The sequence below is a fragment of the Colletes gigas genome, unplaced genomic scaffold, assembly GCF_013123115.1.
Source record: "Colletes gigas isolate AHSC1104 unplaced genomic scaffold, ASM1312311v1 Colletes_gigas_Sc00002, whole genome shotgun sequence".
Classification (NCBI taxonomy): domain Eukaryota; kingdom Metazoa; phylum Arthropoda; class Insecta; order Hymenoptera; family Colletidae; genus Colletes; species Colletes gigas.
The window spans coordinates 9,262,580-9,385,381 of NW_025106631.1; the positions used below are offsets into that span (position 1 = coordinate 9,262,580).

At 43.4% G+C, this 122,802-nt stretch overlaps 12 protein-coding genes across 19 annotated transcripts in view; 6 read left to right on the forward strand and 6 right to left on the reverse strand.

Annotated features, from left to right (window-relative positions):
- The window catches only part of LOC122402184 (toll-like receptor Tollo), an 8,541-nt gene extending 1,696 nt beyond the window's left edge, over positions 1 to 6,845 (reverse strand). Inside the window, exon 1 of the mRNA XM_043404782.1 lies at positions 1 to 6,845. This exon is cut by the window's left edge and continues 1,696 nt beyond it. Within this exon, the coding sequence (XP_043260717.1) occupies positions 2,543 to 6,466 (3,924 nt within the window). The 5' untranslated portion in view covers positions 6,467 to 6,845 and the 3' untranslated portion in view covers positions 1 to 2,542.
- Positions 6,846 to 40,711: 33,866 nt separating this feature from the next.
- LOC122402351 (hillarin) lies at positions 40,712 to 64,359 on the reverse strand. 2 transcript variants are annotated; one of them, XM_043405074.1, is made up of 12 exons: positions 63,775 to 64,359; positions 58,736 to 59,185; positions 53,591 to 53,822; positions 47,611 to 47,727; positions 47,332 to 47,504; positions 46,742 to 46,985; positions 45,956 to 46,182; positions 45,617 to 45,838; positions 44,986 to 45,135; positions 44,664 to 44,853; positions 43,362 to 43,619; positions 40,712 to 43,143 (listed from the first exon to the last, which is right to left on the reverse strand). In XM_043405074.1, exons 2-12 carry the CDS (start codon positions 59,077 to 59,079, stop codon positions 42,832 to 42,834), a joined length of 2,469 nt encoding a protein of 822 aa, XP_043261009.1. In that variant the 5' UTR covers positions 59,080 to 59,185; positions 63,775 to 64,359; the 3' UTR covers positions 40,712 to 42,831. The 2 variants fall into 2 exon arrangements, with proteins under 2 accessions (XP_043261009.1, XP_043261002.1); XM_043405067.1 differs by having other exon boundaries at positions 53,591 to 53,855.
- A 1,920-nt stretch (positions 64,360 to 66,279) lies between these two features.
- On the forward strand, positions 66,280 to 88,653 carry LOC122402144 (E3 ubiquitin-protein ligase lubel). Of its 3 annotated transcripts, none has more exons than XM_043404726.1 (21): positions 66,281 to 66,481; positions 69,813 to 69,902; positions 70,080 to 70,478; positions 71,679 to 71,879; positions 72,165 to 72,392; positions 72,555 to 73,027; positions 73,101 to 74,305; positions 74,983 to 75,239; positions 75,711 to 75,806; positions 76,075 to 76,215; positions 76,686 to 77,042; positions 77,119 to 77,302; positions 77,831 to 80,229; positions 85,304 to 85,501; positions 85,709 to 85,987; positions 86,062 to 86,151; positions 86,244 to 86,400; positions 86,651 to 86,981; positions 87,604 to 87,729; positions 87,830 to 87,998; positions 88,338 to 88,653. In XM_043404726.1, exons 1-21 carry the CDS (start codon positions 66,476 to 66,478, stop codon positions 88,365 to 88,367), a joined length of 7,416 nt encoding a protein of 2,471 aa, XP_043260661.1. In that variant the 5' UTR covers positions 66,281 to 66,475; the 3' UTR covers positions 88,368 to 88,653. The 3 variants fall into 3 exon arrangements, with proteins under 3 accessions (XP_043260668.1, XP_043260661.1, XP_043260650.1); XM_043404715.1 differs by lacking the exon at positions 66,281 to 66,481 and adding an exon at positions 69,564 to 69,730; XM_043404733.1 differs by lacking the exon at positions 87,604 to 87,729 and having other exon boundaries at positions 66,280 to 66,481; positions 69,813 to 69,920; positions 70,024 to 70,478.
- A 35-nt stretch (positions 88,654 to 88,688) lies between these two features.
- On the reverse strand, positions 88,689 to 90,461 carry LOC122402739. 2 transcript variants are annotated; one of them, XM_043405771.1, is made up of 3 exons: positions 90,324 to 90,461; positions 89,422 to 89,625; positions 88,689 to 89,293 (listed from the first exon to the last, which is right to left on the reverse strand). In XM_043405771.1, exons 2-3 carry the CDS (start codon positions 89,508 to 89,510, stop codon positions 88,693 to 88,695), a joined length of 690 nt encoding a protein of 229 aa, XP_043261706.1. In that variant the 5' UTR covers positions 89,511 to 89,625; positions 90,324 to 90,461; the 3' UTR covers positions 88,689 to 88,692. The 2 variants fall into 2 exon arrangements, with proteins under 2 accessions (XP_043261706.1, XP_043261715.1); XM_043405780.1 differs by lacking the exon at positions 90,324 to 90,461 and adding an exon at positions 89,847 to 89,980.
- Positions 90,462 to 90,818: 357 nt separating this feature from the next.
- Positions 90,819 to 93,022, forward strand: LOC122402714 (type 1 phosphatidylinositol 4,5-bisphosphate 4-phosphatase). The gene is made up of 6 exons (XM_043405734.1): positions 90,819 to 90,956; positions 91,041 to 91,222; positions 91,296 to 91,505; positions 91,570 to 91,710; positions 92,099 to 92,153; positions 92,371 to 93,022. The coding sequence occupies exons 1-6, from the start codon at positions 90,869 to 90,871 to the stop codon at positions 92,454 to 92,456; spliced, it is 762 nt and encodes a 253-aa protein (XP_043261669.1). The 5' UTR covers positions 90,819 to 90,868; the 3' UTR covers positions 92,457 to 93,022.
- A 470-nt stretch (positions 93,023 to 93,492) lies between these two features.
- LOC122402849 (chromosome transmission fidelity protein 8 homolog) lies at positions 93,493 to 94,146 on the forward strand. The gene is made up of 2 exons (XM_043405993.1): positions 93,493 to 93,655; positions 93,736 to 94,146. The coding sequence occupies exons 1-2, from the start codon at positions 93,636 to 93,638 to the stop codon at positions 94,064 to 94,066; spliced, it is 351 nt and encodes a 116-aa protein (XP_043261928.1). The 5' UTR covers positions 93,493 to 93,635; the 3' UTR covers positions 94,067 to 94,146.
- Positions 94,147 to 94,193: 47 nt separating this feature from the next.
- LOC122402862 (small nuclear ribonucleoprotein F) lies at positions 94,194 to 94,976 on the reverse strand. Its single transcript, XM_043406019.1, has 2 exons — positions 94,649 to 94,976; positions 94,194 to 94,520 (listed from the first exon to the last, which is right to left on the reverse strand). Exon 2 carries the CDS (start codon positions 94,497 to 94,499, stop codon positions 94,233 to 94,235), a length of 267 nt encoding a protein of 88 aa, XP_043261954.1. The 5' UTR covers positions 94,500 to 94,520; positions 94,649 to 94,976; the 3' UTR covers positions 94,194 to 94,232.
- Positions 94,977 to 96,081, forward strand: LOC122400743 (leukocyte receptor cluster member 1 homolog). Its single transcript, XM_043402366.1, has 3 exons — positions 94,977 to 94,999; positions 95,083 to 95,182; positions 95,275 to 96,081. The coding sequence occupies exons 1-3, from the start codon at positions 94,977 to 94,979 to the stop codon at positions 96,079 to 96,081; spliced, it is 930 nt and encodes a 309-aa protein (XP_043258301.1).
- Positions 96,025 to 101,105, forward strand: LOC122402401 (zinc finger protein 62-like). Of its 4 annotated transcripts, none has more exons than XM_043405166.1 (9): positions 96,440 to 96,546; positions 97,133 to 97,776; positions 97,849 to 97,956; positions 98,041 to 98,246; positions 98,331 to 98,506; positions 98,579 to 99,031; positions 99,110 to 99,316; positions 99,400 to 99,775; positions 100,809 to 101,105. In XM_043405166.1, exons 2-8 carry the CDS (start codon positions 97,204 to 97,206, stop codon positions 99,762 to 99,764), a joined length of 2,088 nt encoding a protein of 695 aa, XP_043261101.1. In that variant the 5' UTR covers positions 96,440 to 96,546; positions 97,133 to 97,203; the 3' UTR covers positions 99,765 to 99,775; positions 100,809 to 101,105. The 4 variants fall into 4 exon arrangements, with proteins under 4 accessions (XP_043261110.1, XP_043261101.1, XP_043261117.1 ...); XM_043405182.1 differs by lacking the exon at positions 100,809 to 101,105 and having other exon boundaries at positions 97,133 to 97,258; positions 97,355 to 97,776; positions 99,400 to 99,850; XM_043405175.1 differs by lacking the exons at positions 96,440 to 96,546; positions 100,809 to 101,105 and adding an exon at positions 96,025 to 96,089 and having other exon boundaries at positions 99,400 to 99,850.
- Positions 100,352 to 105,368, reverse strand: LOC122402211 (trimethylguanosine synthase). The gene is made up of 6 exons (XM_043404817.1): positions 105,161 to 105,368; positions 104,536 to 104,671; positions 101,748 to 104,400; positions 101,489 to 101,620; positions 101,123 to 101,421; positions 100,352 to 101,002 (listed from the first exon to the last, which is right to left on the reverse strand). Exons 1-6 carry the CDS (start codon positions 105,268 to 105,270, stop codon positions 100,892 to 100,894), a joined length of 3,441 nt encoding a protein of 1,146 aa, XP_043260752.1. The 5' UTR covers positions 105,271 to 105,368; the 3' UTR covers positions 100,352 to 100,891.
- A 4,540-nt stretch (positions 105,369 to 109,908) lies between these two features.
- Positions 109,909 to 119,251, forward strand: LOC122400758 (protein SPT2 homolog). The gene is made up of 10 exons (XM_043402390.1): positions 109,909 to 110,174; positions 110,260 to 110,406; positions 110,480 to 110,609; positions 111,628 to 111,785; positions 114,884 to 115,853; positions 116,149 to 116,364; positions 116,437 to 116,516; positions 118,383 to 118,408; positions 118,544 to 118,876; positions 118,944 to 119,251. The coding sequence occupies exons 1-10, from the start codon at positions 110,121 to 110,123 to the stop codon at positions 119,119 to 119,121; spliced, it is 2,292 nt and encodes a 763-aa protein (XP_043258325.1). The 5' UTR covers positions 109,909 to 110,120; the 3' UTR covers positions 119,122 to 119,251.
- LOC122402814 (28S ribosomal protein S24, mitochondrial) lies at positions 116,685 to 117,517 on the reverse strand. The gene is made up of 3 exons (XM_043405931.1): positions 117,348 to 117,517; positions 117,089 to 117,266; positions 116,685 to 116,986 (listed from the first exon to the last, which is right to left on the reverse strand). The coding sequence occupies exons 1-3, from the start codon at positions 117,372 to 117,374 to the stop codon at positions 116,697 to 116,699; spliced, it is 495 nt and encodes a 164-aa protein (XP_043261866.1). The 5' UTR covers positions 117,375 to 117,517; the 3' UTR covers positions 116,685 to 116,696.
- Positions 119,252 to 122,802: the final 3,551 nt, after the last annotated feature.

The following is a 122,802-nucleotide window of genomic DNA, read 5'->3' on the forward strand; positions in this document are numbered from 1 at the left end:
CTCTAATGGATGTATCCAAACCTTGAACAAAAAACGTGTACGTAAATTCTACCGAATTTTTTCCTTCTCTGAAATTACCGAGCAACTCAAAAGCAACTCTCAAACTGTTTGGCTTTGGGTCACGCTCGTTCGCAGAATCCCTTCGAGTAACAATTTCGTGGCTTCTAAGAAACCCACAAACGTCTTCGGAATATGAAGAAGCTTGGCTGAACGTATTAAGCTAGCACAAATCTCGAACGACAGAAATACAATTCCTCCGCGATGACAAGTCCCCGAAAATATACAACTTTGAAACAATGTGCCACAAAAAGTAATTGGAGGATCGAGATAAAAATAATACGGTGAAGCTTTGTCACTCGACGTCCAAACGAATACACTTTAGAAAATATCGAATCTCCTCCCGAGACTTCGAGAAATTAAAACGGGCGATCCTCCGATTATTTTAAGCTCCAATTATTTAAAACTGCGATCTTCTAATTATATCACGGTATAATTGGAACGGAAATTTTGCAGCAACCTAACGCCCCCTCTTCTTCTAAACGTAATTACACATAAATTTATTCGAAAGAAAATGTTAAACGGAGCCACAAAGTGTTTTTCCAAAAGCGGGGTAATCTAAATAATTTAAACGTCTCTATCGATACATCGATCGTCGAAGCTAACGTACAAGTATGTCTCTCTCGTATCGTTCTAAACCTACCTAAGTTTTCGTTCTTTTCTTCGGGAGTGTTGTCTCCCAGAAGGTTTGGAAACCACTGCGTTGCATCGTGAAACTCTGTCGTCCCGCGAATTCCTCGCGGCGACCTAACGTAAATAAAGCCCGAAAATAAATAAAGATGCAGGCAAGAAAGCAACAACTGGCGGCCATTACGATCGATCGAGGTTGCAGTCGCGGCGAAACTGGCGGACGAGGAGTTTCACGAAGAGGCACGGACGAGGAGTTATTTTTTAACCAAGATCGAAGCTCCCGAACGTCACGAGTCTCGCGACCGATAAAAACGCTGAGCCTGAGTCCCATGACGCGACCTGACCCATTAAATTCAGAAATCCACCCACGGACCCACGAAAAACTCGCTCGTTTCGATCGAGGACCACGCGTATTTTCGTACGCGTGATCCACCATTTTGTCGCGCTAGCGAAATTAATTCTGGTCGTCTGTGAGACGAGTTTCGAACCGTCGACGCGACAAGTGGATCTAGAATTTAGATCTCGCGTGCATCTATCGAGTCTTTCCGTAAGTTTTAGTGCTCGAGTAAATTATATTTAAAGAAAATCTGTACACATATACAAAAAAAAATGCTATTCCATGCGCCGTACAAACTTAATACGATCTATTTAACGCGTTTAAAGTTACTGGTACTTCGAGTTGTGCATGCATGAAAATTTGTTAAAGTTGAAACGTGAAACGATCGGATACGGAGAGCCAAGGGTGATTTCTGTCGGCGCGGATCGTTCAACGACGAGAACAATCCGGAATCTACGGTCCTCATTTACTGCCATTTTCTATAATTACCGCTGTATACACGCACACCATACATTCTGTACAAGATCGGTGCAAGAAGAAGCTCGCATCGTTCTCCCGGCTAGTACGTAAAAATAATGACTCGATCACGGTCCTGCGTAACGGGTCGCGTTCCACAAAAACGTCTTAAATAAACCTGGTCTCTTCGATCGATTAACTTTACACGCAGCGAGCGAAGAAAACGGTCGAAAAGCGAGGCGATACCGTAAATCCTCGAATTACGAGATGGCCAACGTATTCTGCATTTCGCCACTTCGATGGCTCTTTTCATAAATAAATTTCATACGGTTTCTGTTGATCGTTAAACGTCTGCTTTAAAAACGTAAAAATAATAATACTTTGGCGTGCAATATTTAATTTTACATCCGTGATACGCGACATATATTAAAAACAAAAGTTTAATACGCGAATTGCTTCTATGAAAAGAGAAATATATTGGACAAAATTTAATAAACGCGTGAATTCAATAGAAATTTAATTTCTGTAATATACGTCTCTAGAATCTAACGTAACATAAATAATTCTAAATTTGAGCACGTACATTCTCAAATACGAAAGTAAATTGGTGCTCGCTTAAGTTTGAACGAAATTATTCAAAACGAAAATGGAAAGAGACTCGAAACTCCGCGAATACAGAAATTTAGAGCGCGTTCGTCAGAAACATTTACCAGAGTTTCTACGTTTCAGGTTCGATCGTGGCCATTCGAGTCCGAAACACCCGATCCCCGTTCGCAGAATTCGACTTCCCCGGAAACCCTACGAACGACCGAACCGCGTGACTCGAGGACTTACTGTGCTCTCCTTACAATCGCTCTCGACATCGCCCCTCCGGGTTACGAGGCTCGTAGAAAATCCGTGGCCGAGCGATTCTAGTGGAAGAGCAAACAGAGTGACGCGCGAGCCGGATGAAACTGTACAAATACCTAGAGCACGCGTCTCCGTCGCGTCCCAATGCGGATTCGCCTATTTATCGGCCGGCCGGCGTCTCCGTGAGAGTTCTGGCGGCGTAACGCGTCTGTACTAGACGAAGTAAGTACGAGGATTGGCCGGATGCGTGAGCGCCTCGCCCGGAGGCGCGTTTGGCACCGGCGGTTCCGGTATGGTGCTGTAAAGATGGCTGCCCCTGGACGAGAGGCTAGCTGGACGCGCGGATCCGGCGTGCAGCGCGCTGTAGCCGCTGTGCTGGTGCTGATGTTGATGTTCCGCGCCGCTGTCCTCGTCCTCGGTCCTGCTGGACGCCGAGCTGACATAGGTGGACTGCGTGGGCGTGGGCGTGGGCGCGTGCACCGGAGCGACCAAAACGCCATTAGGCTTGGTCCAGACGTCTCCGGCGGACGGGGCCGCGGTGTACCGAGCCGGGGTGCGATTTCGGTCGTTCACCTTCTTGCTGTCACGCCGTTTGCCGACGGAGTCGGGCATGGCGAACCGCAGCTTCTCCCAGAACCTCTTCTCGCCCCAGACCACCACGGTGCAGGTCTGCAGGAGCAGCTGGAGCTCCGGGTCGCGGGCCGGTGCCTCGGTGGCCAGCAACAGCACCACGCGTCGCTTCCTCGAGCTGGGTCGAATGTTCTCCAGCGCGGTCCTCAACGCGGCGCGGAATTCGGGGTGCTGCCACTCGTTCGCCAGGAACACGGGCGAGAAGATGATGACGATGCGTCTCGCGGCTGCGACGGCGGGCGGCACCGCCTCCTGGGGCCTGGCGGGCGGCAGATCTCGCCAGTGGAGACACAACGCCAGCCCGGACTGCTCGAGCTCGGCGGCCAAGTACCTGGATACGAAGTCCTCGTCCCTCTCGCTGTAGACGATGTAGCCGTCGTAGAGACGGTCCCTCTCCTCGTCCGGCGGTGTGGTCATCTTACCCAGTCGCAGACCGTAGCGTGCATGAGCCCAGAGACGTACATCCTGACGAAACGCGAATGCCAACGCGACGAACAGACAGATCGCGATCACCGCCACCAACGCGCCCGCCAGAAGCGGCACGAAGTTCGAACCCAGCAACGGTATCTCCTGGATGCCGCGGTGCACGGCCTCCTTGGACGGGTCGCCGCAACGTTTCATGGCCTGCGCCAGCGTCTCGACGCCGTCGCGGCAGTACATCTTCTCCGGGTCGCCTCGATGCTCGGCGAGCCATCCGCGTAGTTTCGCGGCGTTGCCGCACTCGCAGCTCCACGCATTACCCTCGAGGGCGACTTTCGCGCGATCCCCGACGCTTGGCAGAGCCTCCCATGGCCGGAAGTCGACGATACGGTTGCTGTCCAGCCGCAGCACCTCCAGGCTCTTCATCTTCCGGAATGTGGTGTTCCCGACGGTCGCGATCGCGTTGTGATCCAGGTAGAGCTCCGACATCCGTTCCAGCTGATCGAACTCGAAGCCGCGCAGCTCGCGCAGAGCGTTGTCCTCGAGATGGAGGACGCGCAAAGCAGCCACGCCGTTGAACGTGCAATTGTGGATGGCCGCTATGCCGCTGTTGTTCAGAAACAACACCTTCAGCTGACGTTTCCCGATGAACACGTGGCTGCCCAGATCGCCCAGCTCGTTCCCGTCCAGGTAGATCTCGGTGGCGTCCATGGGTATTCGCTCCGGGACGTGTTTGTAGCCGGCGTTCGAGCAGTCCACCACGTTGCTCGACCAGCCGTGGTCGTGGTAGCACGAGCAGTTGTCCGGGCAGGTCATCTCGCAGTCGCAGGCGTCGAAGTCGCAGCAATGGCAGAGCGCGTAGCAATGAGCGTCGTAGCGGCAGAGAAAGTCCTTGGGCTTGAGGGAGAGCAGAGGTCTGCGCGGCGTCGCCCTTGCGTGCACCATCTCGCACATCACCGAGTCCAGGTCCATCACGCGCGGACGATTCCTCATACGGTTCTCCTCGTTGATTTTCGGCAGCCATTCCATGCTGCAGTTGCAGAGTATGGGATTGTTCCCTATGTAGAACTGCGGCAGCTCCGCGTCCTCTGGCACCGGTTGCAGATTCAACGCCGCCTCCTCGAGATTCCTTATCTCGTTCCCGTACAACACCACTTTCTCGAGGTTCCTCTTCTGCAGGAACGTGTCCACCGCGACCTTGCGTATTTTGTTGTTGTTCAGGTAGAGGGTTTCCACGCTGTCAGGCACGTTCGCCTCGGCGATCCTCGTGATTTGGTTGTAGCTCGCGTCCAGCATCTTTATACGCAGCGTGTTCCGCACCATGTAATAATTCCCGAGCTCGCTTATCTGATTCGCGTGTATGTCCAGCCACTCTATGCTGGTCGGCAGATGACTGTAGTCGAACCACAGCAGCTTGTTGTCGGACACGTTCAGCCAGAGCAGGGTCGAGAGGCTGGTGAACGCGCCGCGGATCTCGGTCAGTTGATTCCCGTCCAATCTAATCGCGCGCAGCACCGGGTTGCTAGCGAACGCGCTCTGCTCCACGTGACGGATATAATTGTTCGCCAGGTTCAGCACCTGGAGCTCCGGCAGCGAGGAGAACGCGTCCCGCGACACGTTCTCCAGCTTGTTGTCCACCAGTCGTAGCCCGTAGAGTTCGGTCAACCCGGCGAACGAGTCGTTGTCGATCCTCGACACGTGGTTGTTGCCAAGGTCGAGCGTCTTCAGCGAGCGCAGCACGCGTACCGCGTACGGTATCTCCGTCAGGTAATTCCCGCTCAGCGACAGATCCTGGAGGCCGGTGAGATTGTCAAACACGCGATGATTCAGCGTACGCAGTTTGTTGGTGTCGAGAAACAGCTGACCCAGGGTGGTCAGGCCGACCGTGTGAGCGGGATCGAACCTGGCGATTCTGTTGTGCGACAAGGTCAACGAGTGCAGGTTCGTCAGGGAGCCGAAGCAACCGTCCACCAACGTTTCGATGTCGTTGTGCTCGAGCTTCAGTATCTGCAGGCTGTACAGGCCCTTGAACACGTGGGCGTCGATCTTCGTCAAGCCGTTGAACGACAGGTCGAGAATGACGAGCCGCACCAGCCGTGAGAACGTGTCCCGGTTCACCCAGCGATTCGTCAGCTCGTTGCTGCTCAGGTCCAATTCCTGCAGTTCGTCCAGATTGTCCAAGAGACCGGGCGCCAGCACCGCCAGCGAGTTGTTGCTGAGTATCAGTTCCCTGAGCTCCCTGGTTTTGGAGAACAGTTCCGGCGGCAACGCGACCAATCTGTTGCTGGACACGTTGAGCGCGCGCAGAGCGGTCAAGCCTGACAGAGCGTGATCGCCCACGGCGGCGATCGCGTTGTCCTGGAGCTTCAGAGACGTCAGGCTGTGAAGGTTGCTCAGCGTGCGGTCGGGCAACTCGCTGAGGTCGTTGTTGCTGAGGTCCAGCACCTCGAGGCTCGGTGTGCACGACTCGACCCAGTCGGAGAATCCCAGGGACACGATGTCCTGTAACTTGTTGCGCGTCAGATTTAGACTGGAGAGGCTCTGGACCGGGCAGAGCAGCTCCGACGGCAGGGTCCATAGATTGTTGTCGGCCAGATCGAGATGCTGAAGGCTCGTCAAGCCGCGAAGGGCGTCCCTGTGCAGCTCGAGATTCATCGCCGACCAGTCGCTGTTGTGCGTCCTGACCGATAAACTGCGTAAATTGTGCGCGGACGCGAACACGCCGCCGGGCAGATAGCGAATCTTGCAGTAATCCACGCGCAGCTTCTCCAGCCGCGGCAACGGCGAGAAGAATCCGTGCGGCTCGTCTATCTGGCTCTCGAAGAACATCGTGTCGCTGCACTCCAAGGCCAGAGAACCGATCGAGTCCACTTGAATGGCCGAGAGATTGCCAATTAGGCCGGGCACGTTGGCGATAGTCCTGACCCTACAGGCGAGTGCTTTTTCCCCGTCCTCTCCGTCCTTCTTCCACTCGCAGCCGCTCGGTGCCTCGAGGCTGGTGATGCTGCGACCGTGTGTCGGTCCTACGCTCAGCACCAGCCACAAAACGATCCCCATCGCCGCGACAGCGCAACGAGCTGGCTCCATTCTGCGTATCGTCGACGGGAGTCACGCGTTTCCGGTCACGGGGGCAAACAAACTTCGCGCGATCGAGTCCTACCGTCACGCACTCATAGTCACCAGCACTTGCGTTCAACCGTACGACAGCCGAGCCGGTCGTTCCGCACGCTGTTCGAACAACGAGAACGTACAACCGCGATCTCCTCTGCCGTCGGCCAGGCTTTCTCACACCGACACTGAACCGAACCGATCAACGTAAACACCGATCGGCGGGCGATCACCGCGCGACTACACTCCACATGAATCGAGTACGCGGCTAGACCAAGGATGTCCCGTCGTCAGGCCCTCGTGAGAAACTACGTGCGCGGGTAACGACCGAACCGAGAGCAAACCAAGCGCGACGACATTCCACCAGGAAGGTCGGAGAGCAACTGACTCGAACGCCGAATCCCTATTCTATCGACGGTCACGCACCCTGCATGACTGCCGGCGTGCAGCTTCCCCCACCTCTTCCCCCCACCATCGAGTTTACTTCCATCACCCGCAGGATGTCCCCCACCCCGACTACGGAGTAGTCTCCCGTTTGAACGTGCACACACCACCGACGCTCCGGTGGGCTCTCTTGTAAGCGAGCGCGCACACAATCAACCGCCGAGAGAAACGGAGAGAGTCGTGCGAGAGAAACAACGTTCCACGCCACAGGCGGCTTGCTGCCTCGGCGAAGATGCAACAAACCAGCTGACTGACAACACTACTTACTAGGTAAACACCAAACTGGTTCCTAGGCGACGGCCGCGCATTTATCAAGCTGCTGCCTCTCCCCATCCTGGAGGGGTTCCCTCCCCCTACTTCCCGCGGACGCTTCTTACCTTCCAGCCGCGCTCTTCACGGGGTTGTTGCTGCTTAACAGCCGACGAACGCCGGCCCGTCGCGTTCTTTTACCCAACGTTTTTACGAACGGACGAACCCCGTGATTTGTTGTCTTTGAACCGCTGCACGAGACCCGATTTGCTCGCGACACTTCCGGCGGGAGGAGTAAGCCTACGTCTGGGAGGGGGTCTTTAGAATTCTTCCCACCGACACGATGTATCGTGTTTACAATCCTTGGAACACGATGGGCGACGATTCGGAGCAAGATGGAGGGGGATCCGAATTTGACGCAAGTTTCAATGCTTCGACGAGGGGAGGAGAGACTACAATTGCATTTGCTATGTTTGAAAGATGTCTAAAGAACGTTTGCACTCTTATACAATATATATTTTAACGTTTCTAGTATTAGAATATCATGAATAATTAAATAATTCGACAATTCGAAGAAGCACAGAGTTCAGCATTAATTTTATTAAATGTTTAAGAATTAGAAAAGCGGTAAGTTCGTTTGGATGGAAGACTGATATTTATATTTTGTTAAACATTGCTGTTAAAAATTATTTAAGCAATAACGATCGTGTTACTTCGAGTAGTCACCTAAGATCTAAGCGTGGTTCCGTGAGGGTAGACAATTGGCGCCATCTATGCTGCAGTCTTCGAACTATGCGCTATCTTTCGAAAAGAATCTTGCGCGCGACGAAAGGGAAAGTTTTGTATTACTCGATATACAAATAATAACGTTCCTATCGAATGTTCATTTTAATTTCTTAACAAACACATTCGTTATTTGCCAATCGCAAGACAAAAGCTACTTAATACTACTCTTATCCCCTGATAAAACAATAAATTCAGACACGATGCAAATGTCAAGTGGCAGTCGACGTCTTAACATCGAGATTAACTCTTGATTTGTCTCGCAATTAATTGTCTGCCAATTTGTGGCTACCGATCGCGATACGATCGATCGGATACAACGCGAGAATCGACTTTGTTGAACTCGTATCGCGGCGACGGTTGCTCATCCGTCGCTCGGGGACACGTAAGATGATGAATCACCCGAAGTGTACCGGAAGAGCATGCGAGATTACAAATTCGAAATAGCGACGCTCGCGCGCAATGACGAATGGAGACGTTCGTGGATTCGAGCGCGGATTCTACGCTTCATTACGTATTTACGAGTTGTCAAGGTGATATCACATCTCCGTGTTAAAGATTAACCACCTCGCGTGCCAATTGGAATACTCGATCAGCCCGGCTAAACATTCGTCTAATTAATCGCGAGGCGTGTGAATCTTGTATTCCTTAATCAAGGGCCGCGGACAGCCCTCGGGGGAAAAATGTTCGAATCGAATCGAGAACCTATTGACTTTAACAGATTGGAACGATTGCAAGGATCTTTGGACAGTCTCGTATATATATTTTCGTATCGTCGAAAGAGGAATCGAATTACCAGTATTAATTTAGCGCACCGCGCGTGCTTCGATCGACGCTAAGTAAGTGTGAAATATGGTAACGAAACTCGCGTGCTGAACCGAACTATCCCCTTAACAGGTTGATTTTGTTAACGTCTCGCGAGCACACGGAACAACCAGTTACAGGTGGTCCAGCGGAGTTTACGGTTTCGTTAGATTTACAGCCCGCAGAAGAGGCGGATACGTTTCGTGTGGCACACTTTGCTGTTCGAACGGCCACGGTTTCCGGCTCACGTCGACGACGACCTATTCTCCGATCGCTCGACAATGAGCGTTATTAAACGAGAGAAAATCGGGCTTAAAGACCGGTCGCCGGTTCCTTATAACAGCCAGAATATATTAACGCGTAAATCATTGCCCGTTATGGCGTCGGGAGTCGAGGTGCAGTGCTTGGAAGCCCCGGGAACTTCATTACCAACGACCGGCCGGACTTAAGAAAGACCAAGGAACGATCCGAGGCGAGTTTACAGCGATATTAAAAATTTTTTGAGCAATATACCCACGTTGAATAATATTTCCCGCCGAAGACTCTTCAATTTCCGCGCGACAAAAATTTATTCCTCGCATCGCCGACGATTTAACAGCAGGCTGCGACGCGAGACTTTGCGCGCACGCGGCTTACGGCGACGCAATATCACGTAGATGTTCCGTAACGACGTAACAAGCCGGATCCTCGGGAGCCTACGATGTTTTACGGGGGCGAAATTTATTCAAAGTTAAAGAACAGCCGCGCCGGAAGTTCGTACAATAATGCTTGATATATCCTCTTTAATATCCCGGGTTCTCGCGTCGACCTACAACAGCGGGAAATTCTCCACGGTAAAGTCTAATCCTTTATTCCCCCCGCGCGCTGGTCCTTCGCGTGCAAGAACGGGACACGTTACCGTGAAAATCCTCTTTGCCCGTGGAAAGTTCGCGCCCCGCGGATCCTCTCGACGCGGAACCGTCTTACGTGGGATGTCGTTTGCCGCGCGATCGAATTCCGGTCCCCCGGAAGTCGTCCATCGTCCGTTCACGTCTCGTAAGGATTTCCGTCTCGACCGCGGGATCGATCGATCGGACGGATGGGAAGCAGCGAGCAGACGACCAAACGGACGTTGTCTGCACTTTCACTCGGGAGGTCGCCGGGGGTTAACGACGAAAACTGTATCGTGTCATGGCGGGCGGGGGGAGGAACATTAGCATATAACCCGAACCGATGGTATCCGATGGAAAGTACCGTCTCGTCACGCTTTCGGTTGCTCCGCGGAGAACCGTTCCCTCCCGTTTCAGCGGATAGAAAATATGTCCGGGCCCGCGGGGTAATCGAGGGGGGGAGACGCGTCTCGTGTGAACGTAAAACGGAGCAGACGGGCGACGTTTCGTGTTCTTTGCTCCGTAACGGGTCGCTCCTTTCCTCCAATTAACGACTTTCCTAGCATCAAGACGTTTACGCTGTACCTGGCCCATCCTGGATGCCTCTCGAACGACTTTCCTGGGCAATAAATATTTTTTCGGAGCACTACACGCGTCGTTGACTTCGTACAGTGGCGGCCATTTGCGTACGTAAATGACTAAAGATCGTTCGTTGGCGTTTTAAGATATAGTTTCGATTATTTTCTTTCGTTCTATCATTCCGTCAAGTTTCGAGCCCCGTCCGTTTCCAGGAACGTTGAACTACAAAGCGCAACGGAGGATCCTCGTGCATCAAGGCATCCACTCCCAGCGTCGGTAACACTATAAACATCAAACGTTGATTGTAGTTCTGCAACGCTTAGAGTAGTTCGCGAACATCGTTTCCACCCCCGGAGGCGACAGCACCTCCGCGGGCTTATTAGATTCGGAACAACCATCTTTCTCATCTTTCACCGAACCACGGAAGACCCTCGCTCTTCGCGACTCGGAGTGCATTCGTCGCGTACATTCGCGTCTCCGGGGGTCTCTGCAAGCATCAAACAACAATATCTCCACCCCCAGAGCCCCGAGACAACGATCCTTCGCGGCGGATCCCCGCGTCAAAGTCTCCCCCCGACTCCCAAATCGTATCTGGCCCCGGGTATCCGTTTCTCAGAGGGCATCGGGTGATCGAATTCCCTATCGCGCCTTCCTCTCGAGCGTTCGCCGCGTACCAACGACCCGTTCGCGACACGTGGCGAGTGGCAGACGTGTGCAGCCGCGCGGATACCTGAAACTGCACCGGCAGATGCACCGTCGCGAAGACGAGGAAGGGCCCCGGTTGCACGGTTACGCGGAAGGTGACGTTTCTCGTGCACGCAGCACCGTAGGACGGGTTCGCAGGCGGAGCATTCGTGCTGGAAAGACCGCCTGCAGACCGCCCCTGTGCGTTTCGTTTCATCGCCGTCAATGTTGCGTGCAACGGGGTACACGACCGAGCGAAACCGGGGCTCCCGGATGGCGCTCACCTCGTACACGCTCGGTTGCAAGAGGTGTACCCGCGACTACGGAATCGCGAGCGTGAAGAAGGTTGTGCGCGAGGGAGCGGAACAATGGCTGCGTTTCCTGTATTCGAACTGAGGCTAGGTTTAATACGAAAACCCCCACCGAGAGGTCCGACTATCGTAAAATGGGTTAACAAGATGCTCCAAACGATCGAGAATACAGAATTCTGACGAATCTAGATATTCGAGATAGCTGAGAAATTGCACTTCACCGATCGGTAAAGTATTGAATCGCAAGATAGTTGCTAGCAATCCATCGAGAGATGCAACTATCGTGAAATGGGTTAACGCGTTCCCATTTGGAGTCACGAGATACTCCAAACGATCGAGAATACAGAATTCTGACGAATCTGGATATCTGAGATAGCTGAGAAATTGCAGAATAGCGGTAGCCTTACCGATCAGTAAAGTGTTAAATCGCAGGATAGTTGCTGGTAACCTGAGACTAGGGTCCCAAGTAATTGATGGGACTTTGAGTCGAGGGGAACAAACACTCTGATCGGAAGAATCGACGCGGTGGATTCTGGTCGAGAGGGTCTACCGGGCGTAGAACAATCGACATTCCAGATTCGTCGAGAAAGTCAGTATCGACAACGAGTCTGGCCCCTAGACGCTTGAATATTTTAGGGGATCCGGCCGGGTTAGCACCTTCGCGGTGCCCCCTTAAATTGGCCACGGTGGTTCCCACGCTGGGCCCGGCGACGTTGTTCCATCAACGATTTCGCTAACGAGCCTGTACCTATGCGCCGCTATTGGAGGATCTCGCCACTCCTTGAGACCCATCGATGGAATGGGACAAATATTTAGCTGCATACCGAACGACGACAGGGGTCGATCGTTGGGCCGCTACTTACGAGTAGCCGGGAACGCGTCGTGTTATGAATTCACTTCGGGTAAGTGTCCGTTGTCCGTTTCTGTTCTCGAGACTCGTCGGATTCCTTGGCTCCTTATGGATCGCGACGAGTCCGGGACTAGTCCGACCGAGTTCGCTGTAATTTCGTAAATACCTGCGACGACCGGAGACCCGACGACCAGGGCCGCTCGTCCTCGAGGGGAAGTCGATAAATAAAGGGAAACTTGTAATTTCTGGCACGGTTAAGTGGCACAGGGTCGGCTCCTTGTTCGACCATAACCTACATACACACACAAGCGATTCACGCTCCAACGTCGCTACTGGTTTTCATCCGATACCTACTGGCTAACGAGTTCAACCCTTCGCGGTTCGAAACATTAGCATTTTATCCGAAAATCAATGAAATTTAGATAACTAACTTTCAGATATATTCGTCAGGAGTAACTGTATATGTATATACAGATCACGTTTTTGAAAGATTATAATAATAAATACCAAACTACCAATATTTTCAATTGCAGACGACGAACAAGTGTTTACCGGCCGAAGAAAGGGAGAAAGAAAAGGCGAAAAATTGTCGTCGAGGATGGCACGAAAAACGTCCGTCCGAGCAGATACGTCGCTATCGTTGGCGAAACGGTTCGGAGGAGATAGGAATCAGTAATATTACATCCCCGTTGACATCGTAAGATTGCGAGATGCCGCGCGGAGTGTCGGATTAATGGCATCTCGACGGGGTGCGACAACGTCTGGGCTCCCAGGGCTATCGGGGCGCAAATGCTCCATTTTGATTCGCGGCCACCGATCCGACGCTCTCACCCCTCGAGAATGCTCCAATGTAGATCCTCGCGCGTGTACGTACAAATCTGGCGGGGCAGAGATTCGAGGCACTTCATTGTGCCAGGGGGGGAACTGTCCCCCATGAATCCTCGGCCATGAAAACGCCTCCCCCTTGACAAGTCCCACCGATTTTCTCGCTCGCGTGTTCGTAAAATGGCCGATTGCTTGGCAAACGTGGACAATTTTCAGTCCTTTCCCTATAAACCGACCGGTACAACGAATCGCGGAAAAAAAGTTTGAATAAACCCGAATTTGCCTGAATTTAAACAATTTTCTGATAGAAGATTGCAGCAGGTTAATTGGGAAATGTTTTTCGATTCCGCGATATATCGGTTTCGCCATGCACTTTACTCGACGCAGTTGCTCGAACATCTGTACAGTTGAAAATAATGAAACGTACGGGCGGCGTGTTTATCGTAAAAACAATGCAGCCGGCTAACAAGCAACCCGGAAACGTATTGCCGATGGCGATAACAATTGAACGATATCGGGCGAAATTCATTAAACGGCCCCGATAATCTACTCACCGTCGGAGGATCGCGTAACGAACGATAAAACGTTGTGGAAACGGTTACATCGATAATGCGACGTAATATTTTCTAGCGGTTTATCTGCGCCCCTCTTCTAATAACACGAATTCGTCGTCATACGGGCACGTTGCGCGCGTTTCCGACGATCAAGCCTCCCGATAACGTCTCTAATTACTTCATCGTCGTTGAAATTGTTTCCGATCTTCCGTGGGAAAAAATCCATCGACCGGAGGACGGGGAAATAAAACGAGAACGGGCGTTTAAGTCGCGTCCACAACGTCCCGTCCACGCGATATTCCATTACCGAGAGCTCCGGCGCCCGTAATTAATTCGTCGCGTCTGAAAAGAGGAGTCCGAGACGACCGTGTTCAACCACCGGACTTCTTGCGCGGCCTCTGAAAAGACGTTAAGAGAATTTTATCTTCTCCGACGCTCGGAATCGCTTATCTTGCTCGTCCGTGTACAACGCCGCTCAAAAGCCTGGATCTCCTCCAGATAATTGCAATAATAAATTAGAACTTCGTACGGGGGTGAAACAACGGTCTACCAATAAATAAAATTTGAACGGTCCAAGTTAAGCTGCTTCGATTTATATCTCTTGTACTAAATAAATTTACAACTTTTTCCAAATTCTAATCGATAGCTTTGGGCCGGCTGGAAGGAGGCGTGTAAGGCTAGTCTCGAGCACCTCGACTATTTACAATGATCGATCGTAGACGGAGGGTCGCGATAAGGATCGAAAATTGTGTCGCTGGTGAATTCCGTGGCCCACTCGCGTTTTCGTTATTCGCATAAATCCGATCCATCACGGGATACGCGTCAGCGTGGCAAGAAAAAGGGGGGGGGGTAGGGGGCTGGTCGAAAGCTCCGGGCGTACGCGTACAGGCGGTTTTAAAGTGTCCCGAAGTGTTTCGGCCGAGGGAGCCGCGGGACGCCGATGCGCCGCTGCGAGGTACACGACATCCCGCGGTTCTTTAAGGCGAAACTCACTGACAACAGCGACAGGGAACGTGTCAAAGTAGTTATAGAACAAGCCCCGTTGCTCTCTTCCCGCGTGGCAACCCTGACAGGAAGGCTTCGGGGCCCACCCTGCCCGTCCCCTTTCGAGTCGAGCTACTTACTACCTGAACCGGCCGCCATTTTATTTCCGCGGATGCGTGTCAACCGGATCCGAGAGAACGATCCGCGCGTCGATTTCTCGGCCGTGCCCGTATTTAACCGTGCTCCTTCGCCCCCTTATCGTTCCTCGTGACTTGTAAATCGCTGCTTTTTCTCTTTAACCTTTGGCACACACAACTTTTCGAGGAACTGCGCTCGCGTGCACCACGCCTCGACGGTCGAAGTTCACGTGGATCGACGGCCCTCGATCTCACGTAGACTTCAGGTGCAACCGGTGCGTATTTCGACCATTTGAACCTAACAAACGCACCGGTTTCTTGGTTCAACAGGTTTGCAGACAGTACAAATTTTAACCCATTTATCCCTTAGCCATTGCATTAAAATGTACCATAATTTGAAAAAATAAAAACTAAATAAACAATTTACTGTGTTTCAAATATTTCTTTTTCTATCTCGACAAACAATTCCCATTCCCCTTTCCAGAGAATTTGATGACATTGCGATTCCCGAAGAAAACCTTACAAAATACTTTTCGAGAGTTTACCTGAGTTTTTGAGGGAAAAGGTCGCGTGGGTTTCGTCTCAGGTACAAACTGTCCGGTCATCGTGTTCGCCAAGAATCGCGTGACATTGAGGTTCTTAACGAGTCCGATTATGAGATTGATTTAATTCACGATTGAATATTGAATGCGATAGAACGCATCGTTCGAAATCAACGAGTCCATCGATTTATCCGTGGCAGCCAACAATAATGATAATGATGAAGATGACTATGGCAGTTGGGAAGATTAACGACCGCGGCCCGACGCTCGATTCGGTTCGATTTGTCTTCGTGCCAGCCTCGGGTAAACTATCCTTTAATCGCTTCGCCACTTTCGATCGGGATAATGAATTTACCACGGCAATCGAGAAATTTTGGGAAATAACGCCCTCTGATTCCAGCCTGATCGATGGATCGGCCCCCATGAAGACGTTACTAAGAAGTTGGACCGTCACGTAAATCGATTATTTATTACGGGACTTTGGAAGATTAACTCTTGCTTTCGAATCATGCTATTCGCTAAAACCCTTTATTTCTTAAGAAGCAATGTCTGAGAACAAAATATCGCTTATAAAAGTTAGTAAAATTGTTCGAAACCTACGCATGCGCGATCATTAAATCATTAAATTTCTTCTATCAAATTTCCCGGTGCCGGCAATATTTCACCGGCTACGAGGATTCGACGGTGAATAATTCGAAATCCATAAAACTTGACATCGACTTGTACTCGTCGCCGGCTAGAAACACAGGGCCCTTAAAAAATGGCTGTCGTCCGAGGATCGGCTGTAAACCGCGCTCATATTGTCCGCGCAAGATGATATCGATCATTTCGGCTAGCGGCCAGTTTCCATTGTAAGTATCAATCAGTCACTGCGCGGACGTTTATTGTAACATTAAGACGCGACGGTCGTTAAAAAAAAACGAAACAAGAAAGAAAAAGCGACTGTAATTTATTTTACAAGTGCCGTGTCCTCTATTGCGGCCATTAAATTTGATGGGACAGAGTACCGGAATGCCGACCATGCTAGATCCCAGTCAAAGATCTCCGGGTGGACCGACCAGTATTCGTACGCGTACTCGTGAAAAAAATCACTCGAACAGAAACACGCATGACGAAACCAAAAATGGATACAGTGGAGGCTAGTTTCTCCTAGCCACCGTTAACCGAAGTTCGTTATTCGGGGCGTTTATTTGTCCAGCGTCAAAAAAAAAATACGTAAGAACGATATCTGAGAACCTCTGATAATAAATTGTTTTTGAGTAGCGTGAGTCACGTACGAAGCAAAATGTATTAACTCTAATGAAACGAAATAAAAGAGACACTCGAGGTTTATGACTCAAGCGTTGAATAGTTAATGTCTCGAGAAGAACGGAGCCGTCGAGGCAGCGCTGTTTTCGGATGATCGCGATTATTTATTGATGTCGCGGAACGGAAGACAGGATAAACATTTGTCGTTTTTAATGGGTCGTGTGCCCGAGGGGGTTCGAAAGCGTGGCTCGGACAAATTTTAGTCACGCGGCTCCATAGGGTGGATAAATGACACTAATGCAACAACAAAGAAGGCACAAGAGTGCATATGGCGGTTTCGGTGTTTATTCACGGGCGGTGATAGCGCGCGGTACGCGCGGAGACAAAGAGAGAATAAAGAAGAGAAGAAAAATAAAAAAAGGAGACGAGAAAGAAGCGGTGGAGGAGATTGACGAAACGATCCACCGCTGAGTGGTGCCGTTAATAATATCCAAGCGCACTACAATGGCCACCATGTGGCAGGTTGTTTCGCGGTAGACTGAATGAGGCTGATTAAATTGAAGGGTCGAGGAGAAAAGGGAACCGGGCTGGGGTGTGCTTCGTCCTGAAGGGTTGTTACTCGTTTAACATTTGTGTGCGCTGCTTGAGACCAGGCACCGTGCCACGGCCATTACGAACAATTATCCAACGATGTCGCGAGATTAAAATCTCCTCTGCAAACTCCCGATGAAACCGCCACCGTTCTGCAACGATCCTATCTTTTTAGGCGAACGTGGAATTCGCTGGAAACGCGTCACGCTTCATTTACTTTTCATTCGCTGGAAGAGACTCGCGGGAGTGAAAAATACTTGTCGGAGAAATAATATCTATGGCAGCGAGTTTAAAATATTGTTAACACGCGGACACTGACGACCCCATGACATAATGCGAAACAACTACCCTAAACGAAGTACTCCGCGGGTCAGCGGTGACCGCGACACGATAAACGCATCGCGTAGGATAGTTGTGCCACGGGTAACCATATTACGCTCTGTTTGAAAGTAACGTGCCCTCCTAATAGAGAAAATATCGGACGCTGTATCGTTACCCGCGACACGATAACTGCATTACGCGTGATATTTACGGGTGAATATTGTTACCAAACGTTCGATTTTCGAAAATTGTCTCGCTTCGAACGAGAATCGACCGCGGTTCGAATACATTCGTAAGCGGGCCGCCCACGCGTGGAAGAATTTCGAAGACAACGCCGGAGCGTTTCGGCGGTCGATGATCCAGAAACGGAGCCCCCCGGTTCTTCAATTTCGAGCGACAATGGCGGCGATCGCGAGCCATAGAAATTCAAAGCGTGGTTCCAGGTGACGAAAGCTCGCGTCGAGCATTTGTTCATCGAGCGGTTATTCATTATCGCGGCCGCTAAGTAGACCGGAGGGATCCGTGGTCGGGGGACACCTTAAAAATAAAGGATGAGCCGCGGGAATGCCCATTGTGAATATTCTTTTCACGGCTGGAATTGGCCCCGGCGTCGTCACGACTCGTTTGCCACGAATGTCGTCCGAATGTTGCCGCGTGACAAAACGCGGGGACTTTCTTAAGTCCGCGAGCGCGTTTTGTCACGCTTCATACGCGTCCCGACGAACAAAGAGCAACCGGGGAACGCACCGTTGGCTCCGCGACCAGACGACGTTTCACCAAAGAGATACTCTCACGCATCCGTCACGCTCTACGGAAAAGAAACGCGGAAAAGAAAGAGGAGCCCTCGAAGGGAGCTCCGCAGAGGAACAAAATGAAGGCTCCTTTAGGCCCCGACGAGCCAATATTTCAACCCGTTCGCGATTTCCACCCGTGGCCGTTTCTAGATCCCTTGGCGAAGCAGAGCCAATTGACTGTGATCGAGATACTTTGTCTTATAATAAACGCAAGAGTATCAAAGTGTATATACGTGAAGAAAGTTTCTCGAAATATCGAATTAGAAATAGCTCCTGACGAATATAAAACTATTCGGTGTCTATTTGATTGTTATTGAGTCTCGTACAAATGGATCTGGTGCTAAGAATAAGAATTGTAATGTCAAGCGTGGCGAGAGTTTGAAAAGGTTAAGAAACGATGGTTCGAAAATGACCGTCGAGGAATGCGGCGTTGCGAAAGACTCGTCCCGCGTACGCATCCCCTTGTATTTCGGTGTTTTCTCGACTCTTTCTGATGGTAATAAGCCCCGTAGGTGGATAGGTAATTTTAATAGAACGCGATGGTTGAATCATCGAGTCGTTTCTAAGAGCTTCTCTCTGTTTCGTCAGTGGAAATTGGACTTTGAAACGTCCTTTTGTTGCTTTAATTCTATCGTCTGGTCCTCTATACACAAAGAACTAGAAAGAATTTCTCCTATTTGATAAAATACAAAATTTAATAAATAATTTGGCCTTGAAGAGGACCTGCAGCAAGGCATACAGGTATACAGCCGGGAAAATATTACGCTACCTTATAACGTGGCGTTTAAAGAGATTTATTGTCATTTTATTCACGATGTACGACTGATTAAATCTAGCGAGATCGGATTACAGTTTACGAGAATCGTCGGGATTTAATAGCCTCGTATACATCTTCGAGTCATCAGCATATGGAAGAAACTTGCTGTGGTTTAAAACATCGGTTAGGTCATTCACGTAAGTATAAAAGTTGTAACTTCACGTTACGTGGAAACTGATACCCGGAGTCTACGCCTTTGCGAACGAAATACGTGTTAAATATTAAGCACTCGATCGATCAATATCCTGCCATTGTATATTTAATCGTGCTACGGAATATCAAATAGACCTGTTTAAATAAAAATTTATTCCCAACACAAATCTATCGAGACCTTCTCCGAAGAGTTCTGAGCTTCGAATTGATATAGATAGCGAAAAGTTGCTACCAGGTGCTCACGTTATCCCGCACCAAGGACGAAACGTTTTAAAAATGCGACTCCCATTGTCTCCGGGCAAGACACGCAACCAAAGTCGAAGGAGTCGAATCGAATATTCGACTCACGGTTGCGTCGAGGCAAGTACGCACGTCCATCGATAGGAAGCGTCTGTTAATTATAATTAACACACCGCACGCGACATGGAGGAACACCGGGCGATTGTCGAAGACCATCGAGGCGACCAATTGGCATCGACAGCCGCTACGTTCTCCAAGTGTATCGGCCACGGGGCATTAAACGCACGTCTCCCCTTTTCCGTACGATGAAACCTCTTTAGGGCAATCACGTAGCCGGTCCCCGACCATAAGCGGCTTCGCTAAACGATTCACGCTGTTTGCCGCGAGTATTAGCCGCATTAAACACGGCCTCGTCGGGTCTCATCTGCATGAACATCTGACATACGGCCGATAGAACCGATTCTCGCCCCATCTGCCGCCCCTATCGCCCTATTCCCATCCCCGTGGCCCTTACACGGCCACGAGCCGTCTGCAACGAAACCGTGTCCGAGGACGAGGACGCCGGAAGATCGCTCGCATTCCCCAATTCCGCGATGCACTCGCCCAGCATCGAATTTCTCGCGCAACCGCCCCCGAAACGGATGCTCAACGATCTTTCGACCGAGATCGTGCCACGTGTGAATTTTTTACGAAAATCGATAAGCTGAACGCGTGCGGAATTTCTCTCTGCGCAGGTGTCCGGTGTAATCGAGCTCGATTCGCGAGACGAACGATCTCTGGATCGAAAGTTCCGAGGTTTTTGGGTATCGTGGAATCACGCTGTAAACAACCTTTTGTTAGCTACAAAATTTTTTAACACTTTATCGACTGTGTAGTCTATTGATCGGTCGTCATGGAAATAAAAAATGTTGACGTTTGAAAGGGTGCAACAATTACTGTTGCCGCTCGGAATAGGAAAATCGTGGCTAGCAGTGTCGTAGGAGAGACGTTATCGCGTTTTTCCCAGCGTTCCATGGACTCTCGAGGAATTCAAAAAGGCGAGAACGACGCTAAAAAGGGTCCCATAGAAATCGCTTATCGCGGATCGTTTACGGACGTCCCCGGGCAAACCGCAAACTGTCGGCCGTAATCGCGTAGCGGTTAGAACAGATTTACGAAAGGTGCACGCGAAACCGAGCGTGTACTACCTGGTGTGTTGACGTTTCTTATGCACACAGTGCAGCTAACAACAAATATCTATTACCAGGACGGACGTCTCCTGGTCGTATCGATTCCGTCACGAGGATCCGCGTGTGTCCATTTCGTTAACACGTTTTCTATGCCCAGAGATGTCCTCGACGTTTGTTCAAATTATAGAAATATTCAATAATCGTGAATTTGAAAATGACCACCGGTGACCACCGTGGCAATGGACGCGTTAACAAGCTTGCGAAATATTCATTTCACCGGCCACAAAGTATAAAAATTCGACGATTTGTGTTATTAGCGTACTCGAAAACCGCGGGATACAAATGGGGACGATGGTGGACGAGATCCCACCGCCATTTATCTTTTTCGCGCGGTCTTCGGAAGTCGACGCGTCGCGTTCGCGACAATGGTTCCCTTCGAGATCACAAATTCGTGTCTCGAAGATTCGAAAACCCCGAAAGGATCCTCGAGCACTTCGTGTCGATCGTTCCGGTGGGGGACAAAGGTGATCCAGGATCGCGCGTATGCACCGGCCCGGCGAAGACGACGGAGGGGAGAGAAGTCTTTCAGAAAATCGTCGTCCCCGCGGCGGGCTTTGGAAAAAGTCAGCTCCGGGGCATGATGCGACGCAACAAAGGATCGAGCGATCCGATCGACGCCAATATTTTGACAATGCACCGGCCATCGACACTGGGGTGGAGAGGACGCGTCTAACCGTGGAATTCAGCCGCGGGGCGATGCGACACCGAGGTTGGCGCCCCTTTTCGAAAGCCAACGGTGTGTCGTTGCTTGAATGAAACCGCTTGGTCGAAGGGTAGGTGACTAAAGGCGGCGACGACATCCGATGTCGTTGGCGGTGGCGGCGGTCGCGGCGTTGTGGTTTTATTGTACGAAAATCCACAAAGTATCGGGCTCGATACCCGAACGCAATCTGGCAAATGTCTGCCCTGGCCAACTGCACCGTCCCTGCCACCTAAGCGACCGCTGCCTCTGCCTACCTTTTCCGCCACAATGGCTTGTTGCCGTTGTTTATGTAATCCTATTATTCCATATTGTGTCCTTTAAGAAACACTCCCAGGGATCCTCATCCCGGTCGAACCGAGTCGAGTTTCGGACAACGAAAAAATGGCATCGTTGGGGGAAACGTGAGCACACGGCCCTCCATTTTGACTCCCAGGACTTTGTCGGTGGTCCTTGCGGTCGATTCGTTTGATTCATCGAACGCATCGAAGCGGTGGATTCTTTTTAAATCGATATATAAAACGGCTAACTCACCGTCCCCCCAAGTCACCCATCTTTCAATGGAAATTCTATAATTATTATAATAGTTATTCAACATAGACCATAAAACGCGTACAAAGGGGTAAACTATTTTAAGCATTTTTATGATGAAACGAAGAAGTCATGGTTTATCTATGAGAATGGACGTCAACCTGATTGAATCAAACCTAAACAAATTATTAATATTATCGTCAGAATTATTCTGGATGCTGCAGAGAGAAGACTGACATTTTGTTTCAACCAACCAGTACTTTACCCAGTTGATGTGACCGAGTATTATATTTCTATCGAGTTTAAAAATTCAGAAGAATATTAATAATATATTTCAATCGCGTTTAAGCGAACAATTAATTCCCAACCTTATTTTGGGGTTATTTTTGAATAATTTGAAGGAGTACATATCGGGACATTAAATAATTCAGTTCTGCCGCCCAAATCTGTTCGTACAATTTCCAAGCATAAAACTTTTATTGTCGTTTGAAACAGCACAATTAACGAAGAAGGAAATTGCTAGTACTGGCAATCAATAATAGCATTAGATCCGGACAGTAAATAAAAATTAATTTCAGTCGCAGCAGATGGTCTGATCTGTCAAAATTGTTGTTTATATACGGTTACAGTGAAAAACAGATGAATAATAGATCTCGGATTAACTAAATGGAAAAGCTATACAATATATAAAAAACAAAAATTTACATATTATCTAGATTATTACCACTTATCACTCAAATTGTATCCATCGATCTATTTTGAGCAAACCTTTCAGATTCATTTCACATCTAATCACCTTAAGATTCGTCCTAAGCTTTCCACAAAAACAACGAAGTATCCTCAATAAAATATCGAGATAATTTTAAAGGAATGCAACCAAAAAGCACGCGTCTTCCCAAAGGAACCATCGTTCGATTCGAAAACATTTCAACCGTAACGGAAAGGAGAAAGACAGCCATAACCGCGCGATAACGCATAAACGTGCCGCCCGTAAATTTATCCTGGACGATCAATAGCAACACGCGTAACAACCTTCGGGGAAATTTATCTGTCACGCGAGTAATTGCGTCTCCAGAAACCGTTCCTATTAAATTACAGAATTTTGTCACGCATCGACGGTCAGGAAAGCTTGAGAAACTCTGGCCACGCGGGGTCAGGTATGTAAGGAAAATATATAAATAGGGTTCCCACAAAACGCACAAGTCCGTCAGTTGACAGGCAGCAGGGTGCGCGCCGGTTCATTGTTGCCTCATTGTTGCGGATTCCTTCTCCTTTATGCGCCCGTATCTGACTATCTCCTTCGGTTAAGGTCTTCGAATCCACCGCGGAGATAGAAAGAGAGACAGAGAGGGTAGCCCTGTTAGAAAAGAGCCCCGAGGCCCTGAGAGAGGAGGAACATCGAATTTAGTTCTCATTGTGAGCAGCTCCGGAGACTGGACACCCCCACTGCGATGGAAATGCTCTGGACGCAGATATAAATAAAGAGAGCTACGAGAGGAAGACCAGGGGAGAGAAAAAAGGGTGAAGCGAGGATCGTGTAAGAACCGTGGAAGAAAAAGGGTGTAGCCTTTCCGTCGTCGAAGCGTCCTATCTTAAAAGGAGGCAGCGTGTCCGAGACGAATCGCTCGGAGCTCGAAATCCTCCGATCCTCGGTGTCGAGTAGAGGAAATGGTTATGTCTCCTATTAGACGAACCGCGTGCACCGGGAGCACCCACTGCGTCGCGTGAAACGCCATCGACGGCCCAGCGGAAGATCCACGGCGTGTGGAAGTCGCCCTCTCGCGTCGCGGCCAAATTGGTACGTAATGAATGGAGACTTTCATCATCGCTGGTGAAAAGAAACGAAAGAAACGACGCGAGCACTTTTTTCTTCCCTGGCGATCCCGGTCGCCCGTGGAAGGTAATTCCCCACGACTCGTCCCGTGAAACGAATCTACGGACACGATGGTTGACCGCGGGAGACTCCAACAACTTGATTACACCTCGACGCGATGGAATTTTCAAATGTACTCTTTGTAACCGATGACCGGGGAAACTGCCCACGGAATAATCGTGCGCCCTTGATTGCCACTCCACGCGATCGAATTTTAAAAATGATCCGTGGATCACTCGTTTTTTGTTAGGTTTAAAAATAATTAACGTCAAAGTCTTCACCGGCTAAGAACCAGATCTAAACCCTCGATCTAACGGAGAACGTGCAGAGATAAAAATTGTAATTTTAAAAAACGTCGAGGATTTTTTTAAAATAAAATCGTTTCATTTTCGCCGCGTAGAATCGGTTGCAGGGCGATTACGGTCCGCCGGTGCACAAGTCGAAGGAAATTGTGCACGGATTAAAAATAATTGTCTCTTTTTTGTCCGATTAAGTCTGGACGCGATGGAATTTTCAAATTTACTCCCTCGCGACCTGGTATCGCGGAGAATGTGCGCGGATATCGGAGATAATCTCTCGGTTTGATTGCAACCGGACGCGATGGAATTTTAGAAAATAATTTCTACGATGCAGGGGTTCACGAACTATCCCGGCGCAAAACAAAAACGGAAAATTTCTACCCCGCGAAATAATTTCAGGAACGCCGTTCCACAAAGCGAATTTTTCACGGCGATCCCACTGACAAGCAAGGAGTTTTCGAAGCCCCGGGAGATATCCAGCATCCCGAATTTTTCTCGTTACCCGTTTCGAACGATGGTACACTCGAAAGCAATAGAAATTTGCCTCCACACCGGTTGCACACGGTCTGGAAACAGTTAGGCTGACTTAATGGCTGACTGATCAGAGGCTGTCACGCTCCTCGCGCTGTACTTTCAATCAGGACTAATGTAACAACGATCCTCTGCTTCATGGGAAGACTCGAGCACGGAGAATGCACCGTTTCGTCACACGTTTAAATCACCAGCAAAAAGAGACGAGCGTTCACTCCGAGAGGAATTAGCCATTGTACATATTTTCCACCGTGACGCGATTCTTTGATATTTGTCAAGTACTCCGAAGATGAAAAGTAGCCGACTCTGTTAATAAAAACGTGAATTTGCACATGGTAGAAAAGCAACGTTCGAAAATTAGTCGAGTAACGAATTTTAGGAAGCGTAGTCTGGTAATATGGCCTCCAATTTTACAGCGCGCGTTACATAAAATGCACAACGCCCTGTGGTGCATCAAACACGATGTTCTTCTGGTCTGGTCGGTGCATCGCAGCCCCATGATATTTTCACGAAAGGGAATTTCGAAGAAACGCGAAGAAAGAGAGAATACGGAAACGTGTTTGAGATCACGGCGATGTATCTCGCGTTTGTTTGTGAATTTAAGTAGAAAGCTGGCGTTCGAGATTTCAGACTTCGGAGGCGACGTCGGAGCATGTAGCCGGGTATTGAGTGTCGGTGTCATCCTAGAACACCCTGGGCTCTAGGCCCCGGTGCAGCTACCTGCAATGCCGCTGAAACTTTCCAACCTCTGCGACAAAGACCGCCGTTTACAACCGCGTCGCTCTTTTTAAACGCTCAGGGACACAAAAGAAAATTCTTTAAAACGGGAATTCTTGTTAATATTCGACAGAGAATGCTGGAACATTCGCGCGAGCAGTTCTCTTTCGCTTGGAAATAAAATTTCGCGCGGACAAAAGTAAAGTAAAATGAAGTTTACTATCGACCGACGTTCGTGCAAAAATAAAGTAATACCTTTCGGTTTAACGTAATATAAAATTATTAAAGCGAAAAACGTTTGGACTTCCAAGAGATTAAAATAAATTCCAGAGTTACAAAAACTGTCCGCGACGACCACAAATATATGTTAAGCCCCGAACGTTTTTCATCGTAACAATTTTACGTTACATCGATATATATGTCCAAAAGTTATTTTATATTAATCGAGGAAACTGCGATTTTTTCCAGGGACGAGACTGGATAGTATAAGAATGCTGTTGTGCTTCCGTGGCCGTTTAAAATCGTTTTCGCGAGTCCCAAAAGTCGGCCACAGGCCCCGAACGGTCCCCCGAAGCATCGATCTTGGAAATATTTACTCTCCGTTAGAAAACCTTGGGGACACTTCGTGGTCCGGGCTGTTTGTACACAACGCTTGTTGTGACGCACAATGTTTCCCTTTCCTTTCTTCTCTTCACGCATCTGTGGGCCCACCCAAGGGGCCCCGAAGCGTCTATAGGGCCCCGTACGCCGTAAACGCGGAGTCGTTTCTGTGACGGAGGGCTATGGTTACCAGAACCTTGTTACTTAAGCCGGTAGCACGAGGAAGTGAAGTGCTCGGAGAAAAAAAAGCTGGCCGTTCGAGTGAATCGTGTTGTCGGATCGTGTGGCGTGTTGCGCAATCTGCTCCTTTGAGGGAAGATTCCTTGAAATTTCCGGGTAGAAAACATTTCGGTATTTCGATTCTCGTAAACGTCCCGAGTCTAATAAATAAACTACCGATTCCGCGATTTCGATTCTCCTCGGCAATAAAATGTTGAACCTTGACCCCCGGGCAATTATCGGAAAGAAATAAATTTGCTTACAAGAGGAGCTAATTCGAAACAACTGTTTAATTTTAAGGATTCCTTATTTCTGCGAGGATAGTTATGAATGAAATATTAAACTTCAATGGTGGCCACGGTGGATATTAATCACGTGTTCACCGAGAAGCATATAATTTATTGGTAGGTGGCACGTAGTGAGACGAATGATTAACGCGCGAAATATAAACGATTATTTACAACCTTATACGATCGACAATATGTAAAACACGGAATTGACATACGTAATAACGGTAATAAATGAGGCGTATTATAGCGAAACGTTTGTTATCTCGAAGTACCTTTTCTCTTCGTAAAGTTAACCAATAGTCTTACGTGATTCCTCTAAACAAACTGGTGTATTTTACTTTGAAAACTCCCTGGAACGACCTGCGAGTTTTCCTTTGCGGAAAGTTGACCGTGGAAAGAGAAATCGCAAGATTGCTTTGTCCCCGAGAAACGTTGGTGTTTCCGGTCAAAAATTCATGAAGAATTCCCAATGAGAACGGTAACGCGCGAGGGAGAAGAAATTTTCGTTCCAGTTCGTTCCAATACCATTTAAATATTATTTTCGCGGCCGCGTTACAAGCAATTACAGAAGGGCGAGCCACGGTGAGAATTTCGCCGCGAAAAATTTATCGCAATTGTGCGCCGTAACGTACAATCCCGGGCAACAACCGCGGAAATTTTTCAATGCGCTTTACTTCGTCAGGCGAGACCCGTGACCGGAAATAAATATGAAAAGCATTTATCGCGCAGTGGCCGCGCTTAGCTTAATTGCAATATTCGTGAATCGCGCGCATCGTTATTAACGCGTTCGCTTTTTAATACCCGAATACAATATCGGGCGAATAAATCGCGTCGCGCCGGGTCCCGGCGTTAAATACGAAATACGCGGCATCGAACGCGCCATTCTCGTGTTTGACTTTCTCGTTGTTCCCTGCCCCGGCAAACAACGGCAATATTATTGGGAAACGGCCAAGAAGTCCACAAATATCGTTTCTCGGTCGCTTCTACGAATCCCTGTTGCCAGTTTCTGCAAATCTTGCGTGAATAAAATCGCGAATAAATCGACGTAGCACGCGTCTACGAATCAACAGAATTGAATTCCGCAATTTAGGCTGGAACGGACCTATTGTGCAGTCAGAAGCCAAATAAAATAAATTGTAAAATGATGATAAATAGAAATATTTCTAGGGATCCTTTTGGTCCTTGCGTTCACGTGGATCGAAGTGGAGCGGCTCGACGACCCGGAACACCCACGATTTCGTCGCGGACGCAAGAGGTGGGCGGAGAAGAAGGTGCAGAAGTCACGGAGCGAAACATAGACGAAAAAAGTAGTTAATTATCCGGACGGGTACGCCTCGGACGAGGCCGAAAGCCTGTCGGGGCATCCTCCCAAATCAATCGGACGAAAATCACTGTACCAGTGAATTGTTACGCGACGGGTGGAAAAAAAGAGGGGTGGAGGGATCGAGTTCGATAAAAACCGGTTGGTCGGCGCAAATCAAACTATTCAGTATTCCCATCGGTACCGGCGAACTGAACGGCGAAATGACTCGCCGAAGATGCCAGCCGATCACAGAAAGAGGACTCCTCCGACCGCTGACCGATGGGTGTTTTATCTCGCGTCTGATCCGACGCGTTTCAAACCTGTTTAGGACATCGAATTTTCGAAGGTCTTCCGCCGGGTCATAAATATTTCATTTTCACGGGCGAAAGGTTATCGCCGGGCTTGTTAATTCCAAAACGTCTAATTTATTCGCGGACGGTTCGTCGTATTCGTGCACGTAGCGCGCGATACAACACGCCCGGAAGGATGAGTTATCGTCTAGCAGGTCTTTAACGCCAACGCCGATTTCGGTATATTTTACTCGAGTGTTTAGCCCGCTTGCCCAACGGGATTAGGATTCTTCGTCCATTATTTAATAACGAGGCTTCGTTATGTCTTTATGCAACGCTACCAAAATCCGAACCCCGCCACGATGTACAGTTACAATATGGAGAGTCGTAATAAAATGAAATAAATTCGTGACGGACGTTTCTAAAATTCGTCCGGACAGTTTTGGTTCGTGGCGCCGTGGGACGAACGGGATTAGAATTCCGATACGTCTTTCGTAATTTTATAATCACGCTGCCGCGTTATCCCCACTAACAGGGCCGAAGATTTGATTTACGTCGAAAATTTAGTAGCCTCGAACGAAAGAAGTCATTAACATCGTCGTCGAAGTTAAGATTTTGTACCTTCTGGTCTCGTACGCGACGACGCACGAAGAAGTCGGTAGAAATGCCGACGTTCCAGTTAGTTTTCGAAAAAAAGGTAATTGTTTTTCTCCGTGGTCGGGCAGCGGAACGTAGCCGATCTCGCGTTTACCATAATATCCGGGACATCCGATTTAAATTCGCCGAAGTATGCGCATACGGAGAGGCGAAGTTCGGTTTTTAGACGCGGGCCCGTTTCGTAAAAACATTCAGACGCGAGGAATTCGGGATAAATTTTGCGGACACGTATCGGGTAATCGGGTGAACACTTCCAAACAGGAGCGGATCTACCGTGAAACTAACGAAACTTCAACTTTGGGCCCTGGACGATTTTATAATTTAATCGCCCGAAACCATGTAAGAAGCGGTAACATCGGTTCCAACTAACTTTTTCGCAATTTTATTTACCACTTAGCGTCTCCAAACTTTCATTTTAATATTCAGAGTGTTTTACGTGGTATAAAAAGATGATTTACTGTAACGCTTTCTAAAGAAAAAGTAGTCGTTTGAGTTGGAAACGCGTCTAGGTCATCTGTTGCGAATATATAATCCATCGTGGGTTTTCGAATCTTGCTGATAGAGTGACTAGCAAGGTAGAAGCAACCGTGGAAATTTTCCAATCCGGAATGAAAGCGGCTTAAATCGCAAATTGACTCGATTCTTCCATCGAACGGTTCCAGAACGCTATTAGCAACAAGGACAGTCATTCTGCAACGATTCGATTTTCGATTATGGTTGGCTTTATTTCGAGATTAGGAAAGCGTCACGATTCTCGTTTGCCAGTCATCCTCGACAACAGCGGGATCAATATGAAATACGACCGCGAGATTTAGTCAAAAGTCGAAGTAATGATGTGTTTATAACGAAGGGCGAACTAACAGCAGGAAAATATATTTTCCAAATAACGGTATTAGTCTCTCATCGAACGAACGATTCCTCGAAGTAATTAGCTCGAGGCTCCCGTAAGCATCGATCCGTCACTGTTTCAAAGTCCACCGTGGATATTTATGCGCATAACCGGTGCATTTTTGCGGTGATCCGATCTTTAACGAACGCGGAGATTCGCGATCGGACGCGTTCGCGAAAATAATTGTTGCGTGGAACTCTCGTTTTCGAAATAAGATTGTCGACGACGATTTTACTGTCTCGGGCACGGGAGTCGAAGGTTAAAAGTGCCACCCAAGTTGCGGGGTTATTTCGTTTCGATTTCTTATATTGGCGCCGCCTCTTTGCAGAAACTCCTCCTATATTCTGAGTGGTGGACCGCGGAATAAAAAGCGTCGGGAGAAGTTCGTTTCAATAAATGGTTGGTCAACCTATAATATGCCCTAAAGAGCTAAGTTCGCGAATAATTTAGCAATAACAGCCTCTGTATTACCTATAAAAAAAAAATTATATTTCACGAAAAACGTACTTAAAGGTTTACGTGACAAATTTATTGATTTAGAATCTTTAAACGCGACCATACGTTTAATTGCACGTCTCTAGGTTATGGCTGCTAACTCCTGTGCTTCGTACTCTCGCGAACGACAGTTTTCCTTTTTTTTTTTACAATAAAGGTCTCTTCCATAGCCCGCAGCATTTTAATTCGTTCTACGGTCTACAGTTACCCTCATCGATGGAATAATACGTAAGTGCGCACTTTGAGCAATATAAACTGCAATTTCGACTGGACACTGCTAAATCTCTTTCTTGGGACCGATTTTCCAGATCTCGTATTGTTATTAACAAATCTTTTGACTTCGTACCCCAGACGAGCTCGCCTATTATTTTCAACAATTTATGTATTTCATTCTCGCATTAATTCCATCGTTACCTGCCCCCAGCGAATCCGTGCTGTACTTCAGGAACGTTATTAGGGGAAGCGGGCTTATTGACTATTATATGCTCGAGGATTTTAGACGGAATATTCGAAACGGTAATTGTGGTGTATAATTGGTGACCTCGTACGGTGATATGTCCCTTACCATCGAGAAAATCAATTAGCCCCGAACGAGAAGTCGATCGGTTGGTCACCGGTGGCCGAGTGCGTCGCACGATCGAGGCGATTAATGATTTAGCTGGATCGCCGGGATGGCGGGAGTCCGACTGCCCGAGCCACGGAAACGATTGCAAATAAATCAGCAAATAGTATCCAAGTAAATATTCGAGAGAGGGGGGCCGAAATTAACCATCGTTGAATGGGTTTAGGGGAAGTCATGACGGTCGGTACGGCTGTTTGTTCTGCCTGGGAAATGACAGCTGACCCGCAATCCCAGTGCTCGGGAATCGCTTTGCAGAGAGGGACGAGAGAGGGAGGATGGAGCGAGGCCAGAGGGCGAGGAGTTCTTCCTACACGATATAATGGCACGAAGAGCCGACGGAAATGAATCTTTCCTATACGCTCCGCTAACAGAGTAATGCACTTTTGATTATCCGACGTTGCTGCTTTCTCGATCGATATTGCGCTGCGAGGATTATTCCGATAAAACGCGACTCTGTTCCTCCCGACAGAGGGTATCCGCTCTATGGACCGGTGATTTTCAAAAGGGGACGATCCGATCCCTGAAAACATTAACTCCGCTCCTACAAAGGCCATTTACAACCATTCTAACGCAAGACCAACCCTCTTTCCTCGATATTTGCCAAGTAATAATCCCGATGCAAAAACTAGACGATCCGATCGAAGGAAAATCTGGAAAGCCGTATCCCGATGGAAACGAAAAAATACTCGACACGGATAAAAATCCAATTTTCGCTGAAACAGCAAACTTTAAGGTCGTGGGTTTCTTTTTCGAACAATTTCGAAACTAGCAAAATTACGAGCCGAGCATGGGCAGAGGGTGCGAACCCCTGCGAGGAGGGCGCCCGACGCGTCGCGACGATCCTGGGGATGCAAGAAAATTTTTAACGCGGCAAAATATGGACAACTTAACGCGTTGTCCGTTTTACCAACTTTTCTAGAAAGGCTTCCGCCGCCATGCTGTTATTTTTTGCCCAACTTTTATAAAATAGCAAAGTTGTAGCCTTTGGCTAAGTAACCCGTAGCCAGTACGAGATTGTAATTTGTAACCGGTTGCAGTTGAATGCTGTTGGACGCTGAAACTTCTCTTGTAGAAAAGAGCTTCCCTTGTCCAGCTTATGGAAAATTATTTGCATAAGACGAACCGTAACCCGAGATACGGCGAAGTTATTTGGTAGACCGGAGACTAATTTTGGTACGTCGTGTAGAAGGTTTCCCGGCTACTGGGTCCGAGATCTACCGACAAGTTTCGCTGTTCTACAATTTTTGTCGAGTCCCCCCCGGTTCGAATCGTTTAGCATTCCCGTGGAATTCTTTCGAAAACGATGCACCTCCGAGGGGGGTCTTGGCTCGCCACGTTACATAAGGGCATTTCGTGATAGCTTCATCGCTCGCGTGTGCATTTTCTGCGTCTCCACAGCCCGGGAATATCGTTGCATGTACAAAATAGTCGTCTCGATGCGCACGCTATTGCGAGGAGACTCTTAATGCGGCGGCTTTGGAGAACGCGAATTTTTCGAGAAAACTCTTACGTGCCCGGATAGGCGAGACTGGTTACCGAGCCTCCACGTGCTAATCTTCGTCGAAACATTCGTTAGCAACAACCAAGCAAGAAACTTTGTATATTATTGAACGGGAATAGCCCTCGCCTATTCTACGATAGTAAAATCGCGTCTACAGTTAAGTTAGTACACTATTAATTGCAACATGTTACACACCCTGCGAGTACACTCTAAAAAACTACGAGGAATTTCTATTTTTATTGCAACGAAGACGAATAAACTGCAGCCATTATGCAACAAAATTTTTCCCTGGGATATACCGTATATAAAATAGCACGGCATAAAAATACTTGCTCGTTTCTTCGATATTGCATTCTGAAATCTTTGATCTCGACTCGTTGAATTAATATTTGAGCAGGCTTGGAGTTATTCGCGTATTCGAGAGTGCACTTTTGCCTCCTAATTCGACGAAGAAAAAGAGTACAAGGAATATTTCGGTGAATTCGATGCTGTCGTTTCGGGTAATTCGAAAGAATTGAATATGCAACGAAGCATTTGTAGTACGAGCTTAACGGAAACGTTCGGCGGGGATGGTCGATTCCGTAGCAGACGAGCTTCTTAAAAATTCTAGGACGCTCATTGGCGTGGGACGTGGCTCGGATGAGGTCCATTTGGCTCGTCGTCACGGCCGGCATTATGCAAAAAACGAATCTTATTTTCCGCCTAATAGCGAACGCCGGGGGAAAACCGCCACGCCTTCCTGGTCACTGTTATACCGATATAATGCACAGAGACGGCTGAGACTTTTTATGGCTGTGCGTGCGAAATTTATGTGCAATATGTGGCGCATCGTTCCAGCGGCAGGACGGCGACTCGAGGAGGGGGTGGAAGAAAAAGAAGGAACGAGCGCGGGAAGTCACGGAACACACGCCGCATAATGTCGACGACAAGAACCGTTCCGAAAAAAAACCACTGAAATATTACAACTGTCGAGATTTATGCAGCGGTAAATATGTTCGCGATCGTACGGTGTATTTAATTGGATCTCTCACCCTCGTGATCCGCCTCCCACCCCACCTTCTTGCAAAAACGACGCGTCGAACGTATTCGGTCGTTCAGTCGATTGTCTCGCGAGTATTCGTAATCGCGTTACGCGTCCACCGGAACGATTAATTTCCAATTCGATTCTAGAAACATTTTTTCGCGCATGGACGATGCTTTAAAACGATCATTTACAACGCTAGATTTACGTAAGATACAACGTAGATCGACTATCGATCGGTAATATATCGATCTAACGCATCGATGCTACGCGTTATATTTTCGGTAAGGAATTTTTTTTCTCGAAAATGAGCACGATTTCGAGGGTATATGTATTCACCAAAAATGATTCTTATTCACCCTCGCGGCCGAAAAAAATTTTTTCAAAACGATTTGAAATTTTTTTTTTCGTCGAAAAATTTCACACCTTTTTGAATTTTTTTTTAGAACATGGGTAGACTTTCGGGGGTATGTGTAATGACCAAAAATGATTGTAATCGACCTCTGCGACCGAAAATAATTTTTCCAGAACAATTTGAAATATTTTTTTTCCTCGAAAAATTTCACACATTTTTGAATTTTTTTCTAGAAAGTGGGTAGAATTTCGGTGGTATGTGTAATGACCAAAAATGATTGTAATCGACCTCTGCAACCGAAAATAATTTTTTCAGAATGATTTCAAATTTTTTTTTCGCCGAAAAATTTCTCCACCTACGTCCTGTCGATTTTTCTTGAAAATTCGTTTTTAATTGTTAATAAATTTGCTTGACGCTCTACGGAAATGTTGTTTAACCCTTTTGTGTAGGTATTCGATGAAAATGGCATGGGAGACGGGGTCGTAGCTTTCGTAGCGTGAGACGTACACAAATCAAATTGTCTCGCGATGCATATAAACGTCAGGCACGACCGACGGGAGTGTCCGATAGGATGGACAATTAAGGATTAAACGCAGCAAGAAACGGCGTGTTCCAAGGGCCCGTAGGCCCCATAAACAGAGCCTCCTAATCGCGTTCCACGGCGAACGCATCTGCTTTCCCACACAAAGGGCCCCGGGACCTCTTGTTTTCTATTTCCTCTTGCCGCCTTATCAGCCGCGATCGCTGAAATCCGGGAGCATCTGTTCCACTCGCGAGGAGAAGAAACGGCCGTAAGAAAGTGAAACGATTCACGGTCCAAGAGGGTTTCGAGTGGTCCGTGCAATCCGTGGCACGCACGGTTCATTTTGAGAGGTGCAATCTTGCGGTCCAATCGCGGACGCAGCCTTTTTCTAAACGTGTTTCATCAGGGAAATTCGTGGGCGAAGGAAACGGATAGCGGCTCGCCGGATGCGGTATCGTCGCCGTGATCTACCGAATCCGCCGCCACGTCGATCGGATCGATCCTCGATCGATGAACCACGAACTCGAAACGCGTTGAATCCTTTCGAAAGTAGAGAGTCTATGGATCACAGTGCGACCAACAAAGATTCGAACACAAAATATACGTGTTCTTAGTCTCGTGTGACTCGAAAACATACGCAATTATATTCTCAGACGAAATGAAACTGATTTATTTAACTACACGCGTGGTATGCACTTCGCGACGCTTCCTCGAGTTGACTTCATTTTAAGAATCCCCTTCGCGCAACCCCAAGTATGGATCTTTACAGCCTGCGTTCATTTTTAACGATGACTTAAGGGTGCCATACACGAGATGATCATTTATTAAACACAAACAACCCCTGTATAACACAGTACTTCGTTCTAATAGCTCTAATAAATCCCAGTATAATGACCAAAACGAAACAACGGTTTCGTAAATTAAAAATTCTGTAAAAAGAGGGTCGAACGAATCCTTCGTCCAAGATTCCTCACCAACCCTCCCAGATCCAATCTCGACCTAAGTAACGGTTATTACGTTCCTTCCTGTCCCAATGACGGCGCGTTAGCCCCAATTATCATCCCCGATCCACGGAGGATCTATCGGCGCGCGATCTGCCTCGTACAGGCCTCGCTTTCGCCTCGGATTTCCCGGATAAATAATGCACCGTTCGATTCCCGGTGCCGTGGAATCGTCGTCGCGACGCCGCACGATCGTACAAAGGGTCGCGTAGACATGCATCATCGTACGGCGACGGTGGTCGAGCGTGAAAACGCGCCCTTATCTTCTCGTAGGGGGAGCAAGGGTGAAACGCGGTGGCATATCGTGCCGCGCGTATTACAAATAAATGACGTTCGACGCCGGGCGTCGGCGACGGATCCACGACGGCCGCGGGGGTTGAAGTCGTTTCGCGCGTGACTCAGCGCCGCGGTCACGCCACCCTCGAAAACATCGCGCCACTTCGATGGCCGATATTTCCGACTCCACACCCCTATTTTACTCTCTCGCTATCTCCTATGTTACAAGGGTCGCGGCAAGGGGGGCTGTAAGATTGGAAATACCCTTGCGCCTCCGCCATGTATTATACAGCATATGCCTCTCGCACAAAACGTACCCCCAAACTGGCTATTTAACCCTTGGGTACGATTCGACGGATTTCAATACTTTGATTCCCGGTATGAGGTTTCCGATCTAATTTCTGCAAATTTATAAACTGCATCCGTTGGTATTTATTCTCGTCATTTACTGATACGATCCTGACTACTTTGAATCTGTTGAACTGTCGTCTGTACTCGTTTCATACTAATCGCGTCATCTATCGATAAATATAAATAATATTTATTACGCGATGTTTCGACTGTTCTTCTTGTTTCGACAGTCAATCAGTCAAGACGTATGTTTTACGCCAAGTGTATAAAGAATATTATAATAGAGCTTAGTTTTTACACAAGTGTACTGACTCAATTTCATTTTAAAGCGGGAAAATTGTAAGTTGGCTCTGCATAATCCCATCGATTGTTCGCAGGATGTATTTTTCTATTGTAAGAAAATATAATATTGATGTTACGATACTGTAGCAATTAGGAGAATCGCCTTCGCCAGGGTCTAACGACACTCGCCTTAAATGTCACGAGGCGGTCCGAGCCACGATAGATCGAGTCGTGAGCATCGTTAGACCCTGGCGCAGGCAATTCTCCCAACTAATATTAAATTTTCCGAGACATCCTGCGAACAATCGGTGTTGTACAGAACCTATAACTGTCCCGCTTCGATCTATCATTCCGCAAAGGCACATTAGAATCAAAGTGAGGCGGTTGGATGTTTCGTGGCTCTCACCCCCTTTTGGTCTTTGGGTATCTCGCGTGCAAGAACGGGGACGCGTAGGATTGGAAATACCCTCGGAGCGCACACGGTATGCATTATAGATCCTCCGGACTCGGTCTCAGATTAGAGATGGAGCCTGGTCGGGGGCGTGCGGCGCAAAAATAGTCCCGGGCTCGGAAAGGCAATAGCTTTTAGTCGAGCGTGTGTGTATTTTAAGCACGACGGGGGAGGAGGGGTAGGCGATGCGTCGCGCGTAGACGACGCGGGGCCGCTCCTCCGACGACGGCGGGTCTCTACGAATTTTAATGCGAGCTCGGGCAAGAAAAAGTTGTCGGCCAGGGGAACGCGCGCGAGCCTCTGATGCCGGCGCGACAACAATCGACGATAAATAAACGCGCCCGGAGAACGGAGCACGCAATTATTCGGAGGTGCGCCGGATGAGGCAGCGCGGACGCGTTATTCTTTACGCGGAATGCGCGCTCGGGGGCCTAAACGCGCTGTGGCGGGGCCCCGTGCTAACCAATGTGGGCACCCAAGGTCGATTTACTCGGAATATTACAACAAATGGGTCAATTTTTATCCCTGTCGTGTCTGTGTTATTATAATAGCTTCGCGCGTCGTGTCGATGGCGCCATTTTGAATATCTTCCCTGAATGCGCGCGCATCGTCTCCGCGCTAATTAGTATTTTTCTGATTCTGATAGTATTGAATCGCGCTCTATTTTATTGTGTAAACAATAGAAAAAAGCTATCCTTGCAGTACTTGTACATTAATTATTACTAACTTTTGTAATCGACAAAATTTTTTCTCGTGCAATTTTTATTCCCTTTTTCTTTTTCTTTTTTGTACCAAAGGGTTTTCCCCTGAATAAATAAATAATAATAGTGATCCCAGTTTGAGCTCGGGACGTCGGTCACCGGTGACCGCCTCCGCCAATCGTTCAGACGAGCAATGAATTTTCACGAGCCGCGTATTTCAGCAACAAGGAGCCATTGTTTGCTAAGAGTGATACGTTTCTCTTGGATCCTCGCCTCCCGTCTTCGCCGTCGGACGCAATAATATAAGGACAACAGTAAATACCCTCATCTGCAATTACAATGGGCCACTTAGCGTCCTATAAATCACAAACCGGCGCTCGCGGCAGGCGAATTACGGGAGTCATTCTTTCCGCGCGAGCTGGGATAAGAAAACTTTCCTCCCCGTCCAATCCGACTACGGCTCGTCCCGCTACGAAAGTTGCCGCAGAAAGGACAGCCGGAATTGGTGGCTATTTAATTAGGGGCTCGGAAAGACGACAAGTTTCTCCTATTCGCTTCGCCTCCTTCGAAGAAACCGTACCGTGAATTTCTTTGGACGAATAATACGCAAGACGGGTTCGATAATTGGTTCTCGATGATAACGCTCGAGTTACGACGATACTGGGTGGCTCGCCGGAAATCGAACCGAAGTGCCTCGTTTTAACCGAACGATACAAATTCGGCCTCTTAGATCGAAATCGGTAACATTTCTACGCTTCTGCTATCGTACTAAAAATAATTTTTTCACTGATCTATACTAGGCGTCAGATGGGGTAGAAGGGATACTTGTTGTATAAAAAAATATGTAACTCTAGTAATAGTCTAGAAACTAATTTGTTTTTTTTTGTTTTAACGCAATGGCTGGACTCGATTGCACGGGCCACCCTGTACGACGGGGGACCGGAGCAAAGGGAATCGGACGTTTGAAACTGAAACTTCATCGTATCCGCTCGTTTCGCGAATTAATTCGCGTCACGGACGAATTTTCTTGGCGATATCGATCGCCGTTCCGCAATCGGTGTCGTTCGTCGCACGGTCCAACGAATAAACCGTTTGACGGTTGCATCGAAGCTGCTGATAAATATGTATCGTAAATCCATAGAGAGGGTGGAAATCCTATACAGCGTATCGGGCCAGTCGGTTTTCGGTGTAGGAGGACGGTGTTTTATAAAGTATAATTTTACTGCGCCCAACGGTGCGCGACTCTATATACATTGTACGTTTTATGTGACACGAGCGTTTTAGTTTCAAAAACGGTCCTTATATCGGGAGACATCGAACGGAATCGATAACCGTCGCCCTCTCGATTAATTGCCCGTAAATGTTTGGAAATTGATTTTTTTAAAACTCTATACGCCGCGCCTACGGTGGTTGAGCGCGTTCGCGAGACCCGGAAGCCGCGTTTAATAAACGTACGACCGCGAAACTTTTCACAATTATGAGAAAACAGCGTAATGCGGCCAGCTACGAGCCGGATTCCGGTTACGAGTGCATTTTAAGTAGTTTCGTTGGCCGTGCGCTGCGTAAGATTAGAAAACGGACGGGGAAACCCGGCGCACCGTGCACAGGCTGATTCACAAATGAGCGTCGAGGCATCAAAAGTTGCACGATCTCGTCGAAAAACTTACCGAGAGAAATGATTTTATCAATTCGATTTCAGACCATCGAAAATCGCTCAACATTTATCAAACGTATCGATTGTGATCCTCGAGAAAGGAAAAACGAAAGCTGCAATGCGTCGAAAACAAATTCGTACTCGTTAAACAGATAATTTCATTTTGGCGAAAAAGCTTGAAAAAGATTTATTCGCATTCGTCCGTGTCGACATCGTGCGCATAAAATAATTATTCGCTACGCCGTTCGAAGTGAAAATGCAAATATATCCGGGACCAAATATACCGATTATTAAAAAATTCCAATAGGTCTAGTGCGATATTGGGATTGTTTTAGCGTTCACGTTAGAGACGAATATATACGAAATATTACAAGAAGGAATCGAACGAGTGTGATTAATACAAATTGGAAATACTATGTAGAATTAAGAGTGAAATCAATAAAAGGGTACAATGATTATTTAATCGAAAACGAGGAGAAGTAATTTACGTGTTATTAACGACTACATGTACGGTTATTCAAACGTAAATAAGAGTATGTTAACAGAAAATTTTAATTAAAAGTTTTCTACCGTAGCATTCTGAAATTCATTATTCCTCTCTTGTTGTTATTTTATAATAAATAAACTCAAATTTAATTGTGTATAACAATTAATTTTGTTGGGAGATACTCATTGTTAATAACAATCCGTGATTAAATGTGCACACGCTTCGGTGTGTTTTTCTTCTGTATGCCGTGCTAAAAATAATCCACAGGACAAAAGCTACCGAATTTTCAATTAAAATTTTGATCAACTTCCCAATAACTCATCCATATAATTACCCAAAATATTTCTTTTGATATATTAGTGAGAATGCCTGGAAAATCGCGATCAAACTTAAAGAATGCCTTCTGAACATAAAACAAACAAATTTCACGAAATTGGAAACAAAATGGTTGTCGAATCGAATTCGATACTATTATACTGACGCTACGTTTGTCGAAAAAATATTTCCCAATGGTTCCCTCGATAGGTTATTACGTAGTACGTAAGAAACATGCATGGATCCCCAAGGACATCGGAGGTTATGTAAAAAATGTTAGACGACGTTCGTTTATAAATATTTCCCGATAATATCTGTCCGCCGGTGGATATCATCGAATTTATGGCGCAATAAAGTTAATAAACTCCTCACCTCTTTCGCTGTAGCTTGCAATACGATGGACTTCCAACTTGGACTTTGAAAGCGCGCCAAGCAGGAGCCAGGTAACCATTTTTGCGCCTGAACGAGCCAAACTTCCAGTTCATCTTTAATTTAACACAGTTTGAAGTACTTCAGCAGATATCGACGTTTTGTTTACTGCACTTAATTAAACTGCCGGCGTCTGCTTCCGAGTGGAAAGGCTAGAACTGCAAATGGTGTCGCCATCTGCAGTTGGAAGCTGGAATCATTTTAAGCGGGAAACGCCGCGGCGTCGCGTGGCGGCTAGTACGAAAGGCATCTGCTACCTGTCGAGTAATTCTAATTAATTAATTACTCTTTTTAACCTTTGGCTACTGTAACTGTAAATCACGTGATTTAAGCAGAATTTCATTGGTTTGTTTGTTATATATACGGAATAAATAAAGAATGTGATATGATCATAAATTGTACACACCTTAGTTTTAGAGTTAGAGACGATTAAAAAGAATGGTCGAAAAGTCTGTCTCGTGCCTCTGCATTAACTTGATATTTTCTCTGACATTCTGACTGCGAAACTGTAAATATTATAACAAATAGTAACTTGTTATACTTTTATCTAATATCTGTCTATGTGGGTCACATCGTTTCGATCGTGTCGCGAGTCACGCGTCCGTTTTAAAATCACCTCCGTCGGACGAAGTACAGAGACTTTCCATAAAATTAAATTTTATTAAATTCATTTTTACAAGAACACGAGTCTTTATTGCGTACTCGTAGCATGTATAAAAATTAATTTACACGCTCGATAGAGAGAAGTTATTAAGCTCGAGTTATATATTATTCCACGGTAACGGGAATGCGAAAGAAGGAGTTCCTCGCGCAAGCGTTGTTATAACTTTCAAATAACAACAAAGGGGGAAAATATTAATATTACAAAAAATTAACAAATATATAGTTTTTATTACTAAAAACAATTTTTTCTTCGCTCTGAGCGTCATGCCGTGGAAAGTGTGGACACGCCAACGTGTTTCGTTTCGCAGGAATGGAACCTACATATTTCTCGCTCCTTCTAACACAATTGTTAAACAAGTTACTTCTTTAATTTTCGAAAACGCGAAAGCTTCCTGTAAAGGTTCCTTCCTGCAAAGCGTCGCAGCACGCCCGAACAGTTTAGCATATTCACGCTTCTCGCGTTCAAACATAACTAGAATTGTGCAACTAGTCGTGACAGAGTAACATATAGCACCTGAACTTCGGAAACCACCGTAACCGCAAAGTTTGACGATTTCAAAGGCCCTCTGAATCATACCGTACTATAAATAATCCCCGAAACCTACGCACAGTTCGAGAAATTCAATGGAAATTAAAACGCTCGTCAGCGTCTTGTAACTGTCGTTCGTGACAAGAAGAAAAAGGAATGTTTTATCGATGTACAGCACTGCCTCGCTTCTTGCGCCAGTCTGCGTTACGGTTACTTGCAACGGAATGGCCCACGCCCCTCGAATCAGCTGTGCAATTAACCCTAGAATACTATAATCTCGTCCAAACCTCTCCACATGAAATTTAACTGCCTCGATTTGTTCGCAAGAAGAGAGGCGATGCTGTACATTGTTATCAACATGCATAAGAGCATAGAAGACTTATCGTGAAGCACGTAGATCCACGGAACCGAAATATTCGTGCAGATTGCTCGGGGGCCCGTCGATGGATCCCCGTAAAATCGAAACGATTGTGTCCATAATTAATATACACAAAGCACCTCGCGTAATAAAATAATACGGTGCTCCTCGATTCGACGACCGAAAACGCGAAACGAACGGCGAAACGCGATTCCAACGAATTGAATTAAAATGACCCCGGGTGTAATTGGGATTATCGCTTTGAACTGGCAACCGGGGGGCGAGAAAGTTTTATTAATTTGGTCGGGGGAGCACCAAAGCTAGTAAACTATAATTGCCAACTTTCCCGTGGAAAAAACACGAACGACAGCGGGCACCGGAAAAAATCAGCGAGTTAAATAAGGGCCCTGATCGAATATACCTTAGACTACCGCCACAATTATGCTGCTCGTTTGCGCCCTTCCGCCGTGCAGCACGCGCGCGATTAGACATAATTTTTCCTCGATAATTAACGTCGAAATATTAGTAAGCTTACCGTTATTATTAACTACGAAGAACGTGGAGGTAGCGCGTCTTGGAATCGTCGGGTCGCTGCAGGGGATTCTTGGGAATTCTTGGGAATTCTTGGGGATTCTTGAGGATTCTTGTACGCGGTACGATACTCCCTCGTTTAAACGTCGCGTTTGTACCTCGGTAAAACGTACCTCACCAATATTTATCTGCTTGAGCAACTTACTGAGGTAATCCTCGCTGCGCGTGGAAATAGATTCAGCAATAAACACCTTTATGGTTGTCGATATACAGGGTGCCCGATGAAGTATCCAACGGGAAGTTTGGTACAATACAGACATTGTATTATTAATGTTAATGGATGTATGATATGGGTTGAATTTATTGAATATCTCATCAGACACCCATAAAATATCACCAATGGGATTTTATATCATCTTGAGGAGATAAAAGAGGGAAGAAATGTTGAAGGTATCTTTTTCCCAGTTTCGTTACCTTAATCAGAAATTGCTGAGAAACATTAAATACAGTATTCCTATTTTATATGCTGCAGCAACCCAATATTTGGCGTCTCTCGGGACTCCTCGCGCTCAAGGATCTCCTCGTACCCTCTCGGAACAGTTGCACCCTCGATCCCGTTCTCTTTGCTACCATCGCGAAACACCACCTTTCGATACCGTTTCGCTAGTTAACAGATAATTTACTGGCAAGTAAAGGCTAATCTTGCGGATTAGTTCTTTGTCGCGTCACTTTAGACCACCCTACCCCGAGTGGATGAAAAGACACACACGATGGCGGGAAAGGGAATTGAAGCACCTTTAGCGATCATCCGCGATGCGATTCGTCTTCTCGATCGGATCGATCGAGCCACCCCCCTCTCAGCGAAATAAGTTCTCTACGACCGTCGACGTATCTAGTTCCGTTTGCTGGAGTTGATCAGATACTTGCAACAGTGCGTGAGCAGGTGCTTTTCGCCGGTGATGTCGTGAGGGACGCTGGTAGGGCTGGTCGATTCCCTGGTGTAAATGTCCAGACCGTACTGGCCCTCCTCGGGAAAGCTGATCGAGAAAGTCACCACGTCGTCGTCCGCGATCAAGTGCGTGACGTATTTGGAGAGGCGTTTCTCCTCGATCCCGTTCTTGTGCAGCGTCGCCATGAAGTCGGTCAACGGTCTCGACATTCGGAATTGGATCTCCAGCTCGCGACCAGCGAACACCAATGCCTCCTGCCATCGTTAACGAGTGAGATACGCGTACACGAACACGAACACGAACACGAACACGAATACGAACACGGTGTCCCGGGATTAAACGATTTAAATGGTAAAAAAGGATATTTGTCATGACTACGTATTACGCGAACTCGGTGGAACAAATACAGTGACTTTTGCAAACGTTAAAGGGGTACTGAGGTTACTAAATTTGTTTCGCGTACTGTATTTACCTGATGCGTGATGGGAATGAGCCCGAATAGTCTCGTCGCTTTCGTGGGGCCCCATTCTCCGCTCGCGCAATCCGGTAATGGTACCATGACCGTCTGCAGTTCCTCGCAGGCGATTTTAAACTTGCACACGCTCTTGAACTTCATGGGCTCGCCCGTCAGATACTCCTTCGGGGTCACCGCGTTCGCGAATATGTCCAGGAGGAAAGCTCCCGAACACGGCGCGTGCACACGAAACGCCACTATGTTGCCGACCACGGACTGTGAACATGAATTATTTTTTCATCGTTAACCCTCTATATACCGAATCATATTTGCCAAAAGATGGGCAAAGATTAACTTCGTGTCTAGGAAAGTCTCCGCGTATCCCCTTTAATTTATCGATATTCGTTAAATTAAAATTCGTTCCATCTTAATTTGCCTACTTCGGGCACGAAGAAGCAAATGAATGGATCGTGACGTAATATGAGTGATACTGTGACTCCGGTCTGAGGAATTTCGCCCGTTGCGTCGATGAGGACCTAGTTTCTTGCGACGAACGTGTGCGAAATAGGGAAACAGGGTCAAAGGTAACGAGGGTAAATTGTACCGCTGCTGGTAGTTTCCGAATTTTTTAACGGAAGATGCTCTCGACATTTATGGCCGATTTAGAAAGCCGATTTCACCGCGATGAAAACGGGAGTGTCGTAAAAAGTAAAAATTTATTGCAATTGTAAATTTCACTGGCTTTTCCGACCCGATTTATTCACGAAATTTCTTGCTACTTTACGAAACGACAATTAAGAGAAACAGCCACCGTCGAAGATCAATATTGAAGGGCGTTATTATTATTGCAAACATTGAACGTTGACACTAGAACGGACCCGCGTCCGAACTCTTCGCGCATCCCAACCGGCCAATTAATTTCACTTCCGACCAATTAATTAGCGCGGAACACTTAAAGTCCCATTAAGGGACTCCTCCATTTAATTATACTTTTCTAATTAGTTTATACGAATGGCGCGGGAGTAATTAACTCGACGACGCACGATTATCGCGGAAAAGTTTCGTTTTCGTCGTGAAACGACGTACTTCTATGCGTGGCAAACAGGGACGGGCATAGGTATTTTTTGCCCGAGGCAACAACAATGTACCTTGTCCATATGTTTCATAAAAGAGTCAGAGTTTGATTATTATTACTCCTGAGTTGTATAGGAGCATTTTGAAGAATCATTGAAGAATTTTTTAATTTTAAAGGCGCCTATTGGTGCCCTGGGACTCGACCACTTTGCCCCTTGTCCTTTGACGGGTCTGGTTCCAAATTACCTGCATGACGAAACGCTTCAGCGACACGCCGTCGTATCCGTCGCCGTCGTTGTCGTAAAACTTGAGGTTGTAGTGAAAAATGAGGGACGACTGCATGTGCGCCGGCATAGCTATCCTGACGGTCGCAGCGCCCGTAGAATCCGTGTACATAACGGCGTTCGTGTTCGTATCCGGAAAGTAAAGGCCGTACCTGTCGAATTTACATAGATCGCGTGGTTTACAGAGAACAGAGGACGTTCCGCCCAACTTGACCGTCTCGAGCACATCGACGACAGTCGTGCAATAATTTGCAAAAGAGAAAAGGAGGATACGGTAGCCATACCTGAAGAACAACGATCGCACGAAAGGCAGCTCTTCGAAGTCTTTAAGTGAAATCGGTTGTTTGAGCAACTGCCACTCCTCTTGGAGAGGAAAGAACTCGTATATGAATTCTCGAGGGTCCGTCAAGAAGTAATGGTCGTCGTACTCGTATCTACGAACCGGAAGAGGGAAACTAAAATTATTAGGCGCGAAGATCGTTGCGTTAAATTCAGTGAAATTCAGTGCTGGGAAAATTGTTTTTCTCTCTGTAGAAGAGCATCGCGTCCACTGGACACGACTATGCTTTCAGAATTCTATTATAGAAATTTGGAAGCACGATGGTGCCGCCGATAATTCATTGGAATATAATTCCCATCTATTTTAATTTATCGGAATATAATACCAATGTATTATAATTTATTGGAATATAATTCCAATCTATTTTCATAAATTATCGGAGGCACGATTGTGGTTCTGAAGTTCTGTAATTGAATTCTGAGGGCACTGTCGTGTTCCCTTCAATTTTTAACTTATTCGATCGAAAAGCGATGATAAGTATAATGAGCTGTCGTCTCGAAGTTGAAACTCGTTAATTGATCGAAACGACGCGAAGTGTAGATCATTCAATTTGAATAGCTTCGAATGAACATCACCTGAGGCTATCGTTTTTGGCTTTTGGTTGACCTGGACGGGGAACTTCTTTGGCATTGACGAGATGTCGCGCCCCCCAATTGCACTGAACGAATCTCCACGCGCCGGCCACGTAAACCGCGTTCCAACTGTTCCGGAATCTGTTGTCCTCGAAACAGACTCCCGGCTGATAACCGGCCGACTTGCTGTAACCCTTTATCACTACGCAGTGCAGACCAGCGTAACTGGAAAAATAGAATCAGTTTTGAATACGACTCCTTGCGATTATCACTAAAATCCACCCCATTCTAGCCTAAACTTTGCCTCTGACGAGCGTGTAGCGAGGGGATAGGTTCGCGTACCTGCACAGTCGCTTGAACAGAACGTGGTAACTCTCTGTCCCGTGTTTTATCCCCCTCAACAGCCCCATGGGCGTGTCCCCGCGCAGATTTTCATCGAACTGCATGGTGTTCAGATTCTTCACGGTTATCCACCGGAATATCGTCCTCGCCTTTTCTATATCGGACCCGCATCTGCTCACCAACTGTCGCACCAGATCCGTGAACGTTTTCTGATCTTCTTGGGCTACCTGATTTATGAAAGAAAAAACATTCGATCGCCATTGCAAACGAGTTGAGTTACCAGGAAGCATGGCATGGTATCTTGAAGCAGATCTTGACTCCACCAGTTTAAAAGGATTCGCGATTTTGGAAAATGTAACGCGACTGTTTAAATTTTTGGTCAACAGCTCTCGAATCGACTACCCTATCGTATCAAGAGACCCACGATGCGTGAATATTTTATTGCCTCGCAAAGTGCGACGAAATAGGGAGGGTCGCCTAAATCCGACGAGTTGAACGTGTTTCAACCCTAACGTTTGATTCGTTTCTGTTTTTGTATCTGGTTGGGGTTTCATGGTGGCCCCGGATATATCCGTGGAACGAAAGACGGATCGTAAATCGATTACAGAGGTCTTGGAAGCGCGCGGGGGCCGGATGGGAAAGCCGTATCGCGAATATATGAAAATATCGACGCCGATTCGAGCAGGCCTTTAAAATTCCGTGGCTGTAACCGGCGTGCTCGCATCGTCGATATTACATTTACAGGAAGATCCACCGCTAAAAGGACGCCCTACGTAGGGAGCTTACCGAAATAGCTATCTGATCCATGTCAGCAAACTCCAGAGGATCATTGTAGATGTGATACTTGGCGAGGGCCGGGGGTTGAGGGGGTGGCGCGCGCGAAGGATAAGGCATAGGCGGCGCTTCCTGGGCATAACCGTCCCCCTCGTCCAGATACAGGCTCTCCTGGCGCATATACTCGCTTCTCGCCTCATTGATCAGCTCCAGCATCTCCGAGCTCTGTTTCTCCACCAACGCCGCCGTCGCTGCCCTGGAAATTTATCGGGAGTTACGGGCGACCGACAGAACCCGACAACTTCGAAACTCAAACTCGAGTTAATTCAGTGAAAAAAATTAGATCTCTATTTTGAAGTTGGTAAACGAAAAACCGATTATTTTCCCTCGTCGAGTGTCCAAGATGGTGACATAAAATGGAACAAGGAGCCAGGGAAAATTATTGGTACCTTTACCTAAATTTTCGCGATATTGTTAACGGGGAACGTGGAAACAAGGTTGAAGGGTTAATCGCGAGTCAGCTGGCGCAACTTGGCCGAGCCTTGCAACTAGCGCAATCCGGCCAGCACGGTATGGAATCAGTTTAATTAGGTAATGAGTACCGTTCGTGCTCCAGCATTTTGCGCGTGAGACTTTCCTTCTTCTTGTCCCTGCGGAGAGTCATGTTCTTCTCCAGGTCCTCCTTCTCCTGCTGAAATTGCTGGGTTCGTACTCTTCCGCCTTTTTCGCGTTCCCATCGCGCCGATAGCTGCTCCAGCTCTTTCTCCCATTCGTCCTGTTTGCCAGAGAAACGCCTGTTAATCTTCCACGCTCCCGATACACCCGATGGGTAACGTTAATTAATAAGCCAAGCCAACGTTTAACGATACGAAATCACGTACCCTGAATTCCTCCCGAATCCGTCTGTCTTCCTCTTCACGATGGTGAGCGAACTTCCGGTAGAGGTCGTCCTCCTCTTTGCGATGCTTCATCTCCAGACGCGTTTGCTCATCTCGATCCTGGCGATCGCAAGAAAAAGTCGCGTGAAAATCAAGGAACAGAGATATATAAACTTTACGATAACCCTAACAGCTTCAACAAATGTCGACGTCGCTGGACACGGTGACTTTTTGCGAGAAAAAATTCGAGAGATCGGTTCTGCGAACAATTTTCACTCGAAGACTAGGCACAATTAAACCGGAGACGTCTTCTTCGACAATCAAAAAGCTGAAACCGCGCCTAAGCGTTCGAAACGACGATGCTCGTCCAGTTTTTATCGAGTTTACTTTCACGCCGCGTTTCTGCTTTCCTCCTGTCGGTCACCCGCCGGAAACGGCGAGTTCTTCTGCGACAAATTGGCGAAACAAACAAAGGAACGATCCCATAGACGCACGAATCCGTTTTCACGAAACCACAACGGTCGAAAGTCACAAAATTTCTAATTTTTCTCCGAGAGTCAGTTCTTCGTACCCTCGTTACGGTTGTATTTTACAAAGAGATAATTTTACGCGATTCCTAACGTCGAACTTTAAAACGGAAAAGACCATATTTGGAAAGCAACGAACGACGAAAATTCGCGAACACGGCCAAGACACGTACCGGGCGTTAAAGGACTTCGGAATTGCCGTTCCATTGCGCAAGCAATTTCCTCCGCAGTCGCGTGTACAAACAGAGAAGCCCACGCTACACTTACGTCATGGCGGCGCACGTTATTGCGTGAAATAACCGCAAATAAGGACAATGTTAGAGAGCATTGACATTTCTAGGCATTCTGAACGGGTTTAGAAAGATTTCAGCGAATTAACTGCCGCTGTTTCGTTCGACTCATTTGCATCGTACGGGAAAAATGAAAAATCTGCTCTTGTCGACAAATTCTCCTCTACTCGATTTAAGTAGACCACCATTATTCAGTCGGTAAATGAGTTAAAGAACGTTTGGAAACGTAACTCAGGTTATAGAGAGTTTAAATATACAATTGTAGAACGCGTAGAAATTTGTCTAGAAATCGATGTTGTCAGTTTCGAGCGTCCTTCGCGACTGATCCAAAACAACTTCGACGAGCCGTGGCGATGGAAATTTCGGCTTCGAAGGGAAAAGAAAAAATTTCTCAGCCGGGAGATCGGTGTCGCGCGCGTTTACATTCTCGATTCTGTAATTTACGAGAGTCGTTCGTTTGTTTGTTTTGCGAATCTCGCCGCTTAAGGCTGAAACGAGTTAGTAAGAGTCCTGGTACTTTCGAGACGACGAGAAAGCGCGCGCTAATAGGATTAATTCGGTCAATCTGTTTACTCGCCCCATCGAAGAAGTAATTTCCTCTGATTTTTCTTCGCGTGACTGGTTAACCAAGATTCCACCGACTTTTGTTTGCGTTTCCCTCCAACCTGGAAACTACGTTTAATTCGCGACGCGTTCCAGCTAAACGCTCGTAATGTCAATCTTACTGAAAGTCATCCGTCGCTCGCATGCTTTCGTGCGTATCGACACAGAGTAATGACAGTAAAAGTCCACGCTGACTTTTCGATTCCAAGGAAAACGTTACGCTTCGAGGAAACGTTTCGTCCCCTCCCCCGCGCAAACGCGTATTCTACTCGCGAAGCTCGATTTTGCAACGTTCGTTAGCTTCGTAACAAAATTTTTGCATCCGTTGCGAATCGGTGCGGTTAATTAAACGGAAAATTTAATTATCATTAACCACACATTCGAGGACAATAAAAAATCTCATCGAGCGTTTCGATCCTCTCGCTCTAAGTTTGTTTTAAACCGTGCTCGTAAAGCTGCCACGATTATTTACGCGCGTTCGGGGTTGGATTGAAAAAATTCGACGAAAAATTGAATTTTCGAAGCCCCACGGGCAAGAATGAATTATAAATGTCGATTCCAGTTTAATTAAAGTGTCCCATTATTTCGCGCCGGTTCTAAAGTTACACGGTTTAGTAAATAATCATGAAAGTTTAATTAAAGTCTGAGTTTGACGGACGATAAATACTTTGCGCACAGTCGATGCCAGGTCCCGGTAACATTGCGCGACAAAATAATTCGTTTCATTTATGCTGGAGCGCGAGCTTCTAATTACGAGACACGGAAAACTTTCGGTCGAAAAATAGTCAGCGGTTCTTTTATGTTATTTTATCAAACGCTTCTCGTTTAAATATTTCGAAGCAAGGGATACACAGTCCCATATCGTAATCTATGATAGAATTCTTGTTACTATTTATACTTTACGCAACGAATGATAGGTTCGAACATAATATAGTCTGTTCGAATATTATAGACTCTAGAAAAGAGACAAGAGAAACCGCCCTGATGCGCAACAGAGTCAAGCACCCTTTATGCGGGGAATATTGAGACTATTTAACCCTTGGTGCGGAGGGTAGATTCCCCTGTACCGTGTTGGCAGAGGCACAATAAAGCCCCCTGAAACGCGGAGCAACAGTGTCCTGCAGTGTGGTAAAATGAATTAGCGTCCCGGTGTATCGGTCGTTCGACAAGGCGCGTGAGACGCGAGCCCGCAAAATCGTTGTTCGCGGGATACGCACACGACCATCCGCGTTTTCCTTCTCCGTTGTTTCGCGTGTGCGCGGCCAAACGATCCTCTAATTAGCCATCAAGCGTAGAGTACCGCAAGCGGAAGCGATTCTGCGCGCGGGCTTTCCTTCGCGTGCTCCCGCGAACGAGGGAAAGAGGGCGGACGTACGCGTTCTTCCGTGGTAACAGTTCGAGTAATGTTCACGAGGACGTTCGCCGTATTGTTCACCGAATGGTCCCCCCTCCCCTCCCACCCTCTGCTTGGAAACGAGCAAGAAAGTCGACGCGCCGCGCGAAAACGCGAAAATAGGAGATCGGGCACGATCTTCTTTGTCCGTAATGATCCTTACGACCGTTCACGCTTCGCCGCGGCCGCCATTGGGGTTCTTGCGATCGGTCGAAGGAATCGTTCGCTCGAAACGACCGGGGATCGACGGCCAAAGGAATTCGCCGTCCACGGTTCTACGAATCACGGAGATCGACGACTCCCCTACTCTGGGGCAGAGATTCTTAGCTTCGCTGACTATTGGAAAATTGTTTTCTGAATTATAGATTTGTAGAATTCTCGCATCCTCGTTAAAATCTATCGACGGAACTAAGTTTTATTATATCAGTAACGATATGAATATGTTCTTGCTCGAAAATATTAACGCCTGGTAGGGAAAGTAATAATTTCTCGCGGTCGTGAGTGCATACGGTTCCTGCAGAAACTGTATTGCTCTCACGACCATAAAGAATTATTACTTTCCTTGTCACGCCGGATCCGAATATTGTTTTATTTTGATCCAAGCCGCTAAGGATCGCTGATCTACCGGAGGAGAGAGCAGACGACGCCTCCGCGAGCGTCCTGATAATTTGGGGAACGCGTGGGCGGCGTCCAACGAATCCTGACTGCATCATCGTTACGAAAAGTGCCTATTTGTTTGATCGTGCGAGGTAACGGTGCTGTCGAACGCGGGCATCGTCGGTTTTAATGAAACGGAGACGAGCATTCCGCGTACGGGGATGCTGCAGGAATCCTCCGTGGCTTAAATTGGGAGCTTTAAACGTTAATTGCGACGATGCATTGTACAGGGCGAATCGAGGAAGTAGAAAGCCTTTAATTATCTTCGTTATTATTACATAAATTCGTACGGAAATACTCGACACGAAAGTTGATTCGTTTAATGAGGGTGAAGATTGCTTTTCTACGAGTAATTAAGATCGTTATTATGTTTTTCATGCGGAGCACAAGGCTGGAGATGTAGTCGAAGGAAACTTGCAAATCTAATGTAAATTGCGTGCACGTTTTGTCATAATAGTCTAGATAAAAATTTAGCTTTTCAAACGATGATAGTTGCCTATAATTCTGCTCTGTTGTTAAGTAAAGTAGAGCAAGAGCATCGAATGCTGCTTGAAAAATATTGGAGTGTGTTGCTAGCAAAAAAAATTCGACAAAAACGTGCGGTTAACCAAGAAAGCGAATATTGGAAAGTGTGGAAAACGCGTAAAGAGTGCACTGAATCCACGGAAAAATATTTGTTCGCTGCGAGGTGCGGAAGCTAACACACTTCGACCGACAAGAAACCTCTGTTAAGCATTAAATTACGGCGTTTCGATCTCGTAATAAGAAAACCGCAGGAATCCCAGCCGCGACCCAATGAATTATACCGGTTGAACCTCGCGAATCTATCGGTGCGTGAGATTTTCCACGGATCGTTCTCTTTTTTCTTCTTGTACGCGCGGAGGAAAACCTCTATTCGATGTCCACGATGCTTTCCACGATGTATCAAGGTACTATTTAATTTAAGGGGCCTTTCTACCTTGTGGGATTAAAAAAATCGATATTTTTTTTTTTGCATTTTCCTTTAGTATGTAGTCTCGAAAATATGTCTACCAAATATTAAATTGAAATTCGGAAAACTAACGAAGTTATAGCCTGTTGAAATGTACCGCGCGCAGGTATAACAACTGGACATGAAACTTTAAAGCTGTTTTTCTCGAAACTACATTTTTCGGCACTGCGTGCGTGATAACTAAAAAACTATTCAGGATATCAACAACAAATTTATACAGTATCTTCAGAACTGGTCTCCCTATAGCATGAACTAGGATAATTGCGATATATGCAATACTTTTTCTTTTATTAACAAAAAAGCAACCAAATATATGAAAATATTCAGTATTTTTTCGTAAAATAGCTGCCATTTTGCCATTTTTTGTTTTTTTGAAAAGATCCTAGTTCATGCTATAACCACACTCATCTATATTAAGAATATCGTTGGTTTTAGGATTTCGAATAACTTGTTCGCAAGATATCACGTACGCAGTCGGGTGCCGTTCGTAAAAACTGTTGTTTGATGATCAACAAAAACAGCGTAATCAATAGATATTATGCGTTGCAAAAATTCGTAAATATAGCTAAATATATAATAAATGTATCTACAAAATCCGGAATTAATCGCTCTTTAATAACCCGCAAAAAAAAATCACAAAGAAACACGTATTTTTCATGCCTACAAGGTAGAATGGCCCCTTAAGGGACCAAAAGCTCAGATTCCGCGTGCAATCGACAAAGCGCGTTTCGATGATCAAACGGTGGAACGTTTGCCTTATAAATAACAAGTCCAACGGCGAGGCATATTGCTGGATGTGCACGCGAAAGCGGATTGAGAGAAAACGCACGCACCGATAGTGGAGCGACTAGCGGCTCGGCCTTCTTCTACGCCTGGCCCGATGGGAAAAGCGGCAATCTCATTTTCATGTAGAGTCCGTCTTCGCCGCGGTACACATTCCTCGCTTGTCGACCGATTCGCGCATGAAAGTCACGGCCCGACACGGAATGCCGCCGCGGACCGCATTCCGTCCTTCGAAAATTCGGGGACCGACCATTTTCCCATTAAAATGCACCCGCGACGCGCGTTACTCGCTCCGGGGCTAATCGGACCCGCTCGCCTCCGTTTCCACGCGTCGCTGAACACGATCGAAATACCAGATTTTAGCGTGATCAGTACCGGATTAACCTCCACGAGAGCCCAACTCGACAACCCTTCTTCGACCCTCGTTGCGTGAATTTAAAAATTTTTTATTCGCAACTCTCGTGTTAGCTCACCAAGACGTACCCAATTTTATATTATGAGAGCTTAATGGTAATCCCCTTGTTTTCGATAATAAAAAAAATGAGAAAGAGTCTAATTTTTCTTGAGTAGATTTTGATTTTTCCCGGTGGGCTTAATGGTTTGAGAAGTTTTTGGTCGACTGCATGGGCAATTAACCCGTAGCGGAGTAATTGCTGGATCGCCGCATGGAATAGGTAACCCGCTCCTAATATGGCGGCGACCGTGACGAATGATTTCACCGACTATGCCAATGACTCACCAGATAATAATCGATGGGCTTCTCGCGTGCCTTGCTGTAGCCCTTCTGAAGTTCCGTCTGCTTAAGGGCATGGGCGATGTGAAGCGCGCTCGCGTCGAATCTCCCGTACTGGTAGCTCCCGTCCCCGGCATAATTGTGGTTGTACGGCGAGGACGCCCCTCCGCCGGCATTCCCATGGAAATCACGATTGGACGAATTCGTAGCCGGCGGTGAACCGTGTCCGTTTAGGTGCCTGGCATAATTAGGCGAGTCTACATTATCGTAACTGCAACAAAATTATGCAACGGGTCTTCAGGGGCCCAGGGATCGTCTCCGAATATTCCCGCGAGTACGCCGCCGCGAGAGAGATGGAAAATAGGGCACCGATCGCCCACCATTCGAGAACACTGAAACCACTATGCTCCCGAACGCGAACTGATTCGTGAAAATATAATAACATCGATCTATAACGCTTCGCGACTCGGGGTTAAAATTGATTTTCACAACGGTACTTAATTTATCTCAAAACTTTGTAATAAAAATTGGAATCTTTTCTCGAACGAATACGATACATTTATGTCTCGAGATTATTCAACTCGTGAAACGCGGCTGCAAGAAAACGATTCTGTCGCGTTCAGAAAACAGGAAAAACAAATTGGAAGGGCGCAAACCCTCCTGGCGACTTGATTTTTCTCGAGAGACCATGGCAAATCGATTATCTTTTTCGCGACAATGGGAGAAGTCTGAGCCGCCGTTTCACCGTTCTCGAAATTATTTAAGAGGCACTGATTAAAGAAACAAACTCGAGAAGGAAAGCTGGGGTTCCGTCGGTGCCCTAAGTGGTCGATACGAATTTTCGTTTAACGCAACGGATCCATTCCGGAATTAATCGAAATCAAATAGGCTTTGCTGCCTTTTCGTTTATTTTCCTGTACGTGTAGTAAAATCTCAGCGATACGGCCTCGTTAATCCGCACTTTCTCTCGATTCCGAACGACCTCTCTCTTCAATTAATCTGGATTAACGATGTTTCGCGGAATATAATCGCGTTACTGCGATTAAATTCGCCCTGGGGTTCGATAAAATTTTGTTTACCCAGACTTGTCATGTTATTAAATTTAAATATTTCCCGCGGCACGGTTCCGATTTTCTCTCGGTTAGATTTTCGTTCGACCCGTTCCCCAATTACGGCGAAGGAATTAATTTTCACTCCACTCCCGAGCGTGCACGTAACTTTAGTTTTTAAACCGGCCTGATTATAATATTTTTAATAATACATAATGTAAACTAATGGATTCAGATTAAATATGTATAGTGTATAATATACGTTAAACATGCGATGTATAATAAATTACTCGTTGCTTTCTTTCTTCCGGTAGAAAGAGAGTTTGTTAATTAATATTTAATTAAATTTATTCGTAGGATCGATTCTACGCGAACTAATAATTTGAAACTACGGAATAAAGTCTTTCGGTATAAAAGGTCCAGAAATAGTTGAATTCGAGAAGTCTGACTTGTCTGTCCATCACAGGCTGTTTCTACTTATCCCAATGACCAAGCGCACTCTATTCCAGATAAAAGTTCTCGATATACCTAAATTGTGGGTGTTTAATTCTAACGATCAAATTCGAGAGAATAACAGGAATTTCCTTACATTTATTTTCGCCTGAAAGGTATCAACCACTTTGCTCAAACTCGCTCTTACGATCGGCAGATGTCCGAATGTAGAGCAGCGACGAACGTCTTGTGGTTTCAGCTGGCACGACTATGTTTACGTGTGCTTACAATGTGCCAATAATTTACATAGTTAAATACACAAGGGCGGACGAAATGACCTAATAAAGTGATGTATGGTTTCTTTTATTCGTCGACGACTCTGGGATGAGATACAAGCCCGACTAAATTTCTTCGAAATCCTCGAGATAAACCCCTGGAATTTACAAACACGATATCGTAGATGTTCCTGTCAGAAATTCGGATTCAGGAGAAAATGGACCACTCCCCCAGTTCATCGTCCAAGGGTTAGATTCCTACGACGCGAAGTTCCCCGGATTTCTACCCGGTCGATCGTGGAAAAAAAAGGAGGCGCTGTTTGTTCGAATCCCTTGTAAACGCACGCGTGTGTCGCGGGTTGGTTGGACGGAATCGGGTCAGCCATTGACATTCCGGCTGAAGAGCAAGTGCGGTTCTCGCGCGCACAATCGCGGTCCTGACTTTGTTCGAGACATCATCGGATTAAGGCCAACGCGGCGATGCGTTATGTAACGAAGATGAACGAGGCGGCTCGCAAAGAGAGGAGGAACGACACGTATATAGAACTCGAACGCGGGGACACGAAGCGTGTTTGTAGGAAATAATTGTCGCGCGTTCGTCCGTGAGAAAAATTCAGCACGGCGACGAACGTGCAGAAAAGTGTCCGAGTTACGTGAGGGACTTGTCAACTTGCCGCGAAACCAGAATGATTTTTTTTTCTATCGACGTTTCTGGGAGGAGGGGGGTGGGGGGGGGGCGAAAAAAGCGCGAGAGTGTTAATTCAAAGACCCTCGAGGAGATTAGCAGCCGACCTTACGTTCCTCTTTCTCGAATAATAAATAGCTCGATCAAGCGTGCACACCTTTCAGAGTTAATTAAATGTTATGTTCCATGTAGTCCGTCCAGGAGGTCAACCGTGTTTTACAATGCAAGGCCTTTGTCTCATTACGGCTCTTGTAATCCAATTAATCCCATTGCTGTATCTGCGAGCTGCTACGATTATTTTATAGACTTATTTTCTGGGTCATTATCATCGTTCATATTTAACCCGACGACAGACCACTGAACGATATAATCAAATAAGTTCTATTTTGTACCAGAAGTATGGCACGCAAATAATCTAATTAGAAGAACTGTCTCGAATGTTCTCACGCTAGGAATAATTGAAAATTTATGTTCACCGGCGTTTACCTTTCATTCGATATCTCATTATTAGTGTTTTACATGTATCGCGTAATTGTTTTCGGAAACGGAATGTAATTGGAGATATCGAGGGTTGAGCGTGTAATGGAAGATAATTGCTTCCAAGATTAAGTAACGCGTCGAACGGAATCGTTAACGGGATCGTTGCAGATAAAAGACTGTGACTTTTATACCGACGTTTGATGTCCATTTAACACCGAAGGGAAAGTGGTGAAACCGAACGTGAAGCGAAGTCGATCGACTTTCCGGGGTATCATTCGAATCCCATTAAAACACAGGAAACGTAAAGCAGTTCGCGTTAATTCTCTCCCCGGGCATTGTAGTTCGCGTTTAACGGCCTCACGTATTCCGGCGAGTCCATTAAAAAAGCAAATAGGTACTATGACGAACGACGATAGAATCTTAACGACACCTGAACACCTTGTCGCGACGATCGCCGTCGTCTGGCATCGATTATCAAAATCGAGAAGAAAAGAAATCGCGCGTTGAAAGTATCCATAATGGAGTAGTCGCTACTCCGGAAATGAAGCACAGTGTAGAGCATGAATAACGATCGGATATTCCGCCGCGATAATGACGCGAGGTACACCTCCCACGACGTACAAAATTAGCTACGACCTAACGAGGCGGACGCCGTTAAAAAGCACGAATCCACGTGGAGGTTTTCAACGATAACAACATTTATTTACTTCCCTTGGAGTCAATAACGAGTAAACAAAAAAAGAAAAAATGTGAAAAAAAGTTCTAGATCAAGTTCTCGATCGCTTTCAAGCTATCATTAAGCCGGCGTGAAACGTTCTCGCGGCGTAACTCAACCCGTAACCTTTGCAATGGCGATACCGGTTGCATGCGAACGGCCACGTCCTTGGAATCGTCAAACGGATTCGAGACGGTCAATTACGCGCTCGTCACGTCCCCGAAAAGTTACACGTATCCACGATGTCCCGTGAAACGCGACAGTTTTCCCAAATCGGCGGCTCCTTCTAGAGCACTTCCGGCGCCCCGCGAATAATACGAGGGTCGGAGAAGCTCTGTAAAAGGAAAACATAGAATGGGACAGGGTAGTTCTCTGTCTCAATTTTTATCTTAATAAGATGGCTAAATTATTAGTTAGATATTTTTGTAAGAATTCTATTATCTTTTGAAAGGGTGTCTCGCTGCCTTCCTCGAGCGACAGAGACCCTGATATTGTTTCGGTTTCTTAAACGGGACAGGCAACGTAAAGTTGACCGTGAGAAAATACCGGTTCGTTCAGAAAAACTCCCACATGCAAATTAAGCAGCGTATACTTTCTATCGGAATATAACGAGCGACCAAATAAAATATCACCTGGATCGCGTTCCGAATTTTGTATCAATTATTCGAGGGAGAGAAAAAATAGTAGCGTTCTTTCCGACCTTTTCTCGTAAAAAGGAATTCGAGGCCATGCGAACGACCAGGCTCGTTTCAATTTCAGTCAGTCGTCACGCGTGTTACGTGCAACTAATTTACGTTTTACGGTTACTGTTATTTAATCAAGTCTGTTGCGCTCGAGGCAGGGTCGTTCGATGCATCGTCGATGATTTTGCTCTGTTCTCGATACCGCGACACAGCGACACCGAAGGATCATCGCGAAAGAGGATTTGGAATTAATCTTTTGGAAGAAAAATGTCGAGAGAATCGGCTTGGATAACAGGAAACAATTGAAAATTGAATTTGCAGGAATCCTTTCGTCGGTTCTGCGATTGCCTCTGACAAGGATGGGAAAACTCTGCTCGAATCACGAGGATGTTAAAACGTACTCGAGTGCTCGTGAGAAATCGGGGAACACGAAGAATGAGTTCGATAGAATAAACAGGTTTCTGAGAAACGAGCCTTTCGCTTCTAGCCTCGGTCGAACTTGACATTTACACTAAACTGGCCAATGCTTCCGAACGTTTTGCTATCCGGTCGTGTCGCAACGAAACAATAACACATAAAACCGAGAAAAACCGAGCCAGATCGATCAGTTTCCATTTAATCTAATTCTCATCGAACAGAATTAACACGGTCTACCTTTCACGGATCTCTTGTATCGAAGGCGTAGCCTTATTTACACAGATCGCCGCTCTATAGTGCGTACACCGAGGCGGTCTCACACATTTTCCCGAATACCGGACAGTAAAAAAGAAATTATTCTAATTTCGTATGAACTATCCAACTTCGTTAAAGGATGAGATCAAAGGTCCCTTACCAAGGTGGATAAACTCCGCGCGGTGACGCACCACCGGCTCTGATCTGCTCGTTGACGTAACCGCTCCTCGGCACGTTCAGGGCGCTCCTGATGCCCACGCTGGACCCATCCAAGGTGCCCGGGCCCGGTTTGGGCACGTGGCTGCTGCAGTAGACCTCTTTGTCGTTGATCGTGTGCTGGTTGTTGTAGTAGGTCTTCAGGGTCAGCTTCGTCCCGCAGATCGCGCACTTGAAACACCCTGCGTGGAAGAACGTGAAGTCCTTCAGCGGACCCACCCTGTCCACCTGGTACACCGTTTGGGCGCACCTCAGGCACGTGCTCTCGTAGAAGTTCGGCCGATACATGATCGATATACGGCCGATAACAGAAATCCTGCCGCGATCCTTCCTCTGGGCTTTCCTCTGTCCTCAGTCCGCGCTGCACCTCGCTCTGCTGGCCACCGCGTGCAACCTTGGCAGATAAACAGCACCCTGTTAGGCGAAATGGGTTCCAATGTGGGTCAGGAATGCTCCAAGGGTGCAACAATGCTACAGATATCCATTTTTTACGAAGTTTACGTAAAAATATTTTGAGAAGTTGGGGTCTGAGGTACATTTCGAGCAACGGGGTTGGGAAAATCATCATTTGGATCAAATGATGCAATGAACAATGATTATTTTATACAGCTTCTTTGTCTTTCGAGTTTCAAATGGCTGTTTGGTGGCTGTTAATTCTAATTTCCAGGCTGGCCGCTGGCGGGGAAGACCCGACAGACCAGCTCGTAAATTTTGAGCGCGGCCAGTGCGGTGGCGCGATTGAGATAGAACGTGGATTGTTACTAGTTGAGGATGCGTGTGCGTGTGCGGTGAAGCGCGCGGGGAATGCGTTAGAAAGTGACCCGACCACGGGAGGGCGATGGTACACCGTGTATAGCGGCGACGGTGATCTTCGATCGTACGATCGATCGATGGGTCGCGTAACGATTATTTTCGGAACGATCGAATCGTCCCCGATACTCGACGACAAGCAAGAACGACGGATTCGAACATCGAAGGCGGAAAAAGCGTTTCGTAAGTTCAGCGATTCGCGAGTCCGGCAAAACGCGTGCTTTTAATTGAGGGGGTAATTACCGTAATGCGAAAAAACGCGCGCGCGAATCAGACCGAGGCCGTTTCCTAACTCTCAATAATTACGCAGGATGTCTGGAACAGAGAAGGATATACAGAAAAAGAAACGTACAGTGGCTCCGTACGATAGGATCTTCGCTGGCGAGATCGAACGATAGCTAAACGCATCGGCGTTATTAAAAAACGTAACGCGCCGCCGACACTTTCCTGCCGGCTTTTGCAACGACTCGTTGCCAATACTTTTCATAGTGGGCGACCACGAACGGTAATTGCAACAGATTTCACGACCACCGGTACACATTGCCCGCGACCAACGTCATCGAGATTTTCACGCGTGCGAATAAACAGCACGTCCCCGTTAACGCTTCTGCGTACAACCTTTACGCGTGCACGCAACCTCCGGGTACCCGGATAAGCAAGACAAGTGTTTTTTCGGCCGTTTCGAGACCGCAATAATCGGCACGAAAGGATTAGACGCGAACGAGTCGAACGATAAATTACGATTAACGACCATGGTGATGATGGCCCTGGTAGGAGTCCCGATTTATAGAGTTTGCAGGAAGCAAAGGAGGAAAGTACAATGAAAACGATGGTATCTGCGTATATATTTCATGGCTGGTAGACAAGGAACATAAAAACCATGAAAAAAGTTCATATATACAGGGTGTTCGGCCACCCCTGGGAAAAATTTTAATGGGAGATTCTAGAGACCAAAATAAGACGAGAATCAAGAATATAAATTTCTTGACTGAGGCTTCGTTAAAAAGTTATTAAAAAATTAAATTAAATATTTCAAATCATTCTGAAAAAATTATTTTAGATTGCGGGGGTCAATTACAATCGTTTTTGGTGGATAGACATACCCTCGAAATCCTGCGCATTTTCGAGAAAAAAAATCAGTACGAGCGGAACTTTGAACGTTAATAACGTCTTAAGGAAGCCTCAGTCAAGAAATTGATATTCTTGATTTTGGTCTTATTTTGGCCTCTAGAATCTCCCATTAAAATTTTTCCCAAGGATGACCGAACACCCTGTATATGCTTCGTACATTGTGTACAACTTATTCCACCGAATTTATCGGAATATTTCTGATCATCGTACGAGTCTTGTGTATCCTCTCGAAGCATCTTCGCGGAGAACCGAAGTCGAGCGTCACGCGAAAACTTTCTAAATGATCCGTGACTCATTTTTCAGAAATTATTACTTTAGTTTCACCGTTCGTATAATCGAGCGTAGTGTTACACAGACCGATCGAGGTTTCCCTTTTCTTTCCGCGACTGCCTCGGCCACGAATTCTCTGTTGCACGGCGAACGATACCACAATGGCGGTTACGTCATACCGTTAGCGACCGTGCACAACAATACCGTAATAAACACGGGATAGTCCCTATCACGCATCAACGAATCGTGTTTTTTTCCAGTCACCGGACACGCGTTGATTCGTTTTTTTTTTCTCGCTCCCCCGCGATCGACGGCGCATCCAGGACAAAATCCGCGCCGCGGAAACGCGCACGGATGGCCTTTCTTCCGGAGAACGAGCACGTGCCGCCATATCGAGAGAAAGCACTTTATTCGCGACACGTTCGCCGCCTGGCAAAGTACAGAAGTTCTTATCTTGATAAAAATTGGAGCCTAAGCCGTACGAGCGCTCGTGGCTCAAAAATCAAGCAGAGCTCCTTTTCTCGTCCCCCGGTAAACAGCGACAATCGCTATTAAAGAAACGGCAATTAAAATAAGAAAGTCACGATACAATGAAAAGTGTGTCGAACAAGAAACTCGAAAGAAGAAACCTCGCTATGGGAAGCCGTTGCATTACCCATACATAATATGGTTTCTTACTCTTGGAACGGCCTGGACGATCTTCCGATTTACTACGTTTCTATCGTGAAATTTTTAACGCAACTGTGGACTGTGAGAAAATAATGTGAAATTCTCCACAAGAGAATGGACGTTGTTTCTATAGTAAATACAATTAATTTTCGTGTATTGAGACCATTTAGCTAATTTTGGTCGGAGGAGAGCCTCCAGAAACAACATCAAGGGACCCCGATACACACACGGAAGCTGTTGGTTGCGGAACTGCGGCCTTTATACGGGCGATAGTGCTGATTCGCGTCGTATTCGTCGGGACTAACGAAGAAACGGGCCCGATCGATCCGAGTCTCACGCTCGACATACCGGTAGTCGTAAACCCTTATGGATACTCGTAAATTCCGTCGATACCGGGCGTACCCTAATTTCGTCCTGCCTCTTTCCCTCTTTTTTTTTTTTTACGAACCGCATTTTTCGTAATTACCCGGCTCTCGTCGCGCGCAAAAAAATCGACGATCCAGCGCGCGTTTCGATCGCGACGGCGTTACGCAACGTCGAACGAGGAAATTGTAACGATCCCCGTAAAACGCGACACTTCCAATTACGGCCGGACGTCGCGTCGGTTTTCATTCATTGGTCGCGCGTATGCGGCCCACCTTGGCCAATGGGCACGGTCGTCTAGCTATTACTACGACGCAATAGTATCCTGATATTTTGCGCGATTCCCGTTCCCCTAACAGAATAAGATCGATCGGACAAAATTCGAGAACGGTCGATCGCACGACTTTCTGCGCCTCGACCTTCGTTTTGGCTACAACAAAGGCGAAAAATGCAAGACGATGCGGATGAAATCACTCGCCGAGATGTTAAGAATCAACCAACTACGCTTGGAGAACCGTATTCACCGACCATGTTTGAATGAATCATTCTATTAATGAATAACACAAACAGTTTTCTGCTCTACAGTTTATTGACAATCAGAGCATAAACATGCTTTATGAGAATCGCAATGAAATCAATGGAGAATGCAGTGCCCCGCTACCAGTATTCCTGGGTTAAAAAACAAAAACAGAATATAGTTTGGAGAAGCTAATTTTAAGTATGACGTATGAGGTATCGGGACAAGCGATCAGCTGATTGATTAGTTTACATACAAAGAACGACTCGACTGTCGAGAGTCGATAACCCGAGTTGTGACTGCGTGGAATCGCAATTATGACAATAAGCAGGTGTAGGTGCGTAGGCAAAATAGGAAACAAGTGTTTCGGGGAGACCCAAGTTGATCTCTTCGGGGTAAACGTTTTGAAAATTTGAGGATGATTCGCTGTAATGTGTGTCGATCGAAAACTGAAATCAAAATGGGAGGATAGAAAGAGCGATTACGATCGGACGAGAACCGCGCGAAAAATCGCGACGTCGCGCATGCGAAAATTATTTATCGCATTCCTCGCGCCGTTTATCACCCGATAATGCTCGCTGGAATACCGGTGTCCTCATTCTGGCCCACCTTCTCCTAGGTATTTACAGCTCGACGCACACATACAGGCGCACTCGCGAGCGCTCGCGTACAGGCGACGCACGCACGGCCACGTAACGCCGCGTATCGCTTTGAAGTAACGAGAAACTTCATCGAGGTAAATCGAGGGGAGTAGGGCTGTTCGGATTCGACGGAACAGGTTAACGGCATCATTGTTCCGGAGGAACAAGGCGCGACAGTGTGTCTCGTTACTCAACGCGCGAAAGTACCGGTGAATAGCAGACATTCCATCGGATCGGCGAGCTCCGGGAGACTCTGGTACACGTTGCCACGAGCACCGCGATCGAGGAGAGATTCGAGTTTGTTCTCGTTGGTACCGGGCACGGGAGGGAACCAGTTCCCCGAGGCGTATCAGATTTGTCAAACACGTGTACCGTGTCCCCCGGGAACGTGAAATAAATCTTCCGCCCGTGAACGTCCGACAGAAATATTCAGATCCGAAGTCGGTTCGACCGGACCCGGGACAATTGGAGCAGCACGCGGGTATTAAAAAAAAAAAGTCGAGTACGTTCTAGCAAGGCCAGACCTCCCTCCCTGGGGCCCGATGGAACGTCACCGACATTGTATCCAGTGCATATACTCACCTCCTCATACTCCTGCGTTCGGCGTGGTCCACGGGAATCCTCGATGCTCGTCGCCGCGCAGTCCGAGCATCTCTCGTACCAGCCGGAATGCCTCGCCGGACTTACTTTCTATCCACTGGGGCCCGGGTGCCTCCGCCTACGGGGAACCACGACACTCCGTAAAATCGCGCACGATGTCACTGGACGGGCTTCCCTCTTCCGGTTGCGGCCGCGGCGAGCATTGAAATCACCAGACACGGCCGACGAGCGCCGCGCGGCCTCTTGACGCGCGCGCCAAACAGAAAAGGACGGACGAACGTTGGAATTCCGGGAACAGATCCACCTGCCAGGTATCACCGACGTGTCGACTCCACGGAACAGTCCCCCGGTGTCTTCGACGATCGCGTTCCGACGCCTCGACGGCAATTGCTCTTTTACCGTGTGATCGGCGGCGTAGACGGCGCGCGGACCGCGACTCTCGACCTTCGTCGCGACGCGTACGAACGTTTTCTGGCACGGTTTTCGTGTGTGCCAGCCGCCTGGAATGAGGTCTCGCCACCAACCGAGGCGGCCACGCGAGATTTCGAACCTGAATATCGCCACCTGCTTCCTCCGACGTTCCAGGAAGGTCTGAGGTGAGAGGGACGGCCATTTTGAGGGACCGTGCTGGCTCTCAGGTGGCGCTATGGTTGGAGAACCGAGGCTACCACGGTGTGGGTATCACTCTCTTACGTGCGCTCACCTGACGAGGTTCTGTCTCTTTGTCACCTGTGCCGAGACGGTCGCGCGCGTTTCGCCAGCCGTTAGAATCGCGTTAGATCCTTTTTTTTCTATGGATGAACGACGTTTCTGGTCGGTTCTCGCAGCTCTTGGGATCGTTTTAGGTCCCGACGGTCGCTGCAGATCGCTGGAACGCGGTCCCGATTCGCTACTTTCGTTCCAGCGATCGATACGCGATGCGGAAAAAAGAAAGCGGCGAAGCGGCTCTGTTTACCGAGATCGATGGCCACTGTTTTAGGATATCCTCCGCCATATCGTCTGTGAGACGCGTGCATCCTTCCACACATTGTATCTTTGGAATGTAATTGTCAATAATATGCAACTGTTATCGTTTACGGTCCTTTTATTGCCTACCTTTTTATAGCCAACTTTCACCAGCGAGAGAATTCGCAGGTATACTACATCTTAAAAACACGTAGGAGTGTTTCATCGTTTAGGAAAGTAATTTCTCAATAATCAAAGTCTAGAACCATACAAATATCAGAGACCATTACTATTTGAATGAATGAATCAGAAGTATAGAAGAAAACTCCTTCATCAAGTACACACCTGGTTACCAGAACGATTATGATTGCTTTTCTATGAAAAGTCTATGATGAATCGAGAATGACCTTCCTAAATATTTCCAGCAACCTTGTCGCGCTTCGGTGCAACGAATTTGTCAGCGATCGAGGAGAGAGCGCGATTTACTGGTCGGAAAGTCGTGTAAAAATTCCAGTTAATGAATGTTACGCCCATAAAGACGAAGCATCGACGTTCCATCAACCTGCTTATGGTTGTTTTCACTCGGCATACCGAGATATCAGTCTTCGATATCTCGAATGAGATCATTCGCTACGGGCGGAGCGCCGTAGGTGTGCGGACGTTTTTTCGTTCGAATGAAAAGCAGGTTGCTCGCTAACGGCGGATTCGATAAATTATTTAAACGAATTGTTGTTCGTGATATACGAGATATTCAAACGACCCGAGCACTCGTACGGAATGGAGAAAAATTCGACGAAATATCCGAGTTCTATTATACGGCTGCCAGTTTATTAAATCGCTCGACACCGTGATATTTGCTCCGCATCGGGCGAACGAAAAAAATTTGTGACGGAATGGTAAGGAGTCAAAGTTTTCGCGTGAGTCGGCATTTGAAGCCCACGCGTGCGCGAATGTTTCTGCGCACGTGGGAAGTAAGTTGTAAGCGATGATGCAATGTGGATATAATACGGATGCAAATATATGTCGGTAACGGCTCGCATATAATTACACCTTACTGTATTTAGTTTTACGACTATACAACTTCCACTCTGAATGGTTCACCTTTCCAGCGCCATACTTTCCTCTTTTCTTGTCCAATAAAGGAATCGCTACGCGCGAATTTTTCTTTCCTTCAAAATGGCGACGTAGAAGATTAATTTGATGAAAACTAGAGACGATAGGAAAAACATCTATCTGACTTTCTCATGTAAAATTTAATATTCTGAAATACGCACAATTAACGTAATGAAAAAGAAAAAGAGTACTAGGGGTAAGATCGTCATCCACGATTCAATTTTGCTAAAACACAATACGAGGGCGGTTAAAAACGATTGAAGAAATGGGGAAAAGGGTGTGTGAAATTTTGATTGTTGCGTTCGTTAATCATCGTCGGAGTAAAAGAGGACGAAGATGCCAATATATCGCGGCGTTCAAATGACGCGATTCTCGAGTGATTCCTCGAGGTGTGCCAGGCTCTAAGCAGCGTTAGCACGCGGCGTCGCGATATATTTACGCGAACGGGGAGACTTCGGTAAAACGGTGGCAGCGGTCCAGCAGCCACGCTACGGAAATAGATTTCGGCTGCGGCAATGCAACAGCTCCCCTGAAGACGAGCGCCGCCGAGGCAGTCGGAAGCAACCAGTACCGTGACGACCAGTTCCCGAGGAAAACCGGAGAAATCGCCTCCGCGAGGTCCCACATGAATGTGAGTGCCGATCTTCCTTTCACGAGTGCGTTATCCCGGTGGATCGCAAACGCTCCGACCGCGGGGCACCACAGTGCGTCTTTTGTTCTCCGCGGCGGGTTTCAATCATGGTGCATCGGCCTGGAAGTGTTCGGGCGCGCGTCTTCCTCTCGATCCCGTTCACCGTGAAATCCCTCTCATTCAACCACGGACAAAACGTTATTCGAATAATGGACGACGAATAAAACCACCCGTTCGTTCGTTCGACGGGGCCACTTTTTCCCCCGTCCACCGTGAAATATAACTTTAGTCCAAGTTATTCGATTAAACGAACCGACGATATCCTTGTTTTTTTTTCCTTTCGGTATTTAAAACCCAAATGGTAGTGTGAAGTTTGTTCGTTACGGAGAATGCTCGCTTCGAGGCCGAATTTTGTTGCTATTAATAAGTGTGTTTAAACATGTTGGAAATATATTCGAATAATTAATCCAATGTTGTAACGATCGTAAAATTGTGAATCGCCGAAGACGACCCCAAGTTTAAAATGCTGTGAATTTTTCGTTATTTCTAGGCGAACGAACAAAAATGTATCAATCCGTTACTTTAATAAGCTTTTGTCCGTCTCCGTCTCTTTCTCGAGACGGAGAATCGAACTCCCTTTTTCAACCTAATCGAGACGCCAATTAAGAGCGTCGACGAGATTTCACCGAGTTTTACTTTCGCGAGAGGAGACAAAAGATGCCTCGTTGCGGATTCGCGTCGCGGAAGCAGCCGGGGGAATCCCACACGAAGTTCCGCGTTTTGTCCCCGTGCGCCGCAAACCGGAAACGGGGAGATCGGTTCGTTTGCGGAGAGGACACGCGATGCTGCACCGCGAGGCGCCACGTGACGTTATCTGGAATCTTCTTCAGGAGGAAATTGTGAAGGGAATAGCTGCACATAGACGGATAGTTTAGTTGTATCAACAGTTTTCAACCCTAATTATTATAAATCGTACACGATCGGACCTTACGTCCCCCTTGATTCATCATTCGCGACACGTGTCAGTGAAACGATCGTTTGTTTTGAATAATTTATTTCAAAAGTGTACGGGGATCGCTCACCGGAATGTAAATTCGATCGAATCCTGGTATCGTTCTATAACGAGAAAAGCGAGGATGATGTGCGCGATATTACACCGCGGGGCAAAATATTATTGCGTAGTTGGAAAAATGTTTTGAGAAGAAACTCTAGCGGCGGAGGCTAGAACTTTGGAATGGCTCCAACTTTAGCAGACTTTTGCAATTTCATCGAGAAATAGTGTCCCGCGAAACACGCGAGCCTCCATCGAGACGGATTTTCGTTTAAAATTAACGCTTCGCGGCGATTAACGCGATTGTTTTTTTGATCGTACAATTTTCGTCACCGAAGTGAATCATTCAAGTATAAATTATTACGATGGACAGCCAATCATAGGTATTTTTACCTTCGATGGGAGGTTTCTCCAGTCGAAACTGGATTGATACGTGTCCGTAACGATCGGGTGCGCGCGTCTAAATTTATAATTCTTGGAAATCGAATGCTTTGTTGCTCTCGTGGTGGACAGAATAGCAGCATAGAACAAAAGAGTCCGAACCGTCGGGAAGAACAGAAGGGGTAAACGTTCTAAAGATACGTATGGCTCTAATTCGAGGATCTAATTCACGCGTGTGGAACTCGCGCGGCAACGCCGACTGGAATCGCGGATAGAAAATTATCCGTCCATCCTAAGGCGTTCCCCTTCGACGCGCGATCAACGATACGCTCGTCACTATCCAGAACGAAGGAGGCCACTCTTTTGTTCGTAAATAAATTCAATTTTCCCGGTCTACAAATTTAAGAAGAGAAGATTTCTTCTTTTGACGCAACAATATCAATGCTCTCAATAAAATCATACAATACTAGATGCATGAATCTTTTTTAAAAAGTTTAATCGGGACGCTTCTTATCGTAGTAAATTAATTTCCAAATTCCTCGAGCTTCCAACATTACAACGTATTTAACATTCCTACGAAATGACCGGAAAATCATGGCTGATGGGGTGAATTAGGTGAATTCCTATCATATAAATGGCCCGGTTGTACGAATCCACTTGTCCCCTGACAGGTTCATGGAAACGGAGCTCTACAGCGCGTCCATCCCTCGAGAAAAGTGGCGCGAACGCGATCGAATTGATTTGAATTTCATCGTTTTGTCACGGTGAAATCGCGCGGAAATTTTTGCCACGCTCGAACGTCGGGAATATTCTCCGTGGAACGTTAACGTAATCCCGATGGAAAGGTTGAATGAATGGTCGGGCATAACCTCACGGTATTTACGGAATCCCCGCATTCGTGTCAACGCGAAGGAAATACAGCGTCGCGTGTCGTTCGGCTCGATTTTATTTCTAGACGCGGAACACACGACTTTTTTTCCGAACCGCAGAAATAGACTCGATTTTGGCTTCTTCCGGCCGATGTATCGACCGCGTGACGTCACGCTTTCTCGAGGACCCACTCGAAAAATCTCGATTCTGCATCATCGAGATTGCTCGGCCGCCTAAACCAAGGTGCGATGACATGAATTCACGCATCGTTTGGCAGCCGTACGCGAGTCAACGACGCTGCCAGCTTGTCTCGACGCCTCGATTCGAAATTCCACGTAAAAATGCGGCACGCCGATAAACAATGCCTACACTGTCCACTGCACAATCGTCGAAACGAAATTCGAAACGGTGGAGAATGCACCAGGGTGCTAGAAATGCAATTTGCAGTCGGGAAAAGTAACGACACGTGCATTAAAACAGTATTTGACAAGCCCGTCTTCCTATGGGTGCCTTGAATTAATTGTTTGGGAGGCATGGTCCTGAGAAAAGAACCAGAGAAAATGAAAAATATAGTCTAATAACAATTGAAAACGGCCAACGTATTAATATAAAGTTAGATTAAATTCTAAGATCCCCCCACCACCACTTTAGAAAATACCGTCCTAGATAAAGGAGTATTTTTGGCGGACTCCCTAGAGTAGAATGAACTTCTTTTTAAATATAATTCAAAACTGTATGAATCACGGTCTCGTTGGAATGATTTCACACGATACAACGATGCCTACTGGGTATACGAGAGAACGTGGTATACATTTTACAACCGTACTGGGAAAATCGTAAGCTGACTCAGGAAACGCAGATCTAGATAAGTCGCGTGACCCCAGAATGATTTCATCGAATGCAGCTGTCCCGATAAATACGAAAAGATACCATACATTATGTGCTTGGTAATCTCAATCGAGTGACGCAAACCGTATTTTAAATCTGTCGCCATTGAGCGTTGTTTGACTGCGACGTTTTCTATTGCAGAACCCGGGAGCTGAAAAATGGCGCCCGATGGCCATTTCGAATCCATCGACCCGGTTGCGCATGGCGAGATCCATGCCCCATTGGGTGCTGGTGCGTACGCAAAACGTAGTAATTTTTAAAAAACTATCCGTCTTTCGAGGGTTAATTTTTTTATTTAATCTTTACATCTCTTCCACCTTATATTTTCTATAAAATTAAAAATCCACTTCAGGTTGGAAGAAATGGGGTCGATTGTTCCCTATATTTGAAATAGAACGTTCCCAACAGGCCCAGCAACAGAAGGAAGCGGATCAGCGACGACGACCACCGACCCCGCCGAAGATACCGCCGCCGTCGCTCTCCGGGGACTGTGGTGACCCGGACTACGAGATCATCGAATTTCCGACCCGACCGCAAGCGCAAAGGTCCTCGAAGCCGATCGCGAACGTCCTGAAATGCGTCCTGTGCGGCACAGAGAATGTCTTCGCCCGTTGCGACAGCTGCAACGGGAACTACTGCGAGGCCTGCGACGACATGAACCACAAGCATCCCAAACGAAAGAGTCACGTCAGACGAAGGATCCTGACGGACCTTGCGACGAGAACACGGCCGCCGTTGCCGCCGAAAGGGGAAAACGCGTTGAATCCGCCCCCGATACCGCCGCCGCGAAGAAACCGCAAGACTCAGGTAGGATGCATTCTGGCCTGAGGCTTTCATCCCTTTCCGTGAATCTTCTTCCAGGACGACTCGACCTTAGGTACCGCGCGTTTTCTCCAGACTGTCCGGAATCGGATCAGGGGATCGCTGAAGGATTCGATTGCGATCAGCGGAAACCAGGTTGCGAGAGTCGCGAATCCCATTCTATGAAAGTCTTCGTCAATTTTTCGTCTTAGTTTCCAGTTCCATTAGTTTACGAAGGATCGACGGTAGCCAACAGCCCTTCATCGATTATCATCGATCCTTGTAATCCTTCCATAGCTTTACCTTCGTCGAATTTCCGACGACAGCGACGAGTCGCAATTTTGTCTCCGGCGATTCGAATCGTTGATCGACGTCGTCGTGCGTTCGTAGTTGTTTATTGTTACACGTTGTTGGTTGTACGAGCATCGAGCAGCGGCCAGAGTCGTCTCGTAGAAAACGTCACACCGAGGCAACGAAGATTGTTAAAGCGCGACGGTCGCAGGGAGCCCTCGATTGCCGTTCAAGATGCTGCTCGCCCGTTGCGCACAGAGATTTTATTGTATATTGTCGTTGGTACATTTTAATACACCACGTTACCGCAAAATGAACACCACTGCCGTATTCACTGAACCCGTTTCACTCATTCACACATATTTGGACGAAGTAACGGCGGGAAAAGACGAACAGGGACGTGGCGATCGGTTTCACGCTTGCGTTTCTCGCGACGGTGAATATGGCAGAGCACGGTTTAACACGGTAATACTTCATCGTCCACGACCCACGATCCTTTTCACCGTTACTGTGTGCTGTCCCGCAATACATTTGTTCTACACTCATTATTTTCAGCGCGAATTTTCGATACGACGATTTTATGATTTCGAAGGGAAACATGTCTCGTTCTCTGTATGTATTTATTTGAGTTGCGGTTGTACCTCACCCTCGTCGAGGGCCATGATTTCATTCTGTTCACTAACGCTTTGTTTACGATCGATTTAGCCTAGCCGCAATTTAATTTTAGCACCGCTTCAGCTGCGACAGGCACTCCACCGAAGACGCACCGTTCTCTCTTTTTATTTCGATTTTATTTCACGCCGCCCACGCAATCGCAGTAGAAAACCACATCCGCACAGTTCCTCGACAACGACACCTCCGAGCTCTGTTCGGATCAGCTCGACTGTGTAATAAAGTTCAAGTTTCCGCGCTTAGGCTAAATCGACGCAAAACCAGGGACCCACGAATCTCTCCTTGATCGAGAGAGTCGGCAGCTTGAAGCGAACACTTCCGAACACGACCAGGCCGCTATCAGCGACGCTCGACGCGAAAACAGTGTCGAAATCCACGCAATCGGTGAACGCGGCGTCCGTCGAGGGACCTGGATCGGGCACCGACAAAATGTCCACCCTCCAGGTAACGTTCACCCTACAAAACGCGACACCTCGGCTGGTACACGACGCAGGTTTACAGGAGGTTTATCGAAAACGATCGATCAACTGGTCAGACAAACCTGTAAACGATCCGTACACGGTTCACGTTTACGGAAGTTTTGCCCGCGGGATTGGTCGACTGACTCGCGAAACAGAATTAGGATAAAGGAGGACAGTCGATCGAATCTGCGGCTAAACGTTTGGTTTAAACCTCGATCGTGTATGGGCCGTTTACGAGAGACAGGAAACATGAACTGCGAATCTTCAGGAAAGGTACAGGAAATATCAGGAAGCGATGCGAGCGCAAGACGCGAATAGGAGAAGGCACACTTCCGGTGACATTGCCAGAGACACGTTGAACACGAGGCCGATGAGCATGGGCAGCCCGAAACCGGCGCCAATGGTGCCGCCCCCGCCACCCCCGAGATCTATGATACAGTCGGCGAGCGTTTGCGATTTATCGTCGCCGCACATGTGGAATCCCGGAATGCACCAGGTAAATGGAACACCTCAACGAAGAGGATATTCAATTTTTTATCATTTCTTTTCCCGTCGAAACGATAAGGAAGAATACTAAACCGCTTCTTAAGGATACGACGAATTTTTCTAGATGAACCTCGATAGATGGAACGATCAACAGAGAACGAATCTGTTTTAGGCCCAATCCATGGCTCACCTAGGACCAGGGGGAATGCCAATGATGTGGTACCCGCCTAACGGCCCATGGGACATGACCATGGGCGGTTCCACCATGAGTCTGAATCACCCAGCGATGTGGGGCTACCCCATGGGGTATCCTCCTTCCCAAGTACTGCCGCCACACTACCCGGGCCCACACTCGAGGCCCCACAGTCCCGCCAGAAGTCTGAAATCGAGCAGGAGATCGAGGGCACCTTCGCCGGCGCCCAGTCTGAAGTCCAGAAAATCGTTGGCCTCCAGATCGCGATCCAGAAGGTCCCAAGGATCGCCCTCTGACGCGAGTTCCGAGGACTCGGGGGAATCTGACTTCGACGACAGACTGTCCCGCAGCTCTAGGGGCACCAGGCGTGGCAGCGTGTCCAGGAGTGCCAGACACAGGAGTTACCACGAGGACGACGGCTCCAGGACTCTGTTGACCAGGAACCGTCGCGAGTAAGACTTCGAAATTTTAGACACTGATTGTTAGACATTGGATGAATTTATGGAAATAAACTGACTCTTTCAGGCGACTGATGTCCGAAGAGAGGATGCCCAGCACCGAGGATCAATGGTCCGAGACCCATTCGAGCAAACGATTCTCGACGCCGTCTAGAAATTTCGACGAGCTACAGAAGAACACTCTGAACGCCCGCAGACGATACGACCAAGACGAGCGCCGATTATCGAAGGTGGATCCGCGAATCGATCGCGTGCAAAACGGCAGCTACCGCGACCGACGAAGGCGCAGCACCGACGAGGACGAGTCCGACCGGAAGTCCGCCCTACCCGCGAGAACCAGAGTCACCAGCTCCTCCGACGATCACTTCGAGAGGGTCGAGGTGTCGCCGCGAAGAGCATCCTCCGTGAAAAGGGACACGAGGCTGGACGATCTCGAGAGAACCTCCCGCAGAGATTCGCGAAGATCCTCGATCGACAGCGACGCGCAAACCTCGAGGAAAACGCCGTCTCGGGAGACGGTCGCCAGGAGAAGCCAGGAAGTCGAGGAGCTCGACAAAGCGGAAGACGAGAGCGTACGAACAACGACGAGGAGTCAACGGAGTCGCGAGCCCTCGCGCGATCGAGAGACGTTGCAGAAGAGAGAAACTTCGGTTAAGAGAGACGTTTCCGTCGACGAGACGGAGAAGTCGCCTGCCAGGCGAAGTTCCGTCCGGTCGTCTTTGGATTCGAACGGTCAGAGGGCACGGAAGACACCCTCCCGCGAGGATAGGGAAACCGAACGACCTGATAGCAGAAATCGGGTGTCCGAGGGTCGGGAAATCAGACGTTCCGTCGAAAAAGAGAAACCGACTCAAGAGATCTCGCAGAGGAAAACGGAAAGTCCGACCGTGAAACGTCCGGAAGTAACGATCCCGCTGGAAACGGAAAAGAAACGTGAGGAAGACAACGTACCGTCGAAAGGTGTCCAAGAGCAGCCTTCGATGATGGAGATCCCGAAAGAGGAGTGGGCCTGCGAGCATTGCACCTTCATCAACAACGTCAAGGACCGCGTCTGCGTGGTTTGTTGCAAAACAAAGAGCAGCGCGTTACCACCGAGCACCGAAGACACCTTGGAGGATGTTCATGGCGGTTTCAGCGAGATCCCCAAGAGCGAATCCGCGACGACGTCCAGCAACCTCAGCAACCCCAGCCCCGACCTAGAGAAAAGGGCGAGTCTGTTAAAGATATCGAACAGCGAAGAGAGCGGCGACAGTGGATCCACGAGGAACAAAGGTAGAACTAGGCGCAAAATCAGCTTTTCGTTTGGCACCAAATCTTATCAGTGATTTGCTATCTACCTTCGCGAGTTACCTGTTGCCTTTATATCCGACTCCAAGTGTGTCTTCTCCTCGTCCCGGTCCGCAGAAGCGTTGTGCGTTTGTCGATCTCTCCTTTTTCTTTTTTTTTTTTACGAAAAGATGAACGGATTGTCCCTTCTTGATGTATACCCTTGGATGAATAATAAAGAGACATGCAAACTGTTTCGTACGCAGTACCGGTGGGAAACCAAATGCATAGTCGTATTTGAAATGAACTCTTCCTCGTTTCTTTCGTCCCTCGATCATGTCTGGCACGTTATTATTCATTCAAGAGGAGCTAGTTTCAAGCACGGGCGTGCATTTGGCTGGTGTTCTTTCCGATCCTGTTGGAAACTCGTGCTCGAAGTCCGTTCCGTCCCGTTGTGCATCCTGAAAATTGACATCCGAATGAGACTGCTCGTTTTGTTCCCGTCTACGGTCCGTGGTTTCGAACATGCCAGATCGTTTAAACATTCATATTTGAATAGAAATGGTAATAATTGCTTTGTGATGAAATTGGACTGCAAGGTGGGTGTGGTGTTTCGAACGTCTGCGAGAATTCGTACGAACGTATTGAGTCGGAAATAGTGACGCAGTGACTTGCATTTACAGATATCGCGAGAGTGGAAGATACGTCTGCAGTCGCGGAGAATTCGCTTCCGGGATCCTTGTTGGTAACAAAAGGCGCGACGCCATTAATGGCGAACGATGCGTCAGCGGCTACCGAGAGCACGCAGGACGCTTCCTCGAAAATAAACGACGCAAAGCGTGCTCTGTCGCCGATCAAACGACCCACGCCCGGGAAAATCCCGAAAAGCCATTCGGTTTCCACCGGAACGTCCCCGCCGCCTCAGAGCATTTCGACTCAAGTAAGAGTTTTTCTTTAACACGTTGAACCCTGCAACACTGACACCCACTTCAAACAAATCGGTGATACAAATGGTTTCGAAGAGCTGCTTGAAACTTCAGTTACAAAATTTCAAGCGCACAATCGCGCCTGCAATAAATTACACAATTTATTCCGGGTTTGAAGCTTCGGTGGCAAAGAGTTTTACAAAAATAAATTGGCGTTTCGACCAGGTTTTGCTGATGGTCTCGTCAGCGAGACTGACTCAGCAAACCTTGCCACGCAAGAAACATCACATTCGTGTACGGCGTCTGATTTTTGTTCGTTTTACGGAGCATCGAAAAACAAAGTTTAATCATTTTTATACGGGCTCAAGAACGTTTTAAACATATATGAATAATATAATATCGACGCGGGGCTCAACGTGTTAAAAAATACGCTCGATTCGACGAAAGGAGGATTCGTTACCGGAAAAAAAACACACGGCTTGCAGACGTACGACTACCTTCCAGCGAGAGGAAACGCAGGATTCGTGAGGGCAGCATCGGCCTCGAAGAGTCTATTGTACTACGAAGACAGCGACCCGGAGGTAAAATGCACGATCGAACGAAAGGCTCGATTCGATTCCTTTCGAAAGGCAGTTTCGTAGTTTAAATGCTGTTATTTTCAAAACTTGTATTCGAGCCACGTTATTAGCAAAAGGGGACCTTTGGAGAAGTTTGGCGAAGTTTGACCGAGCTGGTCGATCTTCGTACGAGCAAACGGTACCCTTAAATGTTTAATGGCGCGTCTCGAATACGGACCCGCGAACGTAACGGAACGGTTTAATGGAAGGAACGTCGGAGCGTCTGTTCCAGGAGCAAACCAGGTTCGCGAACAGCCCCGACGACCTGTATCCCCGCCAGGAGCAGTATCTGCAACAGCTGATCGGTGGACCCAGCAGAGATCGAACGAGACGGAACTCCATCGACTCGACGCACCTTTATTATCGTTCCAGGGTAAACTTGACGCCTGTCCCTACGGGAATCGTTGGTTTCTAATCCTCGGCCTAATCCTCGTTCTGTGCTTAACAAGACTTTAGTTTGACGTTCCGTAGCCTCGGTGTGAACGTAGGCAGGATTACATCCAATGTACGACGCTGCGATATTTACCAAACCCTTGCCCGCAATTCCAGCGATCTTGCGCTTACGTAGACAATGATCATCGAGCGTTGATTGTTAATAATATCTTTGTTTGGATCAGTGGCGATTTACACATGGTTTTGTTAGACTAGCGTTTAAGCCTGTAACACTGTTGTTTGTATTCGATTTGACCGTTAATCGTTGTTGTTACACAGAAGTCATCCTAGGACGATCACGCCCCTTACGAGTGAGTCCGTTTCGTCGATCCTGCACCGTATCTCGCCCCCCGCGTGCTCGCGTTTCAACCCCGATCGATCATCGACGCTCGCGTTAATTTCGTGTTACAGGAGCCCAGTCAGCCCCGATACCTCGAGGCGGCCTCCAGTTCCCAGGAAGTTTCAACGTTGACGCGGCAAGGCTTGGAGATCGTCGAACTTCTACGGGAAGCCGAGAGGCACGGTTATTCCACCGACGACGTTCAGGTGGCTTTATCGCAGGGCGCGAGCAACCCGATCGACTGGCTCAAGGCGCAATGGCCTCATTTGGTGGAGACGGTGCAAGTTCTGGCAACCACTCACGGCAAAGAGCTGAAGGAAAACAACGTCGGGACGCTAACCGGCGCCGAGGCGAAAGAGGCGTTGAGATCGGCCAAGGGCGACGTTTGGAACGCCGTTGCCGTCGCGATTCAACGCCGACAGCAGAAAGTAAGAGTTTACGAAATGTCCCTGTTCAACGCGATGGCGTTTTTCGTTCACGAGGAATATGAAATCACTTCGACAGTGCGAGGATATAATGAAGAAAGGTAACTTCGCGACGGCGGAAGTCGTGAAAGCGCTCGAGAATAACGACGGCGCCGAGGACGCGGCATTATTCGAGCTACAAAAGAACCAGCTCAAGCCGTTTTTGATGAGGATCTGGGGTCCTCCGGTTGGGGTGGAGAACGACGAGGCTGCACCGCGGGAAGGTCAGCGAATCTTTCACACACGTTACCCCAATTCTTTCTCGAAAGGTGTTCTTTCTAATCGCCATACACCAACGCTCGTAACAAAGGGACACAATTTACACGGTAGAACCTTGATTCAACCCCATTTAGAAAATTCAAAGGACAGGGAATTTTATATGATCCTGTGTGTGTTAACGTAAAGACTGCATTTTCTTCTAATTGGTTCTTTAGAATCGAGGTTCTACTGTAATAAGGGAAACCATCAACAGATACACTTGGGAATCGAACCTGGGTCTCTGAGATTTGTAGTTGAATATTTACCACTGTCGCCTAGACTTCTTTCTACTGTAGAGATAGTATTTTTAGTTATTGGTAGACGAGACACGAATCAATTGACGCTTAAAACGATCGATGAGTCGTAATTATGAAAATATTTGACAATGTATCCCGTTTCGTTTAATTTCACGGAGGCTAGAACATCCCCATAGACGGTAGAAACGAATCCTCGAAGCAACCCAATAGATTCCCAGGCGAACGTGATTGTTTTAGATGCGGCAGGTGCGGTCGGTGGTGGAACGTGTGTTACCGAACAGGTTTCCAACGTGTCGGACTCAGAAGCGAGGAAGCAGGTAATGTCACCAATAGTTGAAAATTTCGTGGCGTTGCAGGCCGACTTTCAAAAGCAACTGGCAGCCCTCAGACAACTGACAGATAACTGGCAACACGATAAAGACCCCCTGAACACTCTCGGTAATAAGCCTGATCATCTGTGTGAAGGTAACGCTGACGATCGAACCGTTCTAATCGATAAAACTCTGGTCCCAAGGGCCGCGCTAGACCTCGATGTAGCCGAGGCCGTTAAAGCGCAGGAGAAACGACGTTCTATCGGTCCCGACGGAGAATCCATGCAAATAACCTTAGACGAAACTAAGCTATTGCAAACATCAGACGATACCGCGGTCAAAAAATCCCATTCGCCTGTAAATCGCGATCAAAATATAATCGAGGCAAAAACGCAGCAGGATTTATGTAACGGAAAAACAGACGAAACTAAGTCGTTGTCAAAGTCGGACGATACTGTTAGTAAAAGCTCCGTGACTACTGAAAATCGCGATCAAAATATAATCGAGGCAAAAACGCAGCAGGATTTACGTAACGGAAAAACAGACGAAACTAAGTCGTTGCCAAAGTCGGACGATACTGTGATTAAAGGATCCGTGACTACTGAAAATCGCGATCAAAATGTAATTGAGGCAAAAACGCAGCAGGATTTACGTAACGGAAATGTAGACGAAACTAAGTCATTGCTAAAATTAGATGATGCTGTGATTAAAGGATCCGTGACTACTGAAAATCGCGATCAAAATGTAATCGAGGCAAAAACGCAGCAGGATTTACGTAACGGAAATGTAGACGAAACTAAGTCATTGCTAAAATTAGATGATGCTGTGATTAAAGGATCCGTGACTACTGAAAATCGCGATCAAAATATAATCGAGGCAAAAACGCAGCAGGATTTATGTAACGGAAAAAGAGACGAAACTAAGTCGTTGCCAAAGTCGGACGATACTGTGATTAACGGATCCGTGACTACTGAAAATCGCGATCAAAATGTAATTGAGGCAAAAATACAACAGGATTTACATAATGGAAATGTAGATGAAACTAAGTCGTTGCCAAAATTGAACGATGCTGTGATTAAAAAATCTGTGACTATTAAAAATAACGAGCAAAATATAATAGAGGCAAAAACGCAACAGACTTCGGAAAAACAATTGCCAAAATCTGACGTTACGAGTGAAAATCGAAAATACGATCAGGACGCTTCCGCGAGTACGGTCGAGGTAAAAACGCAACAGGCTCCGAGGCTCGCGGAGAACTTGTCGGAGCGGGATTCGCGCGACGAGAGGGTAAAAGAGATTTCAGAAATTGATAAAGACGCGGAGAATCGATCGAACGAGTCGCGAGGGAAAAACCTGACCGTGGTGAAGGATGAAAGCGCCGATGACAGGACAGAAAACACCAGCGTCGAGAAAGATAAGCCGTCGACGGGAGTAGAATCCGAAGCGAGTGACGCGAAAGAAACCGTAGAACGAACGAAGAATGCCCGTGAAGTATCTCGGACGAAACTCGAAGAGACACTTCCTCCGCGTGTTAAAGAAACCGAGGAGACTGGAGCTCCTCGTCAAAGGACCGTAGAAGGAGATAAACCTTCTACTTTGCCTGAAAGCTCGAGCTCCCCTCTGCAATCTAATCCGCCGGAGGATGGTTTGTCGGTACGTAAACACGCGAGCCAAGATTCGTTGAACCAGAAGGCGATCGACGCACCGGAACAGCGTCCTCAGCAACGGGCGATCGACACGGAACCCACGAACGCGACGGAAAATAAAGAGTCGAGAAACTCGGAGCCCGAGAAGCTACAATCGGCGTCGATTACACCGGAAGTGAGTTCCTCGGCGGAAGAAGCCCCGCGGAAAAGTAACGAGACGCACGTAGCCACGGTGGAGGCGTTGATATCCGCCGTGAAATCGCTGCCGGAGCAATTACTGGGTCCGTTCATGTCGGCGATGCAAAAGCTATCGCCGAGGAGGTCCGCGACGGAGGCGGGGAATGAGTCCGGATCCCTCGAAACTCTCGACGAGGACGGTTCCAGCAAAAATGAGAACGGGAAAGAAGCTGCCGCGAGCGACACAATGGAGCCCGCGACGACCACGGCCGCCATCAAAAAGCTGCAGGAACTCGAAACGGTACGTACGAGCGAAAAAGACGCTGTCGCGGTTGGAACTAACGCGAAAGAGAGGATAACCGAGACGCCAGCGAGCGTGTGCCAAAGAAAATTTGACGGTAACGAGGTCTCGGAGGAGCCGTCGAATCGCGAGGCGGAAGCGGCGCCATTACGGGACGGCGAAACAAAAGGGGCGACGATAGCCGCGAACAACGCGGTCGAAGTAAGTTTGCAAAAATGTTCTTCCGAAGTTGCAGTCGACGCTAACGGAGCCCGAGAGGACGCTGGTGGTGTTGTTAACAGTCCTGCAGGCGACGAGGCGAGCATTTTTAAAGCTGATTCACCTCATAGCGATCACCACGAAACGAGCACGCGTTCAATCGATACGCAAGACCGATCGATCCATACGCGATCATCCACAAAGGAAGCGAACGGCTCTTCCGTGAATAATATCGAAGATTCTCTGCCTAACAATGCAACGGATAGTATCGCGAGCCGCGATGAAATCATTGGCGCGCAATCATTGTCGAACGAGACGGCGTTTCCGGCAGGGAGTGACCCGGGAACGTCTGTTTTCATCGAATCATCCGACACGCGAATTCAGAGCAGCGACGATAACGGCGCGGAATTAATCGAGGATAGTTTAGAGGGTAGAAATTCCGTAGAGATTGTAATTGCCGCAGAGCTTGAATCACGCGCTGGCGAATCGACTAATTTCACTGTAACACCCTTATCCCTGGCTTCCGCTATCGAGGCTTGCACCGTTTCCGAAGTTCGCGAAGCTGAGGTTGTTCCTTGCACGATAAATCACGAAATTCCTGAAAAGGACTCTGTAATTATTACGCAGGGGATTCTTAAAGATTTGAACATTCTCGAGGAGGCTAAACGTATTTGCAAAATTCCCGTAGATACTGAAATTTCTCTTTTTAAAATTTTAGAAAACTTTGAAGTTAATGGACAGGATAATTCCGCAGCCCTCGTCGAAGAACTTCCCGTAGATCCTGAAACTTTTGTCCCTGAAGTCTTGGAAGATCCTGCAAACGTCACTCGCGAAATTTCTGTAGCTCCCAAAACTTTCGACCACAAAGTTTTCGAGAATTCTACAGTTAATGCAGAACAAATTTCCAATAATTCGAAAGATCTCCAAGAAGTTTCGAAAAATTCTAAAAACGACGGAATGGTTATAGATCCTAAAACTTTTGTCTCGGAAGTCACCGAGAATTCTAAAATTATGAATAAAGATACCGAAATCGTTGTCGAACGCGTTTCTCAGGACCCTAATCGCGGCGATATTATTTCTGAAACTAACGTACGTAAAATTTCTGAAGATTCCGAACAACTTGTCAAAGATCGCGAGAATCCGAGAACCCACGAAGTTTCTAACGAGTCCAAAATAGATCTAGACGCTAGTGTTCAAGAAATCCCCAAGGATCCCCAAACGGAAACCCACAAAGTTTCTGACGAACTCGAAGCGATTGTTCGTGAAATTTCCAAAGATCCCGATGCTCTAGAATCATCCAAGGATCCCAAAAGAAAGACCCTTAAAGTTTCCAACGAACCCAAAACGATTTCCGAACTATCCAAAAGCCCTTTGCACGTGTCTGAGAAAGTAGAGCAGCCTATCACTGTAGCATGCCACATTCCTCAGTCCGGTGACAGAATCGATAATCGTCCAATAACTTCCGTAAGTAAGTCGCTCGACTCCGAAGAGAATCTCGACCGTATCGATGGTCGATCGGAGACAGAAAACAGTAAACAACCGGTATCGACGTCCACCGGGCAACTTAATAAGGTAATGAAAGACGTCCCTTCGACGGAAGTCAAAAATGATTTCCCAGTTATAGAGAAACAGGATCTCGACGAGGCGGTAAGAACAAGTAATTCGGAAGACGTATCAAAGATCGAGAATTCTCTGTCCGTCGCAGACATTGGAAAGCTTCCGACATCCGTGGAGCCCTCCTCGATATCCAACAACGTCGACGCAAATAAAACCTCTGAAGCACTCGCGGATACAGAATCGGCAATTTTAACTGTTTCAAGTGACTCTCGTATTACCGGGTCGTCGTCGAGCTTGCATACTTTGGACGCCGAATCCGCCGTTAACAAGCTAAATTCTATAGATACTAACAAAATTCCGAAAGTTCTTGTCGATCGTAATAACGTTCTCGATACGTCGCGCAATGGGTCCAACTCGGATACGGAAACTACCTCCGAATCGAGTTCCCCCGTTACGATTCTTGAAAGTTACTCCGACTCTAACGTGCCTGAAAATTTTAACAAACCTCCGGGCACGATCGCGAGGGACTCGAACAACAACGCGTCCGATACCGCGTCGCGCGATAGTGTTTCCAACGAAATGCAAACCATTAAGGAATATTCTAATTTTACCGTCTTGGAAAACTCGAACGAAAGTATGAGAGAGACGGACGATCAGGCTGTTGGAAATCTTGAGATGCCACCTGGGGTACCGGAGATCATAGAGATTCAAATAACCGAATGCCCGATGATTGTCGTCAACGATTGCGCGCCGATAAAACCGTTGGAGACCGCGTCTGACGTAACGCCGCTCGCAGATATCGAATCTGTGAAATTGTCGACGGAAAGTCCGGTCGAAAAGAACGAAACGACTTCTAGAGAAAGCGCGGTGGCGGTTGAAAACGACGTAGACGATGCAAGCGGAATCGATAACAGCGTTGTTCCGAGAGCTGCAGTTAAGGAGAGATCGAAATCTCCGGGCAAAAAGGTCGCCAGAAGGAGGTCCCCCGTGAAAGTGATCAAAAAGCCGACCGGCATACCGAGAAGAAATTTCGGAAAATCGAGCCCGAAAGGCGCGATCGTCTCGAAGGCTAAAGACATCGCGGCTGAAATCGCTCGCAGATCGGTGCTTCCGAAGCACACGATGACGAAGAGGGAACCTATGGCGAGGGAAGTCCCGAGAAACGTTCCATCTACTATTAAAACGAGACCAAACCCGAAATTTCCGATCGTCGGGGTCCAGAAGCAAATTTCCAAAAGCTCGAAATCGAGCGTGGCTGCGACGGCGGGGGAGAGGAGGTCGAAAATTTTGCGTACGATATCGAAGGGCTGCGAGCAGATCAAAAACTCGATTATTCCCGGGCAGACCAGGGACAGGAAAGCAGGAATTTCGAACGAAAAGAAGATGGAGGCTCCCGCGTCGAAGCCCAAGGCTTCCTTCTTTTCGAGGATTCCCGTGTTCACGGCGAGATGCCGTCCCGTGCAACAGTCTGCCAACAGTGCGAGTAAAACGCCACCGAGAGCAACGTGCCAACGGTCGATGAGGAAAACTAGTTCGACGGGGAACGCTTCGAAGGTAGAAACGCATCGAAAAATCGGCTCGAACATAACAGCGGATGTTACGAAGCCAGACGTTTCGAAAAGTAAAAAAATCACGAACGAATCTAATGAAAAGAACAAGCCTACGATGGAAGAGACGATGATTGAGTTAAAGGAATCTGCTTCGACTGATTTAAACCTAAGTGACACGAATTCTAGCGAAGAGTACGAGGAAGACTCGGAAGTAGAGGCGTCTTCCGTTTCCGATTTTGAGAGTGCAACGGAGTCCGAAATATCGAATACGGACGCACAATTGTCCGATCAGAGTTTCGTGAGTATCGAAGAATTAACGGACGCGGAGATATTATTGCAGGAGACGATCAACGCGATAAAGGCTAAAATATCGGACTCTGAGTTCGAGAGCGAGGACGAGGATGATGTTAGAGATCAGGAGGACTCGGATCACGCGGAAACGCGCGTGAAATTGGACGGGTCTGACGTTTTGGAGGCAGAGGACTCGTCCCTGGAGGAGGAACAAGCGGACGATGTAACCTCCGAGGACGACGAGACTTTAAAAGCTGACGACGTTGGTCCACGCGTCCGCAAAACGACCAACGTCGTTCTTCAACGACCACCGGCTCCGGTTAACCAAAGAACTAAGAAATTAAACAGTAACGTTAAAAAGACACCGAAGATCGCCAAGTTTTCCAAGAGTCAGTCGTCCTCGAGGACCATAGCAACCTCGAAACAATACTGGGACACAACGGATTCGAGCGACGCGGTCGTAGAAAAGTCTTCGAGACCGAGGAAGAAGCCGGAGACCGGCAAAGTCGAGCAAAGTAAAACGGATACGAGAAACGGGACCAAAACGACGAGACGCGGAAACGAGAAAGGGATTAAAGCGAGTCGTAGAGCTAGCGCGGGCAGTGATAGGGGGTTGGATCAGGGTGGAACGTCGAAGAAACGGTTCTCCCTGGTGGCCAGTTGTATACGTCGGTTCGAGGGCGAAGAAAAGACGGAAAGGGAATACGTGGAAAGTAGAAGCGGCTACGTGACGACGGCTGGGTCTCCCAAAACGGAGAGGGAGGTCAGTAAACGTCAGTTGTCAGAAACGCTTGTCGACCGTGTCGGTCCTCGACAGGCCAATGTCTACAAACAGCTCGAAAATATCAAGCGAAACTAAACGAGAGAAACAGTATCGAGATACCCGACCGAGGCTGTCCTTAGAGTCTTAACCCTTTTGCCTTTTAGTTTTATATTTGTTACGCGTTCCCTTTTTCACCAGGTAAGTAGTTCGCACTTTGTTCTTTGTATCGTGGCTAATCTTGAGTGTTGCTTGTTTATCCGCGAGAGAATCGAAATATAATTGAAAGTATTCGCTGAGGTTTGTACTTACGTACGTGTTCCCGTATTCGCGTCGAAGGCACACCAGGAAGTTTCGATCCCGTATATACAGTTACTCCCACTCGTATTCGTACACTATAATAGCGATTCTTGTATCAGTTTAAAAAAGAAACAAGCTTTCGTTATTTATAGCGAATCGCCATTACGGTGTACGAATACGAGTGACTGTATTCAATCGACAGATTGCTTCGTCGCAAGGAAAACAACTCCTTAAGATCGAAGCACACGCGTCGTTTTGATTATTCACTTTGCATACATCGCTCGTCGCTCATTAACGCATTAACGTTCCTTAATCATTCTTTCCGGCACGCACGTAATAATTATTAATATCGCGGTCACGTTCGGTCACTGTCGAGAAGTATCAAGAGCTCGTTTCTAGACGTTGGTGTAGTCTCTCTGTAGTTCTTATGCATGTCACTTTCCCCTCGCATCGCTCTTCGCACCGAACTCTGTCTAAAAACATACAAAGTACATACATTTGTCATACATTCAACATCATTTGTTAACACTATCGTAAAACAACTCGTCGTTTTTTAAAGTAAACGCGTATCGATCGTACGAAGAGATGAATCTTGAAAAGTACTTTCTTGAATGCGCAGAGAATAGCTCGCCGTCTGTTGGCGGAGGGCAAAGCGTCGAACTACGACCAGGCGGAAGTCGCCGCCAGTTTGTTGGCCCTGAAATTTGGCGACGTTGAGGCCCTCCACGCGGCCAAGGAATGTTCCAGCGTCGAGTCGGCTCTAGCTTTTCTTCAGCAAGAATGCGAGCTCTGCACGGGTCGTTTCGCGATGAGCCAGGTGAACAGAACTACGTAAATCACGTAGCTTCTAGATTTCGACGGTAAAATAATCTCTGAAGCCATTAACGCTCTTCCAAAGCATGATGTATCGGTTCGTCCTTAATTTCTGGCCAAGTTCATCCTGCATCCGTGATCATAATTGTGAAAGTTTCAATTCTTCCATCCGAGAGTCCAATAATATCGTGAAATAACTTTCTAATTCCAGATGATATCCATGTTGAAATGCGTGCACCGTTGTTGCAACGATTGCGCGAAGAATTACTTCACGATCCAGATCAGCGACAGAAACATCACGGACGCTGTCTGCCCGTATTGCAAGGAACCGAATCTGAAGGATGCGACCGAGGACGAGGTCCTGGAATACTTCAGTAACCTGGACATCCAGCTAAAGACACTTTTAGACCCTCCGATTCACGAGCTGTTCCAGAGGAAGCTGCGGGACAGAACGCTGATGCAGGATCCCAATTTCAAGTGGTGCATTCAGGTGTTCCCTCTGCACGGAATATTCGATACCCTTCTATTAGGTAATCGGTGTGTAATGTAGGTCGTCGGTTTCAGTGTTCGAGCGGGTTCTACGCGGATCCGGATCAGAAGCGTTTGATTTGTCCCGATTGCCGATCGGTTACGTGCGCCTTCTGTCGAAGACCGGTACGTGCACGCGTTGATGATCGCTCGAAAATTAAGCGAACATTACGCAATGGCGCGCAAACATCCTTCTCAACCGGTGGTTTCACTTTCAGTGGGAGAAACAGCACGAAGGAATTACGTGCGAGCAATTTGCCGCTTGGAAAGACGAGAACGACCCGGATTATCAGGCCGCGGGACTAGCCAAGCACTTGGCGGACAACGGCATAGATTGCCCTAAATGCAAATTTCGATACTCCTTGTCCAGGGGAGGTGAGATTTAGTTTTATTAACATACCACGTGCTCCAATGTGGACTCTACTAACTACAATTAACCCTTTGTACTCCTCTGAGGGGACAAAAGGATGTTTCCTTGGAGTCTTCGCTACCTATTTCGTAACAGTGTTTGAATTAGGTGATCGAAGATAAGTCCCCAAGTGCAAAGGGTTAATATTGTCGAATTGACGGATGAATCTAGCGTTACCACGACATCAAAATTTAAAGATCACGAACCCTGGCGCAGGTTGTATGCATTTCACGTGCAGCCAGTGCAAGTACGAGTTCTGTTGCGGTTGCGGCAAGGCCTTCATGATGGGAGCGAAATGCTCGGTGAGCCAGTACTGCGCTAAACTGGGCCTGCACGCTCATCATCCTAGGAATTGCCTGTTCTATCTACGCGATAAGGAGCCCGCGCAGTTGCAACAGTTGCTCAGAGATAATGGGATCGAGTACGACACGGACGGTCCGGCCGGGGAGCGCAAGTGCAAAGTGCAGTTGCAGAAAGAAACTCCCACCGGTGTTGTAGACGCGGTATGCAATTCAGACGTCGTCGAGGGCCACGCCGGCTTATGCAGGTAACCCGTTCGTTCCTGTGGAACTCCGAGCGCGTTTCTATTATTAAAACCACCGTTTTTATCATTTAACGGGGTCGTTTACGAGGGTGGCATTAGACTGCCGCGTACGAAATGTCCGTTCCTACAGCGCGAAGGAAAGATAATAGAACTCCATGCTCGGAGTACTATCGAGGGAGGTACTAATGGAAATTGCTAAAAAAATATTAAGAACGAGCGAAACAGAGCGTAGCACTTAACGTTTGTCTATGAATCCGCGAACAATATCGAGGGAGTACTTATTCAAAGTAAAACTATCTTTTACAGTTCCCCGATCGGAATATTCACGGTTTGAATTTGAACAAAAATCGTCGTCGTCGGTCCATTACGAATTCTAGTTGCATTCTCCTCGACTTCGCTCTGTATATTTTAATAAACGAGCGGAAGGGTCGAAACCTTCGCATTACTCAAAATAGTAATCTTAACGCGTCTAAAATTAGAATCGAGAGATACTACCGTAATAGTAGTTTTGTTAACGTACGTAGGAATTTTTGAACCCCCTGTCGGAAGACCAAAACTTGTTCGACCCTATTCCCTGATATGCATTTACGAACGACCCTCTTAACGAGTCCTTCCGACGTTCAAGGATCCACTACATCGAATACCTAATCCGAATAATCCGGAAGACCCAATTGGAGCCGCTCCCGTTGCTAAACGTGGACGACCTCGAAACGTTCGTGAGACGCGCGGGGTCAAAGTTACCCCCGAATTGGTATGGACGCGATCCCGAGCATTACAGGAGAGATTTGGCCGAGGTAAACTGAGAAGCATCGTGCATGGCATGACTAAATTCTGGGTACTTTTCCCCGCAGGCAGCACTACATTGAGTACTTGGCGGGCCTGGTACTGAAGGGCAGGCTGGACCCGGTGGCAATCTTTGACTTGAACGATGCCAAGCAAGAGCTGCGCCGTCGGGGAAAAGTTCCCCCTGCGAAGGACCAGGAAATGTCCGAGCGGGATTATCTCGAGGCGTGCATTCAGGTGACTAACAACTCCTCTCCTCTGCACTCCTGCCCCCGACACACTGACCGAATTAACAAACACGAAATGCATGAAAGCGTACCTCCACGCACGACTTTCGCAGCCGAAATACCGCGCGCACGCATCCCGGCGACGTTTTCTAAAGAACGAAAATACGTGCTCGTGAACAACCCTTTATCGTCCAGTATTTTTGTTTACCGATTTGGAAGCCCCCGCGAAAAATTAGGTCTGGAACTACGCGCTAAACATATTGCATCTCACCAACGACGGACTTTTGAGCTTTAAAGAGATTTCATTCGCGGTACTCGATACGACACATGATATCCGAATCTTTTACAGGTGGTGCGAAAGGAGATTCCATTGGAGTGATAGAAGAGAAGATTAATCAATATTCGACTTTGTACGCGAGACTCACACATTTGACGCATATGTTGTATAGTGTATTTATTTTATTATGCGGACAGCGATGTAGAGAGGAATTTACAATTGAAGTAAACGAAGATTATAAAAGTTGTGTAGTATTTGATGTAAAAAACTAAGTCACTCTTATGGGTAGGAGAGGAGTGGCGGAGAAATTATAATAAAAGAATGTCGATTGTTTTGTAAATGATGCGTGTTGAATATTTTTAACGCAATAAAATAACAGTTTATAGTATTCAAAAACTTTTATAACGATCCGTCAATAAATTAATTTTCAGCAGAGTTCTGTTAAAAAACTATGTAGACTTCCCCTTTTCTGCGGCGTTGCACCGCGATTCACAATGTCTTTTAATCGATTTATATTTAATTTTTTTACTTTCTGAGGCGGTGTAACATAGTTTCTAGTGATTTTTGCTTTCTTCGCTTCTGTTTCTTTCTGTCCTTCCACAATATTTTCTGCACTTAAATTCAAAATTCCAGAAATATTTAAACCAGCAGTTTTATCTTTGGTCTTTCTCTTTTTACGTCTTTTTGGTGTTTGGACGCTATCTTCTTTCTGTACTTTTAGCCTTTGTGGTTTATTAAAAGGTATCTTTGTACTTTTCGAACAAACCGAACATTTAAGTACTAATTTATTCATTTTATTTTTTAAACATTTCTGTGCTAAATTTTTACGAACTTTGGGTATTCTTTTGTCATTGTCCTTCATAGACTGTACAACCCTTTTAACAGATCTGGAAAGTGGTTTAGCATGAGATATTCGAATGTTATAATCCACTGTACTCCAAAGTGATCCACAATATTGACACATCACAGAGGGTCCAAAATTTCTAGAAGGTAGTTGTACTCCTTGGCTTAGTCTTCTACATTTTTCTCTGATATTTAAAAACATTAAATCCTTAATATGTGTTGAATTACTTATATCTCTAGACTTAAATAATACTCAATAAAAATAGATACATATTCTGAATATTACATTGAGTTTAAACAATCTAAAGCTTACATGTAAAATGTCTGTAAATTCATACGTTGAGGACAATTTAATTTTGTAATTAATTGATTCACATTCCATAAATGTGTTATTTTTTCCATGTCAGATATTTAAGCATATATGAAATATAACTATTTCAAACCCACTTCAAATTCCACTTCAGTTATTGCAGGATGTTTATGTACATCCAGAGCAATTTATGTACATACAATGTGTCTGTAATGATGGAACATTCCTACTTTGATGATACATTATGATACACAGATTCGTTGGTTGTATTATTACATTTGTAGCATTAAAATTAGGAAAATTGGGTATAATAGGATGGTCAATATTTATTTACTTATTTATTTATCATATAATACAGTACAGAAGAGATTATAGTAAAACAAAAAATGCAAAGAAGGCTAGATACAACAGTTATCATAAAACCTAACCTTAATTGTAACGATGCTTTCCTTTTTAACCCTTTGATAAACACCAAAAATCCATCAAGGATTCCAACCTTATTATATCGTTAATAACTCATTGATTTAATTAATTAATACTTGCCATTTAACGTAATCCTCTCTTTTAACTTCTTTAAACTTACACTGTGGTAACGTGCTTCCAAATTACCGAAAAAGCTTTTAGCACGTAACTGCATGCTTTATATAGATAAAAACTGTTTTAGTTTAATAAACATCATATCAAAACACTTGAAAAAAACAAGGTATCTACAGCCTCTTTGAGATCCGCGGACTACAGGTTAAGAACCACTGATTTAGCTAGTCTACATAGATACATATGTGTTCAACCCAAGATACGGACAAACACAATGACCGTTTACGTCTGTTATTAAAAAGAACTAAACATAACGCATAGTAGTTCGTCAAATGACTTATGTAAAATATATAATCAAATCTGTGACTCACCTTGTAACAGTAAACGTTTAAAGAGCGTGTGTATATATGCATCGAGAAACCTACTCCTGGGCGGAAGCAATCAAATCTCATTAAAGTGTGTCAGTGCGATGTATGATAAAGCGGGACATATCACATGAAAGATTACTCTAGTTTCCGTAAAAATCGTTGATTTTTACAATATCGTGACTAATTAAAAGCGATCATTGTTGTGTTGTCGGAAAAAAAAAAATGAAAAAGAATAACCGCGAAACATGAATACTCAGATACGTTACTACCATACTGAATAACAGTGCAGCCAACGTGTGAAAATGTTGAATTGCCCATAGAATTCCTAAACCAATCTATTAGAGATCTTCGATGTATTAATGCAGGGCATATCTACTCCTGTGGATAGTTTCTATTCTATACACAGACAGAACCACGGAGGGTGTCAGAAAAATTTGTATTTTGTCATCCTTGTCATCAAAGCACCGGGAATACTGTCAAAAACAAAATAAATTATTACAAAACTTTAAATAAATTGCTGTCGTTAAGGGGCAGATTAAGTGTTGAACATGGGAGACGGCAAGGAGGGCGAGCAGCAGCCGTTATTAGAAAATGAAAATAACCCTTTCTACGGTTTACACGGCGTTAATCATACAGGTAAATAATATTCAATCTCGCCCACGATAGGATTAAGGAAATGTTTAATCCGATTGCTTGTCTCACGTATAATACTTGCTCTAGATGAGACACAAACTATAGACACAGTGTCCACAATTGGCCCGGATGAGTTACCTCCTCCATATCAATTGTTCCAACCAGGGGGTACGCCTATGGTTACTTGCAGAGTTTGTCAAGCTATGATAGATATATCTGGTAAAAAAGACCAACATGTTGTTAAATGTTGTCATTGCAATGAGGCCACAGTACGTTCATATACTAGTTTATCGTTCTTCAAAACTTCCTATCAAGACATAAAAGTATTATTTATTTTTATAGCCCATACAAAGTGCACCACCGGGAAAGAAATATGTCCGTTGTCCGTGTAATTGTTTACTAATATGTAAGAGCTCTTCGCAACGTATTGCTTGTCCAAGGCCAAATTGTAAACGCATTATTAATCTTGCTCCAAGCCCAATTACACCACCTGTTCTTTCCATGCCTGGAATGTGTAGAGTAGGCTGTGCTCATTGTCACGACACATTTTTGGTAAGTTTAAACTAGAAATACACTTTTAGCAGAATTCAATTATAACAAGTGCTATGTTTTTCAGTTTAATACATTGCACAATGCTTTGGCACGATGTCCGCATTGCCGAAAAATATCTTCCGTTGGTCCAGACTTTGCTAGAGGTCGGGGTATTGCATTCGTTATTGTTGGACTATTAATTTTAATAATCGCGATAGCTGTGACTGTAAGTATCTTTGAAGCTCATAATACAGTAGTGCCCACTTAAGTGACTGCACTTTTGCCCACCTAAGGGTCCGCGGTTATCTCCACCAATTCTTAGAAGCCAAGCGGCTTCGAACATCGAGCGTATCGAGCGTAATTTGACGCTGGTCGTTATCGATATATTGTATATATGGTTTCGGGTGCCAGCTATTGTATCTCACTCGCACTTATCCTCTTTCCTTATCTCCATTGAATTCTGGGAAGTAACTATGCCCACATAAGTAACTGCAGCCGGTCCCGAGTTTGGTCACTTAAGTGGGCACTACTGTATTTATTTACAAACTTATTTAATAAATATTTAATTTGCATATATTCTAAAATAAATTCAATTGTTATTATTTTATTTCCAGGTTGGGACACATGCATATGCAAAAACTCATGGTGGAGTGTATGTAGCATATGTAGGTATGTATCACATTCTAATTTGATCCTAATTTTCTTTTTAAATTCTACTTATAAAAGCTGCATCTAATCTCGTATTGTAATTTACATAAGAACTACTCTCAATGATATTCGTCCTTTTATCTTTAGCTTCGTGAACGTATTGCTGTTTATAACTTGTGTATTATGACAGTGTACTGTTAAGTATCTACAAATATTTTTAATTATTTTATTATTACAGGTGCATTTTTATTGGCACTTTTGTGCTTTGGGCGCAGCATTTATTATTGTACAATGAAAATTAGTTTAATAGAAGGCCCCATGTAGTCCCCTAAATGACAATCAACAACTAATACTTTAAAACCAATTCCTCTACATCTATGTCGTATAATAATATATTTAGATCAAATGTTTATAGTAATGACAAAAGCGTGTCCTGGTTGGACATAACTGATAGATGTATGCATTCTGACATCTGCATATGCGAGTCTACATTGATAATACTGCTCGTTCGAACATTCTCGCATATGTATTTGTAGATATACATGACGGGTAAAGAGACATATTCGGTATGTGAGAGATTTTCGTATAAGGTAATCTATTTAGAATAACTAGATGAAGATGGGGGTGTCCATTTTAAACACAAAGGATTGTTCCTCTGCACTTTTATATATAGAAGCACAGGACCAATGCAACAGCCCCATTATATTGTTTTCATATATTAAAGTATACTATACATGCTTTCTACATCTACAATAAACATATAAAATGCACATACGTATAAACATAAATAAAACATTCTCGCATGAATATTATTCCAATTATGAACTGCTATACATACAGCTGCAAAAATTGTGTTTCTAAAACTATACTTGCATCGTCATTAAATATCTTTTACAGATCGGTATCGTTTAAAAGACATTTTTGAATTATGTATTATTTGACATGCAAGTAAAATTATATAAAAATACATATATTAAATGTTATTATCTATTTTATTACTATATGTTACTACATAGTCTAAATTATTTTATTGTTTTTTTCCTTTAACCATGAAATAATACTATATTTTAGCTAACAAAACACAGGAAACATTTAAATAGCTTTTCTAATATTTCGATATATATCGATACTTGTATTAAAACGAGTTGTTATTCGTCATGTCAAGCATTTTAATGTAAATTACAATAAATTGCTTGACCCGGTTAATAAAATTCAAAATATTTATCTTGAATATTAAAATTTGTGCATTTTTTTCCGTTTTATGGGATTCCTGTTTATTGAAATAAGTATAACATACGTAATCAAACATAAAACCGTAATCCCTTATTTTCAATTCAAGAACATTATATAATCATTTTTATTGTGAACTACCAAAGTGTGTTCCTTTCATTTATTGTTGCGTATTTAACCTAAGCTTTTTCTAGTAACTTTTGTGAAAGTGCTCTTGACGTATTACACATTCGAATATACGTGTTCGTGTGCAAAATAGCGCCAACAGTGAGAATGATCATACCGATAAAAAGGTATTCCCATTTGTACGTAATTTGTTAATAAACTTTTATGGATTTATCGTAAAACGGACTTGTTCTTCGTGATTTTATAGAGACGGCGAAGTTGAAGAATGGGCGATCATTGAATTACAAGGCGATTTAAAATTTGATTCAGCAGATACTACAAATAAATACATCGGAGACGTACATTTTTCAAAGTCTGGTACACCAATATTCATAATTGGTATTCACGTACTACACGGTAAAGAAGTAGAACTTCCAAAACCATTTGCTGTTTTACAAAAAAAAAATAACGAAACTGATAAAATAGCAGATAATTCTGAGCTACAAGTTGAATACATTGTGAAAGCTCTTGTAACAAAGAAATTGGTGTTCAGATCAAGACCAAAACCTATCATAAAAAATGTTCCAAAATGTAATTAAATTTATTTTCCTAGTTAAATATGATGCACCTACTTTTGGAAAAATAACTTGTTACCAGTAAATCTGTTTAAACAGGTTTAAAAAACATTGTACTTTTATTTCATTGTTACCTTATCTTACTTAATCAAAAATATTAACCTAAATTGAAATATAAATATAAGTGAAGTTAATCCTTCATTTCTCCTTCTTCATCTTCTTCTTCTACTCCTCGTATGTACATTACATTATTACATCTAATTAGAACTTCGCCAAGATTGCCAGTACAGTTTCCATCTATGTGTTCTTCTGTATTAGCTAATTGTAAATTCATATACCCATCGACTGATACTAGATACCCTTTATACTCGTGGCCCCATTTAAGTTTTACCATTACAGGTTTACCTGTCAAACCATTTAGAAATGGTTTTGGGTTTATAGGCATTGTAGCAGCCATGGTATCCGTTTTTGAAGCTTTCTACAAAGAAATTGAGGTTAAGATCATGGGTATAAAATATTATCGATACTAAAGAATTATATTTATTTTAGTATACGTAAAATTTCTAAGGATATTTTTTGCCTATGATACAAATATTGTATACTTACTTATTTAAACAGGTAAAAGTGAAAAAGGTTTTGTCTCGCGGTTGCGTGCCGGGCAGAATCACTGTTTTGAAGCAGTCTGTAACTATATTTTAAATGACTGCCACTACACTAGCAAAATAACCCAACTCATGTAACAAAATTTTCTAAGAATTGTTGCATGTAACGCAATTGCAGTTACTCAAATTATTCATACATTATCATAATTAATGGAATCTCTTGCGAATATGCATATAAGTATAATTTAAGAAACAAAATTTTGGGTATCTAGCCTAATTATAACAAAAAGAAATTTGCCTCTAGTGTGAAGAGTAATTAACTTCTACTAAATATGAATATTCTACCTAAGAAAAGGTGACTAAACTTTCCTTATAAATATTTAATTAATATTGGTTTAATTAGTGTATTTTAATACTCCGAAAATTTGTATCATTTAGGTGGCATGTGCGTACCAAGGAGAATATTGCTCGTGTACGAAGAGATGAAGCAAAAGCTGCAGAAGAAGAAAGAATTATACAGGAAAGAGCTCAAAAGGCTGTAAGTATGAATCAGAATAAAAATATGTTTATTGCTGTTTACATATATAGCAAATGCACTGTTAAGTTTAAAAAATTGTCATTTCGTATTAGGAAACCGAAGCAAGAATTAATTTTCTAAGAGAAACAGCAAGATCAAAGTATGATGGACGAGAAGAAGTATCAAAGGTTGAAATTGTTGCATCTACCTCAAAGCAGGAACATGTCAATTTTTTTGCCGATCTTGAAGAAGGAAAAATTGATTATAATAAACCTAATGCAGAACATGAGAAAGAAAAGAAAGATGAACGAGAAAAATATGAAAAACAAATCGGTTATCTTACATATCTTGGACAAGACACTAATGAAGCAACAGGCAAGAAGAATTGGTACGACGAGTTGCCCGAGAGGCTAAGAGACACTGAGAAAACTGAAGAAGTACAAGTTAAAAAGAAGGCAATGAGTGATCCGATAAATGATATTAAAAAGTACTTAAATATTATGGGAGCCAGCTCTATGGATAAACCTTTGAAAATAAAATCAGAACCTGTTAAACGAGTAAAGCATGATTCAGAGGGCAGTGATTCGGATCACAAAAGCAGTAGATCTTCGAAAAAACATAAACATAAAAAATCTAAAAAACATAAAAAAGAACGACATCACAGTAAGGATAGACAAACTATAGAAAAGTCAAACATAGATATACAAAAATTAAGAGCTGACAGGCTATTAAGAGAACAGAGTGAAAAATTAAAAACTGAAGCATTATTAGCTAAATTAAGAGGAGATCCAGTTCCAGTAGTGGCACCTGAAACACCTCTTAGGCCTACTATTAAACAAAAATATAATTCACAGTTCTTTCCTGAAATTGCTAGACAAAATGCTGAAAGAACACCCAATGTACATTCAGTGAGGGAATAGTGCAAAGTGTAAGTTGGTCTTTATTTAATAATTGTGCAGTAATTTCAATTATTTAAGCATTGAAAAATAATTGCTATTATAATTGTGTAAACATCTATTCGTGTATAAATGTTTAAATAATATCTTGTAAAGTCTATGTCTAGTTACTAATACTGACAATAAAGTATTAATGAGTCATTTACGAAATATATTTCCATGAAAGTTCTATTTTATAAAATGGATTAAAATATACTATGCTTATGAAATGGAAATAAAAAAATAGTCAGAACGAATAATTTTTTAAAATTCTTGTCGAACGGATTGTCGGGTATCCCTCGCAAATCTGTTTGATTATACTAAATTTCTCAGTATCACGTGATGCAAGATGGTGGAATATCACGGATCTCATGGATAACGCGTTAAAATTTGACGTTTATGTCATTTTTTCAATGTTCTTGCTCATTGCTTGACTTAAATTTTTTGCTCGTAAGTAAAACTATTCCCTTCCGCACGCAATGCGTTTGATATTACAATTTAATATTTCAATTTTCCGTTTAAAATCTCGAACCAGACGCTTCCAACGCGCGAGTTGCTTTCGCGAAATATGATTTTCGAATTTGAACAGCTGTGAATGCACTTGACTACAAAAAGATGACAGCTTATATAAATTTATATTTCATACCGTAAAAATAGAACGGCTTTGCTTCGAATGTTAATAAAAATATTATATTTTTTAGCCATGTTACCGCTCGACCTTAAGATAACCTCTTCGCTAATTTGCACAACAATCGCCGTTTTGAAATACGATTTTAAGTAATTTTTTCTATTCCGTGAATTTTATAATATATACATTTGGCATGTTCCGCAAAATATTTAAATCGGAAAGGTAATGTGTAGTCTAAATAGACATAAATACCGAAAATTATTTAGTTAAGTGGAAGGCAATATGATGTTCCATTTATGTACGTTTGATAATTTTAACAATGGTTTTCGAAGCTTTCGAATAACAAACTAGAATGAATATTTGATTTTTCGTTCGTAACTACAATGTTTCGATGCATTTGTATTTCAGACAAAATGTTACTGTTAATTTAAATATCAAGCATTTTTTCCGAAATGAGTTAACCAAATATTATTGTGACCATGAATGAAGAAACAAGCATTGAAGATTCTTCGTATTTAAGTTATGAAGTAAATGGTACTAGATATATTTTGCAACCAATATCAGATCCAACTCTTGACATAGTGAAGTATATATCAACTAACGAGGAGCAAAATGCAATTAATATTATAGATGAAACTCAAGCAGAGAATGAAGAAGAATCAGTTTCTTTAGTTTGCTTAGATGGTAGAGTCTATGCATTTCAAAATGGAGAATTACAAGAATTAGATTTTAGTCAAATTATAGATCAGAATGATCCACAAGAAAGGACAGTTCTATTGTCCAAAGAAGTTGATAATTGTGAAACGCAGTATATTACTAACACAGATTTAGTAATTGGAAATGTCGATGAACAGTCCCAAGAACAATTTGAAGTTATCACAGAACAAAATGAAAAGAATTTTATTGTGGAGAAGCCAAATGTTAATGCTAATGATTTTGTAGAAGTGGTAACAGCGTTTAAATGCAAGATATGTACTTACACAACTCAAGATAAAACGCAATTATTTCAGCACTTTCAAAAAACACATGTGAATCCAAAAGCAGATATGGAAGTGAGTTTTTAAGTTACTCTTCTTGCATTCATTTAACATTTATATTCATACTTTGCTATTTCTATTTTATAGATAAAAGAAGAATTCAAAAATACAGATGAAGTAAAGTTGTTATACATGTGTGGCGAATGTTCTAATTGTTTTCCTTCCATAGAAGCTTGTAAAGAACATATGATAAATGTAATGATTCAAGATATTTTTATTTCACTATGAAAAACTTCATTTTTTGTTAAGAAAATATTATGTAAACTATGCCTGTTGTAGGACCATCAGTTGACAGATACAGGATCTAATAAAGGTGGCAAAGAAAACATAACAGATGATTCAAAAGGTTCTGGTGTATTGGATGAGTGTATGGGCGAGAGTGTTGAAAATAATGATATAAAACGTCAAGTTAAAATTCAGAAGCCTATAAGTTCTGAATATATGCTCAATAAAAAGATGATTGAATTAATGGAAAGAAACATAAAGTAATTATTAAGCCGAGATTTGAAGCTTCCGCGGCCAAAGCATATAAAATGTTTTCTTTCTTTACGATATAAACGTTTTCTCAGGTGTTCATATAGAGGATGTCCGTACAAATTCTCCACGGAAGAAACAATGCAGCAACATGGGCTTTGTCATATAGATTCGCAAAGTGGAATCGCGTTTAAATGTACTGTTTGTCGCGACATGAAATTCACCAAATGGAGGCAGTGCAGCTTACATTTATGGAAAAAACATCAAATTGGTGAGTATCCTGTTTCAGTATTTGAAGAAAGGAATGAATATATTTTACGCGCACTATAAGCGTCTGTTTTAGACATAGGTCTGTTTACTTGTAAAATATGTAAAGCATATAAAAGTGCAACAATGGTGAAACTTTTGACTCATATGCGAGTGCATAGCGAGACCCGCGAGTATGAATGTTCCGAGTGCGGTAAATGTTTCAAACAAGCCAGTCAACTACGTAATCATAGAGTGATGCATTTGGATCGTAAAACATTAGAAGTAACGCGTTGGTACACTTCAAAAAAATGTGATATGTGTGGGAAGATGTATGCAAATTCCAAATGCTTGAAAAGTCACATTCAAGCAGTACATTCGAAACTACGGCCATACGTTTGTAATGTTTGTGGACATTCTAGTGCTAGAAAAGCAATGTTGCAAATGCATTTACGTCAGCATACCGGTGATAAACCTTTCAGTTGCGAGTTGTGCGAATATAAGACTGGTGATCACAATACATTACGGCGTCATATTATGCAACATACAGGTATGTTTTATATAAATGAAACATTCCAAGTAATGCACACATATATTTGACTATTACAAGCATAAGTGATCATTTTAGGATTTAGACCATACAAATGCCCGCATTGTTCTTACACCGCAATACAAAGTAGTAGTTACAAAAATCACTTAAAATCTAGGCATCCTTTACTCTCGGGTTTGTTCACGTGTGATTTGTGCCCTTTTAAAACTGTTAAAAATGAAAGTTATATACAGCATGTGAGAGATCATGAAAAAGGATTGATCAAAACGAATATGCAGAAAAAAGGTATTTTTCAAACTGTTTCGAGTTTTAAAATACATGCTCGTATTCCTAAATACCAACGGAAGATTTTGTATTGGTTCATTTAGATGGTGAAAATGTTGAAGTTTTTCCTGGTAATATCGCAGCGGCGCAATTGATTTATAGCTGCTTGGGTGCCTTCTCAAAAGTCGGAGATACTTTAGAAGCAAACTTAATGTCTTCCTCAACGTCTGCAGATGGTACATCACAAACGATTACTATACAAATACCATCTAAACACCTTGAAGGTTCACTGCCAACGAGAGAAAACGGAGCTAAAAATAATTCGTCGATCGAACAAGAAGATGAAGAAACGATGCATTGTTTTCTAAAAATTCCAAGAGAAGAAGAAGAAAGTATAGATACTGGCGGTATAACTATACCCGCAGAACCGGAGGAATCAGGTGCAACGACAATTAATGTTGATACGTGAAAATATAAAAAGTTAAGTTATTAGAACAAATATTTCTGTATGTTTGGAAATACCGGAAATCTACACGTCGGAAGAAAATGAAAAAATGCTAGTCACACGTTACTTAGATTATAAAGATTAACTTGTTCTTTTTTGATAAAAAAGGAAAAAAAAAAAAAAAAACTAGAATTAATGCTTTAATTTTTAAAAATACTAATTGTGATACTATTTTTGAAATTGTATATCGTATCTACGACGAAAATATTAATAATCCAAATGTTCTATTTGACAAAAAAAAAAAGAAGGAGTAATTTTTGTATGTTGTTTTAAAGTGACGAAAACGTATTTGAAATGTTTAATTACATAATAGAATCAACAATTTTACGATCACGTTAATTAAACGAAAAAGTTATATTTTGCTTTCAAATAACATTTTACAACTGGAAAAATTGAAATTGATTTGGGATGTTTTTATCTCAAAGTTTATTAAAATGTTAAGAATAGTTTGTTATATACTAGAACACTTTTCATATTTTGAATGTATTTATTGATAATTAATAGTAAATTAATAGAAGTGTACATAAAAATTGTAAAATAATAGTGTGGAAATCGTTGTAAAATGTAAATTACAGTATCTCGTATGATTCATAGTAAGATTAAAATAATATTTTACATGATAGACTAAAAAAAAAATGCCGTAGTTTTTTTTTGACTGAATTGGTCGTCACGTAAAAGTAACACTAATTAATATTATGGAAGATGGAATTTACGATTTTCGAGAGTGTTCATATATTAACTGTTGAACTTCAAGAATACGTCCCCACAAATTGATATTTCTATATCAATTTGCTTAAGTGCAAAATTTGTGAGAATGGTAACTGATGGAGTTATGAACATATTATTCTTAAACAATTTAGTAGGATGATTTAAAAATATATCGGTAAATTATAGTATACAACAGATGTCTTTTTATATGCATTTTGTAAGGAGGAGTTTTAAGTGAAATAAAAAGTACTGCTTCTCTCGGAGTAGCCTAAGCAAATTGATACGAGTTATTATTTACAGCTAGTGATTCAAGAAATGTGAGAAGCTCCTTTTTTTCAAGCAGCTGATGTGGAACTTCCTTTAAATTACACATCATATCACAACTAACAGTCCTTGGGCAGTTCACCATAGTAAGCCGTTAAAGCTATTAACCTTCTGTCAAGAAAGTTCTGCTCCACTTCTAGACCACAACCTACACCGGCTAACATGGCAAGCTGTAATATGTATATATATATATGTATATAAAAGTATGAGGTAAATAATGTACAATACATTACATACGTACGAAATTCCAAAATTAAGATTTTCCGAATTTTCTCGGATCATAAAATTACCTGCATAGTATCTGTATTTTTAGGTAGAAAGTAGGCCACATGATTTGTGATTCCCCTTGCTATTTTAAATATATTTATTCCGCCAATGGGTTGCATAATCTTACTGAGATCAAAACTTTCATCCTTGATATATCCAGGCCCTCCCCACGGGGGGCTTAGAAATACAACGTCTCCTATTAAGTTTGGTGCGAGTTGAAAAAAATCCCCAACAATGAACTCTATTCTGTCTTCCACACCATAAATTCGCGCGTTGTTTCGAGCAAATTTAATTTTAACCGGATCGATATCTATCGCTAGTACTGTTGAAGAAAGATATAAATATATTTGTTACTTAAAGTATTTACATACGTACAAGGAAACACGTACCTCTTTCACACGTGAAAGCGAATTGAATAGCGTTTCCTCCTACACCGCAGAATGCATCGATTATGACATCGCATTTGCATCTTTGTGCTATGTGTTCGGCAATTTTTTCTGGCGTCACTGAAAACCAGCTCTCTGGAAAAAAGTTTTTTAGTAGAGATGTTTAAAATATACATACAAATATTAATAAGTAATTTCTGAAATGTTTTAAAAAATTCATCGCGTGTTTTAGTTATTTTATAAATACGAATAAAGAACATACCATGATCCATTTTAATGCCTTGATCGAACTTGCTAAATAGTCGATATCTCTTTAACCAATACTTCATTAACGTCTTGTCAATGTCTATTTCTGCCGGCAAGCTTATATTTCTTTTAGATTGCTTCCTTCGTTTTTTCTTTTGCGTCTTTTTCACGCTATCTTCGTCGGATAATTTCATATTCTGTATCTCGTTATAATTATATTTTTCATCTATGTCCATGTCAGTAATCGATGCATCAATTTTTTCCTTATCTTTTACAGAAAACTGGTTTTCTGATACACATTTTGTGGAGTTACTATCACTTTGGTCGAAGTGTATATTGTTACCTTCTTCGATACTTTTAAAAACATTATCCTGTTTATCTGATACATTCCATGAATCACTCGCGTCATCAATTTGTTTTTTGTCCGCACCTGATTCTACCGAACTTGTGCTTGGTTTACTAAATAAAAGACGTTTCGTTTGCAATTTTGTCTTAAGACTAGGATCGCACTCTTCATCAGAACTCGATGTAAATTGTGCTTTGTAGGAACCTTTTTCAGAGGGTAAATCTGTTTCTGCTGAAGGTACAGCTGGACAGTATGACAAATAATGTTTTACCTTATCTATAGTGTTAGTAATTTCCACTCCATTATCATCAAAGTAAATATGTTTGTTTATTGGTTTGGGTCTGAAGTATTTCATTTTCAATTGTCTATTTTGTAATCTAATATTTCTTTTCCTGTATACTACTTCTCCTTGCATTGTTAATTGCTTGTGGCTTTCATTGAAAGTGTAACCCATTAAAGAAAATGCCTTTTTCACTGTTTCTAGACCCTCTCCTGTTTCATCACAATCGGCCTCGTGGCTTCGTTTCAACGTTATAGGTTTATCATCGTTGGGCTTATCTCCATCTCCCTCGTTAAAATATTTTCGTTGAGTACTATAATTGCTACTGGTGTTAATAGAAATAATTGCACTATTTTCGTGTATAATCGAAGCCTGATCGTTGTTTCTACTCTCGCTCGAATGTTCGTTTTTATTGGATTTTCCGTTTTCACTTTCGGTAGGTACATCGTCTTCTTTCATTGTTAAATTTTGTACGAGGATTCCTACCGAATCCATAATTAATCGTTTGTTCCTTTTTTCTCTCTTAGTGAAAGAATTTGTGTTCGATAAGTTTTTATTTCCGGAACTATTAATTTCATTAAATGTATCTGTTTCTCTTTGTGTAAAATCTTGATGCATACTTTCGCCACGATCTTTATTATCAAATTTGTCGGAATAATTTGGCGCGCCGAATTGAAATCGATCCTTTTTATACCATTCTATAAACAATTCGTAGTGCTTTTGGTACTGTAATTGAAAATTTTCCTTCCATAAATGCTGCCAATACCTATCATTATCTTCCGTTGTATATTCATTATCTTGATCAGAACTAGTGCTTGTTATATTGCTTTCAATGGAACTAGTTACAGAACTGATGAGACTAGATGAATGCATAGAAATAGAGTCACAACTAGAACTAGTAAGTGTCATTTTTGTAACATTTGTCATGGAGTCTGATGTTGCGTTTGTTTTGGCTATCGATTCATTAATAGAATCGCATCTTGTTAAAAGTCTTTCATCTTCTGCATTGGACTGTTGATTATAACTTTCTTCCATGCTAAAAGGGCTTAATGGATTCCATCCATCCCCAGTTTCGGGCGAACCTTCGAAGTTCGTCATCCTCCTTCTATTTTCCTCTGCATCTTTATCATTAATTTCTTGCTTGTTCATATCATCGAATGGAAAGTTAACGCTATACGCGTCTTTCGTTTTTATTTCGTTATCGTTTGTATTATTACTTTTACTAAATATTCCTTCAAAATTTGAGCGTCCAAGTTCACAATTTCTGTGCGCTTGACTAGGGAAACATGTATTTTGTTCTGAGAATTTCTCTATAGTTCCTTTTACTTCCAACTTTTCCTCTCCTATCAAAGGAGCATTTTGTTGAAAATATTCTGGGTTTATGTAATCTGCATATTTTGCAATCCAAGATGTCCAAATTAATTGTTCACCGTTTAAAGACCAATACTTCTCCCATGCAACGTCCATCACACTTTTAATTTCAGAATACATAATGTAAGGGGTAACTTGAGAATTATGACCATATGTATATGTGACATCTTTGTGATAAGTCTGTGCACTATTAGCCGAATCATTTTGTAAGGTGCTTTGTACCTCGGGATCTTTGTCTCCCAAAATGAATGATGGGCTTTCTACATGAAATTTCTTTTCATTACAATTGGATGGATTAATACTTAAAACTTTGATATTTTCTGCAAGATGATCCGATGAGTGAATGTTTGTTGTTTCGAATCCAAAATCTGAGCGCTTATTTTCTTGATTCTGTGGAAGTACATTCACTTTCTCAAATTCATCTTCCAGTTCAGTCTCTGTAGTTTGGAAAGTCTTTCCATACGATGCTAAAAGGTTCTGTATACTTTTAGCCTCATGTTGATCATGATATTCTGATAGGTCTGCACCCGAATCGGATTGGTGCAGACCCAATTTTTGGGTGAGGGAATGCGCAGCAGGTCGATGTGCAGAGTCACGAACAGAGTCATGTTCATCTGTGGAATAATTGTTGTCTGTGTGTGATGCGCTGCAGTAACAGCTCACTGGTTCTTCCTAATTTTAAGGATGAAAAAATATGTGCTTGTTCAAATAAATATCTAATATAATACTGTGATATCAGACTAGCTGGAATTAATCAAGTACTTTAGTAACAAAAAAAAAAAAACAAAAATTAAAATATAATCTTACATCATGCTTTTCATTGGATTGTGCTTCTATGGTAGACCTTTTATGAAGATCTAACATTTCTCCGACACAATCGCCCTCAACATCTTCACCTTCACTTGCATCCTCTAAAGCAAGGACAGTGTATACTTCTGGGATTCTGGAAACAAAAAGTAATAAATTATTTTCGTATAATTATTTCTCGTAAAAATACATCTACGAGTGTTGGGAGCTTAACAAGGGCCCAGTATCCTATTTCCTTGTTTTTGCAATTATCACGTGGTACGCATTGTTTGTTTTCGATACTTCGAGAAATCGAACGTAAGAATAAAGAAACATGTTTATGAATTACTAATTGCTTTAGAGGGCAAATAAAAAACGAAAACAAAATATACGCAGACGATGCTGTCGTACTTCTAAAACGCGTTTAACAAAGCAAACAAAAAAATATATATTTTTCGACTATATATCATGACCCAGGTTATTTGAGTGGGTGTCAAGGTTAGGTCAAATGCCACACTACTGATCGATAAACGTAAAGATTTTTTTATTTTACAAGGGACAATAAAATTGGCACAAAGACGAGATGTAATAGCGATACCACAACATTTGGAAGGATAACGAACGCATACTTTGTGGGTGTATTTACCGAATAAATACTCTACTGCAAAGGCAATAAATGTGAGTATCAGGGTCAGAGAACTCTAACTGTTCCCCGATGTACACGTCGGCTAAGGGTTCCCAAAAGTGGTCGCTCATGCCGAAAGAAAATCTTTAATTGGCTACTTGCTCGTGAATCGTCACAACACCCACATGTCTTGCGCTCAGATTTTTATAACTCCCCCATGTAAAAACAATCCGCCATTTCTTCGACGGCACACCATCGTGAAGTTACGTGCAATCAGTGTTACCAGAAAGCAGACCGGTGTCCGGAGGAAACTACCTCTCCATTTACGTACCCTGATGTACGTGTACTTACGTGAGCTCCTGCGCTTCGGACAGGTCTGTTGTTTGGTAACACTGCACGTAATTACCATCGCCATAGATGATATATAGCATAGATGAGTAATTACGATATAAGAGTAACACCATAGACTTTTGTGTGACACAGATTATGGCTTGCGAGTTCCATTATCATTTCCATACCATTACCAAGATCATTCGTTTAGATTAAAATACGACTTGCGTACTCGTAGTGTTTGGAATTAAGCAAAGAAATTCATACATGGTGCCTAGGTATTTTGGCGCTCTGGTCAATAATAACATACGGCGCCCTCTGCTTATTCGCTTTAAGGTAAATGCACATAAGTGCTTAAACTACAGGGGGGGTGCCAGAGATTTTCGACGAAAAAAAAAAAAATTTCAATTTCTTCTGAATCAAATATTTTTGCTTGCGGTGGTCAATTACAATCATATTAGGAGCAAGAATACCCTTGAAATCCTACCCACTGTCGAGAAACAAATTCCAAAAGGTATTGAAATATTTGATGAAATTAAAAATTGATATTTAGTTGCAGCAGAGCTTGAAACACAGCCCATGGGTACCTACAAAGACGTATTAGATTATTTATCTGGTAATCGTCAAATAAATATGTTAAAAATGACTATGGAACGGATTAAAATTCATTTTTGAATCTATTGGTAACGTTTCGAATGACACGAAAATGGTAATGGGGTTTCGAGAGCACATAAAAATGGGTCCAAAAAATCCATTGGGTGACAGATCTACCTGTATACCTCGTCTGTGACAATACTCTTGATTCTTTGATGAATCAATGAGAATTAAAACTAACCTAGCGAAGAAGCTCTATATTTATGATGATCTATGCAAAGCGGATCGCAGCTAATTTGGTAATATTATTCAGTTTTTAATTAATAATTGCATTACGCATCTGAGAGTGATGCGATTATTAATTAAACGGTAATTATTATTACCCAGATCTCACCACATGGAGGTTGCTGCGAATGGAGACCCACCCTAACCGATTACCAACCACCCTCCATTAATAAAGATCTTCTGTGACCAACGATCGTTGGTTGAAGAAGAAACAAACGAAAGTGCAACCAATGAAAGATGCACAACCAACGAAGAGAGTTGAAAGAGTTTTCAAAAGAATTTGTCTTCAAATGAAAATAACTTGCCTAGCATAATGCCTAACCAAACACCTGCTTAACTATAAATCTAAATTCGTTTATTATATCAAGAGAGAATTCTAAATTCGCAGCCATTAGCTCAGTGTCACCTACGAAGAATAACTTTTCTATCGTGGGTGACACCGATTACCAGGTCTCACCACGAGGAGGTTGCTGCGAGTGGAGACCCGAAGGGAGATGGATGGAATCAAAGTTCCAACGATCTCCCTTTTAGCTAAGCTTAGCTAGATTACTAAACTAGAGAGATAGAAGGAAGCAATGTTCCTTCGATCTTCTAGTTTAGTTGTACCAAGTAATTATTTTGTTTAAAAAGGGGTGAAGCTATATTGTGGGATACGCGACGCGACGCGATGCTGAACCGTACTGCAGATCTTCGGATCGAATCGACACTGGCCTTGGTAGATTGATTTCTATTTCTAGAAATCGATCCATCATGGGCAGGCGACTAAATCTTTCGGACAAACTGGACGGCCGACCACATGTTTCAATCGATGAAACAGCGGTGATCGAAGCGAAAAACGAGAGAACGAGTCGAGAGAAGCTACTTGTTACATAATTACTTGACAATATTGGGAGACGCACGCAATAGAGACTTAAAATTAACGTCGAAACTCAAGTCTAGTCAAGTTGAAACTAAAATTCGGACGATAGAAGGAAACAAAGTTCCTTGGATGTTCTGATTCAGTTGTACCAAGCAATTATTTGGTTAAAAAGAGGGACGAAGTTAATTTGAGGGGCACGCGAAGCGACGCGACGCGACGCTGAACCGTGCAGCGGATCCGAGGATCGAACCTACTGCCCTTGCTAACTAGATCTCTATGGGATAATGGACGGCTGCGACTCCGAATCTAAGGTCTCCATTGCTCCAACGCAACCCGCCGGGAGCCCGAAGGACCCGACTCAAGTTGTCTGACAAAGAGAGAGTACCTCTGTTTCAGTGTCGACTTCCGCTGGAAGGTATGCGTTTCCGCAGGATACGGAAACTCCACACCTTCCAGCAGAGTACCATTTTCCCTGGATCGAGCTACCAAGGGAAGGCGATTAGATCTTTCGGACCAGATACACGGCCGATCACATGTTTCAATCGATGAAACAGCGGTGATCGAAGCTAGGTACGAGGGAACGAGCGAGGTAGAAGCTACTTATTGAATAATTGCTTGGTAAGACGCGGAGACACGTATAATAAAGAAATCGTCGACGTTAATTTTAAGATTCGCGACGAAGCTTAAAACTAACCAACTTAGAATTAAAAGTCCCTCGGCGGTTGCGGCGTCCTCCCTCGATGTCTTTGCGATTAATCCAAATTCGAACTGAAATCAAAACTAATATTTATATTAGTGAGATATGGTAAGAAATTGAATAAACACTTAAAAATGATCTATCACCTAGCTAAAGGAAATTGAACAGAGTATTTTGGAAATTGTTACAAGAATTTAAGCCGAAAGGAAAAAATAAAAATCTTATATTAATCAGTGTCATCGAAACAAATATGGTATATGTATCGACACCATGTCATACATATCGAAACGAACATTCTTATATTCATCAGTACCATCGAAACGAATATGATACATGCATCGACCCAATGTCATACATATCAAAACGAACATTCGTAATAATAAAAGAAACTTGGATCGACACCCCAAGTTGAATCAACACCAAACAATCAAACGAAATGGAAGAATCGAACAAAGTACCTCCGCAGAATATTACGAGAATTCGAGCGAGAACGTAGAAATAAAAATTCTCGAAATTGTATAGAAACAAATATAGTGTATGATTGAAAACAATATTACATTATTATATCCCTGCAATATTATACATATCAAAGCAATAACATAAATTCGACAAGCAATGTAAACGTAGAAACAGAGAAAAGGAATATTCATAATAAATAAAGTGGAATTTTACATCAAACAAACAAATAAAAATAATAAAATATAAATAAGAGGAGTGGACTTACTACTTGTTGTCAGTACATAGGATAGTTACCACTGGGCCAGCTGTAAAGTAAGAAAATATTCATATTATAGCAACTTCAGTTAGACAAGCAAGGCAAAATCAGTTCATTGAAGCGAAATTGGTATCAAACAATAGAATAGAAGAGGGGAGAGAATTTTTGAACAATTCTTACCGTTGGTCATCACCGTCCGGCACTGGTCAGTAGTGGTCAGTAGTGGTCAGCAGTGGCAGGAGCGCTAGCCAGAACTGGTCAGTAGTGGTCAGTAGTGGTCAGTAGTGGTCAGTAGTGGTCAGTATTGGTCAGTAGTGGTCAGCCATGGTCAGCGCTGGCCAGTAGTGGTCAGCAGCGGCGAGCGGAGGTCAGCAGTGGTCCCCGGCCCACTTTTGGCGATTTGTACACTCCCGAATTCGCGACGCGACTGAAGTATTCTTCGCAGTGGCCCTGCTTATATGCCCAAGGGGATGAAAGGGTGGGGAGACTAGCCAGAGCCAAAGCCAAAGCCAAACTTAACAGTTAAGACTGTCTTGTATAGAAAGAAACTATTTCGATTGGTCCCATCTCTTGACCATTTCTGGATCTCCACTGGCCCGCTGACCTTGAGGTCAACCTCACTGTTGACCACCAGTGACCATAAGTACAATAATGAATGTATTCCATTGAGTTGTATTTCTGAATTTTGGATTGTATTTCTGAAGTAGAGCTCATGGATACCTACAAAAAAGTATTAAACATTTCCGTACAGCGTCACACAAATTTATTAAGAATGAGAAATGAATTTTTTAAAAAAATCGACAGGGGGTAGGTGCCTAAATTTTTCGGCGAAATTGAAAAGTATCAAATCACTCTGGAAAAATTATTTTCGATTGTAGGGGTCAATTACAATTATTTTTGGTCAATAGGCATACCCTCAAAACCCTAACCATTTTCGAGAAAAAAATTCCTTTCCGAAAATATCGATCAAAGAATTTCTTTCTGCTCTTTTAACAAAACGTTCAAATTTTATTCTTTTTCTTTCTGAATACATAAAATAATTATCAAGGTCAGCTTAAATCAGAAACTATTTATTTAGAAATAGCTAGGATATGTTGGTATAATAATATTTCTGTATCGTAATTTGTGCTTGGCTGATTCAATCGAGATGAAAACGGTTTAAATCTGATCAAATTCGCGCGTTCGAGTAGAAAATAGTACTAGAGGGAGCCACATTGGACGAGCATATGACTTCTGAAGTCTGACTCGAAGTCCTCTAACTCAATATGTATTGAGATCAGTGACTATACTCGGAGAATTGTCTACCTCTTGTAAACGTGTAAAATATTTATGTGAATAATTTAACGCAGGATAACTAAATATTGTATTTGACGTTAAAGGTGTTTAAAAATACAATGATTTGCTTATAAGCAGTTGTCATTGAATAATAAAATGTTACCTCGGTACGTGAATTTGAGAGATACGTCGTGATATTTAGCGTATTTCTTATCTCTTCGCAAAAATGGATTTTGGCACTTTGCTGACCGTAGCGCAAAAAAATGAAAATGCCAAGCAGGTTACTATTATACTATATTTCCTTACTGTAATAAATACGTAAAAATCATATTATTTTATCGAAGTTGTCTTCCATATCTTTATAGTCAACTGCTTGCTATCAAACAAAATTCGCTCCACCCAAAAAGTCAACCAAACAGGCCAAGTCACTTTCTGAGAATATAAAAAAATTTCTGGCCCGTAAAGAAGAAGAAGAAAAACTGAAAGTTTTAGAAGAAAAGAAGAAAAGAGAGGTACAATACGGCTTGTTTCAAATTGTACATATAAGTATACGAGTCTTTTATTATTATAATTCTTCAATTTTAGAATTTATTGGCATTACGCGATCACAGAGCACAAAGTCGTATAAATAAACATTTGAAAGTATGTAAAGCAGCAAACAAGTCTGTATTAGAAGATGCAATTGATAATGAGAATACAGCTATTACAATGGCAGGTATGATATTATGTAATTAAAATATTGTTTCGTTCTATCAAAAGATTATGTGAATACTATTCTTTCACATTCTTGTAAATATTATTAAACACATATTTAATAAATATGTGACATATTCATGCATTATCGAGGCATTTATCGTTATTTATATTTTGTGTAAAAGTAACATGAAGCATATGTAAAATATAAGTAAACTATATAACTTTATGTTGTAACAATATGCAGAGTTCACATAATAGATATATTCAAAGTATATAGAGGATAAATTTGTTAAATATGCACTTACGTAGAAACAAGAAAACTTGTACAATTGTGTTTAATGAATGTATTTAATATTATATGTGCATTATACATATTGTTATAAAATGTAATTCTTTTATTTATACCTATCATATTTTACCGTTAAATTATTAAACTTTTTGTTATAAGAAGCACAATAGAACATAATATACAGGGTGTTCGGTAACTGGTGGTACAAGCGAAAAGGGGGTGATTCTACATGAAAATATAAGTCCAAAATATAGAATAAATTTTTCATGCGAGGCTTTGTTTTCGAGAAAATCGGCTTTGAATTTTCGCCAGGTACGCGTACACTTGATCGTGTCTTCTAACGGATCTCGCTGTAGATCATTGTCTCGATTGAAGTTTATGTTGATAAACACTTCCAGTGTCACGGAATTGTTTACTGTACCTATCAGCTTACTATCTTACCTTTACCGCTAAACACTATGTAGAGACCCAACACAGATAGACAGAGAAGGGTCGTAGCGACCGTCGCATTTTTAGGCAATTAAGAATTTTCGCGACCAGAACCGTCCCCATTAAATGTTTAATGGTACAATTCAAGTCTAAATATAATTTTGTACTATTAAATATGTATTGTACGTACTGTAAATTACATACCCTCTTCCTTTTCTACCGCCAAGTAAACATAAATAGGATCATAATATTTTAGGAACGAAATATTAGGCATTGCTCTATTATTGACAAATGATCTAAATAATATTGTTCTTTTTAGGACCATCGCAACCTGATGAAGATGATTATGGTTATGTTTCACAAGAAGCTTCTGCGTTTTATAATCAATTAATGAATAAGTATAATAGTGCACCTTCAGAAAAACCAATTTTTAGCGACTATGGGAAAAGGACAATAAAAGATATCGCATCTACAAAGGTAACAAATATATTTATATTTTAGTTTCTAGACACACACCACGTATGTGCTTCATTTTCCTTAATAGCGAACGTCTTTTTTTAATATCCATTTTTCGATCCTCTGGGCATGACTTTTCTTTAAATTTGTTTATACTTCCGGAATCTTCGTTTACCTTTTAGATTGTATAATGTACATATTCTGTATCTCCTATTTACTGATCACTAATAGATCGTTTACTTTTAAATTATACAAGCTACAACTCGCCCTATGTATAAAATGTACCACCAATTCGTATTTGCATACATCTTACTTATGACACTATCTTTCTAAATGACATGGAGTTTCAAAGCCTTCTTTTATCTTGGGGTCCAATAGAATTTTCATGTTCTCATAGTCGTAAGACTTATATAATATTTCTGGTTTATTATACATCAAATAATACTAATGAGAAGAAGTCCAAGATGCGGAGGTCGCTTTAAGATTGCCAATAGATGCAAATTGTAGTATGTAATCTGTGTAGCAAAAGCTTTATAGCGCGTTTCATAGTGGACTTTCGTATTTGAGAAATTTCTGTTTAGTTTTCTATGCTCTAAGGCTGGAAACGGACGAGCGACTTTTACCGTAAAAGTTATTGTCTGCAAAACAAGGAAAAACATATCAATATACTGAAGATGACCATGGTGGTAGAGTATTCGATTATAATCCCAAAGATCCATGGTTCAAATCCTGTGGTAGACTTAATAATTTTTTTATATCGTATCTTTTTGTCTTGTTATTGTACTTATATTAATATTATATAACATCATTGACACTTAGTACAGTAATAATAAACTTTCTATTCTTTCTATTGCAAGTGTTGGTGGCTATACGGGGTGTTCGGCTACCCCTGAGAAAAATTTTAATGGGAGATTCTAGAGGCCAAATAAGACTATATCTGCTTCAAATGCTCTAGCAGAACATACACTTTAAACGCCTATAAGTAGATATCTCCGTTAATTTTAGTTGAATCAACTTTCAGGCTATTCTCGAGCCATCATATTTACCGAAAATATCAAAAAATCGTAAACATAAATTGCTAACAAATAATATCTATCCGTTCTGTAACTGCAAGTGTGGAATCTGAATCGCATTTTTTTACTCGTATTGTATTTACGTGAGTATGGAACTTTTTTGAATCCTAAGAGTAGTCCTGTTACAAATAATGATGACATTAAATCATGTGTACCGACTTGCGTTGAGTTTAATTCATAAACTTCGACAAAAGAAATAACGAAAGAATGAAACGACCAAGTAACTAAAATTCTTTTCGATAAATTTAAAATTGCAAAAATTTTATTATTAAATTCCACCCAGAAAATGAAACTCGCCGAATGCGATTCTGTATTATTTTTTTTTACACGAAGTAAAAGAGATAGAAGTTTTCTTCTTAAAATGTTATGTACCAATGAAGGTACATTTGCAAATAATGGAATGTTCAGTAGACATAATGAACATACATGGCCTACAGAAAACTCACGACTTTGAAGAAATGCGTTTCAGTATTAATGGTGTGGCATTTTAGATGCTACTATTATTGGTTCGTATTTCTTCACAGATAACGTACTAAATGGTGAAAGATATCTGCATTTTTTGGAATTTATGCCACCTGCCTTCATTCATGATGGATGGGCCCCACCCCAACTCGTCAGCGGCCTATCGTGTCCACTTACGTACGACGAACTAATTCTAACAGATGGTTTAGAGCATACGGTAAAACACCATAACACGGTCTCTGGACCTAAGAATCCTTTGGATATTTTTTGGATGGGGTTACCTTAGAGATAAAGTGCATTCACGTCCGTTTGTTTATATGGAAGACTCGAAAGAATGAATTAAACTACGTTGTTCGAACAAACGGTGACTACATTAGTTCTGTTATGAAAACTATAAAGACACTATGTATGAAGTAGTTTACATCCTATGCAAAAACAGAACAGTCGAACATCTTTAACAAAGTAAGTACACGTGGTACCCTACTAGTAGTACTTTTTGAAGAGTCGATACGAGTAAAAAAAATGTGATTCCATTAAAAAAAAAAGTGTACTTGTATTTATCAGATGCAATATCCCGAGTTTGGTTTTCGCCAAATTGTTCCTTTCCCATCGGATCTAAATATGTCTATTTAATATACCCCAAAAAAAAATTTTTATTATTATTTTCACCGTTACACGACGTTTCCTAACTATTTTAGAAATTTCTGTTCTTTTATAGTTTGTTTATTTTAGTCTTATTTATAGTATTCTTCTCGGTTTCATTTCTCGTTCATATCTCGTTGATATTTCAAAAATTATTAACAATGATATGCACATTGCGTCTAAAGTATATCTTCCGAAGAAGCGCTTTGAAACTCTCGTTATTATACAGGGTGTTCGACCAAACCTGGGAAAAATTTTAAAAGTTATTAACAATTAAATTCAAAAATTTCAAATCGTTCTGGAAAAATTATTTTCGGTTGCGGGGGTCAATTGCAATCGTTTTTTATGAATAGACATACCCCCGAAATCTTGCGCATTTTCGAGAAAAAAATTCAGTTCGGGCGGAACTTTAAACGTTAATAACTTTTTAACAAAGCCTCCATCAACAAATTGGTATTCTTGATTTTCGTCTTATTTTGGCCTCTAGAGTCCCCCATTAAAATTTTTCCCAGGGGTGGCCTAACACCCTATATTGACAAAACGATTTAACAACTTTTATATTAAAGAATTTATGTATTAACAGTATATTTTACTATTGTGTAAGTAATTATTGTGGAACGTAACGCAGATTTGAATAAGCATGAAAAATGTATACTTATGTATACTTATACAGTCGCTATCAATCAAGAATTGTTTAGTTAAAATGCTTCTACCTTCAATTAGTGAGAGATTCGTATAAAAATGTTAATGCTGTGGAATCGAGTTGTATCGTCGCATATGGCAGAAGAAAATTGGTTCAAACCTAACAGTATTTAAGAAAATTAAATTTACCAAGTATCCATTAATATATTTCTTTTAACATTATTATTGTTGTTACAGTACAACATAATTACTGTTTTTTTTTTTTCTTTTTCTTTTCAAAATAATTAACTACAACTTTAGGATAGAGTTAAACAAGCCTTAAAACAACAAGAAGTGGAAGAAGCTTTGGGACATCGACGAAAAAGGAAGTCCAATACGAAGGAAACGGAAACTGAGGAAACAGAAGAAAAAGCTGATAGAAGTATTGGAGATGAGAAAGTGGAACAAGAGGAAAAGCCCAAACATAAAAAAAGACCCCCGCCTCCGGTAATGGATTTTAATGAGCTGTTAAAAATTGCGGAAAAAAAACAACACGAACCAATTGTAATCGATGTTAAACCAAAAGCTGAAATACCAGAAAGGTTAATGACGAAAAAGCAGATGAAAGAGTATGCAAAGGAAAAAGAATGGCGAGAAAAAAAGGAACAACGAGGTAAAGACGGTGGTGTAAACAATAAAGAAGGGGGAAATGCTATACCTAGTAAAACAAATAAAACGCAAGAATGTCGTAGTACTGGCAACAATATCAACAAAATATCTAAGTCATCCGAAAAGTTACCGGATTTCCCCCCTTTAAATAAAACTTCTGTAAAACCATCAACTGGAACGCAACCTTTGCCTCCTAAAAGGCACATTGAGAAACCCAACGAGAGTAAGTCCAATGTAAATAAGCCCAATGTTTCAAAAACATCGGAGAAAGATATACTTCTGGAAGAACGTAGAAAATTAGAGACGGAGAAGAGAAAATTAGAGGAAATGCGACGGTCTATCGAAGAGGAAAAAAAAAAATTACAACTGAGTAAAAGTAAGATCGCGGATATAAAAAATGCGAAACCAGAGAAGTGGACGTCGAAATTGAAAGTTCCAGAAAAACAGGGTACATCGAAAGGTTTCAAGCAAAAAGAACCTCTAGCGCCAAGTACAGCAAAGTGCACAATCCGAGCGACTGATAATAAAGTTATGAAACAGTTACCACAAACAGATCTGAAACTCATGAGATCTAAACACGCACTGCCTTCAAAAGAACACAAGAAACCGATCGCTCATAAACGTGAGTATTTCGATATTCTATTTATTACATACTTCACTAATGTTGATGTTCTTTTGAACCACCTTTTAATAATGCACTCTTTAAGAGATACTCGGACTGTAAAAATATAGTATAATATTTTTAGAATTAATTAAATTTAAAAAAATGACCATTAATCTTTGAAATGTGTGTGATTCAAAGAAAACGATTGAAATTTCCGCGGAATCCGATAACTTTGTATTAATATTTTAATAGAAGTAAGAAATTATTATTTAATACAATAGCGTATTTAATAAATTTATAATAAAATTTATAGGCCGCTTACACGAAGGTGAAGATGAATACGACTCTGAACTTGACGATTTTATTGATGATGGCGTAGAGGAGGAAGCCGAAGACTATAGTAAATACATAAGTGAAATTTTTGGTTATGATAAAAGTAAATATAGATATGTAAATAACGAAGACGACGTAGCCATGGAAAGTAGTTTTGCACAACAACTTAAAGAAGAATATGTATCTACTAAAATAGGTAACACCAGAAAAGTGACATACGCAATTAAATTTATTTCTGTATAAACAATTGAATAAAATATATTTTTAGGTATTATGGAAGATTTAGAAGACATGCGTATGGAAGCTATGGAAAAAAAACGAAAAGCATTATTGAAAAAGAAAATGAAAAACTGAACTATATGAATTATATCGTTTGGAAATTTTTATTAAATTTTACTTAATAAACTATTATATATTATGTCTAAAAATGTCATTTTTTCCGAGATTTTGAAATTTGTATTCTACGCTTAATTATAAATTAAATTTAACGTTTATTTCTATAACATAATTGCTTTTATTTAAAATTATTTATATTACTTTGTATACAATAGCTGCCTTTGAAATTACGGTTACGAACTCCAGTTTGACTGGACAATGTAACCAATAACTTAAGAGCTCTTCGGTATAACCCATTAAAAAATAAACTTGTATAGGTGTAATCCTACGTTTAACAACTCCAGCAATTCTAATTATATTATGCTGTCGTTTAATAATGACTTCGCTTACAAACAGACGGTGCCATGTTCCGTTTATAAAATTTCTTATAAACATGTCTTCCATAGTAGTCTCCGATGGTCTGTTACCATCTTTTACATTTGCTGCAATAAATAATATATTTATAAAATAGCAAATGTATACGTATCTTGTCTTGCAAAAGTACAATTTAAAGAGGCACACATTTTGCATTTTAATTTACATACACGTATTCCAAGAATTCCAAGACTTTCTAGCAGCAATATAATGAGGAGGATTTGCCATTTCATATGTCAGGTATTGAGGTTTGTTTGGTTTAGGCCTATAACGTCCAGCTTGTGTTTTATTACATACTGCACTAACGTGTACATACCTCTTTGATAAAGTATTCTGATTAATTGCTATCTAAAAAGAGACAATATTTTTAACATGAACCAATGTTGAGGTTATGTTATAATTAGGTTTCGTTTATTACTGCATATTTACAGAACGCATACAAGTCATCAAACTCATTATTTTCAGTTTTAGCTACAATAACAGAATCAAAATTGTATCTTAATTTGTCGATAATTTGAAGTATAATACCACTTAAATTAGAAAACAAACAAGATACATATACATATATGTTACAGCACAGGCCGCTAAAAGAAATCTAGTAACAGCACTAAAGTGATAATCCAGTCTTAACATAAATATGATCGAAACCAGTGTAATTTGGTATTAGGGGCTTTATTATCGTGAAAACTAAATTGAGACTGTAGATACATCAGTCAAATATTTTAAATTTACACTAATTTAAAAAATATTTTAATTATGTGTGGAATAATCCGGCCTCACGAAAATCCAATGACTCAGTATTCTTTATCAAATATTTTTTGAAAGCTATCATTATTATAGCTTTGTTTAACACTTTCTAATAAAAATTTGATATGCCCGCGGTAGCTATTATTAATATAGTTATTAAAATAACTTTGAACAGTTTGATAGAGGAAACTATCGATAATAATCGATATTTTTCAATCTTTAACCGCTTGTATTATAAAAAAGACAGAATGACTAGCCAAACAGGTGGAATTACTTGGAAATCGCTTCAGTAAAATACTAACATCGAGTAGAAACGAGTATCATATGATCTCCTGTTTGATTTCATAAAATATATATAAATTTTTGTGAAATGAATAAACGAAGTAAATAAATGTCGAATAATAATAAGAAAAGATATTAAAATAATTGTTAAAACATATCAATTTTATGGGATATGTAAATGAAAATTTTATTTAGCAAACATTGTGTGAAATAACAACTTATTCTTTTATCGAGACCCCGCTAGACTTAAACGTCTAATAACACAGTACTATGCATACCGTTGTTTTCCGAGTGCGCATGCTCGTAAAAGTGGTAAATCTGGTCACACTGAGGGCACTGAGGCTGAATTCTGAATACGTATTTACCTAGTTAAGATTTGCCATATAAAATGGCACTTCGTACGTTACTGTGTCTACGCTTGAATGGTGATGTTAGGAAATGTTATGGGTAAGTTCTGTTTCGTAAGTCTGATTTTGTTTTGATACTTTTTTACGTAGCGTAAAATACAATTCTATGATTTTACATAACCTTCTGTGAAAAACGCTGTAAAAATATTTCAAGAAATGAATTCAATTTTTGTACAATTTGGTTTATAGATTAACGAAAAGACTGTTTGTGGCTTCGAGCAAAGAAACAGGTGAAGAAGGTTTAGTGCCAGTAACAATTGGAAAAGATCCCAAAGAAGTTTTAGCAGACAAAGAAAAACAGGCATACTTGGAAGCTCTAAAGCTTCCTATTACTGTATCTGCGGTTGAAAATGTTGGTGCGGTTTCGGGTATTCCAGAAGAGCATATAAAAACCCGTAGAGTTCGCATTTATTGCCCTGCAAAAAGTGCTATGCAATCTGGAACAAATAACACACATCTTTGGCAGATAGACTTCGATACGCGCGAACGTTGGGAGAATCCATTAATGGGATGGACTTCTTCGTAAGTAAACTAAAATATTTCTCTCTCGAGTATTTACCTGTTTGTTAATATTACTTTTCGTCCTTAGAGGAGATCCTGTGTCTAATCTCAAGGTGGAATTTGCTTCGTCAGAAGAAGCTGTCGCGCACTGTGAAAAAATGGGTTGGAATTACTATATTCAGAAACCAAATGTTAATAAACCTAAACCTCGTAGTTACGGTACCAATTTTGCATGGAATAAGCGTACTAGAGTTACCACAAAGTAAAAGACAAAGGTTTAAAAAAAAAATTAGTTCTGTACATAGCTGTATCCATTGTTGAATAATAATAAAATATATATGTATATAAAAATGTTTTTGCATGTAAAATTTTAAGCATTAAATAAACTTGCATAAAGGACACGTTATGGAATAAACGTGAGAATTCTGTAAAAGTCTCTTAAAATTAGTGTAATAGTAATACAACCATGTTTAAATCAGTTTTTGCAATAAACTCCTCAATTTATTCTGTAGGAATATTTATATAATATCATTCTTACATGGATTAACATTCTTATTATTTATCTGTTGCTTATTATTATGATTATTATTAGTATTTTTATTATAACATCAGATTTTATTAGACTGTGTATTTTAAAATTCAGTGTCTGCTCGTATTAACTTGTAGATTATATCGAGCATTGTTGCTATTACGAGAAAATACATTTGACTAATTGTGGATTAAAGGTTGGAGGAGTAGCACATTTTAGATATAAAAATATTAATTAAAGAATATGTGAAATTCAAGTGTATGTTTGTCGAAGTACTGTTAACGAACTTCGAAAACAAATATTGCAACATAGTAATCTATAGAAAAATTTATATAAATAAAAGTGATAAATATGGAAGAACAATGCCCGACTTTCCACTTATACATGTACATATGTGATGAAACGGTCGGTCTTGCAGACTAACAGGCATTACTAAACTATTTACAAGTTCAAGTTAAAGGAACATTTGACTGCTCTTTTAATTTTTTCCTTATCTGAAAATTATTACAATATTAATGTAATATTTCTGCTACCTCTCTCTTTTCTCTCTTTCCTTTCTTACATTTTTCATGTTTCCATCATTGTAAATATTAAAATTAATTAAACTTTTCCGTATATAGTAAAATCCTACTCGTACGACAATTTTAAATTTACGAAAAAATTGAAATTAACAATTGTTGGTAATAGAACATTGGTTGTTAAATATAATCATTACCAATTACTTTACTATCGTTGAAAGATGTTTTCCGAAAGTAAATAGATCAAAACACGAAAGAAAAGGAAAAAGATATTTCTTTTAAGATCTCGATTGTCATTAACCCTGTACCAATGATCGTCTATCGATTAACATTCTTTGTCAATTATTCTGTCCTTCGACGCTTCTTTTATTTTCACCCGAGCGGTAGGACATTAGATCTTTTTTTGTTACATGGCTTATACATTGCGTGATCAATATTGTCACTGATGTCAAAAATGTGAGAAACGACAAACCAACTGGAACGAACGATGAAGTACATAAGGAATCAATCGTACGTACCAGCGTTAAAAGAAAAAAAAAGCTATAAATTGCGGAGATTTATCATTATTAAAGTGTATTCTGCCCGTGAATTTAAATATGTATACATTTGAGCAGGTGTTACTTTATGATTTTTCTATTCACACGCACGCACGCAGTACGCAGAAAAATGCGCCATTTGAAAAATTATAACCTAACAATTTCGGAGCCCCGAAGGGCGTCCGAGCGTGATTGTACAATTTTGGAAATTTTACTATCCCTTAAGGTTTCAGGATAGTAAAGTCGCATATGTCCAGTCTCCAGTGTTTTGGTATATTTATAAATACATAATATCTAGACGTATCGCGCATATACCCTCCAATTATAAATAAACTACTAATATATTTATGCCTTTAATTGACATGGTACATAGCTTTGCGATGCGTGCCTTGCAAAGATCGCATTTCAGAATTTGATCATTTTAAAATATTCAATTTTATTCTTGTTTAGTTTCTTTTTTTTTTTTTTTTTTGTTTTTCGATTCAGTTATTCGTCAGCTTCTTCTCCCCCGTGTTCCTCGATGTTGTCATTGAAGTTAACGCGTGGAAAACAGGTTCACCAAACATTTAAGCATTTAATGCTAAACTCTAAAAGTAACGTATGTTGTACGTTCTAACAAGAGATGTAAATTTAACTCGCACCATTGCCCGCGTACGAATATTTGTAATATGAAAATCTAGTATACATGTCTGTATTTTCTATATACGTATATTAATTCGCAATCGTTTTCTAATAATAGGCACTATAGGTCGACGAGAGGTCATGGCGTGTCAATGGCAACATGTAATTTGTGTAAAGGAAAATTAAAGAGAGGTAAGGTGAAAATCTATTGTTGTCTAAATCAATAAGTTTTGTGTTCTTATTTCAGGGATTTAAATATCATAAATCAGTGCTATCCAACATAAGCGTAGGCGCTTAGGGAGCTCCCCCTACTTTGAGTCTGCCGCCGTACCAAAAACGCTAGTTGAAGTCGCATTACGAAGGTGCCGCTACAAATGTAATAGGGGTACGTAGAGGGGGCCAAACTAAGGGGCTCCTTCCGTGGACAGCACTGAATATATGCGAAAGTTGTTAATGGTGTATTGCGCCACGATACAGCACGCAGAGTGTCAACTACTTGTAAGCCGAATAAAGGCTTTCACCCGCGGATAGTACTGCCGTGAACGAAGACGGACCAATAAGGTTACCGTAAAAATGTAATTAATTACTACAAAATTCGTTGTTTCTTTCCTATGTAACTCTTTTTCTCTCTCTTCCTGTTCCCTTCCTCTCTCCCTTTTTTTTTCTTTCTTACAGCTCCTAGTATTTAATTCTATGTTATAGATCAGTGGTTCTTAACCTGTGCTCCACGAACCCCAGTGGGGGCCATATACATATAGGTTTGCAAGGGGCCCGCGATTTTGTATAGGGAATTATTAAATGTTTAGTTTTGTAAATACATTACGTTTGAAATATTAAAATACGTAAATAAAATACGATAGCTATTAGCTATTTACTGTAATAAATTTGTTAATAGTCTTGTACGGAGGAATTACTACCGGAAACGCTATCAAGATGTAGCTGAAATTCAAAACTGTCTATTTTCTTTAGAAAACGAAATTTGCGAGCATCTGAATTCTTTTCTGTTTAATAGAAACTTTTATTAAAGCATCATTGTGAGAAAAGGTGCCACGAATTTCATCAAGTCAAGAGATGCGTAGAAGAAAAAGGTTAAGAACCATTGTTATAGATCATAGTATATTCGTGTCGTATGTTCATTTTGTAGTTCTGGTCTCCCGTACAAATGCACCTATTTATTTCTGTATTTTCATCTATTTAATACCTTTTACGAATAGAATAGAGTAACACAATACTATGTGTTAGATCATTACTATTTTCTTCTTCTATCGTAAAATTATTCCCACTGTTTTCTGAGGGCTATTCGAACTGAACGAGCCTCGACGTTATTTATGATTTGCATGTGACAATGATTCAGCTACAAATAAATCATCGAAATAAGAAAAATAAAACTTATATATTTTTTATTTTATCGTTACAGAAATGTTTTGATCATTCTTACGTTGAAAACGATACTATAATTTAAATGATTTCAAGATAGAGAATATAGCTAGCAAGAAACCAGTAGTATCAAACAGATTCGATAATACAAATAACGACCGAGACATACTGATTTTATTAAGGGGAGATTCTCATGTAACAGCTCTAAAAGTAATTAATATTTATGAATTTTTTAAAAATAAACTACTTTCAATTTGAATGGAACTTTTTTGAAAACATAACATATTTTTAAATTACAGGTAACAATTTTTTAATTTCGTTCCTTTTTATTATTTATTCATTAATATAGAATATTATTAACCTTTT

Coding starts and splice junctions, on each gene's coding strand:
- LOC122402351 (XM_043405067.1), bottom strand. CDS start 59,079: ATGTATCGGCCGAACTTCTACGAGAGCACGTGCCTGAGGTGCGCCCAA. Junction 47,505..47,610: donor GGATTCGGGAGGAATTCAGG/GTACGTGATTTC, acceptor TCTGGCAAACAG/GACGAATGGGAGAAAGAGCT. Junction 45,136..45,616: donor GCCAAAAACGATAGCCTCAG/GTGATGTTCATT, acceptor TCCGGTTCGTAG/ATACGAGTACGACGACCATT.
- LOC122402144 (XM_043404715.1), top strand. Junction 69,903..70,079: donor CCATGCCCCATTGGGTGCTG/GTGCGTACGCAA, acceptor CGTTCCCAACAG/GCCCAGCAACAGAAGGAAGC. Junction 85,988..86,061: donor ATTTCAAGTGGTGCATTCAG/GTGTTCCCTCTG, acceptor CGTCGGTTTCAG/TGTTCGAGCGGGTTCTACGC.
- LOC122402739 (XM_043405771.1), bottom strand. CDS start 89,510: ATGGAAAAAATAACACATTTATGGAATGTGAATCAATTAATTACAAAA. Junction 89,294..89,421: donor AATTTACAGACATTTTACAT/GTAAGCTTTAGA, acceptor TTTAAATATCAG/AGAAAAATGTAGAAGACTAA.
- LOC122402714 (XM_043405734.1), top strand. CDS start 90,869: ATGGGAGACGGCAAGGAGGGCGAGCAGCAGCCGTTATTAGAAAATGAA. Junction 91,506..91,569: donor ATTGTCACGACACATTTTTG/GTAAGTTTAAAC, acceptor TATGTTTTTCAG/TTTAATACATTGCACAATGC. Junction 91,711..92,098: donor TAATCGCGATAGCTGTGACT/GTAAGTATCTTT, acceptor TTTTATTTCCAG/GTTGGGACACATGCATATGC.
- LOC122402849 (XM_043405993.1), top strand. CDS start 93,636: ATGATCATACCGATAAAAAG. Junction 93,656..93,735: donor ATGATCATACCGATAAAAAG/GTATTCCCATTT, acceptor GTGATTTTATAG/AGACGGCGAAGTTGAAGAAT.
- LOC122402862 (XM_043406019.1), bottom strand. CDS start 94,499: ATGGCTGCTACAATGCCTATAAACCCAAAACCATTTCTAAATGGTTTG.
- LOC122400743 (XM_043402366.1), top strand. CDS start 94,977: ATGAATATTCTACCTAAGAAAAG. Junction 95,000..95,082: donor AATATTCTACCTAAGAAAAG/GTGACTAAACTT, acceptor TGTATCATTTAG/GTGGCATGTGCGTACCAAGG. Junction 95,183..95,274: donor AGGAAAGAGCTCAAAAGGCT/GTAAGTATGAAT, acceptor ATTTCGTATTAG/GAAACCGAAGCAAGAATTAA.
- LOC122402401 (XM_043405175.1), top strand. CDS start 97,204: ATGAATGAAGAAACAAGCATTGAAGATTCTTCGTATTTAAGTTATGAA. Junction 97,777..97,848: donor ATCCAAAAGCAGATATGGAA/GTGAGTTTTTAA, acceptor TCTATTTTATAG/ATAAAAGAAGAATTCAAAAA. Junction 99,317..99,399: donor AACGAATATGCAGAAAAAAG/GTATTTTTCAAA, acceptor TGGTTCATTTAG/ATGGTGAAAATGTTGAAGTT.
- LOC122402211 (XM_043404817.1), bottom strand. CDS start 105,270: ATGAGCGACCACTTTTGGGAACCCTTAGCCGACGTGTACATCGGGGAA. Junction 104,401..104,535: donor AATCCAATGAAAAGCATGAT/GTAAGATTATAT, acceptor CCTTAAAATTAG/GAAGAACCAGTGAGCTGTTA. Junction 101,003..101,122: donor AAAATACAGATACTATGCAG/GTAATTTTATGA, acceptor TACATATTACAG/CTTGCCATGTTAGCCGGTGT.
- LOC122400758 (XM_043402390.1), top strand. CDS start 110,121: ATGGATTTTGGCACTTTGCTGACCGTAGCGCAAAAAAATGAAAATGCC. Junction 111,786..114,883: donor AAGATATCGCATCTACAAAG/GTAACAAATATA, acceptor CTACAACTTTAG/GATAGAGTTAAACAAGCCTT. Junction 118,409..118,543: donor TTATGGGTAAGTTCTGTTTC/GTAAGTCTGATT, acceptor TTTGGTTTATAG/ATTAACGAAAAGACTGTTTG.
- LOC122402814 (XM_043405931.1), bottom strand. CDS start 117,374: ATGAGTTTGATGACTTGTATGCGTTCT. Junction 117,267..117,347: donor TGATGACTTGTATGCGTTCT/GTAAATATGCAG, acceptor GTCTCTTTTTAG/ATAGCAATTAATCAGAATAC. Junction 116,987..117,088: donor TTGGAATTCTTGGAATACGT/GTATGTAAATTA, acceptor TATTTATTGCAG/CAAATGTAAAAGATGGTAAC.